This window comes from Leuciscus leuciscus (genome assembly GCF_965113295.1).
Source record: "Leuciscus leuciscus genome assembly, chromosome: 6".
NCBI lineage: Eukaryota > Metazoa > Chordata > Actinopteri > Cypriniformes > Leuciscidae > Leuciscus > Leuciscus leuciscus.
The window spans coordinates 36,652,202-36,796,380 of NC_138730.1; the positions used below are offsets into that span (position 1 = coordinate 36,652,202).

The 144,179-nt window shown below is 37.0% G+C and overlaps 5 protein-coding genes across 6 annotated transcripts in view; 3 read left to right on the forward strand and 2 right to left on the reverse strand.

The window, feature by feature from the left end:
* Positions 1-808: 808 nt before the first annotated feature.
* On the reverse strand, positions 809-35,101 carry dip2cb (disco-interacting protein 2 homolog Cb). 2 transcript variants are annotated; one of them, XM_082173433.1, is made up of 39 exons: positions 34,705-35,101; positions 24,540-24,611; positions 24,354-24,458; positions 23,174-23,299; positions 22,905-23,084; positions 22,379-22,513; positions 21,973-22,110; positions 21,643-21,762; positions 21,000-21,197; positions 20,815-20,906; positions 19,625-19,735; positions 19,341-19,464; positions 19,072-19,181; positions 18,060-18,162; positions 17,815-17,879; positions 17,585-17,678; positions 17,326-17,445; positions 17,087-17,201; positions 15,113-15,252; positions 14,798-14,934; positions 13,668-13,876; positions 13,463-13,577; positions 12,379-12,580; positions 12,182-12,282; positions 11,139-11,219; positions 10,859-10,982; positions 9,518-9,639; positions 9,242-9,353; positions 9,048-9,157; positions 8,283-8,413; positions 8,032-8,200; positions 6,060-6,230; positions 5,829-5,858; positions 5,084-5,145; positions 3,770-3,827; positions 3,605-3,679; positions 3,340-3,514; positions 3,069-3,192; positions 809-2,001 (listed from the first exon to the last, which is right to left on the reverse strand). In XM_082173433.1, the coding sequence occupies exons 1-39, from the start codon at positions 34,781-34,783 to the stop codon at positions 1,749-1,751; spliced, it is 4,788 nt and encodes a 1,595-aa protein (XP_082029559.1). In that variant the 5' UTR covers positions 34,784-35,101; the 3' UTR covers positions 809-1,748. The 2 variants fall into 2 exon arrangements, with proteins under 2 accessions (XP_082029559.1, XP_082029560.1); XM_082173434.1 differs by lacking the exon at positions 5,829-5,858.
* A 19,290-nt stretch (positions 35,102-54,391) lies between these two features.
* On the forward strand, positions 54,392-62,338 carry marchf11 (membrane-associated ring finger (C3HC4) 11). The gene is made up of 4 exons (XM_082173659.1): positions 54,392-55,176; positions 57,212-57,367; positions 58,636-58,828; positions 59,736-62,338. The coding sequence occupies exons 1-4, from the start codon at positions 54,826-54,828 to the stop codon at positions 60,044-60,046; spliced, it is 1,011 nt and encodes a 336-aa protein (XP_082029785.1). The 5' UTR covers positions 54,392-54,825; the 3' UTR covers positions 60,047-62,338.
* A 178-nt stretch (positions 62,339-62,516) lies between these two features.
* On the reverse strand, positions 62,517-108,662 carry myo10 (myosin X). Its single transcript, XM_082173426.1, has 41 exons — positions 108,171-108,662; positions 97,990-98,088; positions 94,914-95,072; positions 87,168-87,355; positions 85,643-85,780; positions 85,430-85,554; positions 84,934-84,947; positions 84,744-84,828; positions 83,468-83,571; positions 82,593-82,722; positions 82,348-82,466; positions 80,784-80,930; positions 80,587-80,687; positions 80,416-80,482; positions 80,234-80,326; positions 79,907-79,975; positions 79,154-79,236; positions 78,970-79,078; positions 78,415-78,495; positions 75,725-75,849; positions 74,976-75,090; positions 74,469-74,575; positions 74,142-74,366; positions 74,019-74,058; positions 72,943-73,860; positions 72,248-72,368; positions 71,593-71,836; positions 71,110-71,205; positions 70,895-70,988; positions 70,516-70,571; positions 69,840-69,982; positions 68,725-68,916; positions 68,470-68,627; positions 68,265-68,388; positions 67,414-67,714; positions 66,318-66,525; positions 66,093-66,229; positions 65,545-65,662; positions 64,155-64,610; positions 63,713-63,904; positions 62,517-62,683 (listed from the first exon to the last, which is right to left on the reverse strand). Exons 1-41 carry the CDS (start codon positions 108,189-108,191, stop codon positions 62,582-62,584), a joined length of 6,204 nt encoding a protein of 2,067 aa, XP_082029552.1. The 5' UTR covers positions 108,192-108,662; the 3' UTR covers positions 62,517-62,581.
* Positions 108,663-111,024: 2,362 nt separating this feature from the next.
* On the forward strand, positions 111,025-131,757 carry LOC309501337 (uncharacterized protein). Its single transcript, XM_082173386.1, has 15 exons — positions 111,025-111,685; positions 111,864-111,959; positions 112,157-112,390; positions 112,507-112,666; positions 112,798-112,857; positions 117,607-118,145; positions 119,544-120,131; positions 120,341-120,436; positions 120,636-120,869; positions 120,974-121,133; positions 121,266-121,325; positions 123,408-123,959; positions 128,360-128,551; positions 128,708-128,845; positions 130,867-131,757. Exons 1-15 carry the CDS (start codon positions 111,098-111,100, stop codon positions 131,409-131,411), a joined length of 4,242 nt encoding a protein of 1,413 aa, XP_082029512.1. The 5' UTR covers positions 111,025-111,097; the 3' UTR covers positions 131,412-131,757.
* A 991-nt stretch (positions 131,758-132,748) lies between these two features.
* The window catches only part of LOC309501338 (uncharacterized protein), a 23,042-nt gene continuing 11,611 nt past the window's right edge, over positions 132,749-144,179 (forward strand). Inside the window, 12 exon segments of the mRNA XM_082173387.1 lie at positions 132,749-133,420; positions 133,608-133,703; positions 133,901-134,134; positions 134,215-134,374; positions 134,510-134,569; positions 136,455-136,991; positions 138,370-139,007; positions 139,217-139,312; positions 139,510-139,734; positions 139,847-140,006; positions 140,151-140,210; positions 142,298-142,849. Of these exon segments, the coding sequence (XP_082029513.1) occupies positions 132,809-133,420; positions 133,608-133,703; positions 133,901-134,134; positions 134,215-134,374; positions 134,510-134,569; positions 136,455-136,991; positions 138,370-139,007; positions 139,217-139,312; positions 139,510-139,734; positions 139,847-140,006; positions 140,151-140,210; positions 142,298-142,849 (3,430 nt within the window). The 5' untranslated portion in view covers positions 132,749-132,808.

Here is a 144,179-nt window from a genome sequence, read left to right on the forward strand (position 1 = left end):
ACACATTTGATGTATTTTTGTTGAAATAACTGTTTCTTCAAAGTTTTTTTTTTCTTATCAGTTATGTACATTAGGTTTTAATGTTACATTTAATGTTGTTAAAATGAATGTTTATTGCATTTTTAAAATGTCGTGTGTTTCGAGGTTGTGTGAATAACACTGTGCAGCTTCTATATAATAATTTGAACTTTCTCAGCTTGTGGATAAACTGCTCCTGATGAGCTTAAATGATTCATCATGTGACTCTAATCACCATTAGGATTGGTAGTTGTCAGTGTATTACAGTAATACAAAACAGATGTTAATACTTAAATATGTCGGTAAATTAACATTATATCAGATAATAAAATACTTTTTTTTCTTACAGTGTATCTATCTATCTATCTATTTATCTATCTATCTATCTATCTATCTATCTATCTATCTATCTATCTATCGGACTAAACTTAACATGTAGAAACCATTCAAATGATTAATATAAGCTCATTCATAAGTTTACAATTATCTATCTATGAACAAAAACTGGCATTATTTTGCCCCTGAGTTAAGCAGCTGATGCATCAGCTAGTCTGACATGCAGTAGGCCAGGAGAACCAGTTTGGCTTGTAAGACAAAAAAAAAAAAAAAAATTAATAGAAAAAATTAATAAAAAAATTACAAAATATGAATACATTTATAGTTCATTCCTTTTCCGCATATTTTACTCCACTCAGCATTCAATTAGTGTAAAACATGCATTTAGCATTTTGTTCACTAGATGGCAGTGAATGTACATTGTGATCCTCAACAAAAGTTTGCAAGGCAGACATGTTTTCTCAATAAGAATAGTTGAAAATATTTTATTGACATATGAAAAGACATAGTGACATAATCAAAGTGCTTTTGTATCTTACATGTAATGAAAGCTTCAAAAATAAATAAAGATATAATAAACACACATTGTGCATATGTCATTCTGTCCATTCCTCCCTCCTTCCCTCACTTTCTCTCTCTCTAGAGATAGACATAAAACAGGAGAGATCAGCTGCTGCTGGGCAATGAGTCTAGAATGCAAATTCTATTTCACATAGATCTATATTTATGCGTATCACAGTGCAGATATGATCTTGTTCATAAACATGATAAAATGACTTATGTTAGCCTAAACTATTAAAGTCACATAAAATTATGTTGCAAAAGCTAGACAAAACAAAACAAACAATTTTCTGTACATAATTAACAATTATGAAAATGACTTAACATTAGTATCATTAAAATGATAAACATGCTAAATGAGTATGTGATATTTTAATACAACTTCAAAAATGTGTATCAACAAAGACACCAACAAAGACTAGCATAAAACAACAATATATGCAAAAGAAAAGTACGTAAAAGCACAAATATGACATATATTTGTGATCACAGGTTTAAAAACACTAATAAATAACATGGATTTAATTGGCAACAGCAATATTTATCATATAAAATTCCATTCTTTAAATTAAATTTAGTATGCAAGTTAAAAAAATAACCAACACTAGCAAAATATTGGGCAACACAATCAAAAATGAAAATAAGAACTTAAAGATATGCTACAGGAGTCCTTTAAGTCTTTTAAGTCCCTCTGTGAATGATGTGCGAGTGTGTGTTTGCTATTTTTAGGGCGTTCAATCTACAGTTAGCAGGCTGACAGAAGTGCTGAGAGTGAGAAGGTGCTGGAAATCATGGTTGTTGTGCCTATCTTTAAGATCATCGCATGTGTGTTTCTACATGTTATAAGCCACATATATGGGGTCGAGCTGGTCGGCGAGGAAACCGTCTCGCAGGTGCATGCGTTGCTTCTCTCCGCGAGAGTTGATGGGAATTACGCCCGTATCCACAACGACCACCACACCCACAATCAAGTAGTGTTCTTCTAGAACCACATTAGTTACCATTGGAACCAGATCTAGAGCTTCCTGCTCAGAACCGTCCAACTCCACCACCACCACTAGGAGATTCGTCCATGTGAACACCGCACTGAATGAGAGAGAGAGAAAGTTTGAACCTTGCAAACTTATACAGAATGCCGATTTTACAAGTAGCTGCTTTTCTAAAATGTGTATTCATTGTGCAATGCAACTACGCTAGGCATTAGCATAAACTGTCTTCATCTGCACTGCAGTTAGTTTTCACTCTCTGATCAACTACTGTATTGTCAGCAACATTATGAAGAGAATCTTGCTGAGCAAACAAGTTTATGGATGGCTACCTGAATAATAACATATCCAGTTTAAGGGCACAGACATTTAAAGGAAACTATTGCCTTCTTGAATATTGAGGCTCATGACTGCCAGGAAAAACACATGTTAATGTTGAATGTGGCTTATCCAATTATTTTTATGATTTATTAAAGTGTGTTGAGACTTTGGTTATTAACTTGTGTTATTTAATGTGCAGCAGATGGGTTTTTTTTTTCAGTTCAGTTTTTTCAGCTGTTTTAAAAAAATATATTTTGGGTTGTATTTCCAGTAAAAATAAGTATGCTTCCATATATACCCTACCGTTTAAAAGTTTGGGGTCAACAAGATTTATTTTTTCAAAGAAATTAATACATTTAATAATCAAGAATAAATTAAAATGATCTAAAGTAATAGTAAAGACAATTATAATGTTACAAAATATTTCTACTTCAAATAAATGCTGTTCTTTTGAACTCTCTATTCAAAGAATCCTAAAAATGATCATGATTTCCACAAAAATATTAAGCAGCACAAATGTTTTCAACATTGATAATAACAAGAAATGTTTCTTGAGCATCAAATCAGCGTATTAGAATGATTTCTGAAGAATCATGTGACACTGAAGACTGCAGTAATGATGCTGAAAATACAGCTTTACCATCACAGGAATCAAATTCATCTTAAAATATATTAAAATAGAGAACTTATTTTAAATTGTAATAATATTTCAAAATATTATTTCAAAAACAAATATTACCAACCCCAAAATATCCTGTAATATAAAACGATTATATCGCATCACAATATGACATGGTTCCCACCCCTAATCTCTGTGTGTTCGTGTGTGTGTGTGTGTGAGCTCACCACTCTGTGATATTCCGATGTGCCCTGATGATGGACGTTTCAATGTCAATGGGATGGTATTTCATACCTCTCAGCTCCATGACTTCATCTAATGCTCCCACCACATAAAGGGCATCGTGCCTTTCTGAACACACACATAAAACAACTCATAACAACTCCACTGCTCAATGCAAATCAAATATCTTTCTCTCTATGAATGCACAGACAATCCCTCTTTATCTGTGACAAAATGCCCAATATATATTGAACACACACACAAACACACACACACCTCCGCTTGCATCAGTGAGGTCAGTCCTGCGCAGAAACCCAAGGTATCCGGTTCTGGCCCACACAGTCTGAGTGTCTCCAAAGCTCAACCTGACTCCGAAATGATCCGAACGCACATTTTCCTCCCCGAACACAGTGAAGTACCCACTGGCATTCTGTGGACTATGGACCCAGATCTGCACACATTTTAAAAACGGACACAAGTGAGATGCTTGGTTATGAGGAGACATCATATCTGATAGACAAGAGAGTGCTACTGGTCTAACCTCCCCTAAATGAGAGTCTCCGATTGGTCCCTTCGTCTCTGGGTTAGCGATGATGATGCGTACACCAGGTAAAATCTGTTAAAAAAATTAAGGGGAAAAAAAAGTCACATTTTGGAATCTAATGTGGTTAAAGAAAATAAAGAAACATTTAACCGTCTTACTAACCTTCCCAGATTCCATGAGAGGTAAACTATGTGGAGATCCTCTTTCAACCAGTCTCACCCTGCAAACACATACAGTCTTACTTCAGATGAGGATCTGATAGAAAACAAAATTATATTGTTCCAAATATATGACACTGTTTTTTTTCTTGGAAATACATCTGAAAAAATGGGTTTGTCTTATATTCAGGGTCTAGACTTTTACATATAAATAATCCAGCCGCAACAATAGGGAGAGCTAAATAATACGTGTAAAGTGTAAGACTGGAAAAACTGGAAGAACTGGAAGAGAGAGTTGCTCTCTGAGACAACAAAGGAAATTAACATTTGAACTCACCATTTGAGACGCAAAGTCTCACCTCAGAATACATCTTCCCCCCTCTTCCCCACTCCCCCTCTCTCATGCTGAGACCACATGAAAATTACCCCAAAATACATATGGTTTGATGTGAATAATTATCTGAGTATTATACATGTTTTGTATCATTTGAAATGTCTCAGTGCGACTGGTACAAATGTCTCATTTCCAAATAAGTAAAACAAAAGGTAATAAGGTTTTTAAGAGTTTAGAGAGAACTTGCACACAAAGGAAGGTGGTCTCCTGGCAAATGGTCTCATACCCCCAAAAGGTGTAACTTCTGAATGCAAATTTCCATTGTTAGCACATGTTTCCATGTGAAAGAGGTTCTGTCTATATAATGGAGTTTCCTCCATGACCGATAAACGCAGCAGAGTCATCAAACAACTCCCATTCAGCAGCCAAGAAATACAGTGTGTAAAAGTGTAACGTTAGAAGATGGCGAGCCCAAAACGTCTTAAAAATGCTAAAAGCTTCCCGCGGTCCTAAAAATGTCCACTTCGAAGAAATTGACAGGCAAGTGTGTCAGTACGTAGACGAAAAAATAAATGAGGGGCTGCCCACAACTAGAGCCGTTATTCAGCTGAAGTCACTGGAATTCGGTAAAGAGCTGAACATCCCCACCAGCGAGGCCCCTCGTTTCTTATTTCGGCTATGTACTGACACACTTGCCTGTCAATATCTTCAAAGCGGAATGTCTTTTCGTATATTTAAGTATATTATATATTTTTTAAATATATTATAGAATATTTAGTTTCATATATTCTGAGAATTAACATTTTCTGAACATTAAGGGCCTTCTTTCACCGACTATTTGTTGAAAATAAAAACTACTTTTTGAATGGTACTGTTCTAATCTGTAATAATTTTGTCTAATCTGTAATAATTTTGTAAGAATGAAAATAATGAAATACCTAATGTATGTGTGTGTGTGTGTGTGTGTGTGTGTGTATGCCTTGCCTGTCATGTCTCAGTGCTCTCATGTCCACATAGACAGTTGTTGGATCAGGTCCTGATGTTCCCTGCACAAACATACAAATCACCTTCTATAAATTACAGTCAAACATACTTAATCGCCCACCAGATGAGCATGATGCTTTACTTTTTTATGGTCAAGGTGACTTGCATTAAAGTGAACAAAGTGTACAAATGTATAGTGCATGGACAGGTTTCAACCAATCAGCAAAAGAAGGAAGATAGAGGTAGATTAGTTCAAAGATTATATATTTCCCCTTATGTAAACATCTAATTCAAAACAGGTTAAACTGTTGGCATCCATAATCTAGAAGGAAAACTCCTGTCCCAGCGTAGATGGAAGGTGTTAGTTGTATATAATAACATGTAATGGCCTAATATATTTGGTTTTATGCAACATCTTTTGTAAACCACCCTGAAGCTAATCAGGAGTTATCCAAAGGCAGAAATGTTTTTTGCACCCTTTATGACTGAATCCAGAGATGAGCATGCTTTCGTTTCTCTCACTCACATTATTTCACCTGTGTGAACAGTTCTGGACAAGAGCACTGAAGCTGAAGTCATTTGAGGTGAGGTAACACTGTTTGCCAATTAGTCAGCTAGTAAAAAATTAGTCATGCACAAAGGATGATAATTAGTAGATTTACTCCCACATCTACATATGGTTGTAATAACTGAAGAACAGTCAAGAGTTATGAGATGATGAGGATCAGTTGAAGTTCAGTCATACCTGCTCAGCAAGCTTCCCCAACCTATGAGGCTACATGAGGAGAGGAGAGGAAGATGTAATGTATAAATATGTTAAAAAGTAACTTAAATAATAAACTTAAAACTAAATAAATCAATAAATCAAATAGAAGGTTGAATGAGTTACAGGACTAGAAAAAAGAAATAAACTGAACACTGGGGATGCCGCTAGACTATGAAATCCGATGTGGGTTATATTCTTGCCTATACTGACCTGTAGGCAGATTGCGAGATTGACCCTGCAGCCGAAGGCAGTGCTGACGGCACGAGGGTGAAGCCCCACATCCTTAAAGAGCTTACAGAAGGACTGTGTCAGAGCAACACGAGGCCTCTCTTCCGCCACAACCACACATGAACGCACACGGGTCAGATCCATCCCACGGGCCTGAGAGAGAGAGAGACACACACACACACACACACAAATACAGGGGTGAACTGAGAAACTGTGTTATTTTAGTATTATTGAGACACTACTCATATTTTGAATTCATTTTTATTTCTATATTTTGTGTTTTTATTTTAATTTCAGTTAAAGTTTTAGCAATTTTTTGTGTTTTTGTCATTTTTATTTTTTGTAAAATTTTTGATTTAGTTTTTTAGTACAATACATCAAGTTAAACTAAATGATAAGAAATGTTGCCTTAGCAACTAGCTGAAATAAAATATTTTTTCTCTTTTCTTTTTTCAATTAACATTTATTTGACTAAAGACAAGAATTCCAAGGCACTCGAATGTTAGTGAAAAAAGTTAAAAAGCCTTTATTTCATTCCTGGCTTACTTGAAAATTGGTGAGAAGTTCTCACCAATCTCAAATTCTCACCAATTTTCAAGTAAGCCAGGAATGAAATAAAGGCTTTTAAAAATTTTTCACTAACATTCGAGTGCCTTGGAATTCTTGTCTTTAAAGATATACTATCCCACAACCAAAGAGCACCGAGATTTTATACATCCCATGCAGCACTTCTTTTTTGCATTAACATTTATTTTATTTCAAGTAACCAAAATATATTTTTAAAGGTTTTAGTTTTATTTAAAGGGATAGTTCACCCAAAAATGTAAATTCTCTCATCATTTACTCACATTCATGCCATCCCCAATGTATATGACTTCCATTTCCATTTCCTTCCAAGTTTTTTAGGAAAATAATCCATCTCTGTGAGCCCATATAATGCAAATGAATGGATGCCAGTCGGCTGACGTGTGAAAAACCACACACAGCGATCGTATCGTAAACCATACAACCAAAGCGGATAAATCAATGTCTTCTGAATCGAAACGTGTCTGTAACAAAAACCTTTTTTAAAAACTATAAATCATTGCTTCCAGACAAATCTTGCTAGCTATCTGGATAGCTTGCTGAGCAGGTATGACTGAACTTCAACTGATCCTCATCAATTGCTTCTGGATAAATCAATGTCTTCTGAAGCGAAACGTGTCTGTAAGAAAATACCAATATTTGTAACTTTTAAATAAAAATATAAATCATTGCTTCCGGACCGGTCTACTGTCATACGAGCGTTGTGAAGCTTGCACGAGAAGTAGCGGTCCCATTGTAACCTTCTACTGTGTTGTAAGGATGCATTCGACACAGGTTCCCTTGAACGAATATATTTAATTTAGAGGGAAACGCAAAAAGAATACAGAATGGCGCAGCATATATCAGCCTCTGTCCAACTCTGCGTGACTGCCAGGCTCAGGGGAAAACTCTAAACATGGGTGTTAAAGAAACATCCCCAGACCATTACATCATGAGCTTTCCTTGTGACCTTCACAATGCACTTACTTTTGTGTTAAGCTGAACTTGAGAACGCTCGTATAACACTAGAACAATATTGTAAAAAAAAAAGTGAAAAATATTAGTATTTTTCTTACACACAACAATCGTTTCGCTTCAGAAGACTGTGTTGTATGGATTACTGTCACGATCTCTGTGTGATTTTTCAAGTGTCAAACAAGCGGCAGCTAATTCACTTGCATTATATGGACACACAGAGATGGATTACTTTCCTAAAAAAATTTAGTTTATCTGAAGAAAGACAGTCATATACATCGGGGATGGCATGAGAGTGAGTAAATGATGAGAGAATTTTCATTTTGGGGTGAACTATACCTTTAACTATAATAATCCTGATGAGAAGCAGATTGAAATGGTGTGTGTGTTTGTGTGTGTGTCTGTGTGTGCACACCTTTAGAGAGTCGGTGAGAGAGCTGAGAGATCTCGTGCAGAGCTCCATCACAGAGTACGAGCAGAACGTGTCTCGGACTTTAAACTGACTGACGGACTGCAGCCACAAAGCAGGGTTCACCTCCAGATCCATCGGAGAGATCAGAACAGACTGCTGCCCTGCAAACACGCTACGCACAGAAAACAAGCACACAAATGAACACCTGTGTTTGCTGAGTGTTCATCTCAGGCGAGTGCACAGGTGATCCGTACCTGCAGAGACACCACAAGACGAAGCCAAGGCCGCAGTACGGGTCGAGACATACGGCCACCTCTCGAGAGGGATACAACTCACACTGCAGTTTAACAGAGCGACACAGAGCACTGGTTGCATTGTGAGACATCTTCAGAGAAAGAGAGAAAAAAATAAAGATTATTGGTTTTTTTTATTTAACACAATTATTACAAATAATTAACACAAACATATTTCTTGTCCCTTCATTAGAAATATACAAGGGTCCAAAAGGCAGTCTCACCACATGTGAAAATGTTTATAATTAAACATATTCTATTATAGATTATATAAGATGAGATAATATATAAGAACTAAATATTATTTTTCATATTTGGGTGTGAATATGAATCTATGTGCATTCAGGTTAAAGTCCCCACCAGGATAGAACAACACACACACACACACACACACACACACACACACACACACACACACACACACGTATATGTTATATAAGTATATTACAATATATTTATATATTTAATAAAATAAAATAAATACGTTTCAAATATTTATAAATTCAAATTTAATTACATTATTTAATAAAGAATTTTATTTTAAGGTTATTTTAAATAACCTTAACTAACATGGTTTTATCTGAAAACTACAATGCACAAGAAAAACATACTACAGAGCTGAATATTCTGATTATTACTGACATCAAATATGCAATGCCATTACATCAATATTCGGTACATAAAACAACATTAGTAACAGGTATGATTAGTACAGGTTAGACAAACCTTTACTCCAGCAAGCATGCCTGTAGTGGACACACTAAAGTCCAGATACGCCAACGAGTCTGGGTCACATGGCTTAAACAGCAGGGGACAACGCCTCTTTGGCAAATCGTCTAACAAATAAACACACACATTTCTGATGAGCACTTGACAGGTGTAATCTCAGAACAAAGATCTCACGTTTCTGACAAACTCACCTGTTTCCAAGATAGGAGGCCATGATTTAAAGTCCACAGCCACTGACGCATCTCTGGACCTCAGAAGTTTAGAGATGGCTTGGGAGGTCATAACACACACTGAACGACTCACCTGGACACACCAACATTTTTATTCATTCAAAATGTTAATGTTTCGAAAGCTGATGTGTTGTCTCATTCTATAATGCATCACATTTACAATAATTGAAATGATTTCACTATTAAGTAATTAAGATATCTCTAATAATTAAATTCACGACAGAGGTGTGTCCTTACGTCTAGGATCATTTTAACTGTAGGTAGTGTAGTGGGGATATTCTGAGGGTGAGGCGGCCGTACAGTTATAGGAATACAGCCTGCATACATACAGCCGTAAAATGCAGCGATCAGATCTAGACCTGAAACAAAAAAACAAAACGAAAAATGCACACAGATATAAATATTCGTGAAATAAAACTACATCTGTAACAAAAAGCTGGAATTCAGCCAGTGCACATTTGCTCATTCTCATTTATGACTTATTTAACTGTAATGTGATATTTTCATTTAATTTTAATGTAATCAAATGTTTTATAAAGCAAACGTGATGTGATTTCTCTACAGATTTAATTGGAGTGTGAATGACTCTTGAATGTGATATAAAGAACAGGACTGTCTGCTGTAGCTGATCTGATTTCATGAAATGCTACAATTAGCACCACAGAAAAACTACAACAAATTTCTACCCTGAACCAGAGTTCAGTACACAAATGAAAAATGTACATCGCTCGTGGGAAGTTTATTAACTGGTGCTCAGATCATTTATGTACAGCTTAATTTGGCTGAAATAAAGGGACATATGTATTATTGCAACCTGCAGATTTATTGGCAAACTTTAGAGTATGTTCAGTGCCTTTGTCTTTAAAATATCTTCATTTGGGAACTTTTCACAGCAAATATTAGATTAATTAATTTGCACATCATGCAATCAACAGGGGTTTTGTAGGTTTTACGCAAGTGAATAAATTGAACATTACATAAATATGTTCTCTAAATGTAAATGTCTAAGGAGAAACACAATGATTATTAGCAACACTTCAGAGTTTTAAATACAAATTACAAAAGATATTTGTTACTTTTTAATTAAGAAAAGACTACTAGGATATGCAAATATCTTTTACTGTAGCCTCAGTATTTTTGTCTTGTTTTGCAGTGCAAATGTCTTAAGATTCTTAAATCAAGATGCATTTACTTGAGTGCAAAAAAAAAATTAAAAAAAAAAACTTAATTCAAAGGGGAGTTTTGATAAGTCATTGACAGATGTTAGTTCTTGGTTTAATCATAAACTCACTTCATGTTAAATTTTAAGATTTTAAATTTGCACCTCAAGTAAATGTATCTTGATTTAAAGATATTTAGATAATTGTTTTGAAAAACAAGACAAAAAGTACTGAGGAAATGTTTCATTTTTTGCAATGCATGAAAAATGTAATGCCATGACTTCATGAATTTCAGACTTTCAGCTCTGATTTAAGACATTTTAAAGGCCTTAATTTATGTAAGGGCAAAATAAGACTTTTTAACTTCTTATTAATTCAAATCAAGAAAGTTAGCCGGAGTGTGTACGTGTGTGCTTACCTGGTGGATACACTAATGCTACATGGTCTCCATCTCTTAGCTGTCCTCTTTCATACAGCATAGTGGCAATTTTCTCAGCTCTCTTGTGAAGCTGTAGACAGGTCAGAGAGCTTCCTATTGCACCCTGAAACATACACACACACACACACACAAACACACACACTTATAGAAACACAATGCTACACCTGAAATCATATGGAGGTAAGAAAGGCTCCTGATTTTTAATCATTTTCTAAACACACTGCTGAGGGAAATGAGAAAAGCAATATGTGTGTGTTACCCTTGAGTTAATGAGCGTGTACAATATGTGGTCAGGTGTTGTCTGAGCTCTCCACTGCAGCACCTCCGACAGAAAGAGAAACTAGAACACATAAGAGAAAGAATAATCAGTCCGAGTGAAAGACACACACACACACACACACACACACACACACACACACACACACACACACACACACACACACACACACACACACACACACACACACACACACACACACACACACACACACACACACACACACACACACACACACACACACACACACACACACACGTTTGTAAAGGTTTCCTTTAGGAGGTCAATTGAAGTACATTTTTGGCTCTTATCTTCCCATCTACAGGGATCCTAGAGATGCACGATATGGGAAAAATCTGTGATTTTCTGATAAAAATTAAGATTGTGATTTAAAATGTGATTTTTAAAAAAAAATAGCTCCAGGTTTGCTGTGCTGTTTTGTAGGGCTGCACAATTTGGCCCCCAAAAAGAGTGGATTTCTCTATATAATTATACAATTATTATGGCTATCATTAATAAATAACAATTAAGTATTTTCATTAAGTAAAACATCGATAATAATTTTATTTTACAGTACAACTGTACACCGCTGTCATTTTTGTTGTGTTTATTTTGTTATTGAAAGGAAAGCGTGCGGCATATTTACATATTCATCTAAACGACACTCCCAGAAGCATGGGTGAAGTTGGGATGTTCGCTAACAGTAAACCACTGCAAACGTATTTCAAACTTCTTTTTACCCCTAAGCGAAGAATGAAAAAGAGTATATCAGATGCTGAGATGATTTCATGTGGAGCAGCATGAACTGCATACCGAGGTGCTCTGAGACACGGAAAATACTGGATCATGAGCTGCTGGCATGTAAATAAACACAGTGCTGCGCTTCACTCTGAAACACGCAGCACATCTATTTTTTTTTTTTATTAAATCGCAGCCATTATTATAGCAATTTTGGATTTTATTCTGTTTAACTGTTCAACCCTAAGAGATCTAAATCTCTGTAGACACACAAACTCTGAATTTACCTGCTCATTGTCCTCCATGTGACTCAGGTCTCGTCCGCTGGCCTGAGCCATTCGTTTTCCTGCGACGAGATTCCCCACCATCACAGAGGCAGGACCCACCTCTGCAACAAACACACACACACACACGATATTTACACAACACTCTCTATGTAACACAAACACATCATGCATAAGGGCACACATAAGGGCTTGTGCACCTGGTTGCTTCTGTCTGGGTTTGGGCAGGTTGGTGATGCAGGAGTGAGGACACATGAGGATGCTGCAGGGGTGTAGCGCCCCCTCCAGAAACAGCTGTTTAGTCTCAGACAGGTGGATTCCACCCAGAGGGGTTTTGGGGAGGGTGTTGGCAGGAACCAATGCCAGACAGTAGACCCCCACTTGATGAATACCATCTATAGCCTAAACACACACAGGTTTGGTCAGAGAACTCTTTATTATTAATTGTTAACAACCTTAATTATATTTATCAACAAAAATATACATTTAAACATTTAGCAGACGCTTTTACCCAAAAGCAAATGAGGAGAACGACAGAAGCAGTTAAACCAACAATAGGGCAACAATATGCAAGTGCCGTGACAAGTCCCAGTTACTCTAGTACAGTACACATAGCAAGGTTTGTTTTGTGTTTTTTTATTGAAAAATTATATAGAATAGATAAAGAATAGAAAGTGTTAGCATTAACGGGTCAAATGTTGATGACAAAAAAAAAGCAGTTTCTTGAAAATGACTAAAGACTCAGGTTGAGTTAGACAGCTCATTCCACCAGAAGGTAAAAATTAAAACGGTTGCATAACTATTCAAAGATTTTTTGATCTTATGTTCAAAAAAGGATGCATTTATTTATTAAAAATACAGTAAAATTGTACTATTGTAAAATATCACTACAATTTAAAACAACTGTTTTCTATTTTAATATATCTTAAAGTATAATTTATTCCTATGAAGCTGAATTTTCAGCATCATTACTCCAGTCTTCAGTGTCACATGATCCTTCAGAAATCATTCTAATATACAGATTTGGTGCTCAATAAACATTTCTTATTATCAATGTTGAAAGCAGTTGTGCTGCCTAATATTTTTGTGGAATCCGTACATTTTTTTCAAAAGAATTATTTGAAATAGAAATTTCTGTAACAATGTAAAAGTCTTTACTGTCACTTTATGCAATTTAATGCATCATTGAGAGTATAGAAAGTATAGAGAATAAAGAATAACATTTCTTTAAAAAAAGAACGAATACAAACTTTGAGCCTCGAGCCTTGTTAAGTGTGTGTGTACCTGCAACACTCGGCTCATCCACTGGTAACTCTCTTCTTCAGTTGAATCTGGTCTCTGTTCTGCTACCAGCACAATCCTCTCATCATACAACACAGTCACTGAGAACACCACCGTCCTACACACAGTGAGAAGACACATTGTAATCAAGATTCTCTCTAGAGTAGTACTGGTTGGTTATTATTTTGGTCTCCATTTTCATACATACCTTCCTCTATAGATAAACTTCATGGGCTCCACAGCAAGAGCGGTTGCTATGATGTCATCAGAGTTGTGTTTCCGTCCCCCGACCTGCATCAGTCCTTCCAGCGTACCTGAGATGAAGACCATCCCACCCGGACCCACAAACCCCAGCAGACCCGACCTAACGAACACACAGTCGCTGACCAAACCACCGTCACATGCCACTGGACACACCTGCACCAGAGAGACACACATATTTACCAAAATTTTATCAGAAAAAAAAGAAAAAAAAAGAAAAAAGGTCACACCATCTTAAGGTGGTCAGTCTGGTTATTGGAACATTACAAGCTTTTTGTTGGTCCAAGGTGGTCTATAAGCCCCAACAATCTTGTTCAAGATAGACTACCATGTCAAAAATGGGTACACCAGCTGGTAGTCGAGGTAAATAACTAACTAGACCAGCTTGAACCACCGGAAACAACAGGTCAATGCTTTTTGCTTTTAGGATAAAAACATCTGGCAAATTCATTCATGTAGAGACTATAAAACTAGCTACAAATCCAGCAACGTTTATCTGAACCACATAAAATAAAGATGTTTTACACTACTGTTCAACAAGATTTTTTTAAATGTTTTTGAAAAAAAAGCATCTAATGCTCAACAAGACAGCATTTAATAAAAATATACATTTTGGTATGTATATATTCAATACAGTAAAAACAGTAATATTGTGATAACACATAAAAATAACTTTTCTATTTGAATACATTTTAAAATGTAATTTATTCCTGCTGAATTTTTAGCATCATTACTCATGTCTTTAGTGTCACATGATCCTTCAGAAATCATACTAATATGCTGATTTGCTGCTCAAGAAACATTTCTTATTATTGTCAATGTAAAAAAAAAAAACTAGTTGTGCTGCTTAATATTTTTGTGGATACCATGATACATTGTTTCAGGATTCTTTGATGGCAAAAGAAAAGCATTTATTTGAAATAGAAAACTCTTGTAACATGATAAATGTCTTTACTGTCAATTTAATGCATCCTTGCTAAATAAAATAATTAATTTCTTAAAAAAAAAAAAAAAATGTATGCACTGACCCAATGATATATATATATTAACATAGTGAAATATAGTGTATTTTCACACCTCAAATGTGTTCTTGCTCATTCCTGTAAGCCCATAATATGACGTTCCTGTGGCAACAGACGACACGCAGATCTCTCCAATCTCATCGGTTTTACACAGCTGAGGAACGCCCTCCAGTTTAACAACGCACACCAACGCTGAGAGAGACGGAGAAAAGTCAGTTTTACAAGAACCATAAAGTCGTTTGATGAGGTCTGCGGTCACATGAGGAAAACAGCGCTGAACTGCTTTAGGCTGGTTTATGAGGTAGATGTTGGAACTGAATCTAAATGCTTTGGGGATGTTCATTCGTTCATGTTCTCGTAATCTCTGTACCTCCTGACATGGCTGTGCCCACATCCTGTAGGGTGAGGACTGACAGCTTCTCTCCTGTGTCCACTCTAATGACCCCGTGACTCAGATTCGTCATACTCAGGACCCCTCGGCCTGCTGGCTTAGAGCTGCCCTCCTGAGGCCTGACAGAAAACACATGCATACAAACAAATGAAAGAATAAACATGTCCATATGCCTCACTACTAAAATATTATGTTACCATAGACACAATATTTTCCAGATTTCATAAACAATATGGAATTGTGTGGTTTGGCCTCCTGGAGCTACAAAAGGCTCTAAAACCAGTCTTAAAGAAAGGTTTGTGCAAGTTTTACCATTGTTTAGTTTTACCACCAGATTCTTGCATCTGCACCCACAAAAATCTCATTGAATGCATCACCAAAAGAGTCTAACACATGGTATTTCCATGAGATTCAGAAGTTTGGAGTAAATGCTTTTAAAAGAAGTCTCTTATGCTCACCAAGGCTGCATTTATTTGATTAAAAATACAGTAAAAACAGTATTATTGTGGAAGAATATTCAAATTTATAACAACTGTTTCAATATATTTTAAAATGTAATGTATTACTGTGATGGCAGAATTTTCAGCATCATTACTCCAGACTTTAGTGTCACATGATCCTTCAGAAATCATTCTGATATGCTGATTTTGTAAAAGAGGGAACATTTATTATTGTTATCAAAGTTGAAAACTGCTGTGCTGCTTAATATTTTTGTGGAAACCATAATAATCTTTTTTTAAGATTTTTTTGATGAATAGAAAGTAAAAAAAAAAAAAATCACAAATGTGCTTACAATCAATTTAATGCATCCTTCCTAAATAAAATTATTAATTTCTTTCTTTCTTTTTAAATGGTACTTACCCCAAACTTTTGATCGGTAGACTACAAGGCAAAAAAAAATCCTAAAATGACAGATGAGCCTAAAATGACATATCTTCACTGTGCTTTTTTTGACAACTTTAAATAAACCAAGATGCATCATGGCACAAGGTGTGCAGGTCTTTACTACTGACAAATTTCCACATCACTATAAAGGGCCGTACACAGTCAGACCAAGGACAATAACTAAACGGTAACAATAAAGATATAGTTCTAAAAAAGAAAAGCAGAGTCCACACCACAACTATAACGTTATCGATCGACACAAAGAACGATATTGTTGGAATAACTTTCAGAAAGATTTTTTTCCAGTTAATGACAATAAAAACAATGACAGCTAATCCATAATGCTTTAAAGAGCTTGAGCATTTAAAGTGGCAAATTACATCACTGGAGCGACAACATAACTGGTAACTTAGAATAAACAGAACAATAGTGTGAATCGGAGTGGACACTAATATAGTTATTGTTCTTGGTGTGAACCGGCCTTAATAAACGCTTCAAGGGGCATTCAACAGTTTTGTTAGAAAGATTTAAGATATCTGTGATCACATTTTGTATATTCCATTTTGCACTTTGGGTAGTATCCGATTTCAGGTTTACCAGCCTCTAAATGGCACACATAAAAGTGAAGAGTGGCTGACAACTTTACACGTCGGTCAGGCGGACCTTTTTTGTTTATTCAGGCAATTCTTGGCAATGTGAACCAGACTTTATGGCGATATTGAAAAGTCTGGCTATGCGAGAGCAATATCCGTCTGCCCGTAAGATAACAGTATTTAAACTTAGACCACACACAAACACAATTAAATGTATTTGAGTGAAGTGAAAACTGCTCGGTTCTTAATCAAGCATTTCATATAACATACAAATCTGAGTCAGATGTATTTCTTAATAGTTCTATGAGTCTGTGTGCATGAATGTGCGTAGGCCTGGTTATGTTGTTTGTAATGAGTGACCACAAAAGACAGAACCTCCCATTTTAATGCGTTTAAACTGAAAACAGACTCCTGATCACAAGAATGACATTTGCACATGTGTGCCTCCAGGGCAAAGAGTGTGAGTATATTATACCTCCTCAGAGCTACAGTTAGGGCCTCGGGGGAGCCAGCACATGGGCATATGACCTCTGACCTCAAGCCCATGTTCTGGAACACGTTTAGGAATGCGTCACAGGAGGATATGGACCCTGGGAAAAGAAAGACAGAGAGAATTACTGTATATACTTAACGTAAAGGCTTGATTCACAAAATAACACACACAGGCTCTGATTCAGCACTAAAGGGGGTTTGATTCATTGTTAACACACTCACAGGGGTTTGATCCATCAGCGATCAGCAGCATTCTCAGTGAGCTCATGTTGGTGTCAGTCTGCTCTTTGTGGGACATTAGAGCCCAGTGTAGATCTCTACTCTTTACACATGCCACCTTAGCTGCACACACATGGAAGGAAACTAATTATTGATTAAGAATGATTATGTGTGACACTATGTGTGCATTTGTGTTAGCATAGAGACCAAAAGTCAGCACATCTGATGAATGTGTACTGTGTGTGTGTGCGCGTGCATGTACCTTTGTACTGACAGACTTTCTGGATCCAGGACAGAGGATTCACCTTCATAAGTGCATATGGAACACTGACCACATGTAACATATTCAACACACTCTACAGAGAGAGAAAAGGTAGAGAAATCACTTTTTCAGAAAGAAAAAAAATGACAAAATAAAATAAAAATCAAGTGTAGGCTACAAAAATCATCTGATAAATGACAACATGCAATAAACGGAGTCACTGATATTACCGTTTGGACACTGTGCCAAAGGCCGATGCCTTTCTTAAAGTCCAACACATTCACCACAGTCTCAGCTGAAACACACCAACACAAACCACTTAGAAATAAAGTCATACAGGTTTGGAACAACACAAGGCTGAGTAAATGATGAAATATTTCTGCTGGTATCCCTTTAAGAATTAGAATTGTGTGATATGTGTGTGCTTTTAAGTGTGTGTAATTGTGTTTTGTACATGTAGCTGTGTTTATCTTACCCTCGCTGTATCCGCAGGTATGCGTAAGTGTTTGGCAGTGTTTGAGCATTGCCATCCTTGTCACAGTTATTCCCAACACACTCCCATCCTTACAGGTCTTATACTGTCAATCAACCACAAAACACGGCCACTCTCATTATAAATGCAATGAAATCATTGCATTGCCAATGAACTACAAATCACGCCAAATCATGTGTGTGTTTATGTCACAAGCTTCAAACTGGAAATAATTTTTTGACATGCGCACACTGCACGTATATAAAGAGTTTCCCTCTGTTTGCGCATACTTTTCTCCGAAATTGCATTTTTTCTTTGTTTTCAAGAACAGACTTGATACTTATCTATTTCGGGTCCTAATTAGGAGACGACGAGCACATGAACCGTTGTGCCGTGCTACTTATATTAATAATGCGGTAAAAACACCCATTCCAAAACAAGGCGTCTGTGGATGAGAGTCCAAAACAAGGAATAGTGATGAGATGATGAGTGGAAGGAGAATTTTTAGAATGACACGACACTCATTTATGACACTTCATTCAACAACAACAACAGCTTGTTCCTCGCATTATACGTCATTACGCCATTTCATTGCACAAGTGCAGTACTTTCCAGTTTTGGTTTTCAATCTGATAAAATTTATATGCTCTCTCGATCAGATTAGAAAAGGTTTAATCCACCCCGAATTAATTTTAATCGAATTTGGCCAATTCATTCCGATTGACGTGGTTACATATGACTTTTTAATTCCGACTGTGCTAGTATTCTGATTACAATCGGATTATTAGGGTCTATGTAAATGCAGCAGTGTCACATGATCCTTTAGAAATCATTCTAATTTGCTGATTTGGTGCTCAAGTAACATTTCTTATTATTATCAAAGTTGAAAAAAGTTGTGCTGCTGAATTTTTTTTTTCAGGATTCTTTGATGAATAGAAAATTCAGAAATAGGTCCATAAATAAAATATGATATTAAATCAAAATGAATTAGACACACAATCACATGGTATGTTACCTCTATGTACGCTGTGTCATTGTTAGCGTCTTTTATGAGAGGAAACCACTCTCGTGGGGGTTTAGATAAATGTTTGGTGTCAGTCAGCACCCAGAGCAACTTTGGCCAGCCTGAACACACACACACACACACACACACACACACACACACACACACACACACACACAAAACTGGTAAGGATAAAAACACACATACATCTATAATATATAATACTCCTCTATGAAGAATTGTGTGCAGGAGGTTCTAACAAATATTATGATGTCTCTGACCTTTGAACTGCATGACATCACCACTAGTACTCTTGGGAAGACCTTTATGACATGCATCGCTGGTCAACGCCACGGCAACCCCACAGCTACCCAACAGGAAACCAATTTGTTGACTACCAGCATCCTTTGAGGGGAGAGAGCAGGAGGACACACCTCAGGCAATTTTACAAGTTATTTTGGTGTAATGTTGGTTAATTATGACTCATTATTAAATCTTCTGAATATGTGCAGTCCTGCCTAACATGATGTATTATTGTTGGACATTTTTTTGCAGTAGAAATTACCTTCTTTGTAAGTGGTACTTCAATTGGGACAGGAACAACTTCAGCCAAGAGACAGCCATAAAACGCCACCATGAATGCTGCTGGGTCATTATTGGGGTAAACCAAAGCTACCTACAGTAACACATACACAGTCTTTATTCTTCACCGGTTCTTGAATATATGTCTGTATTAATGTCTATATCTGATTACTATCTTTAAAATGTTACAAAAACTTGAAGTCTCTTATGCTCACCAAGGCAAATCGAGTTTTTTCACGTAGTATAACTGCGCAGCGCTTCTGTGTTGTACGTCACACGCATCACACACATGACCAGTGTCGGCCAATAGTGAGCCTACGTGTGACGTACAACACAGATGTGCTGCGCAGTTATACTACGTGAAAAAACTCGAGGCCCAGAGAGAAGGAAATGAATAGTGGAATAAAGTCGTTATTTTTGTTTTTTTTGCGCACAAAAAGTATTCTCGTCGCTTTATAAACTTAAGATTGAGCCACTGTAGTCACTTGGACTATATTAACGATGTCTTTAATACATTTTCTGGGCCAGCAAGTTATAATGCCTTAGAAGCCTATGGAGGAGTGATCCAGCTCTCAGATTTAATCAAAAATATCTTAATTTGTGTTCTGTAGATGAACGAAAGTCTTACGGGGTTGGAACAACATGAGGGTGAGTAATTACTGACAGAATTTTCATTTTTGGGTGAACTAACCCTTTAAGTGTCACATGATCCTTCAGAAATCATTCTAACATGATGATTTGGTGCTCAAGAAACATTTCTTATTATTATCAGTGTTGAGAAAAAAGTTGTGTGATACTTTTTTCATGATTCTTTAATGAATAGAAAATTCTAAAGAACAGCATTTATTTGATAGATATCTTTTATAACTTTTTTAAATGTCTTTACTGTCACTTTTCAATCCAATAGAGCATGTTTGGGATGTGGTGGAAGAGGACATTCGCATCATGGATGTGCAGCCGACAAATCTGCTGCAACTGTGTGATGCTATTATGTCAATATGGACCAAAATCTATGAGGAATGTTTCCAGCACCTTGATGAATCAATGCCACGAAGAATTAAGGCAGTTCTGAAGACAAAATGGGGTCCAACCCGGTACTAGCAAGGTATACATAATAAAGTGGCCGGTGAGTGTATAAGACAAAACCTAAATACAAACTAACCACTCACTTACCCTGTCTCCAGTGTGGATGATTGGTTCTTGTTTGGTTCCCAGTTTGTGGAGCAGGTTATAAGCCAACTTCAAACTCCTGGACCAGAGCTTACCTACAAACATATAAACAAAGAGATATAAACATGCATCCACAACCAAACAGAATTAAACCAAATGAACGCCTATGAATACATATGTGTGTGTACCATATGTAAGCGTGTATGGTTGTTTGGCATTGCTGTGAGTAGTGGTCAAACAGGGGGCTTTGGGTGCAATGGCTCCCCAGCGCAGAAGGGCCGCTTCCAGGGAGGAGGGGCAGTTCTTGAGTCCGACGAGATCTTCTCCTTGTAAGGGAATTGACTCCGCCCCCTCTGGGCGTGGCAGAGAGGGATCAGGCTGCTGCACTGCATATGGCAAATGTTCAGATAAGGTTAGCAAAGCATTTGCATGTTGATGAGACCCATGTTTATCTAAAAATTATTCTTCCATAAAATTGTGTCATCATTTACTCGCTCGTGAGATCATGACATCAAGACAACACAAGGGTGAGTAAATGATGACAGGGTTTTAATTTCTCTGTGAACTATCCCTTTAAGCACTTCACCTGGATCTTTGCAAAAATAGCTAGATCAAATTAACTTGTTCTGTGCAGGGTGTGGAGCGTTTAATCTGAGAGTAATGAATTTCAAGACCTTTGACCTACAGCAACTATGGAAGTATAAGAAGTGTTTCTGTGAACTGGTGCAGGGTGGGTCTTTAAACATCTATATTTATAATATTAATCATTTACAGTTATATTCATCTTTGAAATCAAACAATTAGGCACAAAGATAGTGGAAACATTTTAACCTTCAAGAAGTTCTTCAAAGTCCTCCACAAAGAATTCTCTCAGGGGTCTTCGTCTGGGTCGCTTCAGTGTATTAACTAGCTGCTGGATCTTTGCCGACACACGGCTACTGACAGGCACACCTACATTTATGCATATTTGCAATTACACTACAAGTACGAATTCTCACAATGAACACATTTAGATTAAACAGTATTTGTTTTGTAATTTTAAACTCATTTAATTCCATGCACACAGAATAAAGTTTACAAATACAACAAATAGATACCAAACTTGATTAGTTCAGAATAAATACACATTGAAAAAACAGCCCTCTGGACACACACACTCACCATCTCCTGTCTCCATCAGCTCAGCATTGCCATATTTGGGCGGGGGCCTGGTTATCATGGAGACCTGTGGGCGTTGAAAAAAAATGGGGGCGGGGTCTGGCATGTAGCTGGTGATGTCAGGAGGGGCCGACAGACTGTCTGCAGTACACAAACAAACAGGATATCAGTATAGTAAAATACAGTATAACAAACCATTTACCCCAATAAATGTGATGGTCTATTATCAGTGAGTGCAGATAAATAGTGCATGCAGATAAAACAAAGGTGTATACATATCAAACAGTGCTGTGGAGGAAAAGTTAAAAGTAAATAAATAAATAATAATGTCAGCATTTCATTTTTGTGTGAACTATCCCTTATATGTCAGACAAGTTTCTGGCCAAAAAAAAAGTCATGAAATACTGACCCTCAGAATCCAGAGACGACCATGGGCGATCTGATTGGTACTCATTGGAGTGCCTGCCAACTATTCCATTCTCAGCAAAAACACCCATTTCTCTTAAGCCCCGCCTTTTCAGAGACAGATGAGACATTGGGCCAACTGAGGGGAAAAATTTAAGGAAAGAGCAGAAGGCTAAATTATAGCATTCTATAACTGATTGGCTGAAATCGGTTGGGTAAATTGAACAGATTGGCTGAATTGAGTTGAGCGCAAAAATTTGATTGGCTGAACTTAGTTGACTGGCTGAAGTGAGATGATCTTGATAAGGGAATGAAGTTTAAAAGAGACCCAGATCAGATGCAACAAAAATGATTTATTTATTTTATATGAAGCATGAGCATGAGGAGCTGATTGGCTTGTTTTTCCTGTCTATATGCTTGCAACAATATTCAATCTGTGCCAGATATTGGTGAAAGCAAAATTGGAGTTGGTTGACAATTTATCACATGACAGATTCTCAGTCTCTGTGTTTATTTGCATGCATTCTTACGGCCGTATGAGTGCATGTTGGTCTCTGCGAGTCGGGCTGCATTGGCAGAGCTGTTGCTGTGCGACGACGATGACGATGATGTTGAAGGTGAGCCATGAAGTGCTCTGCTGATCCAGGAGTCCACGCTGACACCCCCCGCCCTCCCTAGAGACCCCTCAGCGTCAGAGCCAGAGGACGAGTCTGGAGAGACACACAGAGAGAGAACAGTCTCACACACACACTCTTACTCACCGGCTCACACATATACAAACACATGCACATCCACACACCTGGAGGTGTGTATGTGTCCATGGAGGTTTGACCGATGAGCGACCGCCGCTTGGATGGCAACAGCACAGCCATCTTTCTCTCACTGTGTCGCTCCAGCGCAGCCTGAACAGCTTCTGAGTGAACATCTGAGAGAGAGAGAGAGAGAGAGAGAGAGAGAGAGTTTTGATACGTACATTTACAGTGCATCATGCTGAAAAGCTTCTTATGTTTATGTGTGTGTGGAATAAAGTTCAGTAGAGTTGCTCTTTTTCTAGCCCGTTCTGAGATTTATTTAGGGAGATTATTTATTCAGTGGTTTATCCATATAGGAAATAATGCCACTGGCACAGATTACATCTAAACCCAACCACATGTTCCGCAATGCTGAAGATACATGACAACCTTCTAAAATGTATTTATTACAAAAGATGCAAAAAAAACAGTCTTGAAAGATATTCATTCATATTTATTTTTGGAATTTTATTTAGATTTTTATAGTGTATATAGTTTTGTTTTAATATATATCAAATAAACAGTATTTTATTAACACATACAGTTTATATAATAAAAATACACGTACTTCAGTAACAGAAATTAATGTTTCCATTAAGGGGCAATATTTGTTCCCTTAAATTAACTTTCAGGGTAATTTATACCTTTATAAAGGACAGTATTTTTCAAACCTCATTGAATACATCGCCTTTTATGTCAAATGCTTACATTTAATCAATAAATTAAATATGATTCTAATTGAATTTGATTAAAATTAAGAAATTGCAATTACAACTGCATATGTAAATGTAAACAGCATAAATTGTTATGAGATTAATAATCTAAATCTAAATTTTTTTAATTAACTTTTAAATATGAAACTAAAACCGCTGGTATTTGTTCAAACAACTGGTTCATTCAGGAACAGAGCAAGTCTTTGTCTTTATGAGAGAATAACTGAATCTTTCATTAGACCATTTTTTATTTACCTCGTTTATTGAACAGTTGTTTAAAATCAATATCATTTTCAATTGCGCTTCTATTCAGAAAAAAACTCGTGTGATATTGCTTAACTATATTGTATGTTATTAACATAAAAAACAATAACTCATTTGTATTCATTTTGGTGTCAATTTTGCCTCAAGAGTTAGTATTATGTCTCCTGAAATCAGATTGTGTGTCTGTGCAAATCTGTGTCTTCTAGCTCACCTGAGCGGTAACGTTCATCCCTTGAGCCAGTGGACCGTCGCCGCTGGTAACGGGAGGATGAGGAAGACGATGAAGATGGTGTGACAGGGATGCGGCGTTCTGCCCCTACAGTAAACACAGAGGGACAACTGTAGCCAAAACACAATAAACACTAGGCTGCTGTGTAAAGTAAGGTATGTGTGTTACCTGGTGTTTGAGGTAGGTAAGCTTGTAAAAGTTTGGATCTTTTCTTCTCGTAGCCCTTCTGTGTGATGTCACCTGAAAAAAAAAAAAAAAAGGTAACCATTAACCAAACTAAATTGCCATCATTGAAGCTTTTCATCAGGCACTGCAGTTCCTCATGGACCTAGAAGGCGGATAAAAGGCGGATAAAAGGCCCTCCAAGATGAATTTAAGATGGATATTAGCCAATCAATCACTTCAGAAGTTGGTTTTAGACACAACATGGATGGAGCATCAGCGAACCTCAAACAGTTAACAAATGGGCTTGAGAGGGCGTTCAACAGAAAATTTCACTGTCTTGCACTAATTGGAGTCATCACAGAAGTGAATTCGGTCATATTTCCAAATACCAGAGGAATATTGAAGAGGGCTTCATGATTAATCGAAATAGAAATACAAGATGGCATAGTGTGATTATAAGCCACGGCTTGATGGTTTAAGGTTTGAACATGAAGAAATTAAGATAGACATAAATATAAATATTGCAATTTTACAGTTTTACTAAAATACAATTATTATTATTATTGTATCATTTATCTTAAATACTATATTTTTTATGTGAAATATTACAATTTTAATATTTTTTGTTAAATGTTTTATTTAGTAATAATAATAATTTACATATATATATATATATATATATATATATATATATATATATATATTTATTTTATTATAGCACTTTTATTATAATTATTATTATTATTATAAAGTTATATTGTATTTTAAATCACAACAACAATTCGCTTTTTTCTCCAAAAAAATCATGCAAGAGGCATTTATGTGACCAAGTGTAAATGAAAAGTCGGATAGTAATATGATTATTCAAAAGGCAAGTCATGAAGTGTAACTTAATACCCCTATAGACCTCTAGTGTGCAATGCAGCTGTATAACATTACATTATAATGTAATCTCAGAAAATCAACACGGAATACACAGTGGAAAACAGAATTACTGACAGAAGCGAAATGCTTCTCAAATTAATATTTTAAACTCTGAGTCTTTTCCCAAATGACTCTGTGTTGACTGAGTTAGTGTGGCTGATGGATACAAGTAAACAAACACAAGTGTAAACATGCTGCGTTCCTGCATCCCAAAATAATATCACAAATGATATCCATGACAACATAGGTGTGGTAGCCCCCCCAGAGACCCGCAGGAAATGAAGACATGGAGGCCCTGTTCTCATGAGATTCCTCCTCTATTATGAACATCAGAGGGAGCGCGAGAGTGAGAGAGAAAATCTGAACTTTAAATACATTTCTGCATTTAATATAATGAGAAGGCTTGATTGTACACAGACCTGGAGGGGAAAACGTCACACCATAAACTGGGTTATTAGGTCAATCTGCACTGAGCTTTACATAATACACGTGCACAAAGATAACATAATATGCATATACTAAAACCTGAGCAAACGCACACACGCATAATCAAATCAAATCCAAGATAACATAAGCAGTCTCATGAGTGCTTGCGCATACATACGCACAACTGAACACAAGCTCCGTGGCCACTCTATTAGATACGGCTGCTTGTCAAAGCAAACCAAACATGTGGCTTTTAATTCCATTTAGAAAGCATGCATATATCATTGCGACATTTTAGTTACTTTCGGGTTATCGGATCATTAGAATTGCCACGTAATGGCATGTGATCTGAGCAAATGATTGTGGGAGGATTGTTGATGCAAGGTTTCTCAGAAACAGTTGACCTCGTGGGATTTACATGCTTGGGCTCAGAGAGAATGCTGTGTGAATTTAGCCAGATCTGTGAGAGAAAACACCTTGTTAAACAGAGCTCAAAGCAGCCTACAGTACAGCTCTCTTTAAAACACTGTTGCGCAAACAGGGTCTTCTGAAATGCACCACATGTCAAAGATTACAGCAGTAAAAGGTCCGTGCAAGATGAGCCTTTGGAATCACTAAAAGTGGGCAAATAAAGATTTGTCTAAACTCCTTGAGGAAAAATAAAGAGAAAATGGCTGACCTGGCTATGTTGTTAGCTCGTCTCAATCTGGAGGATGTTTGTCTAGGGTGGGTATTTAAAGAAATGCTGCAAAAGCCTCAGGTGCGATTCTGTAGCCAGATCAGCCCGTAATACTTAATGTCCTCCAGTATTTTCTGATGTCAGGTTTGTATCTTTTACTCTTTATTTCTGAGCATAATACTAAATTGTTACATTTGAATTGATTCTGACTCACTCTGAAATTATTAACTCTAGTAGATTATGTTCACAAATCTGTGTCAGGTTAGTAACGGACTAAAGTCTAGTTTTGAGTGGAGCATAGGGCACAACAACACTTTTTAGAGATCCGGCTAACACTTGGAACTGGTTCAAGTGTACTTAGACTGTAAAGGCTAAAAACTAGGGAATTTCCATTTAGGACAACAGAATGTTGATTGAACAACTTAAATGGGGTGAGCCTTACCTCTGTTTATTTGTAATGTTACTCTAGCTAAGTGTACACGGGAAACCATGGCATGACCAACCAAGGCTACCTATAGAGAAAGTAATATTTGTTGGATTATACTAGAGATAGTGTTGCTTTATTCAAGTGTATACTGATCTATGGGGACTGAACAAAATACTTTCAGAGAGCGCAAGCATATGAGCGGCCATCTAAATAGTATAGTCAATTACCTCTGTCTAGTGACCAAGACTGGGAAGTTTGTGGATCTGGATAAAAGAACGGCCAGCGCGAGACCCTGAGCGACATTTGTATCTGAATGAATGGGTACAATAAGAGTAAAGAGCTAAATATAATCAAATGTCTAGATAAATTATTATATAAATGGTCAATAATCCGTTGGCATTCTAACCAATTGGTATATCATCAGCGCCTATGGTTTCTGCATTAAATTGATCAAATTTGACAGTAAGGACATGTATAATGTTACCAAAGATTTAGATTTTTAACAACTTTGAACTTTCTGTTTATCAACCCATAAAAATAAATATATATATATATTATTAAAGGATTATCTAAAATACAGAATTAAGACTTTATAATCTTGGCAAATCTGAGCTAGACTCAAATAAAACTATTCATTTACAAATCAGATATCACTATTTCTCCCATGAACACCAAGAGCTAGAGCATGCACAAACATCACACTTGACTTGGGATTTTAATTTGGCCCCAAGGAATGCTGCCAGTATCTTGCTAAATCCAGGTTATATTCAACATCTGGGTTGTTTGGGAAGAGAGAGGGTCCTACCCAGAAGTAGGAGGACCTCAGCTTGTAAAATCTGGTATACAGTCAAAGTTTCTGAACTGCTGTGTCCCGTCAGAGAGTTCGGCTTGCAGCAGTGATCAAGAAAAGAATGGCATGATAAAAACTTTTTTTATAGTAATTTATAGTCATTCAGACTTTAACTGAAGGTGTGACAGTCATCTGGACCTTCAACTCCTCGGATTATTGATTTTTGATCATTAAAAGTGTACAGATTGCTTCCTTTTGTAGGTTCAGGGACACTCTAGACATTGTGTCTGGGTTGTTTAACAAAATGATTAATCTGAGTGTAACTGGAAATGATGATTTCCCATAATCGCTTGTTTCAGCTCTAAAAAAAGATCAGTAATCATGTGAAATGATGCATGACGACCCTTAAGTAGACTATCTTCAATCATATCATTGAGATAAAAACTATTACATTTATAATTATTTTAATTATTTCAAACATGAATGAACCCCAAATCCATCCATTTTAGGAATCCCTCAATTCATGAAATTGCATGATATTTCTGTCCTACAGAAGATGACAGCTCTGAACTTCGGTATCAGGCTGATGTTCTGCTTCTGCAGGATTCTTTTTTAAAGATGGAAGACTAGCAGGTGAGAGCTTAACCACCCAAACTAATGCCAACACCATCATAAACAGAATGATAAAACTGTATGTAGGTCATGTCTTACACAAACACACACACTGCTCTGAGATTGCCTGCAGCTCAAAATGAATGCAAAAGCATGGAAATTAGGGGAGAACAGAATATTTTAGAGAGACAGAGTATAAAATTCCTTCTAAAACAACAACATTAATGATTACATCAACTTTTATAAAACTCCCATTAATAATTGTAATAATCAAAGAGAAATGGCTGATCTCTTTGAGGCAGTAAGCTGTACACGTGTATGTGTGTGTGTGTGTGTGTGTGTGTGTGTGTGTGTGTGTGTGTGTGTGTGTGTGTATGTGTGTGTGTGTGTGTGTGTGAGATAGAGAGAGAGGGAGAGAGAGAGAGAGAGAGAGAGAATGAATAAAAATAGCATCATGACAGGCTTTTGGACAGCTGCAGTTGTGGAAAGAGTAACTTCCCATGACAACCCCCCAATAAACACACACACATATATCAAGTATTAAAGGTTATGCATCTAGTTGTTCACTTAATAAACATTATGAGGCTAAACATTACAAACTCATTACATAGAGCTAATTTACGTACAAAAAAAAAAATTGTTGGTCCATTGGAAAGAACAGTAAAACATGTTAATTTGTGCCATTTCTACATTTTTATTTTTTATTAGCTTGGTGAATGTAGACTTGAATGTTCAAGAACGTTTCCCAACCAGGTTTTCCCAAAATTGAGTTGATAAAAAGCTAAAAATGACTAAAATCATAAAAATGTAAAACTTAAATAAATACATGATTACTAAAAAATGTAACTCTTAATTTGTTTACGGGCATGTAACATGACCATTAACCGACATCAGAGAACCATTAACATGAATCAATGTGTTGTAAATGACCTAAATATTTGAGGCTAAAGGGGTTTGGCTGCAAAAAAAATAAAAAAAATAAAAGGTTTGTGAATCCCTGACCTGGACAATATAATAGGAAAAAAACAAACAAATGAGACTCGCATCTCTTCTAAAGATGAATGAAAAGCAGCTTCTCTCAGCCAAACAGACCTGCTTCACACTGAACGGTCCATCTGCTATACCAACCATAGAAACTACAGTACAACAAACCCTGTTTGCCGGCACCTCAACATTCACAGAGTCTGTGCACAGTACACTAGAACATTCAACACTCAAATTCATGGCCGAAGCCTTTCTTACCAAAAATGGCTAAGTAGATAGTGTGATTACTGAATCAGGCAGCAAAAAACATATTCAAAACACAACACTACACCAGGAAAATATTAAAGCATTACAACAGCAAAACAAAGACAAGTCGAGCTACTAAATCTTGTTTTAGGCTTCAAACTGCCTTGGGCTGCAACACAGAACGACTTTGTTTGTGGTACAAGTAGACAGTTGGTTATGAAAGCAGGAAAGGTAAGGGCGAAGGTCTTGCTGATAGTTCAGTCAAGGTGAATGAAAGTCCTGGAAACGGAAACCTGTCTTAAAGGAATCCTCTCACCATCATGTTGTACCAAACCTGTATTTTTCTTCTGTGGAACAGAAAAGATTCATTTTTAGAATAATATCCTGGCTCTTCTTTTAAATATAATGAAGGTGAATGGGACTAGGGCTGTCAAGCTTCAAAATGACAATAAAAGTGAAGTCTTTTAAAGCCATAGTTTTGTGTGAGGAACAGACAGAAATCATTATTATTCATTGAAAACCTTGAATCTCCACTATTGCTTTTGTTGGCACATTCATGAGAGAAATAACAATGTCTGATTCTTACTTCTTTTTTTAAATCAGATCTGTCCAGTTCACAAAATAACACTGAATTATTCATTTGCGTAGTCAAGTTCACTGACAGTTCATTTTCTCAATGATTCATTCCAGTCGCAACAGTTAACAGCCCACTGGAGGGTAAGATGTCAGTAAATTACTTGAATTTAAGTCCTTCATCATTTACTGTAAAACTAGTACCATACAGCTTCAGAAGACTAGGAATATACTTTTTGTGATACTCTTAAGTGGTTTTGTCTCCTTCTCGAAAGCTCCATTTTGCAGTCATTGATATCACAAAGAAAGTCATACAGGTCTGGAGAGATGATTTCTCTTGGGGCGACGAAAAATCACTATAAACTAGGTGAACTGCATAGTCTCTGGGCCTCTAAAACTGATCTGAAAATATGACCTACCTGCTCAGGATGACCTTCCAGTAGTTTAAACTGTCATGTTTACTAGTACAACACATGGGTAGCACAGAAACTAACCCACAAGCCTAAAAATGACCAACTGTAATTGAAAAATGATAATTGCTTTCAAACCGGTTTCCCTACCATTGTTGGGTCAAACAGGTAGTCCTCCCCCAAACTCGTGCCATTGGTTGAGCTAATGCTGCTAAATCAGGCCACTTAAACGAAGAGTATTGTTTTGATAGAACCATAGAGTTTACACTCTTCAGCAAGTAAACCCACAAATGGTTTACTTAAGGTTTCTGCACATTCAACTGAGAAAGTATTACTGAAAAATCAAAAAATTACACACTTCACATTTAAAGGGTTGGTTCACCCAAAATTTAAATTATTTCATCATTTATTCACCCCTATGTCATTCCAAACATGTACGACTATCTTCTGTGAAACAAAAAGGCTTTGAAGAATGATCATGCTGCTCTTTTCCATACAATAAAAGTGACTGGCTTTCAAACTCCTATTAAAAGCATAATAAAAGTTAGGGATGCACAATATATCGGCTACCATATCGGTATAGGCCGATACATGTTCATTTTTGATGTTATCGTTATCGACCCGATTAAAAAAATCTAGCCAATATATCAAAGTCGATAAATAATTGATTATTTCCTTCAGCTGAGACACTTCAGATGCGCACTGTTCGCCATGATGGTTTTGAATTGCTTTGAATATGATTGGAATCACTTCAAGAAAAGGAAAATACAGTTAAGTGCAACATGTCATATAGGCTACATAAAATTATAATAAAAACATAATAATTGTGTGCTTGGGACATGGCTTTTAATGGTGAGGTCAGAATCAGGCTCTCTAAAAATGTTATTTCAATTTATCATCCAATATATCGGTTATGGGCTTTCAAATAAAAAAATAATTATCGCTTATTGTATCAGACAAAAGTTCTGTATTGGTGCATGCATCCCCTAATAAAAGTAGTCAATATATAAATATATAACAATATAGAACACGCAACATAACGCATGTTGTGTAACTGTAAATTGGATCCGAGCATAAACTCTTAAAGGGACAGCCGTCTAATATTCCTGCTGCGGTCTGTCATGTTAATAAAAGAACAAAAGACAAACAAAATCACTCTGCTCGACTGAATAACTTTTGTAACTTTAATTGTAAGTATAAATCTGCATTTATTTTTACAATGAAGACTATCCAGTGTTATTTTACATTTGATTACTTTGATTTCTGTAGTATATCACACCTGAATACTAGCCTACTGTTAGACCCACCTGAAAAACGTAAAGCCATGGTCATTTCATATGTGGTTTTTTAAATGAAATAAAATTTAGCATTGAAGATGGATTTTTCAAAAGTAGATTTTTGTCTGTATATACTGCCAATTATAGTTCTTAAAAAGAAAATCGGAATTGGCAGGTCACATAAAAAAAAAAAAAAAGGAAATCAGAATCAGCCAAGAAAATTGCAATCGGTGCATCTCTAAAAATGTATTTTTTTATTGCTTGTTCAATGAGTTTTGCTGTAACACCAGGATGCCCTGCAGACTCCTGTATGCAAACAATGATAATTGTGCCAGTAACCTCATGTATACTACCGTATACCGTACTGACACCTGTACGCACAAGTAAAAAGTGTCATTCTAACACACACCCATATTTACACACAGTCCTGTTTGCAATAATTCTAGAATATACAGAACCAGATTATTTTGTTAGAAACAAAACAATCCAGAAACAGAAAAAGCAACATTTCTCTTTACAAAGTAGTCATATTATCGGTTTGATAAAACTACGACAGACACTTGTCAGTTATCAAAATCAGACCACATAAATACAAGATTATATTCTGCATGAGTGCATTAGTGTAAGTATATGTTACTCTGATCAGATGAAGACCCTAATCCTCCAGAATGACTCTTCTGCCCCCATAAGCCTTTGTCCGCAGAGCCAATCTGAACACAGCATGAGAGACTGTGAACCAATGAAACGATTGCCTGTGGCAAGAAAGCCAATCAGATGAGAGCATGCGTGGAAACTAGGCCAGAAGCCAAAGCAACAGAACAGTGACAACAGATGCCCCCATCCATACACACAAATAGGATATTATAATATACAACAAGCTTATGAATGCATGTCATCCATGCTAATTTATTCAAGCATATTTAACGTTGAATGCACTATGAAACACTGTAGTCTGAAGTATACAATAAAAAGCTCCAAAACATAATGCATTTTGGGAAACATCTCCCCCTTAAGTTTCCTGGCCCACTTCATCTGACCAGGTCAGGAGTCAATGGGAACATTCTGAACTTCTGAACTGTTTGTGTTCGAATAAACATAATGATGGATTATTTAATATCTGATTGAAGTACACAAAATAACAGAACGCTGTCTCGTGCGCACAGGGACGACAGATGTGGCCTAATAAGGGGAATCATCCTTCTCTGGGTCTCTCTGTTAGGAGAAATGATGCAATCTACATGAAACATAAACCACAAAACACAGACTCCCTTCTGCAAGAACTGGCCATGCAGCACCACTTTCTAAATCAACGGGATTAAGTCCCCACTCATTACAGCAATGGTGTGACATGCTACATTAATTTTTTTTACTATTTTCCCATTCTCGTATAATTATTATACAGGCAGTTTTTTCTTTTTTATACAACTTTAAATTTATTGAGATATTATGTAGATGATTATTGTTATGATACAGTGAGTTTTTTTAATATGTAATAGGAGTCTGACAACAGCCAGTATGATCTGATCTCACCATCATCGAGTCTGTCTGGGATTACATGAAGAAACAGAAAAAACTAAGACAGACTAAATCCAGAAGAACTGCGGCAACGTCTCCAAGACAATTGAAAAAAACAACAAAAAAAAACTGCAAAGCTATAGCTCTGTGAAAAGTTTTAGGCACTTGTGTAAAAGTCCTGTAAAGTGAATATAGATTATTTATCAGCTAACTTCTATTAACTAAATAAAATCAATATGAATCTGTAATCCCAGATGGACTCGATGCACTACTTCTAATATTGTTTTACAATCATACAGTTAATTTAATACAATCTTTTTTTTTATATATATATATATATATATAGATGATGTTTCAATGATTTTGCTTTAATGTAGTGAAAAATATAAGTGAATATTTTGAAAACAAGCTATCTTTTTAAAACTCTTCATATTGTTTTTCACTCAAAGCATAAACATCTGTTTATACACAAAGAAATATAGCTTCAATATAGGTTCAGTTTAAAACCTTAATTGTTTACGAAGGATTCCCTCACAAGGGGATCCTCATATTTTTTAAGTTTGAAAACCCTTGTCAATTAAGGCTGATCAAAATTCATGGTGGTCTGAAAAACTGTCCCCATGAAAATGTTGTTTTTATGACTGATGAATTTTGAATACTTACTCCTTTGATAGCTTAAAGTATGTATCTAATACGTGTGTGTGTGTGTGTGTGTGTGTGTGTGTGTGTGTGTGTGTGTGTGTGTGTGTGTGTGTGTGTGTGTGTGTGTGTGTGTGTGTGTGTGTGTGTGTGTGTGTGTGAGAGAGAGAGAGAGAGAGAGAGAGAGAGAGAGAGAGATGCACTTCACGAGCAAGCGCATTACGTGCAAAATACACAACAAACAGGATAGCCAGATGAATATGATCCCAATGCTTTAAACACACCAGCTTCACTTATAACCGATTTACGTGCCCTATATATTCACAAAGGCGGTGGCCGTGTTATGAACAGTTCACTGGAATGGAGAATGGAATATATGAGAGACCGAGAGAGTGAGACAGAGAGAGAGGGAGACTTTAAATTCCAAAACACACATCTTCCTTCATTAACCCAAATAGCAAGGTATTAAACACGTCATTAATGTCTTATAATATGCATTTCTTTCCTCATCCAACCAAGGTCAACGGAACCGCTCTGTCCGATTCTGCAAATGTAAACACGCGCTCACTTAAATCTGATACATGTATCGAGCTCGCTGACCCGTTCATCTCCACTTCTGTCGTTCACTTTCTCCCTCTCTGACCGGGCAAACGGGCAGCTACTCACCCTCTGATAGCTCCAGCTCGAGCTCCGCGAGCCGCGCGCGCACCTCCAACGGCAGCGGTAACGAATCACGGTCTGCCATTGCGACTCCAACACATCCGAGCCTCAGCGTCTCTCTGTGTCTCACGAGCACACGGTGTCAAACGTGTATTTCACGGTGCAAAAATAGACAGCATGAGTGTGAGCGCGGATGGACAGCGAGGAGAAGCGTTACAGGAGACCCGTCATCACCGGTCGGTTTTCGGTTACGCTCGGCTTCCTTCTGATTCCGGATTTTAAGTGGTGCACAGCAGCAGCGAAGCTGCCCGTGTTTCCACTGCGGTGCCACTGTGCCCGCTGCTGCCGTCGCGCTCACGTGACCTCGGTGCTCGTTCAAACGCAGAAGAGAGCGACAGTGCGCGCGCGCACCGACAGTAACGGAAAGCGGCATCTGTGTGAAGATATAACGACCTACAGTGCCATTAAACACGCCCCGGGTGAAATGCCTCAATAGGAGTTATTTTGAAGAAATTCACATCTCATTGAATTTCGATTCTCATCCATTTTACGAGACGTTAGAGTGTAAGAAAGAGAGAGAGAAAAAAACACCATTCAGCCCCATTTTCACTCACTTAATTGTATAGTTACAGAACTGAAATATTTACTTAGGCTAGCCTGTCTAAAGAGAGGAAATATGCCAACTCGACCTATTTACGCAATGCTAAATATTTTATTTTGTTAATGTTTTAAAGTTAATAATTGTTGTTTCATTTTATTATATGTTTTGTTTGATATATTAAATGAAGAACTTTTAAAATATTTAGAGATGTTATGATGCCTCCTGCTGGTGCGTGATAGTATGACATTAAAGTAGTTAAAATGTGCATCTGTTACTCAACTGGAGTGAGATTGCTTGATAGTCTTTATTTTATTTTCATTTCTGCATTTTGGCTTTTATCCAAAGCGATTTACATTGCATTAAAAAAAAAATCGAACATCCTGATTCATTTGTTTTTCATGTATTTCTGCATAACGTGCCTCTCATCTTTCTCAGGACTGTTAATATAGTTTGATACACTTTTCCAGTTCCTTGAATAGATGGTACACTCCAAAAATAAAAAGGAAGCAGGATAAACATCTTCTGGCATGTTTGCACTGATCTCAGTCAAGGAAGCAGGGATCACTGGGATTATACACACACACACACACACACACACACACACACACACACACACACACACACACACACACACACACACACACACACACACACACACACAAACAAGACTCACTCACTCACTCTCTCTCTCTCTCTCTCTCTCTCTCTCTCTCTCTCTCTCTCTCTCTGGCTCACTCACTCACTCACTCACATATGTACTTTTAAGTTAAAAAAAATATATACATTTGGCTTTTGAAATTATGTCAGTTTGGTCAGTTAAGTTCTATAAAAAAAAAACCTTCTCACCAAAGTTTTGCCTGCAACAAAATCATACATAAAATATACAGCAGCATTAACCTTTAAAGGGATAGTTCACCCAAAAATGTTTACTGTAATTACCCCATGATTTACTCACCCTCAAGCCATCCTAGGTGTGTATGACTTTATGAAGTTCCTAAACGCAAGTTAGGGAGGAGTGAGCCCATCTAATCTTTCAATCAACAGCCTGAGTATATAAGCAGCCGCTTACCTCTCTCTAGCATCAGCTGTTCCAGTATCCCTCCACCTCCCCAAACTCCACCTTCATCTCAGGTACCTTGCCCTTCAATTATCATATCCTACATTTAGCCACTGGGGGGTATATCAGAGCTCGAGTTGAAGCTGCTTCATCGAGCCCCTCTTCAGTGGACAGCAAGCCAAATAAGTTTAACCTAATATCTTAAAGATTTTATGGGCAAGCAAACTCGTTAACTTCTTTCAGACGAATACAATCGGAGTTAAGCTATTTTCAAAAATGTCCTCTTCCAAGCTTTATAATGGCAGTGAATGGGGGGGAAAAAAGTGCATCGATCCATCATAAAAGTGCTCCACACTGCTCCGGGGGGTTGATAAAGGCCTTCTGAAGCAAAGCGATGCGTTTGTATAAGAAAAATATCCATATTTAAAACTAAACTAAAATAATAGCTTCCAACACTCGTACGCACTGATTTACGTCAAAAGAGTAACCTCTGACCTGATGCGTGTATTGACGAACGCAGAAGCGCAGAGGATAGAGCAAAACAAAACACCGGTCACGAATAAGAATTTGAAATAATTTTTAAAGAGAAATGTCGGAGGAGTTCGATATAAGAAAAGCTTGAATTTGTTGGCCAGCCCTATTTGTTTCAACCGCGACGGCCGTCAAAGCTATATGCCTCTCCCACATCCTACGTCATACATCCCGTCAGGGGTTACTCTTTTAGCGTAAGTTGACTTGCGTAGGCTGTCTGCCGGAAGCTAGTTATTTTTGTCTATAAAGTTTTAAATATGGATATTTTTCTTAGAAAAACACATAGCTTATATGATTGATGGTTGCACTTTTCTGGACTTCAAAATCAGGACCGCCATTCACTACCATTATAAAGCTTGGAAGAGCAATGTTATTTTTTTATATAACCCTGACTGTGTCCTCCTGAAAGAAGATATCTAGGCTAAATCTTGGATGGCGTGAGGGTGAGTAAATCATGGGAAAATTTTCATGTTTGGGTGAACTATCCCTTTAAGGCTAAAGAAAGATCCAGGCGGGATTTGGATCTATACAGTTTTATTACTTGTGGTAAGCAAGTCATGCACACATTTCAGAAAGCCTGCCTACCCTTGTAAGAAACACACAACATAAAGCCAATAGCCTAGAACCAGACAGTATAACCACCTCAGAGAAGCCATAAAACAGAGTGCACTGTGCACATACGTGCAACATGGAGTTCTGTGGAAAGCTGAAATTAAACCTTTGAGGATAGGCTATGTTTGATTAAAAGTAGGAGGTGACTTCACTTAGGCTATCTTTATACATATGGTACTATTTTAGTAACAATAACAGGAAAATAAAACATAAAGACAGTACAATCACAGAAGAACATGAGGGTTAAATGAATAAAATAGTAAATTACAAACAATGTCTTAAATGCTTAACTCTAAAAAGAAGCACAAGAACGTAGTGTTTGGACCAATCACAGGGAACTCATTTACATATACACACCTCGACAGTTTCACTTGGAATAGTTGACTTTGTTTTAGAGATTTAGACAGAATAACAGCATTAAATGAGCAAACACTGAAAATTGTAGAAGAATATGTCTAAATGTTTTTGTTCTTTACATAAATTATTTTATTCGTCACAGTTTTTTTTACTCCTCCAAGTTCCAACCAGAATTGAGAAGTATTTCTCCCTGGTGAGGTGATATAAGGATCTCGCAAACGCTTCATCGATCGGAGCGGTAGGAAGTTCACTGTAGAGGTTACAAACTGGGTGTTAATCACTCGTCCAATCACCTCGGGGAAGGTCTGAGACAAGAGCCAATCGCTGTCCTCGCAGGACATCGTCTGAACAGATGAGCGAGTGCACAGGAAAATGGGTCAAACGCGGTGTTCACGCACAAGACGTTGGTAAGCAAAATAGCGAATCAACTGATGCGATCCCCGTAGACTTGGAAACACTCGCGGCTGGCGCAATGAGTTCAATGTGTGAACCAGTACAAGATGCTGGAACCCAATTCAGACTACTCTCCCACCGCTCTTTTATCTAATTATAATAATAATATAAAATATTTATCAACACTGACCGCTGAGACAATTAGTTGTCTTCAGTTATGGCGGTATTGTGTGCTCTTTTTTATAGGCTAAATAACAATGTTCCAAGTAAACTATTATTTTTTCACACAAGAATACTTTCAATAGAGTTTTCAAACCACAAAAGTGACACAAAATTATAGTAACAGTTCGCTGCTCCTGCCCTAGGCCCATTCACACAAAGAACGATAACTATAAAGATAACTAATGATAATAGCATCCAGTGCATCTAGACTTCTGGGGGCCCTAAACAAAACTTTGTCCAGTGGGCCCCTGTCAGTGCATTCATAAAAAACCCCAAATGACCTCCAACCCCTTAATCTGTTCTTTCAGAGCAGTTTCACTATTAACCAACAACAGTGATTTGAAACGCTTAGTAATACAATAAAAACAATAGGACAAATAAAACCGAAAAAAAGATATGCATGAAATGAACAATTTAGCCTACTACTAATAATAGTCTACTATACAGAAATTGAATAAAGTAATCAAGTGTAAAAATAAATAAATAAAATAAAACATTGCATAGTCTTCACTGTATGAATTAAATCTACATTGATACTTATTAAGTTACTAATGTTATTTAGTGAAGAGCAGTGAATTATTCTCTCGTTTTCTTTTGTTTGAGTAACATTAAATGACAGAGAGAGCAGCGGGTTTATTTAGGCTGCTGTCACTTTAACACCAAATACACAGACACCAGATAAAACAGACAGAATATGAGGGTTAAATAAAAAAATGGCAAATTACAACATATTAAATGCTTAGCTCAAAAAAGACGTAAGCATTAGATTGTAGTGTTTGAACCAATCACAGGGAACTCATTTACATATACCCATCCTCGACACTGGACAGTTTCACTGGGAACAGTTTGTTTTAGACAGAATTGTGGCGTTAAATTAGAAAACACTGAAAAACATAGAAAAATATGTCTAAATGTTAGTGTTCTTTACATAAATTATTTTATTCGTCACAGTTTTTTTTTTTCTCCAACCAGAATTGAGAAGTATTTCTCCCTGGTGAGGTGATATAAGGATCTCGCAAACGCTTCATCGATCGGAGCGGTAGGAAGTTCACTGTAGAGGTTACAAACTGGGTGTTAATCACTCGTCCAATCACCTCGGGGAAGGTCTGAGACAAGAGCCAATCGCTGTCCTCGCAGGACATCGTCTGAACAGATGAGCGAGTGCACAGGAAAATGGGTCAAACGCGGTGTTCACGCTCAAGACGTTGGTAAGCAAAATAGCGAATCAACTGATGCGATCCCCGTAGACTTGGAAACACTCGCGGCTGGCGCAATGAGTTCAATGTGTGAACCAGTACAAGATGCTGGAACCCAATTCAGACTATTCTCCCACCGCTCTTTTATCTAATTATAATAATAATATAAAATATTTATAAATTTAAAGAACAATGACCGCTGAGACAATTAGTTTTAGGCGGTATTGTGTGTATTTTTTATAGGCTAAATAACACTGTTCCAAGTAAACTATTATTTTTTCACACAAGGATATTTCAATAGTGTTTTCAAACCACAAAAGTGACACAAAGTTATAGCAGGCTAACAGTTCGCTGCTCCTGCCCTAGGCCCATTCACACAAAGAACGATAACTACTGATAATAGTATGCAGTACATCTAGACTTCTGGGGGTCCTAAACAAAACTTTGTCCAGGGGGCCCCTGTCAGTGCATTCATATAAACCCCAAAATGACCCCAAACCTCTTAGTCCGATCTTTCAGAGCAGTTTCACTATTAACCAACAACAGTGATTCGAAACGCTTAGTAATACAATAAAAACAATAGGACAAATAAATAAATACATTTAAAAAAGATATGCATGAAATGAACAATTTAGCCTACTACTAATAATAGTCTACTATTCAGATATTGAATTGTACTTTTTTTTAACAAAAATAAAACATTGTATAGTCTTCACTGTATGAATTAAATATAGGCCTACATTGATTCTTATTAAGTTACTTATGTTATTCAGTGAAGAGTAGTGAATGATTCTCTCGTTTTCTTTTGTTGTTTGAGTTGTTTATGTTGTTAACTGAAGACATAACTGGATTTCTCCGTTAAAGCATACGCCAGAAACCCAAAGTAGCCTGTACTTGTCTGTGTTTCTCTCCATCTCGGATCGCGCGGACAGAAAGCCACCTGATGAAAAGCGTCTCTTTTGCAGCTCAATACGCTTTTACACGTGACGTTACATGATTCGACTGAATTGAATGTTACGTATGGTGACAGTGCACCGCTTTAAAGGAAAGGAACGGGTAAAGGCATCATGTTTTCATAATCGTTGGAAGCCAAAATAATTTTTTTTTAACTAAAACACACTCCTATTTTATTCTTGAGATCAAGGTGGCCCCCTGGTGGTTCGGGGGCCCTACGCAACATGGGTAGGCCTACTTTGCGTATGGGGAGGACCGGCACTGATGGCATCCACAACAACATAGGCCTACCATAATGTCCTGTTTATTAAGCGCACGCTCCGTCGTGTTGTGTTCTACTAATGTCAATCGAAAATTGCTGACACAAATTCCCTTAAAAACCTTGATTCCCGAAAGTCATTGAATAATTGAGCAGATGGTACCGTTTTAGTAACAATAACAGGAAAATAAAACATAGACAATCACAACAGAACATGAGGCTTAAATAAATAAAATAGCAAATTACAACATATTAAATGCTTAGCTCAAAAAAGACGTTAGCATCAGATCGGAGTGTTTGAACCAATCACAGGGAACTCATTTACATATACCCAGCCTCGACACTGGACAGTTTCACTTGGAATAGTTTGTTTTAGACAGAATTACGGCATTAAATTAGCAAACACTGAAAAACATAGAAAAATATGTCTAAATGTTAGTGTTCTTTACATAAATGATTTTATCTGTCACAGTTTTTTTTTTTCTCCAACCTGAACTGAGAAGTATTTCTCCCTGGTGAGGTGATATAAGGATCTCGCAAACGCTTCATCGATCGGAGCGGTAGGAAGTTCACTGTAGAGGTTACAAACTGGGTGTTAATCACTCGTCCAATCACCTCGGGGAAGGTCTGAGACAAGAGCCAATCGCTGTCCTCGCAGGACATCGTCTGAACAGATGAGCGAGTGCACAGGAAAATGGGTCAAACGCGGTGTTCACGCTCAAGACGTTGGTAAGCAAAATAGCGAATCAACTGATGCGATCCCCGTAGACTTGGAAACACTCGCGGCTGGCGCAATGAGTTCAATGTGTGAACCAGTACAGGCAGGGCCGGCGCGTCCATATAGGCGAACTAGGCAATTGCCTAGAGCGGCACTTTTGTAAGGGCGGCAAAATGTGTGCCAATCGGGAATGAACAATTCACAAAATAGGCTATATGATTTGCTGAGCTGCCGCTGCGCCGCCCTGCGCCGCCCCGCCCCGCGCCGCCCCGCCCCGCCCCCTGCTCTCACGAGTCATGACTGAGTGATGAGAAGTTCGGATAATTTTACTGACTCTCTTGTTCGATCTCGTTCATAAAAATGAACGAATCTTTATTTGAGTCATTTCGTTAAATTAAGTGGCTTTAAATGTTACACAGCCAAAATCCCCGATCACATCCACCTACGCATAGTATACCGGTATGTATTTGCTTCCTCTTGGCCTAAAGTGTTCCTGCAACGGGAGTGTTCTCTGGCTAGAGCGCAGAACAGCGGAGTTTGTATGGACAGAAGTGAATGCCTGAGCTTGTGTTTTGGGTTAAGCTGCGTTGCTTTGACATTGTGGAAAATATAACAATAGAAACAAAATATAGGCAATTAGCATTTTTACCCATTATTATCAATCTAAATTAATCTCGATTTTAATTTAACTTAATTTCGTTTTTCTTTATGTAAATTTCGTTTTTCTTTATTTAAATTTCGTTTTACTTTATTTAAATTTCGTTTTTTCTTTATTTAAATTTTAAATTTTGTTTTTCTTTATTTAAATGTTTTTTTTCTTTATTTAAATTTCGTTTTTTCTTTATTGAAATTTTACATTTAGTTTTTTTCTTTATTGAAATTTTGTTTTTCTTTATTGAAATTTTGTTTTTCTTAATTTAAATCTACCCTTTACTGTGTCAGTAATTTGTTAGTCAGAAAAATATAGACTACCTTAAAGTATTGCTTAATTTAACAGACATGTGTGTGTGCGTTTTATATTGCTAGTGCAGCGTGGATAGGGGCGTCACCACTTTTGAATAAGAAACAATATCAAGACTATAAAACTCCTCAAAAAACGCGCACACTCTCAAACCTGACTGCACATCACATTTTTGACTTTATTGATTCTGCTTTTATTCCGGAGTCCCTTTTATTTTATTGCTCCGGAGTCGCATATCAGTCACAAAATGCGCCACGAGGAAGAAAAAAACATATATAGCCTAAGTCGCACTGGACTAAGTCGCTTTTTTTTTTTAAATGTATTTCTCTAAAGCGGCAATAAAAGAATGTTTTAAAACTTTCACAGAGACCTCAAACTGAAAGCACAAAGCCTGTCTTTAAATTTAATTTCGTTTTGTATTAATTGTATCTTAATTTTAATCGATGTTTCATCAACCAATTGTCTGGATTCAATAAATAAGAAGAATATATAAGCTATTAGAAAATAGATAATCAGGACACGGAGGCGCTGGCGAACCTGGAGCTCGTCTCATAAATGAACCGAAACTCACCGTGGGCCTATATATAAGGTAGCCTATTGCCTCACAGACCTGAGACATATATATAGCTTGAAATGTCTACTTTTAAGCAGAACAATTCAAAACGAAAGAAAACAGACTGCGCTGCTTATGTAATTCGTATGAAATGTGCATTTCTCTCTGGCGCTGCGAAGATCGCGAGTCGTCAACTTCATCTGTCTAGCCGACAATGACATAAAAAATAACTGTTTTATTAGTAAACAATTAAAATGTCTCCTGCTATATTTTACATATTTGCCTGTTCCTTACAAAACACTGACAGTGGGGTTTTTGACGGGGTTTTTTTGTGTTTTTTTTGAGCAGCTGCGGACAAATTCTTTCGACACACACACACACACACAATATTACGTAACACTCTGCGCTTATGTTTTAAAAAGATAATTTAACATATAAATAAAAAAAATTAAATAGCCCACTTAAAGTGTTTATTACAAATAAATGACTAAATGCTAAAAATTAATACATTTTAATGAACAAACATATGCGTTGCATTTACAATTCTGTGAAAACAGGGGGTGCTGCAGCACCCTCACTTCCCGCGGCCCTGTTCGGACCAGCCCTAGGGGCGGCACAAATGTTTTTCGCCTAGAGCGGCAGAAGTGCACGCGCCGGCCCTGCGTACAGGATGCTGGAACCCAATTCAGACTACTCTCCCACCGCTCTTTTATCTTAAAATAATAATAATATAAAATATTTATCAATTTAAAGAACACTGATCGCTGAGACAATTAGTTTTAGGCGGTATTGTGTGTATTTTTTATAGGCTAAATAACACTGTTCCAAGTAAACTATTATTTTTTCACCCAAGGATATTTCAATAGTGTTTTCAAACCACAAAAGTGACACAAAGTTATAGCAGGCTAACAGTTCGCTGCTCCTGCCCTAAGGCCCATTCACACAAAGAACGATAACTATAACTATTGATAATAGTATGCAGTACATCTAGACTTCTGGGGGCCCTAAACAAAACTTTGTCCAGGGGGCCCCTGTCAGTGCATTCATAAAAACCCCCAAATGACCCCAAACCTCTTAATCCGATCTTTCAGAGCAGTTTCACTATTAACCAACAACAGTGATTCGAAACGCTTAGTAATACAATAAAAACAATAGGACAAATAAATAAATACATTTAAAAAAAATATGCATGAAATGAACAATTTAGCCTACTACTAATAATAGTCTACTATTCAGATATTGAATTGTACTTTTTTTTAACAAAAATAAAACATTGTATAGTCTTCACTTCACTGTATGAATTAAATATAGGCCTACATTGATTCTTATTAAGTTACTTATGTTATTCAGTGAAGAGTAGTGAATGATTCTCTCGTTTTCTTTTGTTGTTTGAGTTGTTTATGTTGTTAACTGAAGACATAACTGGATTTCTCCGTTAAAGCATACGCCAGAAACCCAAAGTAGCCTGTACTTGTCTGTGTTTCTCTCCATCTCAGATCGCGCAGACAGAAAGCCACCTGATGAAAAGCGTCTCTTTTGCAGCTCAATACGCTTTTACACGTGACGTTACATGATTCGACTGAATTGAATGTTACGTATGGTGACAGTGCACCGCTTTAAAGGAAAGGAACGGGTAAAGGCATCATGTTTTCATAATCGTTGGAAGCCAAAATATTTTTTTTTAAACTAAAACACACTCCTATTTTATTCTTGAGATCAAGGTGGCCCCCTGGTGGTTCGGGGGCCCTACGCAACATGGGTAGGCCTACTTTGCGTATGGGGAGGACCGGCACTGATGGCATCCACAACAACATAGGCCTACCATAATGTCCTGTTTATTAAGCGCACGCTCCGTCGTGTTGTGTTCTACTAACGTCAATCGAAAATTGCTGACACAAATTCCCTTAAAAACCTTGATTCCCGAAAGTCATTGAATAATTGAGCAGATGGTACCGTTTTAGTAACAATAACAGGAAAATAAAACATAGACAATCACAACAGAACATGAGGCTTAAATAAATAAAATAGCAAATTACAACATATTAAATGCTTAGCTCAAAAAAGACGTAAGCATCAGATCGGAGTCTTTGAACCAATCACAGGGAACTAATTTACATATACCCAGCCTCGACACTGGACAATTTCACTTGGAATAGTTTGTTTTAGACAGAATTACGGCATTAAATTAGCAAACACTGAAAAACATAGAAAAATATGTCTAAATGTTAGTGTTCTTTACATAAATGATTTTATCTGTCACAGTTTGTTTTTTTTCTCCAACCAGAATTGAGAAGTATTTCTCCCTGGTGAGGTGATATAAGGATCTCGCAAAAGCTTCATCGATCGGAGCGGTAGGAAGTTCACTGTAGAGGTTACAAACTGGGTGTTAATCACTCGTCCAATCACCTCGGGGAAGGTCTGAGACAAGAGCCAATCGCTGTCCTCGCAGGACATCGTCTGAACAGATGAGCGAGTGCACAGGAAAATGGGTCAAACGCGGTGTTCACGCACAAGACGTTGGTAAGCAAAATAGCGAATCAACTGATGCGATCCCCGTTATGGGATGAATATAGTATCAAAATGATTAACACGTGCAAGCACACTTATCAATGAACTTGATACATGTTGCAGAAATGTTTTATCCATGCCTTTCAACTTGCGTGTGCAGAATTCTAAATTGAATGAATGTGAAGCAATTTGTACAAATATAGACATTTTTGTGAATACAAATGTTTTCCTTTGTATTAGTGTATCATAATTTGCGCATGCAACAAAGAAGATGTGCATGTGTGGATCAGGTGACACGCGTGCATTCATTGACATCTTTTCTGAGTCGATCTCATTTGATTCATTTGGATTTTGACACTTTCTTTTCGCGGTTTTTAAGCATTTCACAACCCACACACAAACAACTACAAATGAATAGGCCTGGTGCTAATTATTAATGTGTGCACAACTACCCATCTATTTGACAAATTCACAAATGTGCGTCACTACATTTAAACTAATACAATACAACTTGTGTGTGCAAAATCCAAAATCACATGAATGTGCAGCATTTTGTACAAATAGAGACATAGTTGTTAATACAAAACCTCGATTTTGTATTAATGTAGGCCAGAATTTGTGCATGCAACAAGTAAGATGTGTATTTGTGGATGAGGTGACACGCGTGCATTCATTGACTCGTTTCTGAGTCGATCCTATTTGATTCATTTGGATTTTGAGACTTTCATTTCGCGGGTTTCGCCTTGCACGATCCACACACAGATGTCGGAGAAAACCTGCTACCACTAGATGGCAGTATTCTGCTGAAACAGACAACGGCAGCATAATCAAGCGTTCTTCCCCATTTAAGACGCTTAATGAGAGTGATATTGAAGCACCAAATTTAGTACACAATATAGGCCTACCTTATTAATAAAGCATACTTTATAGAGGCAAACAGATTACATCAGATTATGAACAACACCCATAGAAAACCATTATAAAACGCTTAACGTGCAATCGCGCGTTGCATGTTCAATAAGGTGTATTGGCTACTGAGTTTAAATATCACCGTCTTACTGCATTGACGTTTAGCTTTTTCTTTATAATATGCTCTATGGGAGGAAAACTATATAGCCTACAGACAAGAGCCTACATGAACGCGACGCGCGGCGTTTCAAGTTAATAAAATTGTCCTTCCTGAGCCTGTTAAAAAGAAAAAGATTAACATGAAATTCTGCAGTTGCGTTTAACTTTGCATGTGTATGGGAGAGCATCTGGTCCGAGAGCGCAGTGAAGTAAGTTTTAGGTTTGATATTCGCCCATTTTATAAAGGGACCATCTGCAAATTCCACTCACAGTCAAAAAAATATAAACGTCCAGTCATTCATTCAAATGAACATACCTCCAAGGTTATAGTAAATGCCTAGTGGGCAGATTGACTTAGCCTACTGTTACTGTATGTACAGCCAATATCTCGACTGAACAGTACCATTTTTTAAATTACTGTAAATTGTTTTTCTATTCATGTTCCAAAGGTTGTGTAGTACGTTCCTAGTGATAATTCAGGTGAAATTATGCATTATTCACCTGTAGTAAGTCACCAAAAACCCGTTTGGTTAATTACAGTAATTTTTGTATAAAATAATAATTGTTTACTGTAAATAGGCTACATGAAGAGAGGTATTGGGACAATTTCACCTGTAGTAAGCCAGTCTAGTCACTAGGAACATACTACAACCATTTTGAACATGAAAAAACCCATTTTGGTGAATTACAGTATTTTTCTGCAGAATACAGGCTACATACATGAAGGGAAGTATTGTCCAAATTTTACTTGTAAATCAGTCTTACAGGAACCTTCTACGAGCTTTGGAATTTGAAAAAGTCTGTTTTTAAATATTAAAAGTAATTTGAATTAAAACAAATTATACGTTTTAACGCAGTTAGTGGAATTGGCAGGCGTTCCCTTTTGCATCATGAGCTGTGGTTAGCGCGTCAAAGCATTCTCATGTAGAAATATGCAGCTATACACACGTAGGGACAGTTGATTTTCAATTAATATTTCATATCGATATACAATGGTTGCATATTGTTAAAACTCATCGTGCTATAGTCAGACTATAGCCTATAACAGTGGCTTAAGGGTCAAGGGAAAACAAATGTACTGCGAAAATCGTCTTTAACATTTAAAAACAGACATTTTCAAATTCCATATGTATACAATGTGTAGTCAGATAAAAATAAGCATATAATATGAACGCAACTGCGAAACTTCACGGTTTTTTTAACAGAAAGGAAAATTTTATTAACTTGAAACGCCGCGCGTCGCGTTCATGTAGGCTCTTGTCTGTAGGCTATATAGTTTTCCTCCCATAGAGCATATTATTAAGAAAAAGCTAAACGTCAATGCAGTAAGACGGTGATATTTAAACTCAGTAGCCAATAGCTACACCTTGAACATGCAACGCGCGATTGCACGTTAAGCGTTTTATAATGGTTTTCTATGGGTGTTGTTCATAATCTGATGTAATCTGTTTGCCTCTATAAAGTATGCTTTATTAATAAGGTAGGACTATATTGTGTACTAAATTTGGTGCTTCAATATCACTCTCATTAAGCGTCTTAAATGGGGAAGAACGCTTGATTATGCTGCCGTTGTCTGTTTCAGCAGAATACTGCCATCTAGTGGTAGCAGGTTTTCTCCGACATCTGTGTGTGGATCGTGCAAGGCGAAACCCGCGAAATGAAAGTCTCAAAATCCAAATGAATCAAATAGGATCGACTCAGAAACGAGTCAATGAATGCACGCGTGTCACCTCATCCACAAATACACATCTTACTTGTTGCATGCACAAATTCTGGCCTACATTAATACAAAATCGAGGTTTTGTATTAACAACTATGTCTCTATTTGTACAAAATGTTGCACATTCATGTGATTTTGGATTTTGCACACACAAGTTGTATTGTATTAGTTTAAATGTAGTGACGCACATTTGTGAATTTGTCAAATAGATGGGTAGTTGTGCACACATTAATAATTAGCACCAGGCCTATTCATTTGTAGTTGTTTGTGTGTGGGTTGTGAAATGCTTAAAAACCACGAAAAGAAAGTCTCAAAATCCAAATGAATCAAATGAGATCGACTCAGAAAAGACGTCAATGAATGCACGCGTGTCACCTGATCCACACATGCACATCTTCTTTGTTGCATGCGCAAAAATGTCTCTATTTGTACAAATTGCTTCACATTCATTCAATTTTGAATTCTGCACACGCAAGTTGAAAGGCATGGATAAAACATTTCTGCAACATGTATCAAGTTCATTGATAAGTGTGCTTGCACGTGTTAATCATTTTGATACTATATTCATCCCATAATCCCCGTAGACTTGGAAACACTCGCGGCTGGCGCAATGAGTTCAATGTGTGAACCAGTACAAGATGCTGGAACCCAATTCAGACTACTCTCCCACCGCTCTTTTATCTTAAAATAATAATAATAATATAAAATATTTATCAATTTAAAGAACACTGATCGCTGAGACAATTAGTTTTAGGCGGTATTGTGTGTATTTTTTATAGGCTAAATAACACTGTTCCAAGTAAACTATTATTTTTTCACACAAGGATATTTCAATAGTGTTTTCAAACCACAAAAGTGACACAAAGTTATAGCAGGCTAACAGTTCGCTGCTCCTGCCCTAGGCCCATTCACACAAAGAACGATAACTATAAAGATAACTAATGATAATAGCATCCAGTGCATCTAGACTTCTGGGGGCCCTAAACAAAACTTTGTCCAGGGGGCCCCTGTCAGTGCATTCATAAAAACCCCAAAATGACCCCAAACGTCTTAATCCGATCTTTCAGAGCAGTTTCACTATTAACCAACAACAGTGATTCGAAACGCTTAGTAATACAATAAAAACAATAGGACAAATAAATAAATACATTTAAAAAAGATATGCATGAAATGAACAATTTAGCCTACTACTAATAATAGTCTACTATTCAGATATTGAATTGTACTTTTTTTTAACAAAAATAAAACATTGTATAGTCTTCACTGTATGAATTAAATACAGGCCTACATTGATTCTTATTAAGTTACTTATGTTATTCAGTGAAGAGTAGTGAATGATTCTCTCGTTTTCTTTTGTTGTTTGAGTTGTTTATGTTGTTAACTGAAGACATAACTGGATTTCTCCGTTAAAGCATACGCCAGAAACCCAAAGTAGCCTGTACTTGTCTGTGTTTCTCTCCATCTCGGATCGCGCGGACAGAAAGCCACCTGATGAAAAGCGTCTCTTTTGCTTTTACACGTGACGTTACATGATTCGACTGAATTGAATGTTACGTATGGTGACAGTGCACTGCTTTAAAGGAAAGGAACGGGTAAAGGCATCATGTTTTCATAATCGTTGGAAGCCAAAATAATTTTTTTTTAACTAAAACACACTCCTATTTTATTCTTGAGATCAAGGTGGCCCCCTGGTGGTTCGGGGGCCCTACGCAACATGGGTAGGCCTACTTTGCGTATGGGGAGGACCGGCACTGATGGCATCCACAACAACATAGGCCTACCATAATGTCCTGTTTATTAAGCGCACGCTCCGTCGTGTTGTGTTCTACTAACGTCAATCGAAAATTGCTGACACAAATTCCCTTAAAAACCTTGATTCCCGAAAGTCATTGAATAATTGAGCAGATGGTACCGTTTTAGTAACAATAACAGGAAAATAAACCAGTCTTTGAACCAATCACAGGGAACTAATTTACATATACCCAGCCTCGACACTGGACAGTTTCACTTGGAATAGTTTGTTTTAGACAGAATTACGGCATTAAATTAGCAAACACTGAAAAACATAGAAAAATATGTCTAAATGTTAGTGTTCTTTACATAAATTATTTTATCTGTCACAGTTTGTTTTTTTTCTCCAACCAGAATTGAGAAGTATTTCTCCCTGGTGAGGTGATATAAGGATCTCGCAAACGCTTCATCGATCGGAGCGGTAGGAAGTTCACTGTAGAGGTTACAAACTGGGTGTTAATCACTCGTCCAATCACCTCGGGGAAGGTCTGAGACAAGAGCCAATCGCTGTCCTCGCAGGACATCGTCTGAACAGATGAGCGAGTGCACAGGAAAATGGGTCTAAACGCGGTGTTCACGCTCAAGACGTTGGTAAGCAAAATAGCGAATCAACTGATGCGATCCCCGTAGACTTGGAAACACTCGCGGCTGGCGCAATGAGTTCAATGTGTGAACCAGTACAAGCTGCTGGAACCCAATTCAGACTACTCTCCCACCGCTCTTTTATCTTAAAATAATAATAATATAAAATATTTATCAATTTAAAGAACACTGACCGCTGAGACAATTAGTTTTAGGCGGTATTGTGTGTATTTTTTATAGGCTAAATAACACTGTTCCAAGTAAACTATTATTTTTTCACACAAGGATATTTCAATAGTGTTTTCAAACCACAAAAGTGACACAAAGTTATAGCAGGCTAACAGTTCGCTGCTCCTGCCCTAAGGCCCATTCACACAAAGAACGATAACTATAACTATTGATAATAGTATGCCGTACATCTAGACTTCTGGGGGTCCTAAACAAAACTTTGTCCAGGGGGCCCCTGTCAGTGCATTCATAAAAACCCCAAAATGACCCCAAACCTCTTAATCCGATCTTTCAGAGCAGTTTCACTATTAACCAACAACAGTGATTCGAAACGCTTAGTAATACAATAAAAACAATAGGACAAATAAATAAATACATTTAAAAAAGATATGCATGAAATGAACAATTTAGCCTACTACTAATAATAGTCTACTATTCAGATATTGAATTGTACTTTTTTTTAACAAAAATAAAACATTGTATAGTCTTCACTGTATGAATTAAATATAGGCCTACATTGATTCTTATTAAGTTACTTATGTTATTCAGTGAAGAGTAGTGAATGATTCTCTCGTTTTCTTTTGTTGTTTGAGTTGTTTATGTTGTTAACTGAAGACATAACTGGATTTCTCCGTTAAAGCATACGCCAGAAACCCAAAGTAGCCTGTACTTGTCTGTGTTTCTCTCCATCTCGGATCGCGCGGACAGAAAGCCACCTGATGAAAAGCGTCTCTTTTGCAGCTCAATACGCTTTTACACGTGACGTTACATGATTCGACTGAATTGAATGTTACGTATGGTGACAGTGCACCGCTTTAAAGGAAAGGAACGGGTAAAGGCATCATGTTTTCATAATCGTTGGAAGCCAAAATATATTTTTTTAAACTAAAACACACTCCTATTTTATTCTTGAGATCAAGGTGGCCCCCTGGTGGTTCGGGGGCCCTACGCAACATGGGTAGGCCTACTTTGCGTATGGGGAGGACCGGCACTGATGACATCCACAACAACATAGGCCTACCATAATGTCCTGTTTATTAAGCGCACGCTCCGTCGTGTTGTGTTCTACTAATGTCAATTGAAAATTGCTGACAAAAATTCCCTTAAAAACCTTGATTCCCGAAAGTCATTGAATAATTGAGCAGATGGTACCGTTTTAGTAACAATAACAGGAAAATAAACCAGTCTTTGAACCAATCACAGGGAACTAATTTACATATACCCAGCCTCGACACTGGACAGTTTCACTTGGAATAGTTTGTTTTAGACAGAATTACGGCATTAAATGAGCAAACACTGAAAAACATAGAAAAATATGTCTAAATGTTAGTGTTCTTTACATAAATTATTTTATCTGTCACAGTTTTTTTTTTTCCTCCAACCAGAATTGAGAAGTATTTCTCCCTGGTGAGGTGATATAAGGATCTCGCAAACGCTTCATCGATCGGAGCGGTAGGAAGTTCACTGTAGAGGTTACAAACTGGGTGTTAATCACTCGTCCAATCACCTCGGGGAAGGTCTGAGACAAGAGCCAATCGCTGTCCTCGCAGGACATCGTCTGAACAGATGAGCGAGTGCACAGGAAAATGGGTCAAACGCGGTGTTCACGCACAAGACGTTGGTAAGCAAAATAGCGAATCAACTGATGCGATCCCCGTAGACTTGGAAACACTCGCGGCTGGCGCAATGAGTTCAATGTGTGAACCAGTACAAGATGCTGGAACTCAATTCAGACTACTCTCCCACCGCTCTTTTTTTTATTATCTATAAAATATAACAATGTTATAAGTTCCTGCCAAGTAAAACTGTCTCTAAATTGTATAAAGCACTACAGAAACGAAATGGAAATACCTATTAAGTCAAAATGGGAAAAAGAGCTGTGTGGGGAAGTGTCAGAGGGTGATTGGCTTTCGATGTGCGTGACACAACAGACGTCTACTAGTTCTAAAAGATGGAGGGAATTTGGGTGGAAGAGTCTGGTCAGATTTTTCATTACACCTCATAATATTATTAATAACCAAAGGGGTGAACAACAGCAATGCTGGCGACAGTGTGGACATTGGAATGGCAATCACTCTCATTTGGACGTGCCCAAAGTTAGAACAATTCTGGGACAGTATCTTTTTAATTACTGGGAGGATAATGGGTTATGTCATCCCTAAAGACCCTAAGATTTTCTTGTTAGGTCTACTACCTGGTGAGGTGGTCCAAAAAGACGACATTTATCTTTTTAAAATTCTAATGATTGCATGTTAAAAGGCTATCACTCGGTCTTGGTTAAAGATTGACCCACCTCGGACTGAACAATGGAAAGAAATAGTAGGCCTACACTCAATGGAGAAGATGACATACTTTCTACGTATCAAAGGACACATAGCCTATATAATAAGCGCTGGACAAAATGGTTTGCATATAAAGAAGCGGAACAATGTTAATACTTAATTTTGTTACAATATCTAGTGCCCCTTGTTCTTTGTTTATGCTGTGTTGTAAATAAGAAAAATGCCAAATAAAGAGTATAAAAATTATATATATATATATATATATATATATATATATATATATATATATATATATATATATATATAACAATGTAAGATATAAAATATATTAGCCTACTAAAGTATGGTGGATTCGTTGTTAAGGATTTTTTCGTTCAACTGGAAAGGTTCTGAAAGTCATTCCAATGATATTGCTTATCTGTCCTTATCGGTGCCCTTTTCTTAAGAGTAGAAAAGGGAAGTAAATCCTTTTACTTTTTATATAGGCCTACAATAGCAAACACTGTTGAAAAGGGTTGGCTACAATTTTATTACAATACCATATAAACTGTTATGGAGTTGGCATGCTGAGGTAACCATATAAACAGTTTGCTGATCCATCATCAACAAAAATGCATTTATTATTGCTTTAACATGACATAATCTCAAATCAGTGTTTTGTTTTTCAACGTATCAGTTGACTATCTAAAAATGTTTTTCGTGAGACTAATATTAATAGAAAATTGCGGACGAATTCCCTTAAAACCCCATTGAACAGCCAATTGAGCACAATAGAAATATCTATCTTATGTCTATTGACTGTCACTTTTCTAAAGGCAAATGTCATAATATATTAATTTGTATAGAGGCTATACTAATTTAACTTTTGATGGCACCGTGCAATCCTTTAACTGAAAGAATTTAGTCTTAAGTAGGCTATCATAAGAATTTTTCATCTGTAAGAATACATAATCTTTTTTATTTCGTGTCATGACAGTGGTGACTGTTACTATCGGCTATCATTAGACATAATACCAAGTTAGCACCGTTTTACCAAGTGGGTAACTATGGTTACCACCACGGTAAATCTTTGAAATGACAATAAGCGCGTGGCTCCGGGTTTATCATAGAACAGTTACCCAAACGACTTTCCCGCTGGAAACAACCTAGTCGCTCACATTTACTCGCCGTCTTAACATTCACACTCTCAAACGGTGCTTTTGATTCTTCTGTGAAGGCTGGCTGTGTGGTTATGTGTGTTTCGTGCCTTCACTGCTCGGTGTTCCAGTACCGCGCCCGGATGGAAATGTGTCTTCCGGGGAAAAGCTGCTTTCAGCAAACGAGACACCGAGCACATCACGCCACACAGCCTGGACATCTGCAGCTTTCAACAGAAGCTTGTGCCTTTCTAAGAACGCAAGCGGTTTGAGACGCAGATCTATGGCCAGACCTATGCGTCCCAGAGGGGAGAAGAGCCGTGGAAAATCTGATAGAGACCCGTAAGAGCTCAAACCTCGAATTTTGCTATTTCATTCTGATCTTAGTGCCGTCATTCATGGATGTGCACGCAGAGGCGGGTCCGTTGCACGTGCAGACGGTGGATGAGCCACCGGGAGGCGCCACCGTGACCGTGGATGCCGCACAGTTTCAGGTCCAAACGGTGCTGGGGATCGACGGGGAGTTCAGCGAGGATGACTTGCAGCTGGGCGCTGGAGCTCAAACACCGCTGGCTGATCCGATCTCAGAGATCGAGAACGAGGATGGTGCGTGTGCTGGGACGGACACACCGGGCGAGGACATCGCCGGGCAGAGCGCGGGGAAAACGGAAACAGTGGGCTCCAGTTGCAGCAACGAGAGCTGCATCCCGACCCCAGGCTGTCGGATCTGCTTTCAGGGAGCCGAGCAGGTGAAGTAGGGCCGTTCATTTCACCGTTTGCGCTATTTATTGTGGGTCTATGCATGTTTATATGCATCACACCGACGTCTTTGGTTGTTCCAGGATTGTGCGCCATTCAGAATTGAATTGAGAATGCCCTAATTCCTTGATTTGAACCAAGTTTGAATTAAAGTAGTAAATGAAAAAGAAGTTTAGCAGATGCTTTTCCAGAGCGACTTATGAGTAACTCCACAAGCAATTTGTCAAAAGAGTTAACCAACATTAGTAGCCTAGTGCAAAATAAAGGTGTAAAAAATAAATAAATATATATGTATATGTGTACATATATATATATATATACATATATATATAGTACTGTGCAAAAGCCAGTTATTTATATCTTTTGCTGTAGTGTGTCAGTAGGAAATATCAGTTCACATTTCCAAACATTCCTTTTGCAATTAATTGCAATAATCCAGTGATATTTTTGTATGCACAAGGAGTCTGACAACAGCCGGTGCTTCACACAGAGATCTAATCTCACATCAAGTCAGTCTGGGATTACATGAAGAAACAGACTAAAAACTGAGACAAGACTAAATCCAGAAGAACTGCAGCAATGTCCAAGACAATTGAAAAAAGAAAAGAAAAAAACCACCTGCAAAGCTACAGTTCTGTGAAAAGTTTTAGGCACTTGTGCAAAAATGCTGTATAGTGAGGGTGCTTTAAAAAAAAACGTCATAAATAGATTTTATTTATCATTTAACTTCTATTAACTAAATCAAATCAGTATTTGGTGTGACCACTCTGCGTTTAAAACAGATTTTGTCCAGGTTTACTTTTTTCAGGTAGCTTTGCAGGAAGGTTTCTTCAAGCATCTTGGAGACGGTGCCACAGTTCTTCTGGATTTAGTCTGTCTCAGTTTTTAGTCTGTTTCTTCATGTAATCCCAGACGGACTTGATGTGAAATTAGATCTCCGTGTGGAGCATACCTGCTGTTGTCAGACTCCTTGCTCATACAAAAATCTCACAAGATTACTAAAATTAATGGCAAAAGGAATGTTTGGAAATGTAAACTGATATTTCCTGCTGACACACTACAGCAAAATAAATAAATAACTGGCTTAAAACCTTTTTGTGCGTGTGTGTGTGAAAATACTAACATAATTACTAAATATAATATATATAAGACTTTTGCGCTGTAATGTATATTAACTTTTGTGGACAGGGTGGATGAGCAGTTTCCCAGAATGCACTACCTATGTTGAATCTCAGAACTGAATTACAACTGAATTACAATTCAGTAAATTCCTTTTCCTATCATTCCAATTCAACTTCAGTTTCAACTGTTGAGGTGTGGCCAATGCAATTCAAATTCAAGCTAATATATAACAACAGAGCCAGTGCTTGAATTCAAGATCCAGATGTCCCATCCTAATGTTGTCCTACACAGGTAACAATATAGCAATTCATAAATACTGTACATCCAGCTGCTGACAAGTGTTAGGACAGTCTGAGTAATATAAACATTGTAAACATCTTTTTAATTTATTATGGGCCTACATAATTCATGCAATTATTAGAATATCGGAAACCTCAGTGATTCGTAATGCTTTAAACAGACAGTGTGGTGGTGTGTGTGTGTCGGTGAGATCCATTAGAATATGTGCTGCTCCATTCATGTCTAATGCTCTTCACTTCCTGCAGCTAATGTGCTTCCTCGAGGCGCCTTGTGTTTGTGTATGTGTGTGTGCGAAAGTGTTCCACTTTGTTTCAGACTCATTACAGTTCCAAATGAGGATGTTTCTGAAATAATTCATGAAGTCACAGATGAATCATTTCCCATCCACTCACTGAGATGAAGCTCTGTCAATGTGTATAGTGTTTCATTCACTCAAGATGTTCTCCTCATTTAGAGGAAACAGCTCGATCTGCCCCATTGTTCATGGCTCCACAAACGCAATGCTCAACTCATCTTCAAAGGCACATGATAAAACCGCCATCAATCGTCTGTGTTGTGTGTTTTGATTGGCTGATTGTGTGTGTTGGCTGTGATTGGCTGCAGGGGGAGCTGCTGAGCCCGTGCCGCTGTGCTGGTTCTGTTCGACATGCCCATCAGCAGTGTCTGCTCAAGTGGATCAGTGAGAAGGGCTCCTGGAGCTGTGAACTCTGCAACTACAGATTCAACATCCTGCCTATACATATCAAACCACCACAACAGGTAAACACACACACACAGGGATTTATAATATAGGAGTGTCTATTTACACTAACTCCGCCCACTGACGTCTGGTGGCAAAATTATGGAAGACGGTAGATTAGGCGTGTGGCAGAAAGTTTTGATTGAAATCGACCCGAGTTCGAGTGCCAAACTCGTTCTTCTCCCTTTTCCCATCACATATCAGATCGGAAAGGCATTTATTTTCAATAAAAAGTAAGAAAATATTTATAAGTATAAAAAGCATCTAACTACTATTACACTTATTGCAAAGAAAATACTGCTATTTTCACATAGTGTAAACAACAGAATCTATTGCTATTTAAACAAACAGTGTAAATAGTGTGTTTTAATAGTGTAATAGTATTGCTAAGAAAATATGCTATTTTCACTTAGTGTAAATAGCATCTATTTATGCTGCCTTATGGTATATTGGTCAGGACTTTACTGTACAGTACTTTTTTAGTTGACAAATTAAAGAATCGCTCAATTGTTTTTCAGATGTGCTTTAATTTCCATTTGATGATGTCACTCTAATTGTGATTCTAATTGTATTTGTGCCATTAGAAATGTTACTCGAGTCATAAACATGTTCAAAAAACATAACATATAATGAATAACGTAAGTCTTACAAAAGTGTATATCACAGTAATTGTTCCTGGTTCATTTTGAATCAAAAAATGATTCATGGTTCAGTAATGGCTCTGAACAATTTACTTACTGATTCAAATGACTAAAGGCCTGTTCACACCAAGAACAATAACTATAAAGATACTGACATTAACATCCACACCAACATTATTATAAGCTTGTGGTGCAGTAATATCATCTGCCGCTTTACATGCTGGAGCTCTTTGAAGTCGGATGGATTGTGATTGGCTGTCAATGTTTTTATTGTTCGTCAGCTGGAAATAAGATTTTCAAAAAGTGATTCCTTAGTGTAATTGTCATTATAGTTGTGGTGTGAACTTCACTATTCTTATAGAATTAGATCCATTATTAAAACTTTATACATGTAGTTATAATTATCGTCCTTGAAGTGAACGCCCCTTAACGAGCGAGTTCACAGTGGTTTTGAGATTCATTTTGACTGATTCGGTAAAACAAACCAGTCATTTGTTCATGAATTGGACAACACATATTGTGCTGTCGCCAATGCCGACTACATTCTAAATAATAATAATAATAATAAAATATATATTTTTGTCACATTTGTGTTTATATTAGTTGCAGTCTGGAGCTGTGACCGGTGTGTTTGTATGTTTTGCCAGTGGCAGACTGTCACCATGACTCTGGTGGAGAAGGTTCAGGTCATTGCAGTGATGCTGGGTGGCATCTTCCTATTGGCCAGTGTGTCGTGGCTGCTGTGGTCAGCACTGAGTCCAGAGGCGCTATGGCAACGGAGTGACATCCTGTTCCAGATCTGCTATGGCATGTATGCAGTCATGGACCTTGTGTGTATTGGTGAGACACTAATAGATACACTCAAACCACATTAGTCCTATACAAAGCCCTTTTCTCAAGCTACTATATGCAGATTTTGCGAGTGCATCGGAAATAATCTTAAAAAAAGACATTGATTCAAAATCCCAAGGTCTTTTAGTCTATTTTAGTTGATGCATCAACAAAACATCAAACTTATTTTAAGCGTGCCTCCCATCCAATAATTACAATAAGCTTTGTTACTTTTGAAATTAAACCTGAGAATGTGAATGTTTGAAAGTCTCAGCTTCAAGTTCAAATTCTGTCAATTGTATCATGAAATTCAAACAATAAATACCATTTTGGCGCTCTTTAGTTATAGCAGTTATACAATTTACTGAAATGTATCATGACTCATGTAATCCCTCAATCACGGTTTAAACTGTGGAAAGATGTTAGTAAAACCAGCTTGTAAACAATGTCAAATTACATTCAATGTCCATAACTCAATATTATTTAACTAGAAAAAAACTCGAGAGAAGAGCATTTTTATTTTTTATTATTCATATTTTTTACTTATCCTGTTAGTGATATTTAGGCCTGGTTTCACAGACAGGGCTTAGATTAAGCCAGGATTAGGCCTATAGTTCAATTATATTGTTAAAATATAAAAGCCGCCTTATGTGTAATTTAAATGTTTGTATACAACACTTATGAGTTTTGATTATTATATCTAAAAATAAATAACAATTTAATTTAATAGTTTTGTCTTGTTTAGTCGCAGCTTTAGTTCAGTTCTTTTTTTTCCTCAAGCAAATTTGACGTACTGCACTATATATATACAAATTAATCCACATCGAATCACATTAAAATCAGAATCAAATCATGAAATCTGTCAATAACCAGCCCTACTAAAAAATGTGTGTTTACATGTGCATTTGTGTTTCAGGTCTGATTGTTCATGAAGGTGGTGCCGTGTACAATGTGCTCTTGCGCTGGCGGGCCGTTAATCTCTTCTGGGATGTCCATAACTACGATAAAAGCCGAGACCTGGAGACCACACACAGCCTTCACCGCAACCTGTGGCTGCCTCTGACACACACACACACAGTCTCCAACGCACACTCACAAACCACCCGACTGGAGTCATCACCTCGATGCCCCCTCCACCTCTTCTCCATGTGCCTGAATGTGACCTCTGACCTCCCCCCACAAGAGCAAAGCTCAGGCGAGCACGTCGTCAGGGTCACGTCAGTTTGACATGATATTAACTCTTTCAGGGACCAATCCACTCTCCCTGCACCATCCTGTTGTGGGAGGGGCTAAACAGTGGGAGGGGCCTCAGTGTTGGGAGGAGCCTTACTTGAAAAGCACTTTAGAAGATACGCAAACTGATTCAAATTATATATTGAATTGTTACTTCGAGCCTGGAGTTCTGGATCAGCCTTTGAGCATCGAAGTAAGACTACAAAGCACACACAGACTTAAAATTATAATGCACACAAAATGTATTACTGCTGTTAGACAAATGAATGTTTCTTTTAAACTAACCTTTTTCGTTCAGGTTTTCAATTTCCATACTGATAAACTAGTGGCAGTCGCATGGAACTTTCAAATTGGTTGTGAAGCAGCCATTCCTCCCCTTATTCACCATGGTAAAATATATCCACACAAAACAAACGAGTGCTGATACATTTGAAAGAAATTCATGGTAGTTTTTCTAGGGCTAATCAATGTAATCAATTATGTAATAATTATAAAATAATTATTTATAACTACCCATTTTACAAAAAGAGTGTTTAAAGAATAACATTTTAGTACAAAAATATTGGTAATTCTTACCTCATGGTTCGTTTTGTTTAGGATACATCATATCCGGTCAGGCGGTCATATACGGTCTAGCTGCAAATGTTCAAATACTACATCAAAAAAGCTGCGAAAACATTGATTTTACGAGGAAGTAGTGGAGAAACGGGGGATATCAAAAAAGAAAACATTCAAATAAAATATTCAAAAACTACATGCGTTTTTCAAAAACGATGTACAGTAGAGAAGCATACGCAATTTGTCACAGTGCTAACAATAATCATAAACAATGCCAGGTTTATTAGAAAGCTAGATTAGGGAACAAGCTAGAACATAGGAGCTCTGCATTACATTGGATTTATTTTATTATTTTTTCAGAAATGTGAGTAGTGTTTGCTTGTGTAAAACATGGCACCACAATGCTAGGCTGTTGTGGGTGGTTGGGTGGGCGGTTGCATATGATATAGATGCAAAAGTTCAAATATTTCAACACAAGCTCAAATCGGATCCCAAAATTCTGCATACGCATATATTCGTAATTCCACACAGCTCCCATACTACTCTCCATTGGAAATGAATGATGGTCTGTTGTTTGTCAGAGATAGTAAAACAAAAGTACATTGATTTCACAAGGAAGTAGTGGAGAAACCAAGGGATTTCAAATGTTCAACAAACATTGAGAAAACGTCAACTTTGTAGGCATATGATCTGTGTCAATATGACATTCATATAAGTGAGTCCAGCTCTCATTTTACTCTATTCCCACGTGATTTTAAATGACCCTCAGAAAGATCTTACACATTGTCATCTGCCAATGCTTAAGTGCCCTACATCTCATGTTGTGTGTATTACCGCAAAAAACTAAATAGACAGACTTTGGACTATTAGTCTAGACTCATGCAAAATGCATTAAGTAATGGGGTTGGTGGTTAGATATTGCAGTAAACTGTGATGCTGGTAATGTGCCCTTAAGATACCAAACCCTGACTGAGTGATTTCAGAAGCTACTTGAGACAGATATACATGTTATATATAATGTTAGGAGTGTAATAATTACAAATGTATGTTTTAACATCATAAGCACATTGAAAGCCTTCTTAAAACATCTTAAAAGAAGTCTATGTAGAAAATGCAAATACATTCTGCAGATATTCACACAAAATCTGCACTGAAAATACTAAAAAGTCTGCTGATTCCATCTGGGCACGTTGTACTTCAGCTCTGGAAACTTGACCAGCGTTCATGATTTGGTGCTAACTGATAAGCATAGTCTACAAAAGATTTCATTCAGATGTCTCAGAGGCATTCAAAGTGTTAAATGAGATGATTTCTCATGATTCTGCGCTGCAAAGAGGGAACGTGGATGAACATTTTAATGAATGTAAGAGTCTTTGAATTTTGTTATATTTATTGCCTATAAACTAATGCACAGTAAAGATACAAAATGAGAAAGATTTTCCTGTTGTTTTAGTATTTTTATAGGCTTAGAGTAGAAAAATAATAGGACCATAGGGAGGAAAATCCAATAGTATAATCACAATCTTGCAGTTCAACAGAAAAGGTTTATAAAATATACAGCTCCTCAGAATTATATAATATACAATATAAACATTGCACATATAAAACAGACTTTAAGGAGAATCTGTGTGTGTTTGCATATCTGTGTTTGTGTTTTTTTTAAAGGCACTGGATTGAGTGCTGCTTATTTCGGGGACTGGACTTTCTGCCTGCAGAATTCCAAAGAAATGCAACTGGACTTGATTTAAAATGTAAATACAACATAAAATATGCGGTCTGATGAACAGACATGTACATGTGGCACAGTTTTAAGCACAACAGAATGTGTGTGGAACATGACAGTGTCTGTTGTGAAAGTGTCTCTGTCTTTGGTTCTTTTGCACTCAGCATTGAAGGGTCGTGCGCAAAACATTTTGCTGACGTTTATCCTCAAAGGCACATATAGGAAAAGAGTTTGTCAGGAATGAGAGATCACCAGTTGCTGCCGTGGCTGCTGATGGATTGACAAGTGCTGAAACGTTTCTTCACTATTAGACTGATGTAAGCCTTCATGAGCTTTGCAATGTCCATCACCTACAGAGACAATCAAATAGAGGAAACCAGTGTTATTTTAATATCATTGATAAATTATTAGCGTTTTTTATTAATATTCTGAATTAGTTTTTATTGATATATTTTACACTTTTATTTGACTTTTGTTAAATAGTCATTTTGTTGTTTTTATTAGTTTTTCTTTAAATATTCAAGTTATACTAAAGTGAAAAATAAAATGAAATAATTAATGTTAAATGAATGAATCACTAAATGAATGTCAGTTAACGTTTATTTTATTTCCTTTATTTATTTATTTTAAAGGTTTTGAACTAAAACAGTTATTCAGGCCTTCATAATGACATATCAAAAAATAAAGTTATGTAAATGTGAGAGTTTTCCTGTGAAAAACTTGCTATCACAATATGGGTGGTTAAGTGGCAATGGTGGACACTAATGAGGCATTATTACTCTAATACTGTACTTTTTCAAGTATCTAGAATGGTGAGAGAACATTGTCCTCTTCAAACTTAGGTCTTTAGCCGACAAAGTTTAAATCCCGTCGATTTAATTGGCTAGCGCTTCTCATGTATGTTTACGCATTAGGATTAGGTCAATAGCCAGAGAGTAGGCTTTCTTTTGCGGCTGTTTTACCACATGAACATCTACACTACGAATTTATGTATTTATCTTCATCCACTTGTGATCTGATCGACCAAAACTAATCTTTAATACCAGGTATAAACAGGGCCTTTGAGATATGATAGTGATATCAGATCCATGATGAATCATCATGACCCGCTTTTCTTTATCAATCGACCTGTTGAACTCGTTCAAAAACCACACTAAATGATTCCTTCATGAATGGACTGATTTGATTGCTAAGAACTAAAAACTGATGAGTTACATGTTTGAGTGAGTGTTGAGTTAACAACTCACAGAATAAATTGGGTTTAAACTCAAGTGATCCATAAATGTGTGGAAGATTTGACCGATGAAGCGATAATTAAGTTACTATAAATGACAAATGTTAGTGTTGTGTATTATAGAAGCATGGGAAACACTTTGTACCATGATAGTGTTGAAGAGCAGCTCCCGTCCCTCCACGCTGATCTTGTAGATGTTTGGCTGCGGTGCACCAAAGGACAGAATGACCTCGTAGAGAAACACCTCCAGAGGCCACGCCTCCCCACGCTTGTACACGCACACCCCCTTACGACTCACGCCCAACCACAGCTCTCCAGGATACACACCGTCGACACACTGACGCACAGAGAGAATATAGTCAGCGACACTCCTGGCTGATTACGTGAGTGTCAGTGTACTGGTTTGACCTACATTATGAGGACCCAAAATTCTTATTTTGTAATGTGTATTCAGGTTTCAGGCCACACCCCCTACATTATGAGGACACCCCAATGTACACATACTAAATGATTTTTTTATTAAAAATGCTGAAAGTTTTCTGTGATGGGTGGTTGTACCAACATGTGTGTAATGTGTATGTTCTCACCTCCACATCAAAGAGGGTGGAGCCATATCCCTGCCATTCCTTGATGAGACCCATGTACTTTTTCATGGCTTGGTCCTGTTCCATCCCCTGCAGTTTACGCCATTTCTCCACCAAACAGCTTCTCAGCCCCGCCTTCTCGTCTTGCAGCCACGCCTCTATGGCCCCAGGCTCCTCCCCTTGACGCTGTCGCCCCAGTGACCCTCGGAAGCTCCGCCTCAGCGTGCCTTCCAGGAAACTACCTCTCTTTCTTTCTGTGGATGGTGTGGCTGATGCAAAGGACCGCGCGGACTGCTGTACTCGAGCACGCAGACGGGCCATGGGGAACACCTGCTCCAACTCAGGCAAGACACTCTGCGTAGAGTAGTCTCCCAACAAATACTGCAGCCGAAGAGCAGCCAGAAACTGCAAAGTCTCTTCTGGGGCAGGATACTGACCCCTAATGACAGCTTCATGAGCCTGTGAGAGAGAGAGAGAGAGAGAGAGAGATTGAAATCGCATTTGTGAAACATTTACAGTGAAGAAATTGCCCTGAAAATCTTTCATTTTTGGCTTGAACGTCAATAGATTTATTATTAAAAAACTGTACATGAATGATTGAGTGTGTATTTGTGTGTGACCAACAGAATAGAAGACAACGTTATGACACATGATCTTAAAAACTGTGGCACTGTAGATGTGAGATTCTGAAAACAATGAGACAATGCATTTGTTTGCATGTGCACATAGACCAAAAATCAGGCCATATATCGACGAGGCCACTTTTTTTGTAATGACTACACAATGCTTTCAGTAATTAATGTAATTTTCTTTGCAATTATTTGTAAATGTGATTAAATAATAAATATAAGTGATTGGCAGCCCTGTTATTTATGTGGGTTTTTTTTATGATTTGTACTTTATTGATTTTCTCATTTGCAAACAAGAAATTATATAGACCCGCATGTACTTGACATATAAACAAACAAACAAAAAATCTGATATATGCATAAAACAACACAGTTAACCAATAAATGGTAACAATATAATAATAACAACATAAATAATAAATAAATAAATAATAATAATTAGAACAGTTTGAAAACAAGAACAAACAAACAAAAAAAACAAAAAAAAAAGGTGAAAGGGGTGTTGTTGCCAACATAATAAGTTCCCACTATAATCTAAATCATATTTACCATGACCGTTATTTATTTTATTTTTTTCTCTTCGTCCCGCCACATGTTGCTACTACTGTGGATTACAGAAATGCAAAATTTCCCCCCATTTATCAAAATATACATCAATCCTCCCGTGCACACTATAGGAGAGTTTTTCAAAGGCTGCGACCTGCCCTAAATCTGAAAGCCGTTATTTATGTGTTTTAAGGCCAGATATTAAACTGAAATCAGACCTGCTCAAACATGAATGCAAACTCCACACTGTCAGCAGGGACGCTCTCAGGTTCTGAGAAACAGAAAAGCTTGAAATAAAACTTCCAGCCCTCTCCTTCCTGTTCTTTATCTGCCAACCTGAATGAGAGAAATATAGAGAGTGAATGAATATCACATTTTATCCCACATAATGAAAACAACATTAAAATGTGCTTTTAACTGATGTTTTTGGTAATATGATGCATAAAATGTTCCTATAGTACCCAACGGAAATCACACCAGCTGATTAACGACCCACTCTTTTTTCAGCCAATCAGAAAACACTCTCTGCCTCATGTATTTATGTTTGCTCAAATGTCTTTATAGGGCAGAGGTTTAAATCATTTTATAGCACCTTCAAATCATTTTACATCAGATTAAGTGTTCTATATTGATGGTTTTAATAGTATACAGTTTGTATTAATTAAAAAAAGAATATATAATTTATATATATATATATAATATATATATGTAATGTATTTAAATATAAAAATGTAAATAAATATAAAATTTTTAAGGTGAGACTCACTTCTCAAACTTAGCGAGGACGTCGGCCACCACAGTCCTGCTCTCTATGGCTCGGTCTGTGATGTCATTATGTTCAAACAAAGCGAACATGTTCTTACAGTCGTCCATGGAGAGACCCTTCAGCAGCTTCTCAACCACCTAGAGACACGCACACACACACATATCATTACTGTGGGTCTGAAGCTCACATGTATTATGTGTGTGGATGTGTTTTTGTGTTGTGTACCTCTCCTGCAGTTGTGTGTGAGTTAATGGTGATTTTGCAGGACCCGCCACCATGGCAGTAAACTGTCGATGTCATTTCCTGTCTGCTCAGTATGGCCCTCAGCTCCTCCTGTGAAGGAACGTATTCGCGACCACGCACGTGCCGCAAGGCGTCTTGGGAGAATACAGCATACCGTTCCATCTCGGTGCCTGGGTACAGCTCTCGTGTCCTGAGGAGAAAATCAGTCACAATTTATTTTTTATTTATTTCGACAAAACAATATAAAAATGTCATATATTATTCAACTATTTATTGTTTATTGTAGTATTGGCCCGAATAATAATAATATTATTATTTAATATCCTATCCTATTTGAGGTCTTTCTGACTTATTTAATTATTTGATCAGACTGCCAAAGTTTTACACAAATTATGATTTAAAAATGCAAAATAACAGTATTTATTTCCACTTAATTTGACACCATTCACCAAATGAAACATGTAATGTAATGGAGTCATGTGACAACGTTTTGGACTACTGTTTGATTTCAGATTTATTGTTCCTGTTTCACATACTATTTTTATAAAATGGCCTGCAATAAATAGTATATACACTACTGATAAAAAGTTTGGGGTCAGGAAGATTATTTTATATATTTTTTAAAGAAATCTCTAGTGCTCACCAGGCCTGTATTTATTTGATCAAAACTCAAGTAAAAACAGTAATACTGTGAAATAAAATACCCGTTTTCTATGTTAATATAATTAAAAATGTAATTTATTCCTGTGATCGAAGCTGAATTTTCAGCATCATTACTCCAGTCTTCAGTGTCACATGATCCTTCAGAAATCATTCTAATATGCTGATTTGGTGCTCAATAAACATACCTTATTATAATACATTTTATTTTACCATGATACATTTTTCAGGATTCTGTAATGAATAGAAAGTTCTTTAACATTATAAAGGATCGATTTAATGCATCTTGCTACTGAATGGTAGTGTACCGTGCAGTAAGCAAGTATTGAACTTAAATGATCTAATTGATCTCCTTTTTAACCCTATGGCATTCTGACAAGACAAAATACTCCACACACAAGCCCACATGCTCACTCACCTTTTCAAGTGAAATTTCAGGTATTTGAGAACACTTCTGGAGGCGGGGCTAAATGTGCAGCACATGCAGGCTATGACTCGCCAGCCACTAATGTGTGCGGGGCCAGCAGGCTTCGGGTGGTGTGCTGTCTGTTTGATAAGCTGGCAGAAGAGCTCGTCTCTTAGGGGTCGTAGGTCATGCGCCGTCTGCAGGAGCCCCTGGATGTGAGGGATGGGACTGGCTTCGGCCTCAAGCTGATGAAGAACATTGAAGATCTTGAGGGCCTCAGCCTGCAGCGTGCCGTAATTTCTCCCTTTGTCAGCTAAAAACACGAGTGATTATTACCGTTAGGGTGTATTAGATTAGAACATATATGTCAAGTCACATTTATTTATATAGCGCTTTATGCAATACAGACAGTTTCAAAGCAACTAAAACAGGAAAATAACAGTGTCGAAAAAACAATGTTGCAAAGTTCAATAATTTTGAAACAACCTCAATTTCAGCTAAAATACAGCTCTACAGAAGACAGTGTCAATGTTGATTCAATTCAGTTCAATAGAGAGTTTGAATGTTCATTAGTTATGAATCAAACTCAGTTCAACTATAAAAAAGCTCTACAGAAGATAATAGTGACATTATTCAGCTAAAGTCAGTCCAATGTTGATTCAGTTCAGCTCATTAAGTGTTCAAGTTGCAGAGTTCATCAATAATGAAAAAAAAAAAAAAATTTATTCAGCTATAAAGCAGCTCTGCAGAAGACAATTATCATTATCTAGCTTTTGTTCTCATCCAGTAGTTTCAGTTTAGTCAAATTGATAATAATACTGAATATTAAGTGTATTTTAAATGTGTGTGTGTGTTTCACTCACAGCTGTGCTGTGCATCTCCATAGGGTAAAGGCAGGAGGGCAGTATGTAGAGGGTGGTGTGTGTAACGCAGTATTGGGTTCCTCTTGTAGATCTGCTCCACCACCTCTGAATTCAGACAGTTCTCCTGAAAACAAACAATAACAACAGCATTTCAATAAAATGATGTTAAAAAACATAAATGCATACGCACTTGTGTGCGTGTTACCTTGATGTCCTGTATAAGTTGCTGTGTGTGTGTATCCATGAGAGGTTTGCTGTCGATGCCGGTCTGTACAGCGCTGGCCCATCGACTAGCCTCCGTCTGCAGCTTAGAGTACAGCCTGTATGAATGCTTACGACCAAACACGCTCACGTTCCAGTAGCCTAGGAGCACACAAATATAGTATAGAGTCTGATAAAGATGTAATTGTTTGTTGGTATACTCTACTGTTTATGTGCATGCATGTGTGTGTGTGTTTACCTGTCTCTTTGAAGACTCTCTCATCGGGAACGATCACGGAGCAGAGGCTGTTAAGCACTAAAGAGCCGAGTTTAAGAGCGTTTCTCTCTGAGCTTTTATAATAATCCACAGAATTGTGAGTCAGCACAAACCAGCGCTTCTTCAGCTTAAGATTCCCACGACTGCTGCCCCGAATCTCTTTATACAACCAACCTGGAAACCAAAACAGAGAAACAGACAGAGAGAGATTTGACATATTTTTAAAATTCAGTTTGTAGTTGAAGGCATCCTAACATGGTGGTGTTGATTTGAAAGTGAACATTATAACATGTAATTGTGGTCTAAGCCATCTTTTCTCTTCACTCTTTATTTGTCCAAACACTAAATAACCATCTTCAAAAATTAACCATCAAGTATGTAATACATATTATGTTTAATTAAAATTAATTAATATAATTAATGTTCCATATCAAATCAATTAGGGTCATCAACTCAACTAGAGAGGTGCCCAGCTCAAATCTTTTATTTCGTTCATATTTTTTTCTGAAGAAAGACAAACATAAATCTCAATATTATAAATCAAAATATTAATCCACTATTTTGTAGGATATCTTTAATACAGACATGCAAACTTTGGGGGAAAAAACACAAAAAGTGCTTTTCTCATTTTGAATGTGAAATGTCACCATTGGCATATAATGGAACAAGGATTGCTTAAGTCAATAGATTTTACTAATAGGTGATTTGTTGCCCACCTGTAATTTGGATCCAAATCTCAAGTGAAAATTGTCATTTTGACCCCCCTCCACAAAATAGTGGATTACTCGGTAAATACACATCCATTGCATTTATTAATTTGGTTGATTTGGCATGACCCAATAATGAAATGAATTTGTATATTAAGCATTCCAAAAGGCATACAATGTGTCAAATTCTTACATAATCCAAATAAAAAATACAATCCTGTTATTATCGAACAAAACACCTATAAAGTTTTTCGTTCATCCAGCTTTACTCTGATTCTATCACTGACTAGGAAGAGTGATGAAACATCCCCATACAATGAGAAATAACTAATGTACAAATAATCTACAGACAATCCATTAACAACTGAGCCAACAGAGGTGACCTCTCACCCCTGATGATGAACTCCTGTCCTTGCACACGTGTGTCTCCTTTCGTGCGTTGGAGCAACGTAATCCAGTGATGCATTTCTTCTGCTGACTCGGCCATGCAATGTAGAACACGATGGGCAGTAATTATAACGAAGGCATTTGGCCTGGAGAGAGAGAAAATGCAAAAACCTTTTAAATATTTTATTGTCTACAACGCAACTGTATTGTTTTTCTCAGAGAAAAAATAAAATGGTTATTGTGAAATTAGGTCATTTCATTTCGCAGATGCCTTTATCCAAAGCTTTATTACAAATGAGGAACATTGCAAACTGTGATAGACTCAACAATATACAGTACATAATACACAAGTTCAGTAAAAAAAAAATGAGAATGAGACTAAAATAAAAGTCACAATGTGAAATATTAATTCATAATTACAAAATGTTGCAACTGAGAAAGTCACAATTGTTAGATATAAAGCCGCAATTATAAGAAATTAGTTTTAAAAAATAAATGAAAAAATAGTATATAATATAATAATATAAGATATATTATATATAATGTAAAATAATAGTAATATTTAAAGAAAGGTCAATAATACAAGTGCAGATCACCAATCCACTAAACTGCAAACTTTAAAACTAAAGTTTTTGTTTCAAAAGCAACAAGACAGATAGAGGACAGTGTGTGTGTTTACCTTTCTGGGTTGTCAGAGGCGCATACAGAATCAATCATTCCCACATCCAATGTGCCCTATGAAAAACACAAACATCTTTTCTAAATATCTTATGAATTGTCTCCAAATTTGTGTGTGGTCCTGGTAAACCCTATGTTGTGATGACCAAATTATTCCAAAAAGACAGTAATTTTTGACCTAGTGGGGACAATTTTTTAGTCCTGATAAGGAAAATAATAAATTATGTTTTCTGAAAATATAAAAATGCAGAGAGATTTCTGTGAGAGTTGTGTTTAGGGTTAATGGATAGATTATACAGTTTGTACAGAATAGAAATCATTATGTCTATGGAAAGTCCACATAAAATGTGTGTGTGTGTGTGTGTGTGTCTAATACTTACCACAGCATTCTGAGGATTTGCTTGTTCATCATGCATCTCTCGAATTTCCTGTTCTGTCGACATGTGCACCTGACTTAACACGCTAAACCAATGACTGCACACAACACACAGAGAATAATTAAAATCCTCAATTTGATAGTTTTACATATTTACCAAGTAAACATCAAGGCTTAAAGCACGCAGGATTAAAAAACACAAAAAATAACCACACTAACCTGGAATCTTCTGCAGTTTCTGCAACAAGGTGGTATGTTCTTCCTGGCATAACAATGTCAATCCCATTCTCCTTTCCTGTTACATCAATAATCTCTCTAAGAAAACAACACAAAAAGAACAGGTCAAGTCACCTTCATTTATATAGAGCTTCATACATTACAGATCGTTCCAAAGCAGCTTTACAGTTACAAACAGGAAAGTAATGATCAATGATGCAAACAGAATTAAACATTTGCTGTAAAGCAGCTCTAAAGACAACAGTGTCATTATTCAGCTGAAGCCAGTTCAGTGAAGATTCGAGAGAAAGATAAATAAACAAATACATTTTGTTGTCTTTTTGCCGTATTTGTATTTATATTTGCTATTTAAAAGTGTCAAGAATAATGAGGCAATAGAGAATGACCATAGCTCTCCAGATCTAGTGTCACACTGATTGTGACTGAACCTGAAACCTTTGTTTACTGAACTTCCTGAGGTCTTACTTAGCTTCGTGCATGTCCAGCATGCCTTTCATCCGCTCCTCTGTGTCGTTCTCGTAGTAGATGAGTTTGCTCTGTCGCAGGACGAACCAGCGACGTCTCCAGTTGCGACGAGAGAGTGTGGAGGATCCTCCGCCCTTCTTCAGCAGCCAGCCCTGTTTGAGCGCCTCTTGTCTGCTCCTGAACCACAGAAATGTTTCATCCTTGAGCACACACCAGCGACGCTTCCAGGCGTTCAACAGGCCACCTGCAACACACATCCAGGCACATTCAAGCTATTAAAAGTCATAAAATCTGTCTCTTCCAAGCAAATTACATTTTTGTCCTAATCAGATACGGCTGCCACAAATAGTTATGGTTAAGATTTTCTAATGAGTTGCGCTGGGTAGCCCCGCCCACTGAAATCTGATTGGTCAAAATCTTGCTCCACAAACATTAAACAATTGTAGAGTCAATTTAAACTTAAATTTCCCCAAAAGTATTAAGTTATCAAGTACAAAACTAAGTCTTAATTGAGTTTGAGCCTTTAAGTTACCTTCAGAAATATTTGGAAAAGATGAAAAAGTGATTTAAATTTCATTACACTGTCTTGCAAGCATGTAATTAAACAAACATAATAAAGGGGAGGTGTTGAGAGAAGAGTTGGCAGGCTATTTACCTTTAATATAAAGGAAGCTGTGGAAGTAGGGGAGAGTGACACAACTATAGACAGAATCCCGTCTGTAAGATGATTCATCGTCGGTGTCAAACCTTTCAAAGTCATCTTCACTGTCCTCAAACTGATGGAAGGAAACAGGGATACACAATCAGCAATTACATGTAAACAAGCATTCACAGCACATGCTTTTAAAGTCATGAAATGACATTCACAACTCTTTTTCCTTCAGTAATGTTAAGTACGCAACCATTCAAAAGTTTGGGGTGAGTAAGATTCTTTAATGTTTTTGAAAGAAGTCTCCTATATTTACCATGAGATTTATTTAATGAAAACACAGAAATTTTGAATTATAGAAACAGTTATATTGGGAAATATTATTATAATCTAAAATAACTTTTTTTCTATTTATTTTCAAATGTAATTTATTCTTGTGATGGAAAACTGAATTACAGCAGCCATTACTTCAGTCTTCAGTGTCACATGATCCTTCAGAAATCATTCTAATATGCTGATTTGGTTTGGATTCTTTGATAAACGGAATTCCATGCCCATTAACCGACATCAGAACACCGTGAACATGCAAATGTGTTGTTAAATGACAATACTGTTTGGGAAACACTGCTCTACAAAAAAAAACTTGAATCTTTTAATGAATCTGATTCATCAACCATGCAGAATGTGTATGCAAAACTCACTGAAGATTGTGGCCCGTCTGAGCTGAAGCGGTACGCCCCGGAGCTGACACTGGTGCTGGTTGCAAAGGAGCTGCGATTGTCACGTGACCAGTGGTCATTGTGAGGTGGGAGGCTGGGAGGTCGCATGATGAGGCCTCCTTCATAATCATCTGCATCATAATCTGAATCTTCATCGGGAGGGATTAGCTCCGCCTCTTCTTCCTGAACAGCGTGAGAGTAGGTGGAGCCACTGCTTGAGGGTGGAGCATGATAGGCTGAGGGCATGATGATAAGCGGGGCTAAGGGTGGGGGCATACGGTCATTAGCATAAGGATCCTCCTCAGAGGAATCATCGCTGGTGCGGATTCCACTGGTGCGCTGGCCGTCGGAGTGGCCGTGCTCGCTGGGATTAGGCGAGTCTTTAAACCCGTCATCCACTCCCAGACCTTCATCCACCTCATCTTCCTCACCTCTGGCTACCCCCTGCTGTGAGCCACTGGATCCCCCCAGCGAGCTCTCGATGTTACGCACGCACTCGTCGATCTCATCGAAGTTGAGCGATGTGAGGAACTGCTGCGCAGCTTTGCAGGCCTCTTCTTCCAACCTGCGCAGCTCCTGATCACGCAGCCACTGCAGACGATGCAACGAATGCGTGGTTAGACTCTGCTCCTGAGCCTCTTTCTGTCGCCGCAGGCCTTCAATTTCACGCTCCAAACGCAAGATCTCCTCCACCTGTGATGCCTGGTTTGTTTCTCCTTCGAACACCTCTTCAAACACCTGCTCCGCCAGTGATTTCTCTGCTATTGGGCTCTCAGGAGGGTCATTCTCAAATGGGCTACTCTCTGGTACAATACTGTTCACTGGTGTGGTACTCTCAGGTAATACATTTTGAATCTGCTCATTTTTCATTTCTTCCTTTATTCTTCGAGCCTCCTCTGCCTGCATAGAAAAGACTGCGTTACCCAACAAGCAATATAAACAGAATGTCACTTGAATTCTGCTTTAAAACAAAACTAAAAACTAAAGTGGTGGATGGATGGATGGATGGATGGATGGATGGATGGATAGATAGATCTTGATAGATTTTTTTCACTAACCGCTTGTGCCAGGAGCTCCAATTCCATGCACTGCCTCTCTCTGACAAATAAGCATTACAAGAAGATCAGAAACTAACATTATAAACACAAACATAGGTATAATAATACAGGCAATTGTCCCACCTCTCTAGTGCCTCCTGTTCTTCTCTTCGTCTCCTTTCCTCTTCTTCCCTCTTCCTCTTCTCCTCTAGAAGGTGAATGTAGAGCCGTCGTGCCCTTTGCCCTCTGAGCCTCTTCTGTAGGGTGATGGTGGCCCAGCGCATTGTCTGGAAACGCCGGCGCCAATACAGTGCACGGTAGTTTTTCTGAATGACAACAATGCACTGCAACAGCCGCCTGTATTGCAACCTATAACCAGCAGAGGGCAGAGAGAGAAACAGAGGGAGTACATTAGAGTTGACACCAAGTGTGAGTAAGTTTATGTGCATTTGCATGTGTAAGTGTGTTTACCGTGCTCTATAACCCAATATATGAGCTTGGATAATTGAAGCCGCTTTGAGCACTTCTGTTTCTCTTTGTTTCTCTAACCGCAGCTCCAAACTCTCTCTCATAAACACCTACAAAAATACAACCAATGAAAAGCCATCATTTACACCAGATCCACCAATCATGATGGAATCTAGAGTATAAAAACAATAAATTATTAGGTTTAGATCCAAGCATCTTTCAAACTGCTTCACTTTCACAAAAGCTTGCACCAAATTTTTTCACTTGCTTATGCAACACCCTATTCAGTATTCTTGATAGCTGATGCATTAAAAAAAAGAATGGAAACATTTTAGGTTAAAATGTACATGAATGGAGAGAATGGGAGAGCGTATATCTTAAGGTTACCTGTTAACTTGGGTTGACAGTTAGCAAAGTGATGATTAAATTGTGTTGTGAAGAACTTTCCAAAAGTATTTTATGTCAGCTACCAACACAGTCACACATTTTAAAGAACATGATGTTTCTCACCTTGGTTTTTCCCAGCTGCCATTCAGCACTGCTGTTGTCATAGATCTGCAGCAGAAGGAAGCACCGCCCCTTGATGTCATCTGATAAAGCCAAGCCCCTCATCAACACATAGTATCTGGCAAAAACAAAATAAAACAGTGATTGAACTGTCCTGCAAAGGTGGTTCACAATAAAGTCAGTTAACACTGTGAATCCTTTTATTTTCATGGGGAAACATGAACAATGCAAAATTATGATACATTGTGTGACCAAAAATTGGGCACGGTTTTGTTGCACATCCACCTGTGAGTATTTTAGACAAATCCGATTCCACACATATCAAACTGACCGGTCTCTTTCCACAGGCTAAAAATGGATCTTACTTTTATATACGCCAATATTGCATTCAACTCTGTGTCCATGTATCCACTATATGATTACCATTCAAAGATGCAGGAAATGCAGTAAAAACAGAAAGCAAGCAGTAATAGCACAATGTTAATTCTGGGTGTTAAACAGCGTGGGTTTTGTGAATAAGACGCATTCTATTAAAAGTGTTATTTGCATAGAAAGGAGGACTGTTTGGACTGAAAAGAATGACAATGACTTCATTTAACTATGCCTAAAGAGGTGTCGAAAAACCTTAAACTTTAAATAAAAATCCCCTTTGCATTATCATTTGATAAAAATGATGGAATGGAACATTTTCAGAATTAGGCTAATAATTTTTCAGTTGGAATATGCGAGTTCATAGTTTTTGGTGCACAAACCTGGAACAGAAATCACTGAACGTTCTCCTGACTGGAAACCCAGAACGTCTGATTTTAACCGTCTCCAACATCCCAGAATATCTCAGCTGGTTGAGGACTACAGACTGCTCAAACTGATCGGGCATCTGCGAAAGAGAGTGACAGAGACATTTTAACAATTTAAAATCACCACATTTGCTCCATTTAAAAAAGTGTTTCAGTTTCAGACAAGTTAGAAAAGTTAGAGGTCATAAATCTAAATTAGCTGAATTAATTCCGCTTTCAAATATAGACTGGTTGAGTTTTGAGTGGATTCATTCTTCAAACACACTAAGTGGGCCATCATCACCCCCTCTCCCCCTGACCTCCGACCCTGTGTGGGGGTGAGGTCGGAAACGGGGCGCTGTGATCCCCGCTTCTAAATGTCATCTCTGTGGAAGGAGGAATGAACCAGAAGGACTGGCGAATGAAAGTGAGATGAAGAGATGAGTGGTGAATGAGCACTGTGAGAGGAAGGTCACTACCAACACACACACTCACACACACACTCACACTCACACAATCATTCATTATAGTTAGAGGCACATTAACATACTGATACATGCAGCACAAGTCACAGAAAGCAGACAGGATCAATGTCAGAGTACTTCATGGGGGGAGGGACAAAGTCTCTCTTTAATTGTCTCCCAGCAAAACAAATGCTAGCTACATATTACATAATTAAAAGGATAGTTCACTCAAAACGGACAATTCTGTCATCATTTACTCATCATCATATTGTTCCAAAACCTGTATGACTTTCTTTCTAAAGTGGGACACAAAAGAAGATATTCTGAAAAATGTATCAATGTTTTTGTACATACAATGAAAGTTGTTTTGGACCACATTGACTTTTATTGTATGGGCAAAAACAGTCTTCAAAATATCTCTGTTCTACAGAAGAAAGAAAGTCACAGGTTTGGAACGACAAGTAAATGATGACAGAATTGTCATTTTTTGGGTGAACTATCCCTTTAAGAATCAAACCATGAGAACATAGCGAACAGTTTTCATAAATCTGTTCTTTAATAAGCAAAAGCTTCTTAATTATCCAACAGGTAAACAGATAGACAGCAGTCAGACATCTGGAAAAACTCTCAGCATCTGTCTAAACACCACTGTATCAGTTCTGTTCTTCTACATCAACAATGTAACTGGCTACTGGCTAAACGTTTAGTTTAATAATATATAAACTCGTCTCTTACTGTACAGAAAAGTGTCCTTTCTCATCCTGTGACCGTCAGCAGTTCTGAGTGAGTGTATGTTCACAACAAGCCAGAGATCAACTGGTCCGCTCACACACATACACACCCCCCAACCCCTTCGCTCTCATTCACACACTGCTGGTTACCATGGAGATCAGACCCATGCTGGGCTAATTTGTGCTCAAGGGGGGAGGGGGGTGTTGGAGGGAAATGCATTGTGGGTAAAAAAGGGGCAGAAGCCACCCCAGCTGTTTACATTCAAATAAAGTGGGGGGACAGTGGATAGAGAGACATAGACATACAGCTGAAGTGAACTTGACAAAAAGACACACATACAGACAAATATATAGATGTCAAACATAATTGTACATTACAATTAATTCAGTCATTCATTAGCTGTTTATAATAAGCAATTTTTAGAGAAGAATATTTTAACTTGTAATTAATTTAGAATATTTAGATAAATAGAAAACAGATCAATTAATATGTTTTTGTAAATTAGATAATTAAAAAAAATATATACATTTTAGTTAATCATTTACTTGGTTTTACTATATTAAGTCAAGCCAAATTTAGAGAAAAATAAGAAAGAAAAAAATAAGAAAAAAGACAATTCAAATCTAGTCAAATGTTTTGGTGGCAAAAATGAAGGAAATTGACATCGCTTTGATTTCACCTGTATTTTCTTGAGGAATGATTTAATTTTGGATATAAGCAGACAAACATGTTACATATAAGTAGCTGTAAATTATTTCGTTTTATTAAGTCATCATGTTATTTTTAACTGTTATAATAAATATTCTACATTATTAATTATTACATTATTTGTTAGCTTTCTCTTTTGCTTTTTTATATTTTATATATACTATATACTTGTGCCTTCTGCACGAGGCAACTGCATATTGATTTACTTCAGCATAGATTTGTTTATGCCCGATCTGAAAGCGACAGTAGAATGGAACAGAATTGATGTGTCCCATTAACACATCAATTCTGCACTGACCTCAAACAACTGAACAAAGAGCTACTACCAAACACAAAACACACATGTAGTCTGACATCTGCTGTAGAGTTAATAGGCAGTCTGCTGAATGGCCTCGGGTCCAATGCAGTCGGATTAGAAAAGTGTGCAGAGCATGTGTGTGTCTCTCAAAGGAGTCCTGAATCTTAACACTGAGTTTAAGATCTCCCTCTGTCACTACTGAATGAAAACACACAGAGATATACAGCCATTCACAGAATCGCCATCTGATAGTGTGTGTGTGTCTAATTGGTGTGTTTGTATTAGATGTCTGCACTTGAACCCGGCCCATAAACGTGACCAGATCCGACTGGCATTCTCAAAATAAACAAAACAACTCTGAAGTGATAATCTAAATTCATTTCAAACCTGAACCCAACATAAACCCAAACTGACACAAAGTAGAAGACATCTAATGTTCATATGTTCGTGTCTGTGACACATACCTTGCTATTGTTGGGTTTAATGCAGCGTACAAAGAATGGATTGGAGGCACTAAGGGTGGACATCAGGGAGTGCAATGAATTCTGGGTAGATAGAAATAAGTCATCTGTTACAAATTGTTTAAAACGTTGTATACCAAATGCACTTACTGGGGGTTTCACAGACAGGGCTTAAGCTACTCCTGGACTAAAATGCATGTTTTTGCTGTTTTAACTGAAAGCAACTTACTCTGACATTTCTTAAAATATGTCAGTGCCACTGTTGTGTCTCAAGATTCACTACCAGTAATGTTTTTTTTCTAAGGCACGTTTATAAAAGCTACTAAAATGCCCTAATTGAACTAAGGCCCAATCCTAGCTTAGTTTAAGCCCTGTCTGTGAAACCAGCCCATAATATACTAATAAATACTTGATGTTTTAGGTTATTAGAAACAAACGATAAACATACAATCACTTGTTACACTTTTTAAAGTGTAAGAGTAAAAATTGTATCTATACATTCACTTACATTTAAATTGAACTGTTGTTTACCTGTTCTAAAGCATTGTAGTTTCTTACCTTAAATTGGGAGCTAACTGTAGGTCTGCGATACTTTGAGCCACACTTGACTGTGTCCTGTCCAGTCCAGGTGTTCACTCGCTCAAAGAGATCATACACAAAATCCAACCTGAGAGAACAGGAACGTGTGAATACATGGCCTCATTGAGGACAGTTACACAACTGCATACAAACACACACACACCTGCTCTCCCTGAGTAAGTTGAGAATATCATCTCTGAATGTGTCTCTGTTCTTCTCCAGGATTCCTCTGACATCATACACAACCTGCAGACAAAAAGCAGGATGTTAACCAGAGACATGACACCTGCAATGCTGACGTTGACCAGCGTTGATTCTTTCCCCCCTCATTCTCCAGTATATGCACCATAACACATAACAAGTGAATAGACTACAATTTTGATCTTTCTTTTCTCAAAATAAAACTTGAAACCACTACACCCTCTTATTAAAAATTGCAACATTTTCAATATATAAAAATTCTTTGTATTTCTTTGTATTTTACCGTGATCACCAACTTGGTGGCTGGTAATTGACAGACCATATTGTATCAAAAGTCTATTTAATCAAATATTTAATAAAATGCTATGTATGCTAATAAATAATGCTTCTTGACCCTTTTATAAGATAAATGCTCCCTAAAATTACAATTTATAAATTGAATAAACAATATCTTTACCTATACCTATTATAAGATATGACCTATTCTGTTTTACACAATTGAATTTGATATATGAACAAAATGCCACTTAAAGGAAATGTGAAAGATGCTTATACTGTAGTTGATAATTTACTTGCATGGATATGGTATACATTTTTTTATTTTTTTTATAAAAAAATAATATATATATATCTTTATTTTTTCTGTTATTTGGTGGAAGTTTAATCCAACTAAAATAAATAAATAATAATAAAAACAGTAGACATGGTGCTGTACCTCTCCTGCGTAGTGCTTGATTCCAAACTGATGAACTGCAACACGAGGCTTAACATAGAACTGATTCCTCTAATGATATGGAGAGAGAAATAGATTAGTGATTATAGTTATCATATCCAAGTTGATTATTATGCAAAATATTCATATAAGTGGTTGATGATCAATATGAGTTTGTTTGGTCCCCTCCATTTGGGTACATTCCTGCCTACAGTTCTTGACCAAGCAAACCTACTGCCCTTCAGAAAAATTAGTGTGTGTGTGTGTGTGTGTGTGTGTGTGTGTGTGTGTGTGTGTGTGTGTGTGTGTGTGTGTGTGTGTGAGACGTACAGAATGCTGGCTATGGAGTTTCTCCAGTAATGTGCCATCAGTGCCTTTAGGAAAGTGACTCTCCTCATTCACAAGAGCAAGCAAACCCAACTTCTGCAGAGAAAACACATGCACAGACAGACTCAGATCTAGAACATCAGAATGTAGACAGTGTTTTTAAGTGATTATGTTTGTGTTTTTACCTTTTCTATGAGATCAAGGCACTCTCCATTGTCCATCCAGTTGACATCATCCCAGACCAGCCCTTCTCTATGAAAATATTAAAATGGCAGAGAATTAGACTATGTTCACCCTGTGCTTTGGTTGATGGTGTTGGTGATGCGTTGGGTGTGTTTATATTTGTAATGACTTACTTGTTGTACTCAAGCTGTTCTAGAGAGAAAATGTGCTTGTTGAAATACTCCTGTAGCTTCTCATTTGCATAGTTAATGTTGAACTGCTCAAACCGGTTCACCTGAGAGGGAGAATGGAAATATAAAAGAGGGGAATAACATTTGTAATGACCAGTGGGTTAAAACCTCTGTCTGAAACTAGTCAGCATGACTCTCACCTCAAAGTTCTCAAACCCGAAGATGTCCAGTATACCGATGGATCTGAAGTCTTCACTGCCATTGATATGGTTGTTCAATTTCCGAATGATCCAAGTGAAGCACTGAGAGTAGAGAGCCATCGCCATAGAGTCCCGTGAGTCCACCGCCTGATACACACACACACAAATGCATATTTGTGATGTTATTCTGACTACAGAAGGGTATTTAAGTCTTTATTACTGAATTAAACATGACTAGTTAAGGTTTAAAACTGAATAATGAAAACAATTCAAAAGACAACATATTCCACATGAAATTTTTTTTGTTTTTGTTTTTAAGCCATTTGTAGCAAAATCCTGAAAAAACACTTTTTTGTGCCAAAGGCATTTGTTTATGTATTGGATTTATGTATAAATATTTCTATATTTATTTATTAAAATATAAATTTTTATATTTCAATATTTAATTGCTTTACTGCTTTTATTGTGTTTTTACTGTCATGTCTTTTAATATGTTGTGTTTAATGTATTTTTAACAGAAATACATAATATGAACATTGGCATTGTATTTAAAAGTATTTGGAAATACTGTGATAAGAGGTCAAGTTGTAATGTTTAATGGGAAGAAAACTTTAAACCTGTGTCCATTCAGTAATAAAAGGGTAAATGAGGAGGGTGAAATGTTTAATAAAGATTTGCAGTAACATGTGAAGTCCTCTAGAGGGAGTAAGAGTTTCTGGTGACTACAGAAGTATTCTGATTAAATCTGTATTGTGTCTCAATTGCACTGCTGTACCTAATAAAACACTTTTCTCATTCTCTGTTATATGATGGACTGGAGTTCTGGAAGAATTTTAATTTAATTATTTTTCTTACACTTAACTGTAATACACTGGCATTTAAGTAAAAGGTATATTGTTCCAAACCCAAGACTTTCCTTTATCTTCGAAACACAAATTAAGATATTTTTTTATGAAATCTAAGAGATTTCTGTCCCTCCATTGACAGTCCACGCAACTACCACTTTGACGCTTCAAAAAGTTGATAAAAAGATCATAAAAGTAATCCATATTAATTGAGCGGTTTGTCCAAATTTTCTGAAGAGACTTGATCGCTTTATATGATGAACAGATTGAATTCAGGCTTTTATTCACATATAAATATTCATCAACTCACACATCAGTTGTTGAGGAAGCTCAAGCATGTTCGCTTGACGTGCGAGAACCAATGAGGTTCATTCTTGTGTTATGTAGCACGTTTGAGCTTCCGCAAAAACCAATGAGGTTTGTTCTCGCGCATCAAGAAAGTACAGATGAGCTTCTGATTATGTTCGCTGATCAATGATTTAGATTTCATTTAAAATATCTTCATTTGTGTTTCGAATACAAATTAAAGTCTTACAGGTTTGGAACAAAATAAGGGTGAGTAATGAATGTAAATTTTTTATTTTTGGATGAACTAACCCTTTAAGGTGTAATGTATGATTTTACAATTTCACATTACAATTTAATGTTTGTTTGACTGGGTTTTGTATAAGCGTGTAAACAAACTTTGTTTGTTTAGTGAGTGTGTAACACCCTGTTACCTGCTCTACAGTGAGGGGTGTGGTGATCTCCTCTCCTCTGAGGATCATGGATCTGTGGGTCAAAACTTCAGCCAGCTGGGTACAATCCAACCCCAAAAGATCTGCAGCTTTACTGAGAGCTACACATACACAGATTGTATGAATATAAATGTAATGCAATTATCATCAGTACAGTAATGTCAAAAAAACAAAAAGCTCATGAATGCCAAATCAAGACAAAAGAGAAAGAGTGGAGAAGTGATTACCTGCTTTAGAGCAGACTTGTGCACCACCTGCCGTTAAAAACTCGATGTTTCCCATATGCAGGATTCCCGACAGGAGCCTCAACACCTCCTTGATGTTCTCTTCTCCAAATTTCATTGTCCTCAGAGCATTCTAACACAAATCACAGTCAATCAGCATTGAAACACAAGAGAACCATACATTTTACACACTACCTTTCAACATTTTGGGGTCAGAAATTAATACTTAAAAAATGTATTAATACTTTTATTCAGAAAGGATGCATTCAATTAATCAAAAGTGACAGAAAAGATTTATAAAATAAATAAAAAAATCTCAAAATAATATTAAGCCACGTTTCCACAAAAATATTAAGCACGACAAATATTTTCAACATTGATAAGCACCAAATCACCATATTGAAATGATTTCTGAAGGATGACGTGACACTGAAGACTGGAGTAATGATGCTGAAAATACAGCCTTGCATCACAGGAATAAATTACATTTGAAATTGTATTCAAATAGAAAAGAGTTATTGTAAATAAATGCAGCCTTGGTGAGAATAAGACACACATATATGCAAAATCATAGCATCTCATTGGATGAGCCAAGACCAAATCTGTTATAGATTATAGATATTAATTGCTATTGCCATTACTTTTTTTTTGTTGCTATTTTTCATTGCTATTTATTACAAAATCCATAAATATCCAAACAATACACTCTAATAAAAAAATTGAAAAACAAAATGTGTGCTTATACATTAGTGCAGTGGGTTGCTGTTGTACAGCAGTGGAGTGTGTGTGTGTGTGTGTGTGTGTGTGTGTGTGTGTGTGCGTTCATGTGCTGTACAGTAGTCATACAGTGACGTGTTGTCATGTTGTGAGTGTCTCACCAGCACTTCCTGAAAAGTCTCAGTGTCATTAATGGCTTTGTCCTTCACACATCCTGACTGACCCAGATAATGAAAGCCCTCCGGAGGGGAGAGGGAGAACGACTCTGTGAAAAAATGAGTGAGAGCGATAAACACAGATCTTAAACAAACTGATACTGTGTCGCAAACAGCACTGATTCACTGCGATAGTGTGACCTTCTGACTTCTCAATCTCATTCGACAGTGACGTCAGCAGACGGTGAACCCTGGCTTAGGTGACTAAACTAAAAAACCATGAATAACACAGATTTCCTTCATCTAAAGTTAAAATAGAGGGAACATATTAAGTGACTTGGTTCAGACAGGCAGCAAAAATCTGTTTAGTTGCTTGTGATGTTAAAAAGAAAAGTGCAGTCTATCACTTACTGAATTTATTCATTTGCGCTCAGACGTAGTTCTCATCAGTGTACTCAATAATGAATGAGTGAAGGCCACATGAGCCAACCAATGTAGATACAAGTCTGAACAAATGGATATGATTCCATCCATAAATGGTAGTTAACTATAAAAAATTGCATTTCAAAAGCAGATCATCTTTATTTTTCAGTGCTAACCAGGGTTATTATAGTTATCTAAAACTAAAAATATAAAAAATAAAACCATAAAAAAGTTACTTTGAAATAAAAGTTAACTGAAATAAAATAAAATATAAAAAAACATATTTTATTTCAGCTAGTTACCAAGGCAGCATTTCTCTTTTAATTTAGTCTAACTTGATGTACTAAAATAACTTAAACTAAAACTGAAATAAAAATGAAAAAATATTGACTTTTTTTTTAAGTAATAAAAATGATAAAAACTTTATAAAATTGATAAAAATGTTCAAAGAATTCAATGAAAAATATAGGAATAAAAACGAATATAAAATAAAATATAAATAAAACTTTCTACTTAAACTTCTTTCTCTTATTAAAATCCACTAACTGAAATGAAAATGAATAAATACATATAGACATATTTATAATAAAAATGACAAAAACAATGAAAATAGAAAAATGCTAATTAAATATATAGAAATAAAAACATTCAGAATATAAATATAATCTATAATAGCATCTCTATGACACTAAATAACACTGGTGTTAACAAAGTCTATGTTAATTTGTTCCCAGATAAATATGTTTTTCCAGATTAAAGGTCATCTATATCCCCTTAAAAATGAAAGTACTTTTCCAACTCAAGGGATAGAAGTCTAGAAATCTGTGGACAATGTAGACACTAGACAACCCAGACTCACCCCTCTGTTCTGCGCTGGTTCCGGCCAGCAGAGCATAGAATATGTGATAATTTCTTTCACCGGGATTTTGACGCACAACTCGATTCTGACAGAAATGCACACAGAAAATCCAATGAAGACATGATCACATAAATGACCATGCAAACAAAATCATACATGCAAAAGTTTCATGACTATTAAAAGAACTCACCTTTTCTAAAAGGTCTGTGTGTTGAAAATAAAGAGTCAAGGCAAATGCAAAAAGAGACATTATCAGAGCATTACCATCTCTGCAAATTACCATATTTTCTTTCAGGGCAGATCTTGATATTACATGTTTTTATAAACAAAGTATCTTTAAAGTCACCTCAGATAACTAGATGCTTTGGCTAAAACAGCCTAGAAAATGAATCCTACTGCTGTTGGGCATTGATGGTGCTTTCTGAACTGTCTGTGCTTTGCAGGACTGTTACTTCTGAAATCTGCTCTTCTAGTGCAATGGTGTTGTTAGAAAAGTCACCAACTGATCACAGCGTGTGTGAGTTTCAGTTGCTGAACGGGATCGCTTAACTATCACAAACTATCAGACACAAAATAACTCAAAATCCGAGTGGGATTACTGATAGCCACAAGTGGCACCCCAGTACAGGTGTATGAATAAAGCTACAGAGATGAACTAACAGCTGACACATCCAAACAGAGGATACAGTCTGTGATTCTTCCTCCCTGGATGTTTCCATGCTGGCTGAAATGAAGCTGGATGAATTTCCCAAAGCGACTAGAGTTGTTATTATGAACAGTTTTAGCATTTCCGAACGCCTCCATTATTGGGCTACAGAGACAGAGAGATGAAAAATTCAATGAAACGAGTGAGCACACTGTATATCGAAGGTTTTGTATTATTGAATATGCGTATGTACCTGCTCTCCAGAATTGCCTCCTCTACATGTGATGATGCCGTCTTTGTAGTTGAGAGCGCCACACTTTGCTGACTCATTGCAGACAGAAAGCGCAGGATCATCTTTGTGCTCTCAGTTTTACCCGCTCCACTCTCCCCACTGACACACAAACACACATACAGAAAATGTCAGCGCTGAAAGATGAATATTAGCTGAAACAGTTGTAATGAGCTGATGCGATCAGCAGAGGGCAGTTGCATTATGGGTCTCATTCAAGGAGTCTTTCAAGATTCAAGAAGCTTTACTGGCTCAATAAAAAGAGTTTACACATTGTTAAAGCATGAATAAACTAAAAAAAATACTAAAAAACTTTTATTCAGAAAGGTTGCATTAAATTGATCAAAAGTGACAGTAGTTTTACCTTACACTATATAGGCTACTATTGGTGCATTTTCGATAAAAAAATGCAGTCGTGGTGAGCAAAAGAGACTTCTTTCAAAAAGAAGTTTTACCAAAACCAAAAAAAGGGTTTTACCAACCCCATTTGAACAGGGTACATATAGCACTATCCACTAATTAGATTCCAACTCTTAAATAAAAGTGTATTTCAACAAACACTCTGTAAAAGAAGGTGCTTAACTTTTTAGAAAATGGTGCTTGTCAACCTCAGGTGGTCGAGGTAAAATTTTAGACATTTAAATACAGTTTAAAACACTGATGTGTGTCATTTTGCACTAACATCAAATTTAATTCACAAAATGAATATACAAAGGCAAAACCTATAGTAGGACAGGACAAAATAATAACCAATAACCAGGGGACACAGGGATACACAAAAGTATCATTGCAAAATGATGTTCATAAATGTAAAAGTATGTTATGTCTGTGCAAAGCTTTTGTTTTTATATCCTACCCATTGCCCTTTTCATAAGGCAAGACTTGTTTGCACTCCCTGTGGTTTCATCCAACAAGCCTGGGAGTTTGTAGGTATTAGATTTCCATTGCGATTCTTTGTTGTGGTTTGCAAAAATGGCAAAAGAAAGCGTTCTGGAATCGTGTGTAGTTACAGCTTGAGTGTAAGAATCATACTTCAGTTTCTACCAGGATTTCTGTGCAGTAAGAGCAAAGCCTGTCTTTTTATGGTAGCCCTATCGGTGTCCGCATGTTTGCTGAGTCTGTACATGCTCAGGACTTTTCATAGTCTAGGCTTAGCCATGGCGGTCAGGTATTCTGCCAATTTGTATCCTCTATGTCGGCTCTAGCTAAAGCTGATGAGAGATCTGCAGCGTTGAGAACAACACAGCAGTCTGCCACCTTTAACCTCTGCATGCTTGAGTAATGAGTGCTGTCAGGTAGCCATGAGTTTGACCTCACACCGTAGTGAGAGGTCAGAGGTGAGGGTTAAGGTCATGGTGGAAAACTTTAAGGTCAGACGGTCTAAAAAAACTAAATTAAAATGAGAACGCAAGCGATAAAACTCATTTCAGAGCATTCAAAATGAGGCTCGCTGAAACCACTGGTTTGTTAAATGCATGCAGAAACACACCTGATGAGCACACACTGGTTGTTGGAGCGCTTCCACATCGATCTGTAGCACTCGTTTGCAATGGCGTAGATGTGAGGGGGAATTTCGCCCAGGTGATGTCGACTGTATCGTTCTACAGCTGGGCCATCATACAGCCCTGACAGACTCTGATAAGGGTTTACTGCTGCTAAAATAGAGCCGATATACGTCTGCAAACAGAGAGAAGAATGGAGAGACAGACAGAGGATGAGGAAAGTAGAAACACAAGTTTGAACAACCATATTTTACAAACACCCTCTGCATGTGTCTGTGAGCATGTGCACATGTGCTTGTGTTTTGGTGTCTACTGACCTACTTTTCTAACCACTGATGCAAAGATCGGATTGGTTGTTGAGATGTTTTGATTTGAATACCAAATAAGTGCAAATTGGCACCTAAACGGTCAAATGTTCAGGTGAGTTTAGGACTTGTGATACACTCCTGCATTTCTCTTCTCATCATATCATACGTATTATCATATATACATGTATGACTGAAGATGAAATTTGAATTAATATGATATAAAACCAGATTTAATATGCACTGCACAGCCACAAAAAAAGGTGTTGTTTGAATTTGAATAGGCAAATGCTTAAAAGTCTATGGGCCAGATTTAAAGCTAAAGGTCAAATTTAAACCAAAAGTTTTTTTGCGGCTGAGCTTATTGCTTATGCATTTGTAGGAGTTTCCCTTTCAGGAGCAAAATTTATGGGAGGAGAGTATTTAAATTAATCATGCAAGGTGATTTACTAAGGTTTGCTCTCATCAATGTACTGGCGCCATTATTTACCAACCCAAAAAAAGCAAGTCTTAAACCAGACGCTACCTAGTAGATTGCGTTGGTCATTATGGAAATAATCGTACTGCGTCTGTGTTCTTCTGCGCGTCATCAGTAGATCACGCGCAGAACTTTCCCCTCCCATCGGCGCTGTTTTGGAATTCCTAATTTGCCCTGTTTAGTAAATCTGCCCCTTAGATTGGATCATTATTGCAAAGATTATTATGTTTCTAACATATTCTATGTTTTTGCAACAGTTCTTCTACCCCTAACTGATAGAGTGTGTAGTTTTTCATTTCTTAAACAACCATGTAGGAAAACACATCATGGCCATATTCCAGGATGACAAGGTCAAGATTCATCAGGCTCAAATTGTGAAAGAATGGTTGGGAAGGAGCATGAAGAATCATGTTCACACATGAATTGGTACATCTGAGTCTAGACCTTAAATTCATTGAAAGTCTTTGGGATGTGCTGAAGTAAACTTTACAGAGTGCTTGACTCAATGCATTGTCAATATAAGATCTTGACCAAAAATGTATGCACATCTTGATGGAAATAACATCACATTTATCATGTCGTTCCAAACCTGTATGAATTTCTTTGGTGAAACACTAAAGAACATATTTTGAAAAACGTCCATATAATAAAAATCAGTGGGATCCAATGTTGTTTTGTACCCCACTGACTTTTATTATATGGACAAAAACAGTTGAAACATTCTTCAGAATATCTTCTTTTGTGTTTTGCAGAAGAAAGAAACAATAAAGACTTATTAAGGCTGGAACATCTGTAGCTGTTTCCTGCTAATGTGACTCTACTGATGGGAATGACTGTCAAAATCTAATTTCTCCCACAGAATCTACAAAGGATGACACTTTCAATAACCTTTGCATGTCTCGTTTATGAGGTTTGCTCAGTCAAATCAGCAACATGAATTTCCACAGTAGGTTTTATAGTAATATTTTTGGACTGTAATTCAGCAAGAGGCAAATGAAAAACAGGTACAGTATAGTAGGAAGTTTTATGTAGACGTTAAGCTGTCAGAGTGTGGTCCTCAGAAGAGGGAAAGCCGTCTCCTTGAGACACAGGTGTTATTAGTTTGTTCTGAATGGGCTGGTGGGATTCCCTTTTCTTTTTTAGTACAGGACAGATGAAGTAATTGTTTTGTTTTTTGCACTGGTGTTTCAGAGTGTAGGTGACAGAATCTATGCTTGGTATGCTAAAAACAAATACTGAACAATATATACTGTCTATTGTTTTTTTTAAAGTAGGATGTAAAACTGTATAAGAACAATGGTTTTTCCCACCAGTAGATTAGCTTAAAATTGCAGTGTACACTTAAATTCTTTTAATAGCTTTTTAAATGTGTGCTATAATGGTGCTCATAAATGGCAATTGATTATTCTCCCTTTAAAATACACTGAGGAGGGATTTGTAGGGCTGAGCAAATATGGGCAGAACTCTTTACTGCCCTAGTACTTCAAAAAGCCTTTTAGAAGTATACATGTGTATTAAACGTGTCACAATGACCTTCATCATCACAGTATGCTAATGCATATCTAGTGCAAGGGATTTCATCAATATGCTGATTGAGGACTGTTGGGACACTCCAGGCACAGGATGGTTCTGTCAGGAGAGACAGAGTCATTTGCACCTCAATGACACGTCTGTACCATTTGCTTCACAGGGCATATGCTTTCAACTACATACTGTTTATTTACTGGTGTGTTCTAATATGTAACTATGCCATGTTTGGTCTCATCTGACAGCTTATAAACTGAAATGAATGGTGGAGAACTTAATAGAGATATTTAAGTATCCTAATGTACAGTCTAGGTACTATTGGTTAAACATGCATTGAGGAGAATATGTTAATGTTCTTCTCCCCCTCTTGATCACCACACATTTGCCTCATCTTTTGGTTTCCTGTCGGTCGTTTTTGGTGTTGGTATTCCACTTATGTTTAACAATGCTTTGCTCAGGGTATAAGAAGGAAAGGTAACTGTTGATCTGGGAGAAAGGCTTTAACCCCGCCACTCCTGCACACCAGTGCGCAACCTCATACTACGAGAAAGGCTTTTACGGCCTCCTCTGCACAACTAAGTTTTCTATACAGTATTGTTCCATTCTACTGTCTGTATATTTAAACATGTAACTTAATAAATAACTATGCCTGCTTTAAAGGCTTTGAGAATCTTTCCTTTTATCACTGATGATGTTGAAAGCTAAAGTGGTAACTTTCATTATCTAAACGTTCAGGTTAAATCCTACATTTTCCTCTCAGTTCTAAGAAAGACCTTTAAAGAATAAGAGGTTAAAGAATAACAACAACTTTAATGGAGTCATATAAATATTTGAATTATACACGTCATCCTTCAACTGCCTTTTGTTACGATTATTGGTTCAAAATAGCAGCGTAAGCTTCCAGCCTTACAGTTGGATCCTGAAACAGTATTCAATATGTCATGACTTAACAAGCGGATAGCCATAGATTTCCTGAATGAGGCTTAAGTTCGAAACAGATCACGGTTTGCATGGAAAATTAGTAATGTGAAAGCTGCCATGCAAACACTGGAATGCACTGTTGTACCGAACCCGAGACTAGATGTAGGAGGTGGTCTGAATTCGGTTGCAATGGTACTGTGGCGCACTTCACGCCAAATGTGAATACAACCTTGGCTCATGTCTGCACTTGTTCAGGAAATAAATTAACCTGTGCATGCATTTTAGTCGATGACAACGTCATTAGTTCAACAGAACACATATAAGAGATGACAGTGGTCATGGTTTACCTTGGATACGGCCGAGATTGAGCATGCAGTGTAATAGTGCAGAGTGAGCGCAATCTGAGCGACAAATTAATGGCTCGCAATCCGCTGTCTCCTCAAAAGTTGTCTGTCAGCAAGCAGCAGAAAGCTGCCACATATAAAACACCCAAGTGTTCTTCACTCTGCTGTGCACAATAGCACCAAATTATTACAGAGGTAACAATCGCACTTGGATTCGGGCCGCAGCAAACGTGCCCAGTGTGAAACCCCCTTTAGACAATGCTGAATTTGGAAAAGCATACTACTCTCACTATTTCAACCATATAAAGATATGGCAGAAATAGTAAGAGTGATATGATAGTATGCTATATCGAACTCAGCCAAAGTGTGAAATACTACCCCAGTGAAATCCCCCAAATGCCCCCAAGAGGGTTTTGTCTCCACAAGTGCTACCTCAGAAATGCAATGAAGGTCTACAGCAGCTACGTCCTTCCCATAACCTCCCCTGGGTGTGTCTGCAAATGTGTATAACAGCACACTGAGGGGTTTAATTGGGAGTGAACGACATTAATGTGTGCATTGCTGTTTTTGTTGGGCTCAGTCCAATGGTGCTACTAATATCTTTAAAGGGATAGTTCACCTATAATAAAAATTGTCATCATTTACTCACCCTCAAGTTGTTCCAAACCTGTATGAATTTCTTTCTTGTGCTGAACACAAAAGAAGATATTTTGAAGAATGTCGGAAATCAAACAGTAGATGTGCCCCATTGACTTCCATGGTATTTCTTTCCCCCATGCTATGGAAGTCAAAGGGGCCTATAAACTGTTTGGTTACCCATATTCTTTTAAATATCTTCTTTTGTGTTCAGCAGAAAAAAATAATTCATATAGATTTGGAACAACTTGATGGTGATAAACTGATAACAGAATTGTAGTTTGACGTGCACAGACAGAAGCAAAAAGGAGATTGTAGTCTAGAGAGACAGCTGAGAGAGAGAGTGCTATGCATAGTGATGCATAATAAACTCAGACACATTATACACACACACACACACACACACACACACACACACCCTCTCAATAAAACGAGTGTGTAGGGTGAGAGTTGAAACATGATCCGGCCCAACTGAAGCAGAACTATTTCCTGCTACATGCTTGCACTACAAGGAAAGAGAGAGGCTGAAAAAGAAATAGAGAGAGAGAGAGCAATAAAATGAAAAGGAGGTAAACCTCACATGCAAAAGACATTTTCTGGATCACCAGCCCCCCTTGTGTGTGTGTATGTGTGTGTTTGATGTGGGAACTTGCTCTAGCATTTTCTGTCCAAATGTAAGCCCAAAAAAAAGTCCACAGCTGTTTATAATCAGAGTGAGAGCGAGAGAGAAACGTCTTTGTGTTTTAAATGCTGTGGAATCGGATCTCACCGAGACACACATTCCAGAAGATGAAATACACACACATGCTCAACCAGACGCTGTTATTTTCATCATGACTTGTATGTTTTTATTGGCATGGAGAATGTTACAATTTATTTGTACTGACACTAATAACTTTAACCTTAGTAATAGGTAAACAAACTATCTGTGATTTTATTAATAAATTTTTAATATAATATAGAAGTTACAGAAGACATTTCGTAGACCACCAAAAACAAACCACACACACACCACACACAAATAACACCCTAATTCGTTCTGATTGCTCCCATATGTCACCAATTAGCCAATCAGTTTAGCAGACCTGTGGCGGCTGTCCTAACTAGCCCATCAATTCTTTAGGTTTACAAATGAGGATGGGTTGAGATAGTTTTTAGTGTGATTTTATATGCGAACATTTAGGGGCCATTTACACGATGCCGTTTTCAACTAAAAACGAAAACTTTTTATGCATTTTGGTCATTCATTCATACGACAACGGCCTGAAAATGTGAAAATGTTATGAAAATGAGTTTCAAAGTGCAAGTTTTTGAAAATGATACCATTATCGTCTCTGTGTAAACAACAAAAACGCGAATTTGTGAAAGCGCTTTAGTCTTGCACATGTATATTACATTGGTTATTATTGGACAATGAAGAAAAATGTGTTAGTACTGTCAAATTGATAAATCACGATTAATCGCATCTAACACAAAAGTTTGTCTTTATATACTGTATGTGTGTTTATATATTTGTTTTTATATATAGTATATATTATATATATGTCTGTGTGTGTATATATACATATACACACAGATGCATATATGCACACATATTTATAAATACAAACTTTAATGTTATATGCAAATAATAATAATTTCAATTTTAAGCTGCTATCCTAGTTTTGGCATCAAAACATAAATCGACATGTGACAAAGAAATTTGACATTCATTAAACTGTCAAAATGTTGATGAATGCATTGTTTTATTAAAAATGTAATCGTGACACTTGGGTTTTGCTTGAAATTCAACTGATAATTGAACATATTAAAGGCATATACATTACATGTTATTAGGTTATTAAGCAAAATTGCTGTAAGAAGATATGTCACTAAAGCTATGTTTATATATATACAATTTAGTCCTTAAAGTCCTTTTTCTAACCAATAACAAGGTGTGAGAAAAGTAATGTCGAAAGAGGAAGTGTGTATTTTCTCATGATAAGTGGGTAACTGTCATTATTGTGATAGCCATCTCATATCTGCAGACCACACCCACACTCTTAGCTAACTGGTTAGCTCACACTCAAACTGATCCAATCACACGGCCTCCCGTCACAGACAGCAGAGGCAGACAGAGAGATAGGAGTCGTCTCCTGGATCGACTCCTGTATCATTACGTCATAATACTCAATGACAGGACAAAACAGGTTATGTTTGTATCTGTACATGAAGATGAAAGTTTAAATTATTATTCTTACATTATTATTATGTGGTAGCAATGAAAAATCCCAATTACTGTCCACACTTTTTTGTCTTCATTATGTTTGACAAATAAAACAACTCAATGACAGGACATATCTCATATCATTTCACACTGTAAACTCATAATGAAAATGTTCAAACGCTGTAACAGTTCACCATAAAATGAAAATTCTGACATAATTTACAGACATCAGTGTGTTGTTTTACATTTTTTAGCGGATCTTACCATGGCCACTATTTTTGCGCTGTCAAGCTCTGCAATGACAAATAAGCTCCATCAAAGCACTATAAAAAAAGTCTCATGTGCTGTAAAGGCATACGATAGCGCTGCGTGAGGAGCAGACTGAAATTTAAGTCGTTTTTCACTGAAAGTCTTGACATCTGCCCTAGCTCTTCTTGGCACATTCATGAGAGAAGCATCGTGTTCGATTTGCGCACATATCACTCTTTTAAATCATATGTTTTCAATGAATCCTTAATCCAGTTAAGCAAGATTTCATACTTTTATGGAGCATTTGTGTCCTTTTTAAAGCATGACAGCCTCAGTCCATGATGGAAGCCATTTATTATGTTAAAAAGAGCTACAAGGACATTCTTTAATACATTTTATTCATTACTGTTCCACAGAAGAAAGCAACTCCAACAGGTTTGGAATGACACAAGGGTGAGTAAATTATGTCAGAATGACAGAATTCTGAGGTGAACTATCCCTATTAATACAACTACACAGAAGTGAAGACATTAACCTGGAAGTCCCCCTAAATGCACACACATACAATCTCTAATCATGTATTAAATGGACTTGATGCAGATCTGTAGAAATAAAGACTTCAGGGTGTCGATGTTATTCAGAGAGTCAGCAGTAGCATGTTAACTCTGTTCCTTAGAGTCAGTCTGGAAATCTGGAACAAGACTAACTGCTTTTGGCACAGCCCACATCCCGACAATGTGCGCACGCACACACACACACACACACAGAACACAGCTGAACCAGGCCCAAAGAAGAACACAGTACACTGTTGTGAGTAAAGGCTCAAAGAGGCAGTATAAAGAAAAGAGTGAAAGGGAGAGAGACGTGTAATTAAGCAAATATATTTTACTTTGACAGACACATTAAAGAGCAGAAAGCCATCCAGCCACCTGCACAACAACCCTGTATCCTTGACAAATATGTCTTTCACCACAGCTGAAACATTCACACACTCGTACACACACAATGCATGCTTGATGAACAAAAAAATGAGATGGTTAAGGTGTGATTTTAGTGTGTTTGCTCACATATATGCTCTTGTGTGTGTAGCGGAGCTGCAGGTTGTGTAGAATGGCCCCGTCGTGTAGGTCCTGTAGGGTTGCCATGTCCTCGACCCCAGTGATACTGCTGCTGTGCATTGGATAAACCCTCTGCCTGCTCACAGCATTCTGTTTGTAGGTGTACACCTGAACAAAACACATTTGAATGCATATTATTGAGCATTTGTTTGCATATTTGTGTAATGACCATGAGAGAAACAAAAAAGAGAGCAATATACAAAGATTATTATTTTTTTTTTTAGATTATGATATGTTACCGCTCTAAAGTCTGGTTGGATAAGCCACAATTAAAGTCACTGTAATTGTCAAAATATGCACTGCATACCACACATCTGTGATGGCATGTCAACTGAATTCAAGATTAATGCTTTTTAATGGAAAGTTGGGATATTTTGCATAATGAATGAATGCCAAAACTGTATAATTTTCCGTTATCCTGATTTAACTAATTTAATACATGGCTGTACTAGTCGTGAGACTCTCATGTCACTTGGCACTCTCTTTCTTCTCTTATAATAAAAATCCATTCGGAAAAAAAAACCCCCCAGAAGGTCAGACCAGCTTGCAGACGAGTTAAGACCAGCAAACCAGCTCAGACCTGGTTTAAGCAGTTATTTTCAGCACTATATTCAATATTTAATGTGCATTTATTTTATTGGTATAACTCTTTACAATAAGGTTTCATTAGTTAACATCAGTTAACTACTGTTGTTAACATTAACTAAGAATAAACAATACTTATACAGCATTTATTAATCTTAGTTAATGTTAATTTTAACATTTTCTAATATCAAATATTGTATTTGCTAACATTAGTTAATGCACTGGGAACTAACATGAATAAACAATGAACAGCTGGATTTTTATTAACAAATGTTAACATGTATTAACATTAACAAAGATGAATAAATACTGTAACAAATGTATTGCTCATTGTTAGTTCATGTTAGTTAATACATGTTAACAAATGAGACCTTGTGTAAAGTGTTACCATTTTATTTATTTGGTCATTTCTTCTTCAAAATAAAAGACAAAAATAATGATCAGCTGACAGAACATTATCATAATAAATGTATTAGTTATAAATGTGATTATTTTATATGACACATGGCTGTTTATGCTTTTTTATTAAAACAATAAGGCTAAAATCAATGCATAAAACCATTTTTTATAATAATAATAATAAAAAATCACTGTAATGCACTGAATTCACAGAAGGTGTTTATTGCTTTAATAAACTATAAGGATCCTGAAGGTAACAGACTGGCTGCAGATGATCCTATAGACCAGAAACAGAAGCCAGAGACATGAGAAATGTGTGTGTGCTTGACTGCACACGCAAGAATATGATAAACAGACTCAAATAATTAGAAAAACACACAGTAAAATACGGAGCCCTGCAAAGCCCTGCAAAGACACACATATATATACAGTTGTGGACAGAATTAATGGCACCCCTGGTAAATATGACCAAAGATGGCTGTAAAAATAAATCTGCAATGTTTATCCTTTCGATCTTTCATTCAACAAATTCGCAAAAATCTAACCTTTCATTGAAGTAAAAGAATTGAAAGTGGGGGGAAAATATTGGCACCCCTATCATTTTTTATGAGTAAAATATCTCTGCAGTATATTCCCATTAATATTTACATTTTTCACACCAGGGTGACTAGGAACATGAAATTGTCTAGCTATGACTTCTTGTTTCACAGAAGTATAAATAAGAGGAAACGCAAAGGCCAAATTCCCTTAATCATTCATCACAATGAGTAAAACCAAAGAATATAGTTCTGATGTGTAGCAAAAGATTGTTGGGCTTCACAAAATAGAAAGTGGCTGTAAGAAAATAGCTAAAGAATTGAAAATGACCATTTCCACCATCAGGGCAATAATTAAGAAGTTCCAATCAACTAAAGATGTAACGAATCTGCCAGGAAGAGGACATGTGTCTATCGTACTAATGCACAGCGAGGAGGAAAGTTTGAGTGGCCAAAGACTCTCCAAGGATCACAGATGGAGAATTGCAGAGATTAGTTGAGTCTTCTTGGAGTCAGAAAGCCTTAAAACAAAAAATCAAACATCACCACATGTTGTTTGGAAGGGTTTCAAGAAAAATCCTCCTCGATCATCCAAAAACAAACTCCAGCGTTTGTCAGACACGACTGGATCTTAAAAAAGGACCTGGTTCTGTGGTCAGATGAAACTAAAAAAAAGAGCTTTTTGGCAGCAAACCCACCAGATGGGCTTGCTGCAAACAGGGATAAAAAGTCCTCCATGCCCACGGTTAAATATCCTGCTGGATCTTTAATGTTGTGGGCCTATTTTTTTGCTGGAGGTCCTGGACGTCTTGTTCAGATACATCATGGATTGTAGCAAATACCAACAGATAAAAAATCTAAACCTGACGGCCTCTGCTAGAAATCTTATAATCCCCCCCCACCACTTTCAATTCTTTTACTTTAATGAAAAGTTAGACTTTTGCCATTTTTTTGGACCAAAAGATCAAAAGAATAAACAATGCAGATTTAGTTTGTATTCCATCTTTGATCATATTTACCAATAATTTTATTTTATTTTAATTCTGACCACAACTACTAATAAATGTACTAATAAATTATTATAAATTATTATATTGTGCACACGATTTTGAAAAACGAGGGAACAAATTATTATATCATGCACACTATTTACTTAAAAAGAGGGAATGAATTAGTAAAACGTGCTGACGTATTAATAAGTCATTGGAACGATTTGTTAATTCGAGGTCACGATACACAGATTTTTCCTGCATGTCATGTGAGGGGCTCCGTAGTAAAACAAACACAGGTACTGCTCGGTTGACATGCCGGCTTATATTTGAGTTTGTGTACCTGACAGACTCTATGGCAACACGGTCTCTTCTAAACAGACGGGTGCACAGACAAGTATGTTTGTGTAAAGTGAGAGCACACCACCTGTTCAGCAGTGCCTTGTTGATCTGAGGTGCACAGAGCAGATGTTATGCCACCGTTCCTGTGTAATGCATACACCCACCCCCACTTACCTGTCCATAGTCGGTGTTAAAGACCACCACTCCACCAGAGCACGAGTCCACAGTACTCGGGACATAATGATCCTCCACCAAGAGCCACACACGACAACCCTGTCAAGCACACAAACACTGGTAAGCAACATACTGACAATAGCAGAAACACAAACAACTGTTCTAAAACCATTTGTTGGATGTAATTCTGGATCTCGAAATGAAATTGTAAATGGTAAAGGACATGTTTAAGAACATCCTATGGGAAAGAAAAATCATCGAACAACTGCAAAAATGATAAAATACAAACAACTGTTTGTAAAATCAAGTGCTGAAATTTAAAAAATCACTAAACAATAGTTTGTTATTTATAGTTATGTATCTTTAAATGAAGTTTAAAATGATTAAAGGACCTGTTTGAGAACAGTCCGCATACACTGCAGAAGCTTCAAATAAGATCTCTGTAGTATCTCAATTGTTTCTACACAGTCACAGCAGTGACATACAATGGAGAACAAATAGAGATTGGTCTCACATGTGTCTCCTCTAAAGTTTAAGAACAGATCTCATCTCAAACTGTTCTCATATTTGCTAAGGTACCAAAGTTTGCAATCAAATATCAGAGATTTCTATATGTTCTCAAATATTTCTCATCAAATTTTCCAAGATAAAATCATCTGAGCTATGCTAAAGTATCTACATGAATTTTGTAACTCTAAACTCTTACTCTGTCAACTCAAAAGATTCACATATCGGAGAGAACTGTCAATTTTTGTTTATCCAAATGATGGCAAAGTTAATACTCAAATGAAACTATAAACTTTATTAAGTGTCCTAAAACTAAACGATCAACCTCTGAGTCTGAGCAATCTCATTTTCCTCTGGAAGGCTCTCCTCATCAGGACTGTTTGTACATTAGGTCAAAAAGGTATAATTACCAATAACTCTAATTCAGAGTAAATTCCTCCCTCTCTCTCTCTCTCTCTCTCTCTCTCTCTCTCTCTCTCTCTCACACACACACACACACACACACACACAAACACACTCACACACACACACACACACACACACACACACACACACACACACACACACACACACACACACACACACACACACACACACACACACACACACACACACACACACACACACACACCACACACCACACACCACACACTCTATTAGTGTACATGCTGATGGAAGAAACACATGGTGATCTGAACAGGCATGACTGGCTGTGAGGCCCCAGTGAAGCAGACACAGTTGAACTTTAACCCCATTCCCCACTTATACATACTATCGGCACTGCATCAAACACTGCAGCACTGTTTTCGGTCCAGTGCCACTCTGCATTGTGGGTATTGCAGTTGTATACACTATGCGCACATGTACTAAATGTAGAATTTACAACTCTGTTTTTCACATTGAAAACATCAGACTGAATCTATAAATCAAATTAAACATGAACAAAACAAAGTGATTATGTTTGACCACAGTACAAATTACAAGTTTAAATTCAAACTGTGGAATGATAAAACTCACTCAAAGTCTTGAGAATCTGAAAAATTACTCTTAAGAACAGTAATTAAGATTATTAACTATTAAAAATTCCCCATTGTTACCCTGTCATCCACTGTCTCAACCTCTTATTCATGTAGTGGCATATAAACTCAACAGTACTTTATAACTTAGAAGAGCGGAAACACACACACAGACACACACACACACTCTCACGCGCACGCACACACACACACACACACACACACACACACACACACACACACACACACACAAACACACACACACACACACACACACACACACACACACACACACACACACACACACACACACACACACACACACACACACACACACACACACACACACACACACACACACACACACACACACACACACACACACACACACACACACACACACACACACACACACACACACACACACACACACACACACACACACACACACACACACACACACACACAGAACTGCTGAATGATCAGACTGAACTGCAACAGAACAGCTGTGCAGCTGGACACACACAGTTGAACACTTTCTCCTATCCCAGCATAATATGCAGAAACAACTATACGTTGCCAAGCCATTCTTAGACTGATTTCCACGGAAAGTGTGTCAAAACACTGTTTGTTCGAGCAACATTGACTTATCTAATGGCATGAGTTTTGGACAGGACCATCCTATTGTTTTTAGCTTTTCTTTTTTTATGGCCTTCAATTTGCATAGGCTATTATTTGATAAAGCATTGGGCAAGAAGTGAAATTATTTCAGTACAATATTGGAAATACAATTAGGCTTTTTGTCCAATTACCTGATTACATAAATTGACAGATAAAGTTATTTGCAGCCCAAGAGTAAAGATTATTCTTTTAATAAAAATACTAAAAGGCTACAGTAACCACAGAAAAAACTTTGGTTTGGTAAGAAAGACAAAAGTCTGTAGAGGAAATGGACAATTTAAGTAATTTTCTCTCTGATTGCTGTCACGTGCACATCTTCATGGTTTCTAACAACATATGCACACTTGTAGTACTGTTAACCTGCCACTGGTCAGCTAAAGTTAGTAGCTGTAAAAAGCAAAGACAAACTGAAAAGAAGAAGAAGAAAAAAATAGAGCAAGAAACAATGGGAGACTTCACGTATGGGACCATGATTTTACACATTGTGTTCATTAAATATTAAAATACATTAAGAAATATATAATATAAGAATTACGGAGGAAATCACACTTTTAAAGATGACTGATCCTTCCCGGCATGCAGTATAAGGACTGCATGCCGTTGCAATAAGTAGTAACAGTTTTGAGTAGTAACAGTCAGTGTTTACTGTTGAAAAGGGATCAACTCTGTATTGGATTTTCAAATGACTTTAAAAGCTCAAAACTCAGAGTCATCCCCATCAAGTTAGTGCATCTCTAAGCCACACAAACAGGAAGCTGTTTTTCTCTCTAAACCAAGTTTATCTCAGGAATTCCAGGCCTCTAATCCAATTCACCATCTCTGCAGTAAACCAGGACGCATGACATAGTTTCCCAACATTTGACTCAAGCACTTAATGGTGAATCGAAAGAACACACATTTCTCCACAAGATAGGTTAATGTGTAGTTCATCTCTTGAGCCATGTTAAGAAATTAATGTTAAGAAACTTTTGAATTGTTCATTGTTTCATTATGTTTTTTAGTATGTGTGGATTTACTTAAAAGGACGAAAATGCCCCAGAAGATTGCCAAATCTTACAAAATCTCACTTTGGGGACATCCGGGAATGTGTCTATGGTGGTTAAGACATTGAACTTGTGTGTGTGTGTCTGGTTTCCTTGACAGAAGCATATTTCGAGTTAAGCAGCTTTGACCATGCCTTGTGTTTATCTGCAAACATTAGAAGATTAAAACTGCTCAACCAGTTTATGACTGCAGCCAGACGTTCACACATTACAGTTTAGAAATACTCCAATCACATTCATAATTGTCTCTCTCAAGTCAAAAACATTCTGTGTGCTTAAACATTTCCAGCTTACCTTTTTAAATGACACAAAAACCTTTTATGAGTATGTTTACAAGCACTTTAAAAGCTCAATTACAGTCGTGTAAATGCTTTAGTCCAATTGGAAACTGGCCAATCCAAATGTGTATTAAATCCTTAAAATATTTCTATACTAATTGTGTTATTTGACACAATGTAAAAAAAAAAACTTCTACTAATAGAAAAGAACAGAGGAAGAGTGAGAGAAAAATAAAGAAATGTATTTTCAAAAGTTTGGGGTCATTACATTTTCTTTTAACAGTTTTTGAAAGAATCCTCTTATGCTCACCAAGACCACATTTATTTGATCAAAACTACAGTAAAAACAGTAATACTGTGAAATATTATTACAATTTAAAATAACTAATTTCAATTTTAATATATTTTATAATGTCATTTATTCCCATGTCAAAACTGAATTTAGTGTCACATGATCCTTTATTCTAAATCTAATTATGCTGGTTTGTTGCACAAGAATCATTTCTTATTTCTTACTGTATACAGCAATTGTGCTGCTTAATAATGTTGTGGAAACCATGGTATATGTTTTTTCAGGATGAATATAAAGTCTTTAAAGTTACTTTTGATCAATTTTTCGTCCTTGCTTGATAAATTTTATTTAAAAAAAACAAAATAAAAAAAAAAGCGTACTGACCCCAAACTTTTGAATGGTAGTGTATCTGCCAGGTTTTCTGGCCAATATTCACTTCCTGTACTAAAATAGACGGCTCAAAGGAATCACAGATTTAAACAGGTAGCAATCCAACTAAAACATCTCACACACACACACACACACACACACACAACTTATGCACAAAGACATCCAAATCAAACATCAATGACTTTCTAATTTTGTTTCATGTTCAGATGAAAGAAAAACTTCACTTTGAAGTTAAAAAGTGCGCTGTGTGCATACATGTCCGAGATTGTCCTTGTATTGTGTATCTAAACTCTTAAAATAATATCAGAGTTTTGGAGGGCGGTCAGGCTGGGCGGAGTAAAGGATGAAACAGACCAGAGTTACTCTGTAATCTCAATGCTGCTTACCGAGCATGTTTAGAGCAGCTTACCACACACACACACACACACACACACACACACACACACACACACACACACACACACACACACACACACGCGCACCCACACTTCTCCATAGCTCTCTTTCTCTGTCCCCCTTTCTTTCTCTCATTTGGCTGCAGGAAGTGAGGGATCAGATATCGTTTGGGTCAACAGGAAGGCAGACCAGTGATGAAGGGCATTCCTGCATACTTCCAACCCAAAGATCCAAAACTTTAGCTCTCTCACATGCAGGGTGACCCGGACTTGGTGTTCAGAGTCAGACTGGTCTCCTCAACATATAACTTATTTCGCCAATCCAACCCCCTCAAACACGCACATATACCCTGCATGGCTGCCTGACCTACTTTTCCAAAGCACGCTCATTTTCTCTCTCTCTCCTACAGTGAAAAATGTGTGTTTATACTTCACGACAAGAGTGAACGAGGGAAAGAGAGCTGTATAAACTACGCAGAACAAAGACAAAGACCATCTTCGTGCATGTATGCATGCGCACATAGACGTACTTTGCACCTGGCAGTTTAAAGGCCTCAGAGATGGCAATTGTTGTGATGAATCATAAAGGGAAGTTCACTTGTTTTCTTCCTCTTTGTTTAGTTATTATAATGATTTTGCCATTCGGGAACAAACAGACTAATTAGGCTTTGCATGTTAATTGAAATGACTCAAGATTACATGAATAGTTCACCCTAAAAAGAACATTCTGTCATCAGTTACTCATCCTCATGTCATTCCTGACTTGTATGACTTTATTTCTTCTACGGACAACAAAAGGGGAGATTTGGAGAATGACCTGGTCAATGATTTCCATGCAATTACAATAAATAGAGACCTGAAGCTTTCAAGATTCAAAATATATGAAAAAGCACTATGAAAGTAAATCCATTCAACTTGTCAGAAGACTTATATAATACACACCTATATAAAAATATAATGCACACTTTCTCGACATCTGGCCTAGCTTTCCTTGAGTTCATGAAAGTATCAGTGGCTATTTGACTCAAAAGAATCACTCTTAAGTCAGATCATTTCATAGAATCAGCTGATCTGGTTAAAAAAATAGTCTGAATCATTTGTTCACATATCGGAGTGAAATTATCTCTCACTAGAGAAGATTATTAGTAGATAACAACGTAATTTTATTTTGTCTATTTCTTACCAAAAGCTCTCATATGCCTTCAGAAGACTTGGCATATCACACATGAGTCATAACGCGTACTTTTATGGCACTTTTGCTTTCTTCCTGATGCTTGAAAGCACCAGTCCCCATTCATTCAGGACATCATTCAAAATGTGTCCTTTTTAGATTAAATGAAAAATGAAAGTCATACAAGTTTGAAACAACATGAGGGTAAGTAAATAATAAAAAAAATTGCGTGAACTGTCTGTTTAACAGAAATATGGAACACACACACTTTTAGAACAAAAGAACAAATAAAACAAAAAACATTTTCTCTTCCAGTATTTCTCTAGTTCTCTTTATCAGTGTAGACGCTGAGGGCTTTTCCTGTTCTGAGTTCCTTGTTAAAAGCAGCTTTGAATCACTATACTGTGTAATCATTAAGCTACTCACAAGATTTAATGTGTGTGTGTGTGTGTGTGTGTGTGTGTGTGTGTGTGTGTGTGTGTGTGTGTGTGTGTGTGTGTGTGTGTGTGTGTGTGTTTGTGAGACAGACAAGGATTACTTGACCAAGCAGATGAGGAAACCAGAAGGGGGTACATGGCCAAGTGTGTGGGGGGTTTACTTGGAGGACAAAATCTAACATTTATTCAAATTGTTATAGATATTATAAAATAACTTAATTTTAAGTTATTTAAATGTTACAAAACCTCCCTTTGGGGATGTCAGTGAACATTAATAAATATATGATATTTAATAATAATATATTATCATTTTTTACTCTAAAAATGCACATAAATTTTCTTTAAAACGCTAGAAGTCTATGGTACTTAAACTAGCTAAATAATGTGTACAGTGTCTCATGGCTGTTGTACGCCAGGTGCTAAATAAGCTCCACCCCTTTGTGTTTCACTACTTTAAATAACTAAGACCTCTGTGTTTGTCTGCTTAAATACTAATGACAATTTAGCAGGAAAAAAAAAAGATGACAGAGAGTTATAACCTTAAAGAGAATTTAATGTTAATTCTATGAGATTCTCATAATTATATGAGATTTCACAATTGCACCCAAAGCATCTCTGATCCAATGAGACTTTTGTTTCAGGACTAAAAAAAGAATAACTTGGAGTGTTTGTTTTCCCAGAATGGCACTCCTCTGCACTAAAACACAACTGTCAAACAGTACCTGCGACTCTGATTGGCCAATTCACAGGAAAATAAAGATGTTTACCTTTGAATAAGCTCCGCCTATAGTGACTGCAGGGAGGCAATAACCTTAGTGACACTGCTGTGCAAACAACGGCCATAAACAAACACACCTAAAACAAAACGGACATGCATGCCTGCGACCATAACTGCAAACAGAAATGTGTGCATGTGCATCCATGCTAAACCAAAAAGCTGAAGAAAATGGCTAAAGGGCAGATTTGTGTGTGAAATCTCTCTCTGTGAGGTTAGACATGTTTGTGTGAGACAGGAATCATACTCTCTTAGGTCAGTCATGTAGAAGAGCCGTGTGTGAGACAGGCATTCACGAGCTCAGCTATTCCCCACATTCCGCAAGCATGTTTCGGCTGAATCTGTTTCCGCACACACAGCGCTGTCTCTTTTTAAAGACTGCTTCTTTTGTCCAGAAACCGATTCGCAGGCTAGATATGCAGCAGCCGGAGGACATTTGACACTATTATGTAAAGCTGGTGAAGTTGGAGCTCCCTGCTTTTTGTGCTTCCCTCTCTGACCATCTGAAACCCTAATATAAAGTCTATATTGCTGCGTCCAGAATCGAATTCCACCCTATAGTGTGAAAAACAGTATGCCAACTGAGTGGTATATCCGAATACATAGCACTCAAAATACATAGGCGAAAAGTACCCAGATGACCTACTACTTCCGGCGAGATTCTGAAGTGTACTTTCGATTGACACTTTACTATCCCATGAGACCACGAGAGAGGATTTGTTAATAGCATTAAAGCAAGGCAACTTATGATGGTAGGTCACGTGACAGTGACAACATGGCGGATTTTGTACATCTGAATTGTATTCATACTACACACATTTATACTATATAGGACTTGGATACACTTTATTTTAAGGTGATGTAGTTACAATGTACTTACTCAAATAAGTACCGAGTAATATTATACATGTACTTACTAGAGAGTTATGTTTAGGGTTCGGATTTAGTGTTAGTTACTTGTAATTATGCATAATTTACTGTTATAACTATAGTAAGTACATGTAGTAACTAGTTTGTTTCAAATCAAATGTAGTACCTACTATGCAGTATGTGGATTTGGACGCAGCACATGCTTCTGAGCTGGTACAGGTGAGAAGTTTTATTGAGATGATTTATTTAATTAGGCCACGCCTTCACAGGTGAAAAGCAAAATCTGGAGGACTAATGATCCACCTCAAGCCAATTTTAGAAGCCTTCACTTGTGACTCATGTGGTAGCGGCACAAGGGAGTGGCTCGTGCTACTGATCATCATCTCGCACTCATTTCACAGTCAGGTCATGAGGGATGAATAATACTATTGTCTCATTTCCATCAACACCAGTCCTGACAAGTATTCCCCAAAATTACCTTTTGGTAACACTGTTATGGATTCATTTAATTTCCATATAACATACATTTCTATAAAAATAGTAATGGATTAAAATATTATATAACAGTAATATACTTTAGAATTATAATTTATTTTTATTGAATGTTACATCTAAAAACATTTACTGGCTGTAAAAAAAAGTATTATTTGCAAAAAAATACGACAATTTGGGTCATTCATGGGATTCGGGTCATTCATGTGTCCCCAGTAAAGATCATGATCTTACTGCCTTAAAATGTTTAACAATATTCATTTTAAACCTATCTTAGTCATAAAAAAACACCATATGAACTCTAAGCATATTGAAGTTGATTGAAAAATAATTTGAAACATTTTACAGCGTTTTGAAGCACCACATAACCATTTTTCCTATGTTCCCAGGCCTGTGTAGCAACGCTTACTATACATGAAATTTCAATGAATAAATTTTTTTTTACATTGTTGGGTATCAGTAATGATTCTCTCTAATGTATATATATTTTTTTTTCAATTATTACATTTATTTTAACAATTATAATCAAGGTTTTTAGCTTGTCCCTTAATTTAATGTCCACTTTGTTATTTTTTTACTACTTTCCCTTTAAATGAAAGTTGGAAAAATTAAATGACATCATATTATAAAGCAGCTATCACTTCTTTGAAGGGAAAACAACTTGGGCAAGTGAGTGAGTTCCTCTACTATTTTAACTGTCTATTTTTATAAATTTTATCTTTCAAATTTGATGTGGTCAACCTAGTATGTCCACACTGTTTAGGGGAATGTGAAAAAAGTTAGTAGGAAAATCATATCATATTACAGTTTTAAAAACCATGCAATTTTTCATTTGATAAACCTTCTACGTTAGCTTGTTTTTGCTCAGACACGGTGCATAGGATGTCCACCCTGTTAGTGTTGACCATGTTATATCTGAAGAGCTAACAAAGTGGACACTGAGAGTGTACATACTAGTGATTGTGAAAGTTATTTATTTTTAAAGTTGAAGAAGTAGTGCATTTAAAGTTCGTTGGAAATGTTTTACATATTGTTTCCCATCTAAATCCAGTTCAAAATCAACTATAATTGTAACTGGTTGTACGCGAGCAATAGGAAATCGTCCATTCTTTATAACACTTGTCCACCCTGTTATTATTCTGTCCACCCTGTTAAGCACTTTTTCCACAATAATTCCATAAATTCAGCAAAAAAATACACTAACAATTCAGTGACAATGAAAATTTACAAGAGTATCAATGTAGTAGGCTACTTTAAAAAGTAAACAGACGTGCCTAACAGGGTGGACGTTTTTGATCTTCCATTTCATTTATTTTGTTTAATAAAGGGTTACATTTATTTACCCGAGCTTTACCAGAATATTTTTTTAATTTATGTAATTTATATTACATCACTATTTTATAATACAAAATCTATGCAATTATTATTATTATTAAATGCTATTTCTAAATGCCATGCTTTGTATAAAGTTATCACTAATGAAACACTATATTAATTCAGTCAGCGTACAGTGAACACTTCTAATAATAGCGCTGGGATGTAGATTAGGAAACGAGAAGAAAGGTAAGGAAATGCCTGCGAGCTCCGCTGGGAATGACCCGAACCATTCAGAACCGAGGCAGTGAGGGAGATGTGAGGGTAAGGGAGTCCGGAACATCCAACAAACTACATATATACATACAAACTATATATATGTGTGTGTGTGTGTGTGTGTGTGTGTATGTATGTATGTATGTATGTATATATATATATATACATATTGTTTTCTGGAACAGAAACAGCAGAACATCCTTCTTATAGCAACATGAAAATAGTATTTTCATATCCAACTTACCTCGGTGAAAAAGTTATCCATTGTCCTTATAATAATGAATCTCTGAGGTCTTCATAGGAGTCGACGAGCCGAGCCATACGTGTCAGTGAAAAGTGTCATGCGGTCCCTCACTGCATCTCACTGATCTCTAGACCCCTGGAGCCAGTTTGTTTCTCTCTCGCGCAGAGACACGTCTTTGTTTCAGACCATACAGATGTTGGGAACTATCATGTGTCCCACTGCCAGTCGCGAGAGCAGGAAAAAGTTTTCTCTTCCTCGAGCGCAGTGACACCGGGGCTCGCGAGGCGCGCTTCGGGACGGGATATAAAGATACGGCGCGAGGTGACTTTGTATGCCGGTGTGACACGCGCCTCGGTAAACAGCGAAGGCTTCGGCTCCTGCCAAGTTTGCAGGGACTCCGCTGAGTCGGCTCGCTGCCTGTTGGCTCCGCCCCCCGAGCGGTTTGAATGGCAAAACTGTAGATCCGTAGCCTCGCGCGCACCTCCTGCTGTTCCCGTGGTGAGGGCGCGCGGGATAATCTACACAAAACTATTTGTGTTGATTCACTGGCTGTTAAACTAAAAGCTCAGCTGTGAAACAGGAAGCTCAGTTCAAAGTTCAAGGTTGATAAACGCACATGTAAAATTAAATTAATTAAATTAATTAATAAAAAAACATAAATCAACCAATCTATCTATCTATCTATCTATTAGGGGTGGAACTTTTAAATTACAAAGTTCGGTTTTTATCATGGTTTTAGGGTCACGGTTTCTGTACGGTTCGGTATGTTCAGGGAAAAATGGATTACTGTCAAATAAAAATAAAGAAAATAAGAAATAATCAAACTACAAGCAACATCACAAATAAATAAAACAAAGATACAAAAAAATATATAGCCTAATAATCCGGTTATTTAGGTGTCTAACAGTAGTTTTCTGGTACAAAAAATGTAATTAAGTGCTCAAATGTAAAATAACATTGCATATAATCTTCACTATAAATCAAATAAAGATTAATCATTATTAAAGTTACAAATGATGATTTCTTATCTTTTGTTGTTTGATTGACATTAAAAACCAGGGCTGTCAACATTAACGCGTTAACAATGTGATGCGATTCATTTTTGTCCAGTATTAAACTGGACTTAAATATTAAAATATTAAATATTAATTTATTAATATTAAATATAAATATTAAAATATTTAACGCAATTTACGGGATCTGTTAATTTTTGTCATTCGTTGGGTAGCGTTACATTACATGATCCTGCTCTTATTCATGCAAATGCTTTTAAACCATTCAAGCGCGACAACGACAAGACAAAAGAGAACGCGCTGTCTGTGAATGTCCCGACACTCAGAAAGACACGCGCCAGTATCGTGCTCACAGAACAGCGTGCCAGAATAGCCTACAGTTCTCTTTCGCGCTTAAACGAACAATAACACACACAATTATGCCAAAATGTCCGTTTCGTCGAGTATCCTCACAAGAGCAGTCATAAATTAGTTAAATAAAGTCTTAAATGAACATAAAGAGTTGTGAGAGAATGAGGCGTGTGTGAGATGTGTCGTGCAACAGCGGCTGGTTTTAAAGGGACAGCAGCCAATAATGCTGTCTGTCAGTAAAGTTAAAGGTATAGTGGAGGATTTTCTTTTTCCGGGTGGATCATCAAGACTATTGGTCCTCCTAATTGTCAATCATTCTGGTGATATGTTTACGTAAGGCCGTCATACGGCCTTACCTGGGCCGTCAAGCACAGGTCCCTAGTTAGTTTTTGCTTTCTGCGCATGCGCACTTATATGTGTGGTGAGCTACGGTTTCAGCCATTCATTGAAGCTCGCCGTTCTCACCGGGTTTTTTCAAAATGTCTGAGGGTCGCAAGAGAAAAAGTGTCTACGAATTGTATGACAAGAAGAGAAAGGCCTCTGAAGAAAGAAACAAGACCAGAGTGTTTTTGGGAGAATATTTCACACGCTGGCGTGCGCTAAAAGCACAGGTTGGGCTTCCCACTGATGCCTCAGTCGTGAAGTTTCTACTCGACAGGTAAAGTTTGGCATGCTATTTGGAGAAATCCATTTAAAATCACTGCTAGTAAAAGTTAATGTAAGCTATGATTAGCAATGCTAGCCGTCTCTCGTGCACACATTTAATAGGCGTTCCCTCTCCGGAGCAGGTAGAGTGTAGCGCATGTGCATTTTTTCAAAAAGTGGAGAGGGCGGTTCTTTTCTAAAATTCGGGAAAATCCTCCACTATACCTTTAATCAAAGAACAAAGGGAACAGAGAAAATGACTCTCCGCTCTTGACTAAACTTTTGTAGAACCAAATAATTTCTTGTGCAGACTGTTTGATAACTTTATTAAAGTTCTGTATATTGTTCTGTATTAGACAGGTAGGAAGGGCAAATGTAAATATGGACATTTATTATGGGTTTATTTGGGCTGGCAGACCGGGGTGGTGGTCCCTCTTTTTAAGAAGGGGGACCGGAGGGTGTGTTCCAACAACAGGGGGATCACACTTCTCAGCCTCCCCGGGAAAGTCTATTGGAGAGGAGAATACGGCTGATAGTAGAACCTCGGATTCAGGAGGAACAGTGCGGTTTCGTCCCGGTCGTGGAACACTGGACCAGCTCTATACCCTTTCCAGGGTGCTGGAGGGTTCATGGGAGTTTGACCAATCAATCCACATTGAATCATTGGTGGAGAACAGTTTGGTTCAATTTTTTTACAGAGAAGAACCGCTACACACTATCTACAGTATCTATCTATCTATCTTAACTGTTATAATAAGTTTCTGTATAAGACTGCCTTCTAGTGGTCGTGTTTATTATATGACTGGCACATTTGCACACGTTTTAAAACCAGGAAATGTTTCAGTTCAGAGAAATTGAAACCTAAGCTCAAGCTGCTGCCGAAACATTGTGGATGTCTCTCTATCTGTGCAAAAAAAAATGGCAGAATCCAGTGTTTCTTTGGCTCAGGATCAGTTCAGTTGTTCAATCTGTCTGGATCTACTGAAGAATCCAGTGACCATTCCCTGTGGACACAGTTACTGTATGAACTGTATCACAGGCTGCTGGGATCAGGATGATCAGAAGGGAGTCTACAGCTGCCCTCAGTGCAGACAGAGCTTCACTACAAGACCTGTTTTAGGTAAAAACACCATGCTGGCTGAAGTGGTGAAGAAACTCAAGAAGGCAAAACTACAAGCTCGCCCTGCTCAATGTTATGCTGAACCTGGAGATGTGGAGTGTGACATCTGTACTGGGGACAAAAACAAAGCCATCAAGTCCTGTCTGGTGTGTCTGAACTCTTACTGTAAAAACCATCTTAAACAACATGAACTTTTCTTCAAAAGTAAAAACCACAATCTAATGGATGCCACTGAACGACTTCAGGAGATGATCTGCCCTCAACATGAGAAACTACTGGAGATTTACTGTCGTACTGATCAACACTGTATTTGTTATTTGTGTACAATGGATGAACACAAAAACCATGACACTGTATCAGCTACAGCAGAGAGGACTGAGAAACAGGTATGAACTCAGTAGTTGTGCCGCCTATACAAATCTTTAATCCATATCTACATAATCCAAGATCATTTTCCAAGCAGTTACTTCTTTGGATCTCCCAAGGATCTCATTTTTGACTTGAGGCAATTACTTTTTATGCAGTATGATTTATCAGATTCCTTTTTATTTGTTATTCCTACAGAGACAATTAGGTAAGATGCAAAGAAAAGACCAGCAGGGAATCCAGAAGAAACTGAAGGACCTTCAGAAGTTGAGAAAGGCTGTAGAGTATCACAAGGTGAGTTTAGAGCAGAAGAACTGCTGGAAGAGCTGTTTCAGACTCAGTTAGGACTCTCCTCCAGTCAGTCCGTAAGGAGCCAGTGCTGGAGCTCTTTCAGTCCCACTGAAGCCCACTGTGGGGAACAGGCTGTGTGAGGGACCAGTAATAGCTGAGTGAATGGACTGGTTCTAATGCGTCTCTGTGTGTCCTAACAGCGCTCTGCACAGGCAGCAGTGGAGGACAGTGAGAGGATCTTTACTGAGCTGATCCGCTCCATCGAGAGAAGCCGCTCTGAGGTGACACAGCTGATCAGAGACCAGGAGAAGACTGCAGTCAGTCGAGCAGAAGGACACTTGAAGAGACTAGAGCAGGAGATTGAGGATCTGAGGAGGAGAGACGCTGAGCTGGAGCAGCTTTCACACACAGACCATCACATCCATTTCATCCAGGTAACAGAGATCTGACAAACAGGACAGAGTCTTTAGTAATGGAAGAGATTGTGTTTTCTATCTAATGTTTCTGAGTCTTTAGCTGGTGCTTCTATTGTGTCTTTGTGTCTGTGTAGAGTTTCCAGTCTCTCTCTGTCCCTCCTGGATCTACAGACTCACCCAGCATCACTTTCTGTTCTCGTCTCTCTTTTGATGATGTTGGTAAATCTGTGTCTCTTCTGAAAGAGAAACTTGTGCATTTCTTCAGAGAGGAGATAAAAATGATATCTGGTAGAGGTAAGCTTTTCCTAACATGTATTACATGATGTCATTTAAAAAAGAGAAAAAAACACAACAAAAAAACAATGCATATTTAAAATATTGTAAAATGTTTGATAATTAAACATATTTTTTATTGGGTTCCGTAGTAAGAAACATTAACATCATTCCCACCCCTGAACCCAAGACCCATGATGAGTTCATCCAATGTAAGTCTCTATGATCATACATGTACATAAAGAGACAAACTTTAGTTCTTATTATATCAACAATAAAAAAGGAACTGCATACAACTCTTGATATAGCCTACAGACACATTTACTCTGTTAATATTCAAAGTACAATTAACTACACCAAATCAGGAATAATCACATGATAGTTAGTTCATCTTACTGGGTTAGTTAACTTGAAAAGTCCTAGGGCCACATGTATAACATGTTGTGTAGAAACCATCCTACATTTGACCTTATGATAATTTCTCAATTGTGCATATGTGTGATTCAATCAGAGAACTAGATGTGGAATTTTTAAATTGCAAATGGTCTTGAAATTGTGCGCAGCCAAATGGTTTCAGATCCCCCCCCTTGTAAACGTGGCCTACTTAATGTTATCAATGTTTTATTAATGGCACAAGCACAACATATGCAGTTTCCTTTTTTCTCAAACAGCGACCCCTAGAGTCGCTGTGGAGTACTTGTATTTAACGTTACTGTCGTAAATACCACTCACGCAGAGCCGTCTCTGCACTCTTCCGACCGCGCTTTCTTTGTTTTCTTTGTCGACTCTGCAATGATTCACGTCTGAAATGCGTGCTAGTGTCTTCCATAGAGGCTGCTTCATATGTTGTTGATGTATGTGACGTCGTGCCATAAAGCAAATCGTGATCCCCCCCCCCCCATAGACTGCAACTTTATTACCACTTTCAAGGCCCAGAAAGGTAGTAAAGACATTGTTAAAATAGTCTTAGCAACAAGAATGTTTTTATGTGCAGAAAAAATAAATAAAATGAAGATAATAATGATTTTATTCAACAAGTTCTTCTCCTCCGTGTCAGTCTCTGATGCTGTTCACGTTGTAAACAATGCAGCTCTTCCGGGTTCTGGGTCAGAACGCCAGCTCAGATTTGACCGGCTCCTGCCTCAGCAACATACACATGCATTGTGGTGCTCACGTGAGCAGCGCCAGAGACTGCGCAAAAAGTATTCTCATCGCTTCATATAATTAAGGTTGAACCACTGTTGTCACATTAGTGTTGCACGGTGCACCGATACTTCAAAAGTATCGCGATTCTCTGAAATTAAAAACGTCACGATACCTACATTTATTAGTATCGATACTTCTAAGAATGCCCGCGTTCCAGATTTGTAAGGGACGTATTTCATGTTGGTATGTGCAACGCACGCTTCCAGTGCCTCCCTATGGACGTCTGTGTTTTTTCTCCTCACGCACGCAGCAAAGAAGCTGCAGCTCAGGGCTCGAATTTCGGCGTGGGATAGCGGGTGTCGGGATAGACGGAATTGTCACTTGCATAATCGGGCCAGCATTGCATCATGAGTAACTAAAGTTTACCATTTGCACGTCTTTTTAAGTCTTACCAGTTTAAACATTCACGCGATTTTAAACTATTCGGTACTTGCGCGCTGTCTGAGAGATGTTTTTTTTTTCTCTGCACACATACATAGAGTAAAGCCGCCTCACACACAGCTCACGGGTAACAAATGTTATTTTTCGTGGATTATATCGCTTTAACAGTCAAAAACATGCAAAAATGATGTCAATTTCGGTCTTGGTGAGTATCCTCTAAACACAGTCAGTTATGTCTTAAGCATAAATCGCACGTGACCGTATAATAACAGGATCCGTGCACTTGCTCTTACTGTGACAGCAGACATATGTGTCTGTCATTAATTTGGTTGTCAAAACAACAAAACATGGCTTTCATTTTAAGGAATCAGGATTAATAGCCTATGTATTTTATTTAGTCAGGACTAAAATACTACCCAGTGTTATTTTACATTTGGTTACTTTATTCAGTCTCTGTAGTATTTCTAAATACTAGTGTTAGACCTAAGCAAAAACTTTTCTCTTTATTTCTCTTTATTGGTATCTTTATTCTATTGTATTTATTTGTGCTACTTTTTTCAATTTTATTCAAAGATTGAAATCAAGCTTCCTTGAGTTGTGTAAATTCTTAAGAACAAAATTACCCCATTGTAAAAATGCAATGAGTGCAGCATACATTTAGGCGAGATAAATGTAATAAAATAAAAAAAGTCTAAACTCCCCCCTCAAATTAAAAATTTATATTGATATTTGAGAGTGTTTCTCCCTTTTCAGGAAAAGTATCGAAATCGCAATTCTTGACTTGGTATCGGTATCGAAACAATAATTTTGGTATCGTGACAACACTAAGTCACATGGACTATTTTAACGATGTCTTTACTACCTTTCTGGGCCTTGAAAGTGGTAAATTTGCAGTTTATGGGGGGGGTCAGAAAGCTCTCAGATTTCATCAAAAATATCTTAATTTGTGTTCCGAAGATGAACGAAGTTCTTACGGGTTTGGAACGACATGAGGGTGAGTAATTAATGACAGAATTTTCACTTTTGAGTGAACTAACCCTTTAAGTGTCAACCTGTGAAACATAAAGATCCACTAGTCAACGTCCAAATACTTTACTTGAAAACGTACCCATTTCATAAATGAGTCCCCTGGTCTGGTCACTTGTGTTCATCACTCACTGCCAGGGCCGGCCCTGACCAATTTGCTGCCCTAGGCAAGATTTTACCTGGCGCCCCATGCATCACAGCCCATTTCACCCCGTCATTGTGTTCATGATTTAGCATATATATATATAGGCCTATATACAAACACACACACACACACACACACACACACACACACACACACACATTACAGCCTAAACACAAATACCAAGAGCATTACATAGCATTCAAGTCAAGTCCCCATTATCTTTTATAGCACGATTTACAATAAAGATTTAATGTGAACTTTGCTATTTTGAATAAACCTGTAAATAAATATCATTACTATGCCATAAAATGTACAGGCCAAAAGTTTGGAAACATTACTATTTTTAATGTTTTTGAAAGAAATTTCTTCTGCTCATCAAGCCTGCATTTATTTGATCAAAAATACAGAATTTTTTTTTATATTGTGATATATTATTACAATTTAAAATAATTGGTTTTCAATTTAATATACTTTAAATTATCATTTATTTCTGTGATGCAAAGCTGAATTTTCAGCATCATTACTCCAGTCTTCAGTGTCACATGTGACATCCGGTCTATCACATGATCCTTTAGAAATCATTCTAATATTCTGATTTATTATCAAAGTTGGAAACAGTTCTGCTGCTTAATATTTTTTCATAACCTGTGATACTTTTTTAGGATACTTTGATAAATAAATAGTAAAATAGTTTTTTTAAATGTTTTAAAAATAGAAATCGTTTGTAACAACAATATACATACTGGTCAGTAATTTGGGGTCATTTTTTTGTTGTTGTTGTTGTTGTTGAAATAAATCAATACTTTTATTCAGCAAGGATGTGTTAAATTGATAAAAAGTGATCGTAAAGATGATTTATATAATTAGAAAATATTTTTATTTTATTTTAAATAAATGCAGTTCTTTTTAACCTTTTATTCATCAAATATATTAGGCAGCAGAACTGTTTCCAACACTCATAATAAATCAGAATATTAGAATGATTTCTAAAGGATCTGACACTGAAGACTGGAGTAATGATGCTGAAAATTCAGCTTTGCATCACAGAAATAAATGATAATTTAAAGTATAATAAATTGAAAACCACAACTGCACAACTGTAGAGTAAAACATTAATAAAAAAGTGATAATAAAAAATGCGTCTTAAAACTGACATGATTGTTACAAAACCACACAGTCTGGGGACTCTGGAGAACTCAGAACAACTGCTAACATTAAGTTTAAGGTAAAAATAACTGCCATGAAATTATAGTATCTTACTCCTATGCCATAAATTGTTCATTCACTACATCACTTTACCTCTGTCTTTATCCCCTTTTATCCTCTTCTCTTCTTTTTGGCACTGTATCTATCGCAGACTATGCTCATTTATAATGTGTCATGTAAATTCGGCCTTCCGTCACAATCAGGAAACTTTCACCGCGTCTAGAACTGGCGCGAGCTGCCAGGCCCGTTTCTACGAGCTGTGTGTTAACAAAAGCAGTGCTGTCTACATTGGATGCGGAGTCGCGCACGCTACACAACAAATTACCAACAACTGATCGCGCGCGCGCTCTGTTTCTGACGCACTTCAAGCACTCGACGGGGCGGGGGACGATTGGTGAGCCGGACTTTTTTTTTTTTTTTTTTTTGGTAGTATTTCGAATTAATGGTTTTAAAATAGTATTATATATATATATAAAAAAAAAAATGTAAAAAAAAATAATAAAATAAATCACTCGTTCACTCATTCTGGCGCCCCTATGGATGAGTGGCGCCCCTAGCATTTGCCTATACCGCCTATGCCGCGGGCCGGCCCTGCTCACTGCTAGGTTCTGTTTTGGTAGATAAACATTACAATGGACCTTCAGCTCATCTGTACAGTTTGTGAGGTTTGCTGAGTTTGTACAGCTGCTGAAAAGAGATTTTAAAACTTTTAAACAGGACAAAAAATATTTGGAAAATAAATAGATTTGACTTTTCAATTCAAAATTTTTAACTATAATTTCTGATGGTCATCTCCAAACACACGCAGACACACCAATACAATAATGTTAACAGTGAGGCAGATGTTGTCAATCTTTTTTTCCTAAAGTATATAACTTGACTGTAACTTTCCATGTATTTAAAAACCTAAATATAATAAATCTCTGGTGTTTTATTTTTAAGACTGAAAGTCATGTATTACTTGATAAATGCAGATTATGTGTTTTATCTTCATCAGATTCCCGTCAACACACTTTGGATCCAAACACAGTTAATAAAAATCTGGCACTGTCTGAAGGGAACAGAGTGATTAAATACACTGACAAAGTTCAGCGGTATCCTGATCATCCAGACAGATTTGATGGTTATCCTCAGGTGTTGTGTCGAGAGAGTGTGTGTGGACGCTGTTACTGGGAGGTTGAGTGGAGTGGTGAGGTGGATATATCAGTGTCATATCAGAGCATCAGTAGGAAGGGACGGGGAGATGAATGTGCGTTTGGATATAATGATCAGTCCTGGAATTTGTCCTGCTGTGAATCCAGTAGCTCATTCTGGCATAATAACAAACAGACTAAACTCCCTGTAGTCTCCAGCTCCTCTAGAATAGGAGTGTATGTGGATCACAGTGCAGGAACTCTGTCCTTCTACAGCGTCTCTGACACAATGACCCTCATTCACAGAGTCCACACCACATTCACTCAGCCTCTCTATCCTGGGTTTAGAGGTACTATATCATGGACAGGACAGGGCTCAAAAATGAAACTCTGTGATCTATCAATATAGAAATTATATGCAGAGATTCCACAAATAATATTGTGAGAGATATTCTCAAGATATCATTGTCATGTCTTGATTTTGACAATGTTTCTTATGTTTACTCCAAATATTATCAGCACAATATTAATCATTTTTATTCACAAGTTGCAGTTATGCTTGTTATTTATGTCTGACGTTGTCTTTTAAATAGAAATCAACTTTATTTTCTTCACCTAACAGAACAAAAGAATTCAAAGTGATTTTTCTTTTCATTATTTAGCGATGACAGCTTTGTATCTTCAAAGAGTGTATGTACATGCAGTTCTAGCAGATCACATTTAACAAACGACTGAATAAATGCATTTAATAAACTAACTTATTCTCTCTGTTTCTGCAATTTCCCCAAATCCCTTCCATAAAAGATCTCTTATTGCCATTATTTAAAGAGAGGGAGCCCACAACACATTCACTTAATGGAATTAAAACCTAAATTAAAGATGATTTGTAACATTACTTTTATCATGAGAAGAAGACAAGGATCTGCGGTGTCAGTTTAATTCTGTAAGCACTTCACAAAACTGCAGTCAGTTTCAGATCACTAATCAAATGTTGTGTTCGTTTCTTATTTTGGTAGCTGTCGACACACATGGAAGAATCACAATTAAACTGAATGTTGGAGAAATGATCACCTGTCCAGTTTTGACTCTCTGAACATTGATCCCCACCCCTGAGAGCTGATCCAGGACTGGTGCTGCTGTAATCGTTCTCTGAAGCATGTGTGTATTGCAATGCACTGAAGACTCGTGTCTGGTCAGGTTTTATTTGGCGACAGTGTTTTAATAAACTGCCGCCAGCACAAAAATTACGAGAATTTTCCTTCACTTAATTTTGCCCTACACCTTACAAACCCCTAAACCCCACAGATCACCCTCAACAAATATTTTTTATACCAAAAACATTCCTGTAGCTCAAACTGGGAAAATGGTGCTAGCAACACCAAGGTACTGGGTTAGATTCCCAGGGAATGCATGATTTGATTTAATGTACAGTATACCTTGAATGCAATGCTTATCCCTTTGGACAAAATAAAGCAAATGTAACTTAAATTCAAAGGGTCTCTCATTTACAAAGAAGAATGTAAACGGCTTCAGATTGATAAACCTGTGGGAAAAGAACAGAATGACTGTCACAATCAGCATAAACAACAGATTTTAATATATCATAAAATTACATGTTTCTAGTCTCATAAACTGTCTTGCGAGTTTCTGTACTAGACTGCCATCTACAGGTAGGAGTCGTGTAAATTATATGACTGGCACATTTGCACACGTTTTAAAACCAGGAAATGTTTCAGTTCAGAGAAATCGAAACTAAGCTGGTGTTGTGGATGTCCCTCTGTCTGTTATTGTGTGAAATAAAATGGCAGAATCCAGTGTTTCTTTGGCTCAGGATCAGTTCAGTTGTTCAATCTGTCTGGATCTACTGAAGAATCCAGTAACCATTCCCTGTGGACACAGTTACTGTATGATCTGTATCACAGGCTGCTGGGATCAGGATGATCAGAAGGGAGTCTACAGCTGCCCTCAGTGCAGACAGAGCTTCACTACAAGACCTGTTTTAGCTAAAAACACCATGCTGGCTGAAGTGGTGGAGAAACTCAAGAAGGCAAAACTACAAGCTCGTCCTGCTCAGTGTTACACTGAATCTGGAGATGTGGAGTGTGACGTCTGTACTGGGGACAAAAACAAAGCCATCAAGTCCTGTCTGGTGTGTCTGAACTCTTACTGTCAAAATCATTTTGAACGTCACGAGGAATTTCACCCAGGAAAGCGACATAAAGTGATGGACGCCACTGTACGACTTCAGGAGATGATCTGCCCTCAACATGAGAAACTACAGGAGATTTTTTGTCGAACTGATCAGACCTGTATATGTTATCTGTGTATGTTGGATGAACACAAAACCCACGACACTGTTTCAGCTGCAGCAGAGAGGACTGAGAAACAGGTATGAACTATGAGTAGTTATGTTGAATAATAAATGTTTCTTCATAATTATGTAATCTATATATTTGAAGATCATTTTTAAACAGTTCTTAAACAAAACAGATAACGGAATTTCTACTCTTGGCTCATGTTTGAAACAGTTCTTTGTGACATTCTCTCAAAGAGGCGCATGTAAAGAGTTGTATTTTGACTGTATACTAAATCTTATAGAGACAGTTGGAGGAAACCCAGAGAAAATTCCAGCAGAGAATCGAGGAGAGACAGAAGGAGTTTGAGGAGCTGAGAGAGGCTGTAGAGTCTCACAAGGTGAGTTTAGAGCAGAAGAACTGCTGGAAGAGCTGTTTCAGACTCAGTTAGGACTCTCCTCCAGTCAGTCCGTGAGGAGCCAGTGCTGGAGCTCTTTCAGTCCCACTGAAGCCCACTGTGGGGAACAGGCTGTGTGAGGGACCAGTAAGAGCTGAGTGAATGGACTGGTTCTAATGCGTCTCTGTGTGTGTCCTAACAGCGCTCTGCACAGGCAGCAGTGGAGGACAGTGAGAGGATCTTTACTGAGCTGATCCGCTCCATTGAGAGAAGCCGCTCTGAGGTGACACAGCTGATCAGAGAACAGGAAAAGACTGCAGTGAGTCGAGCTGAAGAACAACTGGAGCGACTGGAGCAGGAGATTGAGGATCTGAGGAGGAGAGACACTGAGCTGGAGCAGGTTTCACACACAGATGATCACATTCAATTCCTCCAGGTAACAGAGATCTGACAAACAGGACAGTGTCTTTAGGAAGGGAAGAGATTGTGTTTTCTAATGTTTCTGAGTCTTTAGCTGCTGTTTCTATTGTGTCTGTGTAGAGTTTCCAGTCTCTCTCTGTCCCTCCTGGATCTACAGACTCGTCCAGCATCACTGTCAGTTCTCGTCTCTCTTTTGATGATGTTGGTAAATCTGTGTCTCATCTGAGAGAGAAACTGGAGCATTTCTGCAGAGAGGAGATAGAGAAGATATCTGGCAGAGGTAAGCTTTACATTTACTGACATGTATCACATGATGTCATGTAAAAAACAATGCATGTTTAAAATATTCTAAAATGTTTTATAATTAATTATTTTACAATATTTACAATAAAATGTCTGTTGGTTTCCACAGTGAGAAACATTAACATAATTTTCACCCCTGAACACAAGACCCATGAGGAGCTTCTCCAATGTAAGTCTCTATGATCATACATGTACATAAAGAGACAAACTTTAGTTCTTATTATATATCAGCAATCAGACTGAACTGTGCAGAACTGCATATAACGCTCTTGATTTATGAACTTGTAAGTATACTTTTTATACTAGTAGTAACGTTTTATAATTTTTTTAGTTTATGAAAGTACACATTGAAGTGTACTCTCAGTAAACAACTAGTTTAGTAGTTTTATACTGCAAGTATACTTGTAAGTTTCTTTAAGTGAACATAACATCATACTTATAATTTACTATTTATATATTATTTTTGCACTTTAAGTATACTATGTTCTTATTTAGGTATTGATTTTTTATACTTGAAATATACCTTTAACTGCACTTTAACTAAGTTTAAAAACATTATATTATATCTTCATGCATACTTTTTTATCAACACTTGAATGTGGGTAAGTTTATTAAAGAAAATCAACATAAACAAAAAAGCGGAGAAAATTTTTGTCAAAGACTTCGTCCGGATGGGATTCAGAACGATGATCAAAATAGATGCAGTGGATCGAGTCCATCAACACCCCCAAAGCTTCACAGTCCTATAGCTGGGTCGTCATTTCATTCAGTAATGTAAGGCAGAACATTAGGGAAAAGTTAAATAGATTTAAAGTAAATTCCTAAGTACTCTACCAGTGTACTAGCCTACACAAAAAATCAGATACTCCGAATAAGGAACATATCTGTTTTTTTTTAATAAATCAATATTTTCAAACAATGTAAGTTTATAAGACAGTATATAAAACTATATACAGTGCTATGCATACGTTTAGACACCCATGCTAAAGTTGACTAAAAATAGGACAAAAAAAATCATCTTTTGGAAATTGAACTTAATGCCTTAATTAAAAAATTTTGGAAAAATCCAACCTTTAAGGACACCAATTTTCTTTGTGAATGAATAATGTATCGTAAATAAATAAATGTTCTTCCTTAAAATACAGGGTGCATAAGTCTGGACACCCCTATGTTAAATTCCCATAGAGGCAGGCAGATTTTTATTTTTAAAGGCCAGTTACTTCATGGATCCAGGATACTATGCATCCTGATAAAATTCCCTTGGCCTTTGGAATTAAAATAGCCCCACATCATCACATAGCCTTCACCATACCTAGAGATTGGCATGGAGTACTTTCCATAAGATCATCTCTCAATGCAAATCAAACCAGCTATTTGGCTAACTGAAATAAAACCATGCCAATCTCTAGGTATGGTGAAGGCTTTGTGATGATGTGGGGCTATTTTATTTTTAATTTTTAATTATTTTACTTCATTCACAAAGAAAATTGGTGTCCTTAAAAGTTGGATTTTTCCTAATTTTTTTAATTAAGGCATTAAGTTCAATTTCCAAAAGATGATTTTTTATTCCTCTTTTTAGTCAACTTTAGCATGGGTGTCTAAACTTATGCATAGCACTGTATAAACTGTACTTTTAAGTATATCTCGATCAAAAGATAGGTACAAGTAGGCCAAATGTACTTAGATCTTTCTGTCAGTATAAGTAGAATATACTTGTGCAATTTTAAAGATATTTCTAAGAAGTACATAAAGTATATTTCTGAGAAGTATATAAAAAGTAGACTGAAAGTTAAAAAAAGTATACTAATAGCACACTTAAATAAACTTCTTTTTCGCAAAGGTAAACTAATCTTACTGGGTTAGTTAAAGGTCTTGGTCTGGTCACATGTGTTCATCACTCACTGCTAGTTTTTGTTTTGACAGAGAAACATTAAAATGGACCTTTAGCTGTAAACTGTACAGTTTTTGATAGAGCTGCTGTCTTTAAAACATTTGAACAGGACTAAAAACTAAACAGAAATTTGAATTGACTTTTCAATTCTACATTTTTAAACCAACTATAATTTTTTCCGGTCAACTCCAAACACATACGGACACACCAACACAATGATGTTATGATGTTGATAACAATGAGGCAGATGTTGTGTAGCTTTTTCCCTAAAGTAACATCACTGACTTTTTTCATATATATATAATCCTAAATGTAATAAAGGTCTGGTGTTTTATTTTTATTACTTTTTATCTTAAACAGATTCCCGTCAGCTCTCTTTGGATTCAAACACAGTGAATAAAAACCTGGTACTGTCTGAAGGGAACAGAGTGGTTAAATACGCTAACAAAGTCCAGCGGTATCCTGATCATCCAGACAGATTTGATGATCTTCCTCAGGTGTTGAGTCAAGAGAGTGTGTGTGGACGCTGTTACTGGGAGGTTGAGTGGAGTGGTATAGTGGATATATCAGTGTCATATAAGAGCATCAGTAGGAAGGGACGGGGAGATGAATGTAGATTTGAACGTAATGATCAGTCCTGGAGTTTGTTCTGCTCTGACTCCAGTTGCTCATTCTGGCATAATAACAAACAGACTAAACTCCCTGGAGTCTCCAGCTCCTCTAGAATAGGAGTGTATGTGGATCACAGTGCAGGAACTCTGTCCTTCTACAGCGTCTCTGACACAATGACCCTCATTCACAGAGTCCACACCACATTCACTGAGCCTCTCTATCCTGGGTTTCGGGTTATTCGATTTGTAAAAAATTTTGTTTTGATTTGTTCAAAAGTGACATTCTGTGATCTAACAATATAGATGGTACAGATACTGTGAAAAATATTCTCAAAATATAATTGTCATGTTATTGACATTTTTTTGTGATGTTTACTCAAAACATTAACAACACAATTGTAATCATTAGCAGTAAGTGATTTTATTTGTGAATTGCAATGATGCTTATTTGTTATGTCTGACATTGTCTTTTAAAAATAAATCAAATCTGTTTTCTTCATCACACAGAACAGCTCTGTATCTTCAAAGAGTGTATGTACATCCATCTGCAGTTTTCATGAGCTTATTCTCTCTGTTCCAGCAAAACCCTTGTATAAACAAATGACCTTTAAGTATCCTGATCAAAAATAAAGGTGTCAACACTATATTAACTCACTGAGCCTCTATCCTGTGTTTATGGAGAATCTGAACCTGAGTATTGAAACAATATAGATTACCTAAATGTTTTTTAAGAAGATGTGAAATGATAAAAATGTGATAGACATTTTTCTATGCATTACCTTAATGGTAAAAATAATTTCTTTTAAATGGGTGTATATTTAGTTTTCATTGTTATTTCTTTAAAATGCAAATTGTTGTATATTTTTGTTAAACATTCATCATTTTCTACTTCTACTTTCTAAAAGAATTTTTACAATTATTTCTAAATTTTTATTTCTTTATTCCTTTTTTATTTCTATTTGCAATAAAGTATATATATATAGTCACATGGACTATTTTAACAATTTCTTTACTACCTTTCTGGGCCTTTAAAGTTGTAATAAAGTTGCAGTCTATGAGGGGGAATCTAGATATAGAATATATATATATGGATTTTAAAGAAAATAGAACTCAACTTACCAATATTTTCTCTGCAGCATCAACTGATGACGCCAGAGGGCGCACCAAGACAAAAAAATAATTATTGAGCATTTTATTCTCCTGTGCGCTGGGTTATAGCTGGTACAAGTCATGCCATGAAACACGTCTGAAATGCGTGCTAGTGTCTTCCATAGAGGCTGCTTCATATGTTGTTGATGTATGTGACGTCGTGCCATAAAGCAAGTCGTGATTCCCCCTCATAGACTGCAACTTTATTACCACTTTAAAGGCCCAGAAAGGTAGTAAAGAAATTGTTAAAATAGTCCATGTGACTACAGTGGTTCAAACTTAATTTTATGAAGCAACAAAAATACTTTTTATGTGCAAAAAAATAAATAAAAAAGATAATAATGACGTGCAATCTCTGATGCTGTTCACGTTGTAAACAATGCAGCTCTTCCGGGTTCTGGGTCAGAACGCCAGCTCAGATTTGACCGGCTCCTGCATCAACAACACACACATGCATCGTGAGCAGCGCCAGAGACTCGGAAAAGAAGAAAATGTTGAATAAAGTCGCAAAAAGTATTCTCGTCACTTAATATAATTAAGGTTGAACCACTGTAGTCACATGGACTATTTTAACGATGTCTTTTATGAAGGTAAAATGATGCCATAATGAATTGCATGCGCAGGGTAAGATTTGTGAAAGTGTACATAAAATTGCAAGCGTAAATTAAATTTGCATGCGCAAGAGAAGATTTGTAAAGGTGTAAATCGCCTTTCAAGTGTAAGAAAAAAATATTTGCAGCATTTAACTGTTATTCGTAAGTGTAATTCATGTATTGTGAAGCTGCAGCTTCATGCTAACGCAAAATAAATAGGATCTGTATTCTTCTGACTTCCATTTTTCCGCGCTAACACTTTTGGCACGGTTTTTGCGCACAAATACGGCAAAAAGCACTGCAGGCCTGTGAACAGCAATTTGCGACCGAAAACAACAGAGTTAGGAACTGCAAAACAGATTTATTGCGTAAAATCAAACTTTGTGTAAAAAAATAAACTGTTGCAAATGTCTATATGACTTGTTGTGTACATGAGGCAAAAAAAAGTTCCCGAAATAACCCGATTTGTACAGTTGCGTCTTTCCTTTACCTGCGCTTCCAGTTTTGGCACGTTCTCTCACTCATTGAGTTTTGCAAGCGCGAAGAGGAGGGAGGGTCCACCTTCTTCATGTAGCCAATCAGATGAGCTTCTCGCTGACTCTAGGTTTACTCTTATCTGATTGGTTCAATAAACACGCCAGTCACCAGAACACATCTTTATCTTCATTTGGCTCAGAAACGTTCTCGTTGCCGAAATGGTACTTTTAGTGCACACATACATGTTAAATAGATAGATAAATAAACAAACAAATAAATAAACATACATCATGATTGCTTAATAAGCTGTGCACCATTAGGCTGATTAAGGCTGACTAACATTCATACTGAATTTCAAGCTGGTGTTAACGTTATTGGATTGAAATTTGATATATTATATAATCTGTTACACCACTGAGCAGATGTTAAACTTTACAATCAAAACATTTAATACCCATTCTTTATGTAATAATACCATTCTGATGCAGTGTTTTTCACATCATGTCTCTGTTCATGGTAATTAACACTCAGTTATATATTTTGAAATATTGTCTTGGTCGCACTGTCAATATTCATTCTGATTAGTGATTACTTTCCTGTGACTGAATCAAGCTATTTTATGTAGCTAGCATGAATAACAAAATGCTTTCTCTGTGTCCAGATTTGACTGTAATGAAAAACTAATACTAAATTAAAAACTTTCACAAAAAGTAACTAATTATGTCTGAATAAAAACCCAGCAACCAGGGAATATACAGCCTCTTGATATGATTATATATAGGGCTATACAGCCATCTAGTGGTTGCACGATGGCATTGCAGGTGGTAAATGGTGCATAATTCAGAGATGCTCTTAAAATACAATATTGAAAATTGAAAAAAATATTATTGTAACTCATTTAAGTTAAATAATAATAGTAGCCTATGCATGCAGTAGTGCAGATACTTAATTTTCTTAACACACCAGCTCGAAATTCAGTATGAACTCATATAGGCAGCCTAATGGTTCACAGGCTATTAAGCAATCATGATCTATTTATCTATTTATTTAACATGTGTGCATTAAAAGTACCATTTCGGCAACAAGAACGTTTCTGAGCCCAAATGAAGATAAATATGTGTTCTGGTGACTGGCGTGTTTATTGAACCAATCAGATAAGAGTAAACCTAGAGTCAGCGAGAAGCTCATCTGATTGGCTACATGAAGAAGGTGGACCCTCCCTCCTCTTCGCGCTTGCAAAACTCAATGAGTGAGAGAACGTGCCAAAACTGGAAGTGCAGGTAAAGGAAAGACGCAACTGTACAAATCGGGTCATTTCGGGAACTTTTTTTTGCCTCATGTACACAACAAGTCATATAGACATTTGCAACAGTTTATTTTTTTACACAAAGTTTGATTTTACGCAATAAATCTGTTTTGCAGTTCCTAACTCTGTTGTTTTCGGTCGCAAATTGCTGTTCACAGGCCTGCAGTGCTTTTTGCCGTATTTGTGCGCAAAAACCGTGCCAAAAGTGTTAGCGCGGAAAAATGGAAGTCAGAAGAATACAGATCCTATTTATTTTGCGTTAGCATGAAGCTGCAGCTTCACAATACATGAATTACACTTACGAATAACAGTTAAATGCTGCAAATATTTTTTTCTTACACTTGAAAGGCGATTTACACCTTTTCAAATCTTCTCTTGCACATGCAAACTTTCACAAATCTTACCCTGCGCATGCAATTCATTATGGCATCATTTTACCTTCATAGTCTTTACTACCTTTCTGGGCCTTGAAAGTGGTAAATTTGCAGTTCATGGGGGGTGGGCGGGGGGGGGGGGGGGGGGTCAGAAAGCTCTCAGATTTCATCAAAAATATCTTAATTTGTGTTCCGAAGATGAATGAAGTTCTTACGGGTTTGTTTGGAACAACATGAGGGTGAGTAATTAATGACAGAATTTTCACTTTTGAGTGAACTAACCCTTTAAGTGTCAACCTGTGAAAACATAAAGATCCACTAGTCAACGTCCAAATACTTTACTTGAAAACGTACCCGTTTTATAAATGAGTCCCCTGGTCTGGTCACTTGTGTTCATCACTCACTGCTAGGTTCTGTTTTGGTAGATAAACATTACAATGGACCTTCAGTTCAACTGTACAGTTTGTGAGGTTTGCTGAGTTTGTACAGCTGCTGAAAAGAGATTTTAAAACTTTTAAACAGGACAAAAAATATATAGAAAATAAATAGATTTGACTTTTCAATTCAAAATTTTTAACTATAATTTCTGATGGTCATCTCCAAACACACGCAGACACACCAATACAATAATGTTAAAAGTGAGGCAGATGTTGTGAATCTTTTTTTCCTAAAGTATATAACATGAATGTAACTTTCCATGTATTTAAAAACCTAAATATAATAAATCTCTGGTGTTTTATTTTTAAGACTGAAAGTCATGTATTACTTGATAAATGAAGATTATGTGTTTTATCTTCATCAGATTCCCGTCAACACACTTTGGATCCAAACACAGTTAATAAAAATCTGGCACTGTCTGAAGGGAACAGAGTGATTAAATACACTGACAAAGTCCAGCGGTATCCTGATCATCCAGACAGATTTGATGGTTATCCTCAGGTGTTGTGTCGAGAGAGTGTGTGTGGATGCTGTTACTGGGAGGTTGAGAGGAGTGGTGAGGTGGATATATCAGTGTCATATAAGAGCATCAGTAGGAAGGGACGGGGAGATGAATGTGCGTTTGGATATAATGATCAGTCCTGGAATTTATCCTGCTGTGAATCCAGTAGCTCATTCTGGCATAATAACAAACAGACTAAACTCCCTGTAGTCTCCAGCTCCTCTAGAATAGGAGTGTATGTGGATCACAGTGCAGGAACTCTGTCCTTCTACAGCGTCTCTGACACAATGACCCTCATTCACAGAGTCCACACCACATTCACTCAGCCTCTCTATCCTGGGTTTAGAGGTACTATATCATGGACAGGACAGGGCTCAAAAATGAAACTCTGTGATCTATAGAGATTATATGCAGAGATTCCACAAATAATATTGTGAGAGATATTCTCAAGATAATTGTCATGTTTTGATTTTGACAATGTTTCTTATGTTTACTCCAAATATTATCAGCACAATATTAATCATTTTTATTCACAAGTTGCAGTTATGCTTGTTATTTATGTCTGACATTGTCTTTTAAATAGAAATCAACTATATTTTCTTCACCTAACAGAACAAAAGAATTCAAAGTGATTTTTCTTTTCATTATTTAGCGGTGATAGCTTTGTATCTTCAAAGAGTGTATGTACATGCAGTTCTAGCAGATCACATTCAACAAACTACTGAATAAATGCATTTAATAAACTAACTTATTCTCTCTGTTTCTGAAATTTCCCCAAATCCCTTCCATAAAAGATCTCTTATTGCCATTATTTAAAGAGAGGGAGCCCACAACACATTCACTTAATGGAATTAAGACCTAAATTAAAGATGATTTGTAACATTACTTTTATCATGAGAAGAAGAAGACAAGGATCTGCGGTGTCAGTTTAATTCTGTAAGCACTTCACAAAACTGCAGTCAGTTTCAGATCACTAATCAAATGCTGTATTAGTTTCTTATTTTGGTAGCTGTCGACACACATGGAAGAATCACAATTAAACTGAATGTTGGAGAAATGATCACCTGTCGAGTTTTGACTCTCTGAACATTGATCCCCACCCCTGAGAGCTGATCCAGGACTGGTGCTGTTGTAATCGTTCTCTGAAGCGTGTGTGTATTGCAATGCACTGAAGACTCGTGTCTGGTCAGGTTTTATTTGCTGACAGTGTTTTTATAAACTGAAGCCAGCACAAAAATTACGAGAATTTTCCTTCAATTCATTTTGCCCTACACCCTACAAACCCCTAAACCCTACAGATCATTAAACCCTCAACAAATATTTTTATACCAAAAACAGTGAGCAAAAGCTTTCCTGTAGTTCAAACAGTAGAAAATGGTGCTAGCAACACCAAGGTACTGGGTTAGATTCCCAGGGAATGCATGATTTGATTTAATGTAGCCAACAGTATACCTTATGCAATGCTTATCCCTTTGGACAAAATAAAGCAAATGTAACTTAAATTCAAAGGGTCTCTCCTTTACAAAGAAGAATGTAAACGGAGAATGTAAAATATATTCAAATAAAAAAGTTATTTTAAATTGTAATAATGTTATTGTTTTTTTATTTTTTTATTAAATAATTGCAGCCTTGGTGAGCAGAAGATAATTGTTTTAAAAACATTAAAAATCTTAACGATCCCAAACTTTTGAAATGCACATAAAAAGAAAGACTTTAGCATTTATTAAACTGAACTGTATACACCACTCTTCATTTACATAAGACACATTTACTCTGTTAATATTCAAAGTACAATAAACTATACCATTCAGGAATAATCACATGATAGTAGTTCATCTTGCTGGGTAAGTTAAAAGTCCTGGGGTGCGTACCGTGCGTTTCCCAAAAGCATTGTAATCTTAAGTTAATCGTTCAGGCCATCGGTGGCATTTGTTCTACGATCAGCTTATGATGCTTTTGGGAAACACGGCCCTGATCTAGTCACTTGTGTTCATCACTAACTGCTACGTTATGTTGTTTTGACAGAGAAACATTAAAATGGACCTTCAGCTCAAATGTACAGTTTGTGAGGCTGCTGAGTTTGTACAGTTGCTGAAAAGAGATTTTAAAAAATTTGAACAGGAGTAAAAAAAATAATAATGAGATTTGACTTTTCAATTCTAAATCTTTACAACTATTATTTCTGCTGGTCAACTCCAAACACACGCAGACACACCAATACAATTATGTTAATTTTTTCCCTAAAATATAAAACATGACTGTAACTTTCCATTTAAAAACCTTAATATAATAAACCTCTGGTGTTTTATTTTTATGACTGAAAGTCATGTATTACTTGATAAATGCAGATTATGTTTTATCTTCATCAGATTCCCGTCAGCTCTCTTTGGATCCAAACACAGTGAATAAATACCTGGTGCTGTCTAAAGGGAACAGAGTCGTTAAAGACACTTACAAAGTCCAGCGGTATCCTGATCATCCAGACAGATTTGATTATTGGGAGCAGGTGTTGTGTCGAGAGAGTGTGTGTGGACGCTGTTACTGGGAGGTTGAGTGGAGTGGTAAAGTGGATATATCAGTGTCATATAAGAGCATCAGCAGAAAGGGAGAGGGATATGAGTGTGAGTTTGGACGTAATGATCAGTCCTGGAGTTTGTTCTGCTCTGAATCCAGTTGCTCATTCTGGCATAATAACAAACAGACTAAACTCCCTGTAGTCTCCAGCTCCTCTAGAATAGGAGTGTATGTGGATCACAGTGCAGGAACTCTGTCCTTCTACAGCGTCTCTGACACAATGACCCTCATTCACAGAGTCCACACCACATTCACTCAGCCTCTCTATCCTGGGTTTAGAGGTACTATATCATGGACAGGACAGGGCTCAAAAATTAAACTCTGTGATCTATCAATATAGAGATTATATGCAGAGATTCCACAAATAATATTGTGAGAGATATTCTCAAGATATCATTGTCATGTCTTGATTTTGACAATGTTTCTTATGTTTACTCCATATATTATCAGCACAATATTAATCATTTTTATTCACAAGTTGCAGTTATGCTTGTTATTTATGTCTGACGTTGTCTTTTAAATAGAAATCAACTATATTTTCTTCACCTAACAGAACAAAAGAATTCAAAGTGATTTTTCTTTTCATTATTTAGCGCTGACAGCTTTGTATCTTCAAAGAGTGTATGTACATGCAGTTCTAGCTGATCACATTCAACAAACTACTGAATAAATGCATTTAATAAACTGACTTATTCTCTCTGTTTCTGCAATTTCCCCAAATCCCTTCCATAAAAGATCTCTTATTGACATTATTTAAAGAGAGGGAGCCCACAACACATTCACTTAATGGAATTAAAACCTAAATTAAAGATGATTTGTAACATTACTTTTATCATGAGAAGAAGAAGACAAGGATCTGCGCTGTCAGTTTAATTCTGTAAGCACTTCACAAAACTTCAGTCAGTTTCAGATCACTAATCAAATGCTGTGTTAGTCTCTTATTTTGGTAGCTGTCGACACACATGGAAGAATCACAATTAAACTGAATATTGGACAAATGATCACCTGTCGAGTTTTGACTCTTTGAACATTGATCCTCACCCCTGAGAGCTGATCCAGGACTGGTGCTGTTGTAATCGTTCTCTGAAGCATGTGTGTATTGCAACGCACTGAAGACTCGTGTCTGGTCAGGTTTTATTTGCTGACAGTGTTTTTATAAACTGCCACCAGCACAAAAATTACGAGAATAATTCCTTCACTTCATTTTGCCCTATACCCTACAAACCCCTAAACCCTACAGATCATTAAACCCTCAACAAATATTTGTATACCAAAAACAGTGAGCAAAAGCTTTCCTGTAGCTCAAAGAGTAGAGAATGGTGCTAGCAACACCAATGCACTGGGTCAGATTCCCAGGGAATGCATGATTTGATTTAATGTACAGTATACCTTGAATGCAATGCTTATCCCTTTGGACAAAATAATGCATATGTAACTTAAATTCAAAGGGTCTCTCATTTACAAAGAAGAATGTAAACGGCTTCAGATTTATAAACCTGTGGGAAAAGAACAGAATGACTGTCATAATCAGCATAAACAACAGATTTTAATATATCATAAAATTACATGTTTCTAGTCTCATAAACTGTCTTGCGAGTTTCTGTACCAGACTGCCATCTACAGGTAGCAGTCGTGTAAATTATATGACTGGCACATTTGCACACGTTTTAGAACCAGGAAATGTTTCAGTTCATAGAAATTGAAACCTAAGCTCAAACTGCTGTCGAACCGTTGTAGATGTCTCTCGATCTGTGCAATAAAATGGCAGAATCCAGTGTTTCTTTGGCTCAGGATCAGTTCAGTTGTTCAATCTGTCTGGATCTACTGAAGGATCCAGTGGCCATTCCCTGTGGACACAGTTACTGTATGATCTGTATCACAGGCTGCTGGGATCAGGATGATCAGAAGGGAGTCTACAGCTGCCCTCAGTGCAGACAGAGCTTCACTACAAGACCTGTTTTAGGTAAAAACACCATGCTGGCTGAAGTGGTGAAGAAACTCAAGAAGGCAAAACTACAAGCTCGTCCTGCTCAATGTTATGCTGAACCTGGAGATGTGGAGTGTGACGTCTGTACTGGGGACAAAAACAAAGCCATCAAGTCCTGTCTGGTGTGTCTGAACTCTTACTGTCAAAATCATCTGGAACAACATGAGAGTTTCTTCAAAAGTAAGAGACACAATCTAATGGACGCCACTGAACGACTTCAGGAGATGATCTGCCCTCAACATGAGAAACTACTGGAGATTTACTGTCGTACTGATCAACACTGTATATGTTACTTGTGTATGGTGGATGAACACAAAAACCATGAGACTGTATCAGCTGCAGCAGAGAGGACTGAGAAACAGGTATGAACTCAGTAGTTGTGCCTCCTAATAAAAATCTTTAATCCCATAATCCCATCTATATAATCCAAGATCATTTTCCAAGAAGTTACTTCCTGGCATCTCACAAGGTTCTTAATTTTTACTTGAGGCAATTACTTTTTAAGCAGTATTATTGATCAGATTCATTTTTTATTTGTTATTCCTACAGAGACAATTTGGTAAGATGCAAAGAAAATACCAGCAGAGAATCGAGGAGAAACTGAAGGAGCTTGAGGAGCTGAGAGAGGCTGTAGAGTCTCACAAGGTGAGTTTAGAGCAGAAGAACTGCTGGAAGAGCTGTTTCAGACTCAGTTAGGACTCTCCTCCTGTCAGTTCGTGAGGAGCCAGTGCTGGAGCTCTTTCAGTCCCACTGAAGCCCACTGTGGGGAACAGGCTGTGTGAGGGACCAGTAAGAGCTGAGTGAATGGACTTGTTCTAATGCGTCTCTGTGTGTCCTAACAGCGCTCTGCACAGGCAGCAGTGGAGGACAGTGAGAGGATCTTTACTGAGCTGATCCGCTCCATCGAGAGAAGCCGCTCTGAGGTGACACAGCTGATCAGAGACCAGGAGAAGACTGCAGTGAGTCGAGCTGAAGAACAACTGGAGCGACTGGAGCAGGAGATTGAGGATCTGAGGAGGAGAGACACTGAGCTGGAGCAGCTTTCACACACAGATGATCACATTCAATTCCTCCAGGTAATAAAGATCTGACAAACAAATTGATTTTGAAATTGATCTTTCTGTCTTTAGCTGGTGTTTTTATTGTGTCTTTGTAGAGTTTCCAATCTCTCTCTTTCCCTCCTGGATCTACAGACTCGTCCAGCATCACTGTAAGTCCTCATCTCTCTTTTGATGATGTTGGTAAATCTGTGTCTCATCTGAGAGAGAAACTGGAGCATTTCTGCAGAGAGGAAACAGAAAAGATATCTGGCAGAGGTAAGCTTTATATTTACTGACATGTATCACATGATGTCATGTAGAAAGACCATTTAAATCATTCAAAAATGTTTAATATTTAAATTTAATAGTATTTTACAATATTTACTACAAAATGTCTGTTGGTTTCCACAGTGAGAAACATTAACATCATTCCCACCCCTGAACCGAAGACCCATGAGGAGTTTCTCCAATGTAAGTCTCTATGATCATACATGTACACTGCCGTTCAAATGTTTGGGATCAGTAGGATTTTTATTGTTTTTAAAACAGTTATCTTCTGCTCACCAAGGCTGCATTTATTTAATAAAAAATACCAACAACAACAAAAAACAGTTATATTGTGAAATATTATTACAATTTAAAATAACTGTTTTCTGTCTGAATATATTGTAAAATGTAATTTATTCCTGTGATGTAAATACTTCAGTCTTCAGTGTCACATGATCCTTCAGAAATCAGTCTAAAATGCTGATTTGCTGTTCAAGAAACATTTATTATTATTATCAATGTTAAAAATGGTTTTGTATCATTTTTTTTTCAGGATTATTTGATGAATAGAAAGTTCAAAAGAACAGCATTTATCTGAAATAGAAAGCTTTTGTAACATTATACACTACCATTCAAAAGTTTGGGGTCAGTAAAACATTTTTTTTTAAAGAAATGAATACTGTTATTCAGCAATAATCCATTAAGTTGATCAAAAGGGACAGTAAAGACATTACAAAAGATTCTATTTCAAATGAATGCTGTCCTTTTGAACATTCTATTTATCAAAGAATTCTGGAAAAAAAATGTACACAACTGTTTTCAACATAATAATCAGAAATGTTTCTTGGGCAGCAAATCAGCATATTAGAAAGATTTCTGAAGGATCATGTAATTGTCATGGTTCCTGTCTTGTGTTCCCCTTGTCTTGTGTGGACTTTTGTTATTTCCTTTTCTGTGCCATGTTTTGTAGTCCTTTGTTGTTTTTCTTGTTTATTAGTCTCCCCAGGTGTTTCTGATTAACCTCGCACCCTTGTTATCTTGCTTAGCTTGGTTGCCTGTGTATTTAAACCTCTGGGCTTCAGTTGTTGTTTGTCGGTCGTTGTAGCTTGTTCCTGTCCCGAGTTCCGTTGTTTGCCCTGGATTACCTGTTTGTTTTATTAAAGTTGTGCTTGCATGTGGATTTTCTCTCCACCTCGTCTGTGCCTACCTCATCGTTACAGTAATGATGTTGAAAATACAGCTTTTCATCACAAGAATAAATTACATTTTAAAATATATTCAAATAAAAAAGTTATTTTAAATTGTAATAATATTTCACAATATTATTGTTTTTTATTTTTTATTAAATAATTGCAGCCTTGGTGAGCAGAAGATAATTGTTTTAAAAACATTAAAAATCTTAACGATCCCAAACTTTTGAAAGGCACATAAAAAGAAAGACTTTAGCATTTATTAAACTGAACTGTATACACCACTCTTCATTTACATAAGACACATTTACTCTGTTAATATTCAAAGTACAATAAACTATACCATTCAGGAATAATCACATGATAGTAGTTCATATTGCTGGGTAAGTTAAAAGTCCTGGGGTGCGTTTCCCAAAAGCATTGTAATCTTAAGTTAATCGTTCAGGCCATCGGTGGCATTTGTTCTACGATCAGCTTATGATGCTTTTGGGAAACACGGCCCTGATCTAGTCACTTGTGTTCATCACTAACTGCTACGTTATGTTGTTTTGACAGAGAAACATTAAAATGCACCTTCAGCTCAAATGTACAGTTTGTAATGCTGCTGAGTTTGTACAGTTGCTGAAAAGAGATTTTAAAACATTTGAACAGGAGTAAAAAAAATTATAATGAGATTTGACTTTTCAATTCTAAATCTTTACAACTATTATTTCTGCTGGTCAACTCCAAACACATGCAGACACACCAATACAATTATGTTAATTTTTTCCCTAAAATATAAAACATGACTGTAACTTTCCATTTAAAAACCTTAATATAATAAACCTCTGGTGTTTTATTTTTATGACTGAAAGTCATGTATTACTTGATAAATGCAGATTATGTTTTATCTTCATCAGATTCCCGTCAGCTCTCTTTGGATTCAAACACAGTGAATAAATACCTGGTGCTGTCTAAAGGGAACAGAGTCGTTAAAGACACTTACAAAGTCCAGCGGTATCCTGATCATCCAGACAGATTTGATTATTGGGAGCAGGTGTTGTGTCGAGAGAGTGTGTGTGGACGCTGTTACTGGGAGGTTGAGTGGAGTGGTAAAGTGGATATATCAGTGTCATATAAGAGCATCAGCAGAAAGGGAGAGGGATATGAGTGTGAGTTTGGACGTAATGATCAGTCCTGGAGTTTGTTCTGCTCTGAATCCAGTTGCTCATTCTGGCATAATAACAAACAGACTAAACTCCCTGTAGTCTCCAGCTCCTCTAGAATAGGAGTGTATGTGGATCACAGTGCAGGAACTCTGTCCTTCTACAGCGTCTCTGACACAATGACCCTCATTCACAGAGTCCACACCACATTCACTCAGCCTCTCTATCCTGGGTTTAGAGGTACTATATCATGGACAGGACAGGGCTCAAAAATGAAACTCTGTGATCTATCAATATAGAGATTATATGCAGAGATTCCACAAATAATATTGTGAGAGATATTCTCAAGATATCATTGTCATGTCTTGATTTTGACAATGTTTCTTATGTTTACTCCATATATTATAAGCACAATATTAATCATTTTTATTCACAAGTTGCAGTTATGCTTGTTATTTATGTCTGACGTTGTCTTTTAAATAGAAATCAACTATATTTTCTTCACCTAACAGAACAAAAGAATTCAAAGTGATTTTTCTTTTCATTATTTAGCACTTACAGCTTTGTATCTTCAAAGAGTGTATGTACATGCAGTTCTAGCAGATCACATTCAACAAACTACTGAATAAATGCATTTAATAAACTAACTTATTCGCTCTGTTTCTGTAATTTCCCCAAATCCCTTTCATAAAAGATCTCTTATTGACATTATTTAAAGAGAGGGAGCCCACAACACATTCACTTAATGGAATTAAAACCTAAATTAAAGATGATTTGTAACATTACTTTTATCATGAGAAGAAGAAGACAAGGATCTGCGCTGTCAGTTTAATTCTGTAAGCACTTCACAAAACTTCAGTCAGTTTCAGATCACTAATCAAATGTTGTGTTAGTCTCTTATTTTGGTAGCTGTCGACACACATGGAAGAATCACAATTAAACTGAATGTTGGAGAAATGATCACCTGTCGAGTTTTGACTCTTTGAACATTGATCCCCACCCCTGAGAGCTGATCCAGGACTGTTGCTGCTGTAATCGTTCTCTGAAGCGTGTGTGTATTGCAATGCACTGAAGACTCGTGTCTGGTCAGGTTTTATTTGCTGACAGTGTTTTTATAAACTGCCACCAGCACAAAAATTACGAGAATTTCCCTTCACTTCATTTTGCCCTACACCCTACAAACCCCTAAACCTTACAGACCATTAAACCCTCAGCAAATATTTTTATACCAAAAACAGTGAGCAAAAGCTTTCCTGTAGCTCAAACAGTAGAAAATGGTGCTAGCAACACCAATGCACTGGGTTAGATTCCCAGGGAATGCATGATTTGATTTAATGTACAGTATACCTTGAATGCAATGCTTATCCCTTTGGACAAAATAATGCAAATGTAACTTAAATTCAAAGGGTCTCTCATTTACAAAGAAGAATGTAAACGGCTTCAGATTGATAAACCTGTGGGAAAAGAACAGAATGACTGTCATAATCAGCATAAACAACAGATTTTAATATATCATAAAATTACATGTTTCTAGTCTCATAAACTGTCTTGCGAGTTTCTGTACCAGACTGCCATCTACAGGTAGCAGTCGTGTAAATTATATGACTGGCACATTTGCACACGTTTTAAAACCAGGAAATGTTTCAGTTCAGAGAAATTGAAACCTAAGCTCAAACTGCTGTCGAACCATTGTGGATGTCTCTCGATCTGTGCAATAAAATGGCAGAATCCAGTATTTCTTTGGCTCAGGATCAGTTCAGTTGTTCAATCTGTCTGGATCTACTGAAGGATCCAGTGGCCATTCCCTGTGGACACAGTTACTGTATGATCTGTATCACAGGCTGCTGGGATCAGGATGATCAGAAGGGAGTCTACAGCTGCCCTCAGTGCAGACAGAGCTTCACTACAAGACCTGTTTTAGGTAAAAACACCATGCTGGCTGAAGTGGTGGAGAAACTCAAGAAAGCAAAACTACAAGCTCGTCCTGCTCAGTGTTACACTGGATCTGGAGATGTGGAGTGTGACGTCTGTACTGGAGACAAAAACAAAGCCATCAAGTCCTGTCTGGTGTGTCTGAACTCTTACTGTCAAAATCATTTTGAACGTCACGAGGAATTTCACCCAGGAAAGCGACATAAAGTGATGGACGCCACTGTACGACTTCAGGAGATGATCTGCCCTCAACATGAGAAACTACAGGAGATTTTTTGTCGAACTGATCAGACCTGTATATGTTATCTGTGTATGTTGGATGAACACAAAACCCACGACACTGTTTCAGCTGCAGCAGAGAGGACTGAGAAACAGGTATGAACTATGAGTAGTTATGTTGAATAATAAATGTTTCTTCATAATTATGTAATCTATATATTTGAAGATCATTTTTAAACAGTTCTTAAACAAAACAGATAACGGAATTTCTACTCTTTGCTCATGTTTGAAACAGTTCTTTGTGACATTCTCTCAAAGAGGCGCATGTAAGGAGTTGTATATTGACTGTATACTAAATCTTATAGAGACAGTTGGAGGAAACCCAGAGAAAATTCCAGCAGAGAGTCCAGAAGAGACAGAAGGAGCTTGAGGAGCTGAGAGAGGCTGTAGAGTCTCACAAGGTGAGTTTAGAGCAGAAGAACTGCTGGAAGAGCTGTTTCAGACTCAGTTAGGACTCTCCTCCAGTCAGTCCGTGAGGAGCCAGTGCTGGAGCTCTTTCAGTCCCACTGAAGCCCACTGTGGGGAACAGGCTGTGTGAGGGACCAGTAAGAGCTGAGTGAATGGACTGGTTCTAATGCGTCTCTGTGTGTCCTAACAGCGCTCTGCACAGGCAGCAGTGGAGGACAGTGAGAGGATCTTTACTGAGCTGATCCGCTCCATTGAGAGAAGCCGCTCTGAGGTGACACAGCTGATCAGAGACCAGGAAAAGACTGCAGTGAGTCGAGCTGAAGAACGACTGGAGCAGGAGATTGAGGATCTGAGGAGGAGAGACACTGAGCTGGAGCAGCTTTCACACACAGAACATCACATTCAATTCCTCCAGGTAACAGAGATCTGACAAACAGGACAGTGTCTTTAGGAAGGGAAGAGATTGTGTTTTCTAATGTTTCTGAGTCTTTAGCTGGTGCTTCTATTGTGTCTTTGTGTTTGTGTAGAGTTTCCAGTCTCTCTCTGTCCCTCCTGGATCTACAGACTCGTCCAGCATCACTGTCAGTTCTCGTCTCTCTTTTGATGATGTTGGTAAATCTGTGTCTCATCTGAGAGAGACACTGGAGCATTTCTGCAGAGAGGAAATAGAGAAGATATCTGGCAGAGGTAAGCTTTACATTTACTGACATGTATCACATTATGTCATGTAAAAAACAATGCATGTTTAAAATATTCTAAAATGTTTTATAATTAAACTTATTTTATATTATTTTACAATATTTACAATAAAATGTCTGTTGGTTTCCACAGTGAGAAACATTAACATCATTCCCACCCCTGAACCGAAGACCCATGAGGAGTTTCTCCAATGTAAGTCTCTATGATCATACATGTACATAAAGAGACAAACTTTAGTTCTTATTATATATCAGCAATCAGACTGAACTGTGCAGAACTGCATATAACGCTCTTGATTTATGAACTTGTAAGTATACTTTTTATACTAGTTGTAACGTTTTATAATTTTTTTAGTTTATGAAAGTACACATTGAAGTGTACTCTCAGTAAACAACTAGTTTAGTAGTTTTATACTGCAAGTATACTTGTAAGTTTCTTTAAGTGAACATAACATCATACTTATAATTTACTATTTATATATTATTTTTGCACTTTAAGTATACTACTATGTTCTTATTTAGGTATTGATTTTTTATACTTGAAATATACCTTTAACTGCACTTTAACTAAGTTTAAAAACATTATATTATATCTTCATGCATACTTTTTTTATCAACACTTGAATGTGGGTAAGTTTATTAAAGAAAATCAAAACAAACAAAAAAGCGGAGAACATTTTTGTCAAAGACTTCGTCCGGATGGGATTCAGAACGATGATCAAAATAGATGCAGTGGATCGAGTCCATCAACACCCCCAAAGCTTCACAGTCATATAGCTGGGTCGTCATTTCATTCAGTAATGTTAGGCAGAACATTAGGGAAAAGTTAAATAGATTTAAAGTAAATTCCTAAGTACTCTACCAGTGTACTAGCCTACACAAAAAATCAGATACTCCGAATAAGGAACATATCTGTTTTTTTTTTAATAAATCAATATTTTCAAACAATGTAAGTTTATAAGACAGTATATAAAACTATATACAGTGCTATGCATATGTTTAGACACCCATGCTAAAGTTGACTAAAAAGAGGACTAAAAAATCATCTTTTGGAAATTGAACTTAATGCCTTAATAAAAAAAAAAAAGGAAAAATCCAACCTTTAAGGACACCAATTTTCTTTGTGAATGAATAATGTGTCGTAAATAAATAAATGTTCTTCCTTAAAATACAGGGTGCATAAGTCTGGACACCCCTATGTTAAATTCCCATAGAGGCAGGCAGATTTTTATTTTTAAAGGCCAGTTACTTCATGGATCCAGGATACTATGCATCCTGATAAAATTCCCTTGGCCTTTGGAATTAAAATAGCACCACATCATCACATAGCCTTCACCATACCTAGAGATTGGCATGGAGTACTTTCCATAAGATCATCTCTCAATGCAAATCAAACCAGCTATTAGGCTAACTGAAATAAAACCATGCCAATCTCTAGGTATGGTGAAGGCTATGTGATGATGTGGGGCTATTTTATTTTTAATTTTTAATTATTTTACTTCATTCACAAAGAAAATTGGTGTCCTTAAAGGTTAGATTTTTCCTATTTTTTTTAATTAAGGCATTAAGTTCAATTTCCAAAAGATGATTTTTTTATTCCTCTTTTTAGTCAACTTTATATGGGTGTCTAAACTTATGCATAGCACTGTATAAACTGTACTTTTAAGTATATCTCGATCAAAAGATAGGTACAAGTAGGCCAAATGTACTTAGATCTTTCTGTCAGTATAAGTAGAGTATACTTGTGCAATTTTAAAGATATTTCTAAGAAGTACATAAAGTATATTTCTGAGAAGTATATAAAAGGTAGACTGAAAGTTTAAAAAAGTATACTAATAGCACACTTAAATAAACTTCTTTTTCGCAAAGGTAAACTAATCTTACTGGGTTAGTTAAAGGTCCTGGTCTGGTCACATGTGTTCATCACTCACTGCTAGTTTTTGTTTTGACAGAGAAACATTAAAATGGACCTTTAGCTGTAAACTGTACAGTTTTTGATAGAGCTGCTGTCTTTAAAACATTTGAACAGGACTAAAAACTAAACAGAAATTTGAATTGACTTTTCAATTCTACATTTTTAAACCAACTATAATTTTTTCTGGTCAACTCCAAACACATACGGACACACCAACACAATGATGTTATGATGTTGATAACAATGAGGCAGATGTTTTTTAGCTTTTTCACTAAAGTAACATCACTGACTTTTTTCATATATATAAAATCCTAAATGTAATAAAGGTCTGGTGTTTTATTTGTATGACTTTTTATCTTAAACAGATTCCCGTCAGCTCTCTTTGGATCCAAACACAGTGAATAAATACCTGGTATTGTCTGAAGGGAACCGAGTGGTTAAAGACACTTACACAGTCCAGCGGTATCCTGATCATCCAGACAGATTTGATACTCTGAAGCAGGTGTTGAGTAAAGAGAGTGTGTGTGGACGCTGTTACTGGGAGGTTGAGAGGAGTGGTGAGGTGGATATATCAGTGTCATACCAGAGCATCAATAGGAAGGGAGAGGGAAATGAGTGTGAGTTTGGATGTAATGATCAGTCCTGGAGTTTGTCCTGCTCTGACTCCGGTTGCTCATTCTGGCATAATAACAAACAGACTAAACTCCCTGTAGTCTCCAGCTCCTCTAGAATAGGAGTGTATGTGGATCACGGTGCAGGAACTCTGTCCTTCTACAGCGTCTCTGACACAATGACCCTCATTCACAGAGTCCACGCCACATTCACTCAGCCTCTCTATCCTGGGTTTCGGGTTATTGGATCTGCAAAAAAATATGTTTTTATTTGTTCAAAAGTGACATTCTGTGATCTAACAATATAGATGGTACAGACACTGTGAAAAATATTCTCAAAATATAATTGTCATGTTATTGAAATTTTTTTGTGATGTTTACTCAAAACATTAACAACACATTTGTAATCTTTAGCATTAAGTGATTTTATTCGTGAATTGCAATGATGCTTATTTGTTATGACTGACATTGTCTTTTAAAAATAAATCAAATCTGTTTTCTTCATCACACAGAACAGCTCTGTATCTTCAAAGAGTGTATGTACATCCATCTGCAGTTTTCATGAGCTTATTCTCTCTGTTCCAGCAAAACCCTTGCATAAACAAATGACCTTTAAGTATCCTGATCAAAAATAAAGGTGTCAACACTATATTAACTCACTGAGCCTCTATCCTGTGTTTATGGAGAATCTGAACCTGAGTATTGTAACAATATAGATTACCTAAATGTTTTTTAAGAAGATGTGAAATGATAAAAATGTGATAGACATTTTTCTATGCATTACCTTAATGGTAACAATAATTTATTTTAAATGGGTGTATATTTAGTTTTCATTGTTATTTTTAAAAAATGCAAATTGTTGTATATTTTTGCTAAACATTCATTATTTTCTACTTCTACTTTCTACATTTTTTTTTACAATTATTTCTACATTTTTATTTCTTTATTCCTTTTTTATTTCTATTTGCAATAAAGTATAAATATATATATATATATATATTTTAAAGAAAATAGTACTCAACTTACCAATATTTTCTCTGCAGCATCAACTGATGACGCCAGAGGGCGCACCAAGACAAAAAAAAAGATTTATTGAGCATTTTATTCTCCTGTGCGCTGGGTTATAGCTGGTACAAGTCATGCCATGAAACACGTCTGAAATGCGTGCTAGTGTCTTCCATAGAGGCTGCTTCATATTGTTGATGTATGTGACGTCGTGCCATAAAGCAAGTCGTGATTCCCCCTCATAGACTGCAACTTTATTACCACTTTCAAGGCCCAGAAAGGTAGTAAAGAAATAGTTAAAATAGTCCATGTGACTACAGTGGTTCAAACTTAATTTTATGAAGCAACAAAAATACTTTTTATGTGCAAAAAAAAAAAAGATAATAATGACTTGCAGTCTCTGATGCTGTTCATGTTGTAAACAATGCAGCTCTTCCGGGTTCTGGGTCAGAACGCCAGCTCAGATTTGACCGGCTCCTGCATCAACAAAACACACATGCATCGTGGTGCTCACGTGAGCAGCGCCAGAGACTCGGAAGAGAAGAAAATGTTGAATAAAGTCGCAAAAAGTATTCTCGTCGCTTCATATAATTAAAGCTGCCGTCGGCAACATTTTTTTGATCATATTCAG

Bases quoted from the DNA above. Each gene is read 5' to 3' on its own strand.
- marchf11 (XM_082173659.1), top strand. From the start codon at position 54,826: ATGGATGTGCACGCAGAGGCGGGTCCGTTGCACGTGCAGACGGTGGAT. The intron at 55,177-57,211 runs GTGAAGTAGGGC...GATTGGCTGCAG, and splicing joins GCTTTCAGGGAGCCGAGCAG to GGGGAGCTGCTGAGCCCGTG. The intron at 57,368-58,635 runs GTAAACACACAC...ATGTTTTGCCAG, and splicing joins ATATCAAACCACCACAACAG to TGGCAGACTGTCACCATGAC.
- myo10 (XM_082173426.1), bottom strand. From the start codon at position 108,191: ATGGATAACTTTTTCACCGAG. The intron at 82,467-82,592 runs GTAATCACTTCT...GTGTATGTGTAG, and splicing joins ACAAGTCTGCTCTAAAGCAG to CTCTCAGTAAAGCTGCAGAT. The intron at 74,576-74,975 runs GTGAGAAACATC...GTATTTTTGTAG, and splicing joins GGCAGCTGGGAAAAACCAAG to GTGTTTATGAGAGAGAGTTT.
- LOC309501337 (XM_082173386.1), top strand. From the start codon at position 111,098: ATGGCAGAATCCAGTGTTTCTTTGGCTCAGGATCAGTTCAGTTGTTCA. The intron at 112,391-112,506 runs GTAACAGAGATC...GTGTCTGTGTAG, and splicing joins ATCACATCCATTTCATCCAG to AGTTTCCAGTCTCTCTCTGT. The intron at 120,132-120,340 runs GTATGAACTATG...TAAATCTTATAG, and splicing joins CAGAGAGGACTGAGAAACAG to AGACAGTTGGAGGAAACCCA.
- dip2cb (XM_082173433.1), bottom strand. From the start codon at position 34,783: ATGGCAGACCGTGATTCGTTACCGCTGCCGTTGGAGGTGCGCGCGCGG. The intron at 19,736-20,814 runs GTAAGTGAGTGG...GTGTTACTGTAG, and splicing joins TCATCCACACTGGAGACAGG to GTAGCTTTGGTTTACCCCAA. The intron at 2,002-3,068 runs GTGAGCTCACAC...TCTCTCATTCAG, and splicing joins CATCGGAATATCACAGAGTG to TGCGGTGTTCACATGGACGA.